Consider the following 144,179-nt stretch of genomic DNA (forward strand, 5'->3'; position numbering starts at 1 on the left):
GATAAATTACAGAGTTCTGACATGAATTTATAATATTAAATAACATTCAAACTCTCGTCTTCTGAATAATTTGATATGTAATTATTAATGAAATAATTTCCAAATATATATAAAAGAGTGGGTAATTCAAAAACTCCAATCCTAAAACAGAAAAGTCTATGAACTCACTGATAGAATCCATGACATAAAATGTACATAGATCAATTACAGGAGTGGTTGTGAGAGGGGGTGGGAATAATTATTAAACTAATGTGAAATATGACTCACGGTACGTATTCCAAGTGTAAGCATAGACATTTAAAATGGTAAGAGGAATGGAAAAAAATTACGGAACTCATCATCAAAACTTGCAAGTTTCAAGTGATTCAAGATTCACACGAACAGCGTTTAATTCGCATACATGAACCCCATCCTAAAACTACTTATCATCTTCCAAATAAATAATGTAATGAGTCGCTTCCACTATCATCGCATTTTTATAATAATTAATAATTGATTGCATCTTCTCTACTAATGAATCAAAGATATCAATGGAAGATGACAGAATGTGAAAATATTGTACATGTGAGCATGGGAGATTCTCTCCTTCACCTTTTATACTACTTTTACTTCTAGTTACAGAGATAGGCTTGAAAGTCGTAGTGACAACTTACTCATTCCTCCAAATTCCAATGATGTGGCAACATGAACCCGCACTAATTCGCTGTATTTACACCTCATACCGGATATCGATTTGAGTGGAAGGAACAGTAGCATAAAATACTATGCTGTTATCTTGATAACTGAACATGCACACTTTTATGAAAATGCATTGAACATCTTAAGAATTGAGTACAGAATCGTCTTTCAATCATGTCACAAGGCTCAATTCACAATGAATGAAGTTTTCTGTTATGATAATAATTATTATCTAAATGTTCTCGTGGAAGCACAATTTACAATGAATGTAGTTTTATATGTTATAATAATAAAAAGCATGATTATTGAAAACTTACTCGTAATAATGACATTGCTCGTGAAGTGTGATAACTGGAATAAAATTGGGCTCAACGAGCTGCAAAATGTACATAGCCTACTCGTATGACATATTATGTCATCAAGCCATTTGAATAGTTATTGAAACTTATCAAAGAATGAAAATATCAGAGTATTGCTGAAGTTTCCGACTTCTCTGCTGCAAACTGCAACTCGGAGTAGTTTTACAAATCCAATGATTCAAGCTCACGAGCACAGAGTCTAGTTAATTAGTGGGCTGTACAATGAACCTGATAATTTTGAAAAGCGTTTAAATATTCACAAGAGTTTCTTCACTCCACATCCAGTTTCCGTTTCCGCTAGTTGAAAATGTTTTCAGCTCGTTACAAGGTCATTAAACTGATTTTTTTGTCTATAATGCAGCTATTTGAACTCAGAGCTTGCATATATTAAAATAAGTTCATTTGTGAGCGTTATAAAGATCGAACACATTGATCAGGCAAGTAATTGTGCTCCATAAACAGTCAGTGAACAGTGAGATGACCCCATTAGGGAGACCTTCTCGTGGAGTGTTGTAACTTGTAAGCCTCTTTGCTTTGCTTTGCTCTACTCGTCAACTGGAGAGGGGGTCGTGATGCAAAGTTGTTGAAAACATGACATGAAGGTTGACCTTCTGTCATTGTTCATTCAATTGTATAAAAAGTGTCTTTTCAAATTATTACAATCAGTTTCAAAAATATCTCAGTTGTGTGGTGTGTGTTCATTGCAAATTGATTGCTCCAATAATTTAGCTCTCCATCATGTATCTTCTAAGTTTTCTGTGCAGTGCCATCCTTCTATCAATCGGATCATCAGTCAAAGCAGCAGTGAGTAGTGAAAATAATCTAAATTATTCCCAAAGTGAGATCGAGATTAGTGAAAATACGGATCAATCCAGATTCATTTTGTTTTTGTTCATAAGATTGGATTATTTTATGCTGTTGTTTGCATCCGCTGTTATTTTATGCTGTGACCCGAATACATATTTTCATCTAGAATACATCTTTCCATAAACACAATTCGAATGTGAAGTGTTCATCAAGAAATAAATCAGAATATTCGGTTGAATAGGATGTTTTGATACATTACACAACCATTTCACAAAACCTTGAGATCTATCTAAATGTTCTTCACAGAAACTGAAATACATAAATAATCAATATTATTATTCACAAAAGCCATTCAATAAGAAGTTCCCAAACTCATCAATGAGGCAAAACTATCAAATCAGGGTATGTCGAGAAATTCGATGTCCTTAATACTACAATTTAAAAAAAATTAAATTCTCTGTTTCAAACTGAATATCGGGACCAAGCTTCGCTCTGGAGTACAAAAGCATGAAAATTTTATTATGAAAGAAGAAATTATAATAGCATTCACCCAGAAATGTTCTTTCTAATCACATTTATTGAGATTAATTCCCAGATGAATGCAAAATTTTCCCTCACAAAGGCCCAGTTGCACAAAAGCCGGTTAAATTTTAATCCTGATTAACTTCACGTGAAGCAAATCAGAGAAGACCATTTCAGAAAGATGGTTCTACTGGAATTAATCAGGATTGAAAATAACCAGGCTTTTTTGCAACCGGCACTAAGTACCTGATTGAATGATAACAAAAGTTCAACAGCTGAGTCATAAGTCCACACAGAATAGTCATAAGTCCCACACACATGAACTTGCTCATTCACTTCCATCACCAACAGACGACGAAATAATTATTATCAGCTGTTTTTCCAAGGATGAATAATAATTATCCTTTAAATGTCCTTCAGCGAGTTTTCACAGGGATGAGACCTAGTGCAATCGAATCTTTATATTATAAACCTTCTATGTTCTGAATTTCGTGATAATTGTTAGAGCCGTTTTCGAGATCCGGTGAAATGCAAACATATAAACATCTAAATATTTGAACATCTAAACATCCAAACATCCGAACATCTAAACATATAAACAGAAGTTGCTCGTTTAATAGTATAGGATAATAATTCGCTGATTCCGAAGTGATTATGTGATTATTCCATATATGGAAAAAAATGTTATAATCATGGTAAAATGCTCTGGAGGATGATAGAATTAATTTATTCTGAAATTCATTAAAAATTTGTCTCAATTTATTTAAATAAGATAATCTCATCACTTGAAAAATGTATTATTAATTAAGACTAATTATTGAGACTGAGATTGAATTGAGGAATAGAGAATATAACGCATTTTGTGATAGTAGACTGTGATGTGGTACTTGGACATTCTTTCAACATGTAATACAACTTTGTTGGGAACAGAATTAAACACTGTTAACTTAGTACTCGGGAAATTCATATAGTCCATGCTAGTCTGAGCAGCTTGATGGGAATTTGTAAAACGTGATTACACTGTGGTCACCAACTCCCAAGACATGTTTGTGTATGATTCATTTGCGAATCAGATTCGCACACGCAGACACCTAGCGGAGGAAAGAGATGATGCAGTTAGCGCTGTTTTTCACGAAGCGAACTTGAAATGAGCAAATATTGCAACAGACGGACGGCGACTCATTCGCAGTCTGACTCCGCAGACGGAGCCGGGGTTGCGCGGTGAATAATAGACAGATCGGTCCACTGGCAGGATGTAATTTGCATTTTAATAGGCGGGGGAATATTGTCCCTATTGTAGGTGCAGGTAGGTTCTAGGCTGCAGCAGCTACACGTGGTTGCATTTGTCGCTGTCTTATCCCCTCATTGCCGGCTCTTATCTGTATGCATGTCGCGCAACAAATCCACCCCTTACCAGTCGCAGCCGCAGCCAGCCTCACTCTGTTAACAGCTTTGTTGTTCGATTCTCAATCCAATATGCACTGACCGAGCATCCAACTTTAATCAACCTTCAATGCCGCCGCTGCCCGCTGCTACTACAATTTATTCTCAATTGACCCTATTCCTTCTTTCTGCTGAGTTTTACGAAAGCATGTTCTGATTCTAAAGAACACTAGCTCTGGACTCTGGATTGCAGGACATTATTTGACTGATTCACTCAATTTTCACGTCCTGTGTTAATTTCTAAAGTATGAATAAGGTGTTGAACATCTTTTTTGATTTCTCCATCAACGATTGTTTCATATTTGACCTGCTTGCTGAATATCATACAGCCTTCACACAGAGACAGTAGTAGCGTCAACTAATCGTCCACTAGCTGAGGAGAGAACACATACATCGAAATGCCATGTACATTTGAGCCGGACATTTCCACTTTCGCATTCCCGTACCAGCTAGTAGCCGCTAATAAAGTCCCTTTATGCAGGCTGTTCGAGGGTGGAGGAGGATTATTCATATTAAATTTATTTATGTAGAGTTATGGTAGAGTGTAACAATATCATTTTCTCTGCTTATTACTATCATTATTGGTTGAATAATGTACGATTTATTATTATTATTTATTATTTATTTATTCCATTGGCAATCAGATCATAATCATAATAAATATAATATGATTGGGAGAAGACAACAGGCACAGCCCAAAACTGTCTTCTCCCAAATTTTTACAAAATTTTTTTTATCTATTTATTATTCATATAAGTTGCTGATTTTTGTGTGGGTGATGGAGTGAGATGAGATATGAAATAGTAAATAACAGAAGAAATTGTAATGAAACACGAGCTGACTGAAGCTACGTCAACTTGATTTGAAGATAGAAGTTATTCCTTTTATCGAGTTAATTACAACCTCCAACAGCTGATGAGAGTTCAAGGATGATGGTGGAAGCCAAAGAACTGGAAATCGAGAAATCACTGTACAAAGCAGCTCAAATAAAGTTGGTCATAATTACAGTAACTATATTGGGTAATATAGTTACTGTAGTCATAATAATCGACTCTAGACAAATTCTACAAAAGACAATAATTGGTGATGTAGAGCCATATACTATCAAGGAGGATTTGAAACTAATGATTTGATAAATTCATTTACAAACGTACGAACGTATCAGCAATAATTATAGTTACAAAAAGAAAAAGATGATGAAATATACAGTACATGAATATTCTCGTTTCACGCAAATAGTGATGCTTTAAAGTTCGACCTGGAATTTGTCACATTAATTCGAAAAAAGGGAAAGAAGCGCACGTGTTAATAACTCCTTTTTCCATTCTCTTACATCCTCTTTCAGCATGCTAATTCATTTATTTCTCTTTTGTACCGTGGAGACGCTTGAAAAATCAAAGGAAAAATCTTCTACGGATTCGCCACTTAATCCTTTATAATTTGAGCCACGGACACTTCCTCTCGTTTGCAGGCGAATCTCCACCCTCTCATCGAAAAGTAGTTGCATTTGAAGGCATCAATGGAATTTGGATCGATTCATCAACTAATTAGGGTAGTTCTTTTTCAAAAGATAATTTTTAAACTCATTGTTCTTGCGTTCGAGAAAAGAGTTACGGTTTCAGTCAATTATGTTGAAGCTATGATTTTTAGTAGGTCATTGGGTCGAATATCGATTTTTCAACCATTGAGTAATCATCATAATTATTCGAACTTTTCTCGATAAAAAAAGTTTGAATATGGTTTGGAGTATTATATAATTTTATGATAGAAATGTACATAAGAGTATAGGATCTCTGAGAACTGAGAATTTGAATTGTATTGAAGTATTAAAGTGAAAAATCAAATTAAATAGAAGTGAATATATACATACTTCATTTCTTCTTATGAGATTCTTTAGGCCACTGAACAAACACACCCCAATTATGAATAATTCGAAAATCAACCAGAAAGTATAATTTTATAAATTGTAAAACGAGAACAACCAATAAAACATTGATACGATGGTGTAATAGTGTTTCATATTTCTAATTTAATATCTTGTCTGTAATAATCGTGAGGTGAATTTTCTTTTTGCAATAGTGCTGGATCTAGATTAATGGTTACTGTTCAAAGCTTTGTCTAGACTTTGAGAATCATTCTGCTCTTGTTGAGGGTTTGTTCCAGAGCTAAATCATCAGTTCACAGGCCGATGAGAGGGAATGAAACAACAGCTTCAGGAAGTGATAGACCTAGTTCAGAATAGAAGATAATCTGTAACATTCAATTGCTGAGATCAACTTCTTCGATTGAGTAGAAATTCACTTCCTTTGAGATTTCTAGAAACAAGTATCCCACTAAAATGAAAGATTCAGTAAAAATTCGCCTCTTTTGACATTTCCAGAAGCAAGTAGCCTACTAAAATGTAATATTATTGATATTGCACTTGTAACTGAGCCCAATTTTTGAGTTTGATAACAGAACTTTTGCCAACTTTTGTCGCAGAAACGACCTCCTCTTCCGAGTTCAAATGTCCAGCTACACCACAATGACACACAACACCCACAACTGACGACGATTGTGACTCTTGAAATCGACACACAGACGAATGAGAGTCATTTAACCGTCCACAACATCACCGCTGAGGAACCTGAATCGTTGGAAATTCTCCCGCCAAAACAGACCGGAAACGCTTGTCGTTGTGGTAGGTCTCCTGATTCTATTACATGCTTTTCCTCTATAGCTTCTCGTTAAATGTATGCAATGAATATTCTGCAACGGAAAGTTGCAGCGTAATGTATATTCACCCACAAATTTAATAGTTTCTCCAGTTTGAAATGGAGAAATCAAGATATCATGACTCAAAACTTGTTTTCATATAAATTGATCGATTCATCGGATTTCAAAATATGATGAACTCTCTATTGTGGATGAAGAGAAAATATATTATTATTAATGAAATAAGCTATTCAATAAACAGCTTGAAGTATTTCAGTGTGACTTTGTTATTTGCTTATAAAGCTCATTTTTAAGAAGTACGGTAGCTTGTAGTATGTACCGAAATAATCCAATCACTAAACTACAGGAATAATTATTTAAACAAATTATTGCTGATGTTATCAAATGTTATTTGCGGTGTACCAGGATAATTAAGGATCTGCACAGATCACACAGCAATAATTATACTACTATGCATTGATTCACATTCTTTGGTATACACAATACAAGGCAATCAACTTATTAGAAGAATTTACGAGTTTATTTGAAATCTCTTACAAAAATCTCTGATATCCTCTTGTACTCAAAGTCTCAATGGATAAAACTATCAAAATCCCTATAAACGATCACTTTTCTTTCACTCAACTTTTCAATTACTGTTTTCAACTATGGAACTGCCAAATCAAGTAATCAATGATAATCTTCCGGAATATTGTGATAAAGTTTGTTCCTATTTGCCTAATCACTGATGATGAATGTGAATGTTTGCAGTGTGTGGCGTGAGTAGTCGAACGATGCGAATAGTAGGTGGAAATGAGACCAGAATCAACGAGTTTCCCTGGATTGCAATGTTGAGCTATAAAGGGAAGTTCTACTGTGCTGGTGCATTAATAACACGTCAACATCTATTGACTGCAGCGCATTGTGTTGAAGGGTGAGTTCACAAACTGTATTAGTTAGTGGTGCTCACTTTGTAATTAAGTGTTTCTTTGATAAATTAACTAGCTTCAAAATTACTTCAACTAGCCGCAACAATCTAATGAGGATGTCTCATCAAGATTCAATCTATACTCTGGAATGATATGTACGAACATTTTATAGAACTTTAAGATCTGAGAGGAAATCAATAATATTTTTACATTAATCATTCCAATATTATTGGAAAAATGCTTTTCAATAGCTAATTTTCTTTCTTAAGCTATATTAAGTATTGTAATATTGAAGAGGATGAATTAGTTTGAATTTAGAACGAATATAGAAATAATTTATGCGGAATGAATATATTTCTTTCAAGTCATTTCAAACTTCTGTCAGATAATTCGTTTTCATCTCCCACATAATTTTTTCCAATACTTTCTTTCTCTCCTCTCTAACTCAAATAGTTTTTGTTCAGTACTAGTTTCTATTTTCCCGAAACTTTCTCCCACTCTTTTCTGAACCCTAAGCCAAATAATTTATTCTATTATCATAGTTTTTCAAATTTTCGACTACAAGCACGAGCAGAATCTCAACTATCTCTCCAATATGCAATGCAGAACAGATGTTGAAGAATCTATTCAGAAACTTTTAAACTCTCCATGCATGTGACTAGGATTCATATCCCCTTGGAGTGAGAGACATTGGTTGTGAAAAATTCACTGTATAAGATAACATGCAATCTGGATGAAAAACTGAGATCTTATTCAAATTATGTAACAAGCCATAGTCTTCATTGTATTGCATGATTTTTGCTTTTCTATTTCCAGATTGAAACACAAAGAAATGTCGGTGCTCCTTGGTGAACATGATCGTCGATTGAGAAATGAAACTGAATTGACTAAGAGAAAAGTGGCAAAAGTAATGGCACATCCAAATTTCACTATCTCAAACTTTAACAACGATATTGCCATTCTAAAGCTTGATGCACCAGTGAATATTCAAGATTCCAATCTCAGAACTGCATGTCTGCCTCAAGACAGTGAGTATAAGTGGTTTTCATGTTAATTTCCATCTGTAGTGCTGAGAAATTATATTGAAGTGCTTTGAGTATTGTATCACAGTGGTGTATTATATTGAAGAGTATTTCAATGTTCAATTTTTTTCGCTGGCAAGTTACAAGCACATTCTTCTTGAAACTTGGAGTTATCGAACTTCCATTGGAAGATTCAAAATACATATAATAATATTAAGACAAATAGTAGATATGGGAGAGGCTCATAACCGGTTGCAATATTTGAGGAATTAAACGGTGTTTTTTCATTATTTATTACATTTTCTTTCTCAATTCTTCTTTACTCATGAATTGATATAAATGATTCATGTCATTCCAAGTTAACTTGATACAAGGTGAAGTGAGGCTGCAAAAGCTTCAGAGGAGTTTAACTATGTCCAAAAAGAGTTATTGAGTTACAAATAACAACCACATTATATCTATGGAATACTGCTGCTACTACTAAACCAATATCAATGATGAATACGAGGTTATACTCTCAAACTCTTAGGATAAACTTTGAACCTATTGCTTTGTGAAGAATTTTCTATTAGCAGATCAAACGGATATCAAACCCACATCACATTCTTACAATTGGAGATATTATAACATTTATTCCCCTGAATATTACTCAAATATCGTTCAAATATACTGCTGTAGAAACTAATTAATCTCAATAGAGAGAATCTGAATATCAGATATGCACTCAGTCATTGATCTTCCCCATTCAATTCCTATTACATCAGCCAGCACAGCACAGTGTGCTTGTATGTAGTGTGTGGTTTCGAGCCGTACAATAGCGGCGCCGATTCAAATGGGTTTCCTTACCTGAAATGTCTTGAAATCTGGAGCTGACATCGATGAAGCCCATAACGAAGTTCGCTCGATTATTAGATGCATAGTAATAGTGTTATAGAGCGCTTTGTTTTGTAAATTATGTTGGCGTTCTCAAGGCACTCAGACTGCACTCACCTTGCCTTTCAATGCTCTGACAATGTCAATTATTCAAATTGACACCGACACGGTAATGAAGCATGCGGGTCGCTGCAACAAGGTAACCGCCGCCACCGCCACTGACACGCTACAGTAGCAGCGGCAGCAGCCGGCAGCAGCTACTCAGCAAATTGCCTAGATTCAGCATATAATCGCCCTTCACGATATTGCCCAACTTCATATCACAGATATTATATTCATTTCTCTGACCTTAGATAACTTGAATTCTGTGCAGTGGACCTTCAGAAACTGGCCACACCAATAACAATGAGGTTCATACACTATTTAGGAGTACATTCAAACTTCAGCCACTACTGGTTCAGCTGATACTATGAGAAACTCTTCTAAGACAACCTCTGAATGAATCAGATTAGATGTTTTGGCCTAGAATGGTCTCACCAAGTTTTAAAAACTTGTTGGTTATAAACCAATTTCTATTCATTCATCTCCGACTCAAACAAATCTCTTTCTTTAATCGAGATACTCAACAGGTTTACAATCCTCTTTCACTCCCAGTGAAGAGAAGAATGAGAATTCACATCATTGGACATTTTTTTAATCAGTTACAGAAAACTTAAATAAAAAAAAACATTTTTAGAAAACTTAAATTTTATTTATTGAGTAATTCAGTAATTTATTGAGTTGATTCAGTAATAATTATTTTCAGAGATATCAAAGGTATTATTAAAGCTATTATCAAGGTTTATTCAGTGATAAGTTTATAAACAGAATGATTTGAGAGAATAAGATTAAATTCATTTATTTATTTCAATTTTATGACCACATAGGATCACTGTAGTCTCTGGTTAGTCCTCTTTATTCGTTTATTCGCTTCAAATCTCTTCCTTTCTTCCCAGTACCTTTTCATTCTGTCAGATCTTTCTTTTCTCAATTCATCTGAACAAACCTGCTGCCTTCTCCTAATTGTTTTTAAAGATAAGATTCTCTTTCTGTCAGTGATGGTTTCCCTATAGATTTTTGTGCGATTTTTGACATCGTCAATAGTTAAATTTAGTTCCGATATGTCTTTTTTTATTTCCACAAGCCAAGGAATTGTGGCTCTGTCTGTTTTCGCACTCATGAATTTTTCAATAAGTCTTCGCTGGGGTTCTAAGAATATGTCCAAAGAAAGAAATTCTCTTTTTGCGCATTGCGTCAGTTATTGGTTCGATTTCTCTATAAATCTGTTCTCTTGGAAGGAGTCTAAACTGGTTGTCAAATTACATTATTATTAACATTATTCCTTTTGTAATATAGAGTTTGAATATTTTCATTCTCTTACTCTTATGTGAATCATGAAGCGGAGCAACTCTTGTTTGAAATAAAGCGTGATTAAATTGTGATGAATTGGCTGACAGGAAATGAATATTAATACTTCATTTGAATAACTCTCATTCATATTAATTTTGAGGCTAATATGTGATACATAAGTTATTATTTGTATAATGGTCCCATTGCTGATTTTCATTTCTATGAAATTCTTATCATATTTCTTTAAATAATCTTAAAAAATTCTAACTGTAATAATATTTTGCAGAGAGTGCTGACTATACATCCAAAATTGGAGTGGTAGCTGGTTGGGGAAGGCTCAATGAGAAGAAACCCACAGCCAATGTTCTCAATAAAGTAAGTTTTTTGTTCGTTTAAATGAGAATCAAAGAATGTCGATCATCCAAATTGTTTACCTGTTTATTTGAAAAAGTTTCATGAAGTAGTTTGGATTTTTTCCAATCGGTTTGTATTCCTGTTGATTACAGGGAGACCAGATAACTTATCCATTGGAGCAGTCAAGATAACTGAGTAACATCGTGCTCAACTTTTAGAAATTTCATTCAGATTTTCAGATACAGAATTGGAGTGACCCAGTTACCTTTGAGTAATTTGGAAATTGGCAAACTTTCATTACAAAACAAACAAGTCATCGTTTCTGAAGAAACAAGTCGAAAGTTGAGACAAAGTCTTCCTTCGACACTAATTTGAAAGACGAATTTGTGAGCTGGATAAGCAGTCTGACGATTTGATCAAAGATCTTCAGATCATGGAGCGAAATGAGATTCCTTTATACTTCTACGAATTTTCGTAAAGTTTCTCTAGGATGAGATTAATTGTCCTGTTTTTCTACAAATGCAATTCCAGAAGTTGAAATACGGTATTTCATACCTATGTACAATTTGCTAGAGCATAATAGTAGCAGTTGTAAATCGCATTCGAAATCCTTTCAAATCTCGAAATATGTTTGGCCGTTTAATTTTGATTTTCATTTGAAACAGATTTCTAATATTTACTGTATTTGAAAGTACTATTCACGTGTGAATTAGTCAACATTATAATCAATAATTATTCGTTCTACCTCAGAGATGAGCATGATGTGAGTTGTGTCAAATGACTAAGTAAATACCGTATGTGTTTTTCAGGTGTCAGTGCCAATAATGTCTACCGAACAGTGCTTAAAGTCCGGTTACAGTAAATCGAGACTCACCAATAACATGCTTTGTGCTGGATACTTGGAAGGCAAACTAGACGCTTGTCAGGTAAATATCCACTTTGTTAATCTTTCTCAAAACAAGATTTAATATTCATATATTTTTCAAAATTTTTGAATATTTGATATTCATCTTCATGATTCACAAGATTTATTCTCAAAATTCAATAAAAGAGCTTTTCATGAATTTCTCCCACTTTATTCAATAGCCTGATAGGCTATTCATTTATTTATTTGGTATAGGCTGCTATTATTTAGAATTGGGCCTCAATAGCCCAATCACTTCTAATGGAAGTGACGATAGTAGTTACGGTGATAATCAAAGTACTACTTAATCATTTTTTCATCGAATTTCAGGGTGACAGCGGTGGTCCCTTGCACCTGAATAGTTCCAATTCAGCTCACATGGAAGTTGCCGGTAAGTTTGTTTTCTTATTCCCACATCCAGGATGTGAGTATGATAATGTTGAGGTTGATAAGTATGGTGAAGTGGGAAGTTTTAACTTTCCAGAATGTTGAGTGATAGATCTCTGGTTGGCTCCACTTCCATCAACTCAACTCATTTATGAACAATAAAATATTATTGCATAATGAAGTTGTGATCTGAATCCACAATAAAGTATCTTTTGAAGCAGTTTTGGGCAAATGCCTGTTGCTTTTACCTGGATTGTATTTGCATATTATGAATAAATGAATAACATGAAAAATTGTTGTGCTCTTCTTACTTAGTTTATTTACACTAAAGCAGCCTGCAGACAGGGACGATAGAAGCTTTCACTAGCTGCGGCGGGATTGCCGAATTGGAAAAGTCCGGACCTCAAATATGTAGGCTACTTGACATTTCCAATTCAGCTAGTGGAAGCTGCAATCATTGTCCTTGTGTGCAGCGTACTTAAAAGTTATGGTGAGGAGACTATTTATAGCATACTTTTGAAACAACTTGGAAGCTGGATGAGTAAAGAGCTTCCGAAATTCATTGTAAATTTAAAGGTCGAAATCCAAATAATTTGCTTAGAGTACAAAATTGTACGAGTTTGAATTTTGATAATCGATTCTTTTGGATGGATAGACAAGAAATCACTTCAGTAAGGACATTATAGCTTGCGTATTATATGTTAAAATTCTTCCATTTAAAGTTTCTCTGATGTACATTTTCTCATCAATTTTAATTGGGTTTCTCTGCAGGAATCGTGTCTTGGGGAAGAGGATGTGCAAGGCCAAATTATCCGGGAGTCTATACCAGAGTTGTCAACTACAAGGAATGGATCAAGGAGCAGTTGGAGGGAGAATGCACTTGCGCCCCACCACAAATAGACTTCTGAACTGTCACAAAACAATACACTTACATTAAGTATTTGAATCTCTTCTTATAGAAGATCTTGACAAATGACTATTATCATTTATGTGATTCATCATCCAACAAAAGAGTACAATGTAATTTTAACATACAGAAACAGACGGTTTTTTGATAAATTAATAAACTTCTGCTTCACAAAAATGTTTCCTCTGTCAATATTCAATTCCTGACCTGTCCATTGAGAGTTATTCGATTGATCGGAGCTTTCATAGAAGAGAATCAGTGAACCATTTCGTAGTGTTAGATGGATCATTTCGTACAGAGTAGCATATGATACAAGAATGCAAATTCACATCACTCAAAATTGTTACTTGAAAAAAGTGAAATATGCATAGTAATTATTCAACTCGTTATTATGAATTATAATAATTACTGGAAGAATAAAGTTTAAACGAAAATCTCATCAATAAAGTGAAAGTTTAGGGAAGGATTCCAACATCACAATAACTTTTGAATATATATGATTTTCAGAAAATGAAATGAACTACACCAAAATTTTCAGACTGATCAAGAAATCGAAATTTAGGAGTAAAGTAAGAATCATCAGGCATATCATCAGGCATCGGTGTAACATTGCAATGGCATTCCCACACTGGTTTTTCACAGTAAAAAATGTTGGAAATTATAGTTGGTTACGAATTTTATATGAAATTATCTCGTATAATTTTCTTATTCTTGGATTTCAGATAGCAATAATTCTAATAAAATGTATAAATATAAAATTCTCCATAATTTGGCACATATATTTATTTGCCGTTCCCACATTTGATATTTTGTCGGTAACCACGGTCGTCTACAATGGAAAATGCAACTCCATATTGTCGAATACGGGAAATACCATTGAAATAACGATATTATGAAACTGACCATGATGGTAAAAATAATCATCTATATTTCTGATAGATGATTTACAACTCTAATATTTTGAGTTCTCAAATCAATGAACAAATTATAGGAATTTCATGTCAACTTGTTTCAACGTCGAATATTTTCCTCGATTCCTGCTAGCTACAAAGTCGCAAAGTTCATAGACGCTTCAAGCGACATTGGAAGTTGTGTCTGATATTATTTGAATCGGGAAATGTTCTATCGTTCAACTTGGATTTTCTCCTGTAGGTAGACTACCTGTGCTCTCCTAGAATTTCGCTCGTTATTACGGTTCAGTTGAACACAGAATATTTCATTCCAGCAACAACTTGGACTTCATTAGCTCCCTCAGCCAAGTTGTGATGAGAATCGGAGTGATAAACCATGTACCGTAGTAATAAGTTGGCAGATCGTGAATTTCTTACTCATGAATGATTTTGTGTGAAAATTACAACTCATCTGTGCACTGAAATACGTAATAGATTGAAACTCAAGCGAAACTTCAACTATTAATTGATATGATAATAATTATAAAATGTATTTACATATTTCTCGCTTAGTGTGTAGGGGAGTCTGAATGAGCTGGAATTCAATTAATATTCAATTCATTAAGTTTCATTTAACATTTTATATTTTCTAATAAAGTGTTTTAATGAGACTACTAAATTCAGCTTTCAAGCTGTTTTCAAGTGTTCTTCTTTCAAAATGAATTATTATTGTCCAGTAAACAGATATAAGAGATATTTAATCTTCTTTAACACCAGGCTCATTTTATTTTTTTATTTTTTTTTTTTTTAATTTCCATTACCTAATATTTGACAAAAATATAGAATGAGCCAGCTGCTAAGAAAGAAATAATATTTCTTTACTGGACAATAATAATCCATTTTGAGAAAATGACAATTGAAAATGGCTTGAAAGCTAAAACTTGTAGTGTTTGTATAGAAAAATGATAAAAAAATGGTCTCATGTAATTATTTTTATAATGATATTTCTATATTGTGAGATTCTACTGTAAATTGCAGCACTGCGAATAATGGATCCAACATTTGAATACTAACTTATCAATGAGTTTCTCATGTCCTAAATCTTGCATAACTTGCGCATCTTATATGGCCATAGTGAAATTTCTACTTTCCCTTTCGCAAGTTCATATTCAATGTCTAAGACAAAGGCTACTACACAGACGAGACAAGAAACAAACGAGTGTCGTTTCAATTTTTCATGTTTCTCATTTGACTCAATTAAGTTGTTACTCGGCTCTACTCTTCCGTTCTAATCAAGATCACATCAACATTATTCTTGACCAACTTGATCTTGAGAAGATCATGTTTTGACCACTTTCACTAAGATACATTTTTCGTCCTTGTAATACGTAATGGTGTAATACAAGACCTTGATGTATAAACTTGGATTCTTGGGACTGCACTTTTACTTATCTGGATCGGCGTTCATCAACCACTTCCCTTGAATGGAGTGTTTTGCAGGAAGTTACCTTTTATTACATGTCCAACTCGATCTGTGGATAAATTTCAGTTAATCATTATGTTTAAATCCGGTTCGTAAATCAAGAGGTTCACTCCTGTTTACTAATATCCATGAATAGTATACCTTCAATGATGGAATAATGATTCGTGCAAATGTGTTTATCATTAATTTCCAATGATGAATTCAAAGGAGAATCATTACATCCTATCTCATAGATATAATGAATTATTACATTTTATGATGGAATAAGAAAAGAAGTTATTACTTTTCACAAGTAACCAATAATATTGCTAGGAGAAACAGTATCTAATAAAGAAAATATTTCCAGAAACCCAAGGATTTTGGAGGTGTAGAACGTTGAGAGCGTTTCCCAAAGGCGAGCCCCAGCATCACAAGCCCATTGAAGAAACAATAATATGAACTGTAGCTAGAAACATCATATGTAGTCTTATACCTATCATAAATATTTTCGAAAATATAATTTAAATCAAAATTTTCAATTTTTCATATATTGTCAACAATCTTTTTACAATTTGTGAGGGTAGGGGCCTCTGGACCGCTTGCTATAATTATTTTCAACCTCTGGTTAAACTCAACATAGTAATGCAAAATATACAATAACATTTCCAGTGCTAAAAGAGAACAGATGATGTTAAGAGAACAGAAATCTGTTAAGAGAACAGAACAATTTCCGCTAAAGGTCCAATTCCTAAGCGACGACTGTAGCCACACTGTATTAGTTGCTATAAGCACATCCAATACTCAACAGAACGTAGTTCAACTCAACAGAAATACTTACAGTAATTGACCGAGCGAAGTGAGGTCTAAGATTTAAGTCGACGGTTTTGCATTTCTTTTTTGTTTATATTTATTTTTCTACTTTCCTTGCCCTATTACCATAGGTAAGGTGCGTCTGTGTACACGATATCTCATCTCCCAATTAACGGAATGACTTGAAATTTGGAACTTGAGGTCCTTACACTATAAGGATCCGACACGAACAATTTCGATCAAATGCAATTCAAGATGGCGGCTAAAATGGCGAAAATGTTGTCAAAATCAGGGTTTTACGCAATTTTCTCGGAAATGGCTCCAACGATTTTGATCAAATTCATACCTAGAAAAGTCATTGATCAGCTTTATCAACTGCTACAAGTCCCATATCTGTAAAAATTTCAGGATCTCTGCACCATCTATGCAAAGTTTGATTTTAGATTTTCAATTATCAGGCTTCAGATACAATTTAAACAAAATATTTCAATTGGAAAAGATTAAGCATGAAAATCTCTACAATTAATGTTCAGTAACATTTTCACCTAAAATTGAAAATAAGCTCGAAATTAGAGAAAATAAGATTATTCAATTGCAAACTGTTGGCAACTGTTGATTCTATTAAATCATTCACTATGAAGAGATAGCAGATCTCTTGTGTCTCCAGCGTTATTTGAGTCTATTATTTCCAAAAGAGTCTTATCCCAAAAAATCAAAAATGAGTTAGATATTGCATTGCCATCTGTATCAATTTCTGCGTCGATTGGGCAGAAGCAGAAATTCCAAAAAAACTCTTCACAACAAATTGATAGGAAAAACTTTGCAGTAGTTCAAAGTAAAGCCTTATCCATCTATTGCCTGTTCCAAACGAGTCTAATCCAGACCTTTTCAAAAGCATGTCTTATCCTTCAGTAATGATATGGCTTCCTTGACAAGCTACTCAAAGAGAGTCTATCCTCTGTATGAGCATTGGGGTCTGTTTTGAATCTTTATTTTCTTGAATATTTTAATAGTTAACCACAGAACTGCATTCTCATTTATACAAAGGTCTAGTGAAATGAGTTGGCAAACCTGCCAGCAATGTTTCAATTTTCAACCTACGAATTTCGTATTATGGTTCTAGAAACATTAGAAACTGCTGTAGTCTTATACCTATCATAAATATTTTCGAAAATCTAATTTCAATCAAAATTTTCAATTTTTCATATATTATCAACAAACTTTTTACAATTTGTGAGGGTAGGGGCCTCTGGACCGCTTTCTATAAATATTATCAACCCCTGGTTCAACTCAGCATAAATATGCAAAAATACAATAACAATTCTAGTGCTAAGAGATCTTAACATCTGTTAAGAGAACAGAACAATTCCCGCTAAAGGTCCAATTCCTAAGCGACGACTGTAGCCACGCTGTATTAGTTGCTATAAGCACATCCAACTTCAACTCAACAGAAATATACTTATAGTAATTGACCGAGCGAAGTGAGGTCTAAGATTCAAGTCGACGGTTTTGCATTTCTCTTTATGTTTATATGTTTTTTGTTTTTATTTATGTTTTTTATGTTCCGCATTTACAGCGAAACGCAGCAGCAGCAATAGATTTTCATAAAATTTAACAGGTATGTTCCTTTTTGAATTTCGCGTCGACGTATACATATGGCTTTTTGAAATTTTGCATTTCAAGGATAATAGGAAAAAGGAGTCTCCTTTGAACGCCAATATTACCGTAAAAATCAAACTTTGGAATTATTAATCATAAATCAGCTGTCTAGTGGATTATAATACTACCCGTTCAAAAACATTGAACATCTTGAAAATGTATATTTCCATCAACGTTAGTAGACAGTTGACTATAATACTACCCATTCAAAAACATCGAACATCTCGAAAATGTATCTTTCCATCAACGTTGCAGACAGTTGAAGTCAGACCTGATAACAGCGCTCACACTCACATTCCGGGACGAAACGTCACGGTACGATAGGACAGAAAGCTCTATGTTTATTTATTTAGGATTTTTCCTAGGCATTTAAAATTGATAAATTATTTATTAATTTCTGACAAAACATCACAACAGGTCAATGTAACTTACTGAGCGCGAGGTCTACTGTGCACAGAACTACTAGTAATATTTGTAAGGCTCTTATTGGTGAGGAGTTCCTGACGGAAGATTCACCTCGCCTGATTATATCATTTAAGCCGTCAATAAGTCTTACGATTGTCATACTTCAGCCGGGACCGACTATTTGAAGTGCCCATACAGTACTCATGGAACACAAAATGTAACAATCTAATTATAAAAAAATTCAATTTATTTTTATTATATACCGATTAATTACTATCAATAAATCAATTTCAATTAATTCAACATAACTTTTTCGGTATTAGTATGATTTTTTATTTGTGTTCTCTATCATCTAACGAATGAAATGACTTAATTAAATTCATTCAATCAATCAAACTATTAACTTTTAACTATTTTAATATTCAACTATTCACTATTTAACTATTAATTCATAATAGTTGATCTATCATCTCCAACAGCCCGCAGTAGAGGCTGTTGTTACAGTGGCGTCACATTACATAACTGAGACAAGCCTTGCCAGCTCCTTGGCATTGATTTCTAGGGCAACGGATTACATTGGAGGATGAATTGAAAATATTTACGAGCAAAACAAAGAGCTGACATCCGGTGGTGACCGACCCGCTGCACGGGTGGGAGAGTAGCGGTGGAATGAATGTGAAATGTGTTTGGCCATCAGAGCAGTGGCAGCGGCTGCAGTGAGAGTCACTTTCTTCGTGACCGGCGACCGCTGAGGACCGCACAGGCATGCTGCCAGGCCCAGCACCAGCCCAACCCTGAGTGCCCAGTCCCCGTCGCCAGCATGAGGATCTTCTCTCTTCTAGCTCTTCTCTCATCAACGGCGATGACCTTAGTGGACTCGGACCTGCTCAACCGACGCCGCAGCTACCAACATGACCACAACTATGCTCAGGTGTGCTATGCTACTTTTACTTTCCAATCGTACGTCACAGTCGGCATGCCGATAAGGTAACAAGTCCTGCAGTAAATGACCATCTATGTACGGTGTGGGCTTGCGTGTGATCTAATAGTTAGAACCATCCAATGAGTGATTGAATGATAGATTGTTCTAATTAGGCTAATACAGTGAGAGGAAAACAGCATGTATCGTCAAAGGTCAAACATCAAACTTCATATTTGTTGTAGTTGCAGAACTATTAATTTTGAAATACTGTTTAGGTCTTTACAATCAATCATACGCTCAATATCTCTTTCTTTGATCAAAGCAAATCAGTTTCTCAGAGCACGTGAACATAAAAATGTAAACAAACAGCAGGTCCGCTTTGGTGACTGTGCCAATTTTCATTATGCATTTATTAATTTGACAAACAAGTTGTAGAGTAGGTATCAAAGCTACTAGACATTAGTCTACTAACGTTGGTAGAGTATGGAATGAAGTTTATCGAGTAACACTCGATAAATAAATCTCTTCACTTAGCTTTAGCTATGATAAGTAAACTTGTAATAATGAAGATGGATATTGTTAGCTGGATAGTTATTCGGTTTCTTGTTCCTTGAGTGATTAGAATTATTGATAACTCCATTCATGAAGGCTGCAAATCATCTTCGCCCAGGCTCTTATAGTGTATGATAATAATTGAAAATCATGAGTAAGATCCAAGGAAACAAAATCGTATGAGGCAGGGACTGAAAAAGAGTTCGGGAAATTATTCATTGCTACTTACATTTTGTAACTTTTGAGAAACATCGATGCCAGAGAAATTCCCAACTACAGTATCATAAAATATATTAACACAATCATATTTGTCAGAGAGTAACTAATCAAAAAATTCATAGAATCATGTATTCTCACTCATTTTCTCCCACTCATAACTCCCACTCGACCCAGAGGTTGTATTAGCCAATGTTAACATAAGGAACATTTCCTCAGTGAAAAATTGTTTAATCGGCACCAAATTTTTTCTACATCTTTATTGACTCCATTTACAACTTTTGACCCGGTAAATTTGGGAAATATTACCTACATTTTGAAAAAAAATTTTACATAATAAGTTTCGCGGTTAAAAAATTATGCTCATTCATGGCTGTAACTTTTGTTCAACTCCTTTTTCCCTGAAACCCCCGGGTCAAAATGTGTGCATTTATGATATGAATAGCCTGTGAAAAATTCAGAGTCATATGTTGAGTGGTGTCTGAGAAAATGTTCCTTAATCACTCAAAAACCTAATTCACGGGAAACAACGAAAAACAGTAAAAGTGAACTTACTAACATTAAAACATTCAATATTCATAGTCTGCCTGTCCATCCTCCTGATCTTCCTGTAGCTCTTCCATTTTTCTTTTCTTCCTCCTAGCCTCTCTCTCAAAATCACTTATTTTTCTTTCACTGTCCCGAATTCTTACCAAATCAAGCTCGCATACATTTCACCATAAAGAATCCTGGATTCAGTCCCACCTTTTCCAAGACTCTAGGCATCACTATATTGCCATCATTAAAGACCCCTACTGCATCAAAAACGTCCAGACTCAGAGTATGCAATTTGACAAAGAAATTTTTGGGTATTCTTGTCCAAATGACATTATTGAATAATTCATTGGTGTTCTGTTTCTTACCATGGAGGCATTTCTTTAGAAGGCTGGGCTGTGATAAGTCTTTGAATATGGGTTTGATTGCACTCATCACAGCTTCTGGCAGAGAATTCTTGTGCTTATACTCTTTGATGATACCCAGTTCCAACCACATACATATTTTTCATTTCAGCGTAACAGTTGTTAAGAAGTTTTCGAAATGCTGAAATTTTTCAGTTGAATTTATGTGGTACGGAAAATTTCAGTTTTTTTTAAATTATTCAAAATTTTTACAACATTTGGAATACTATGTGTATAGCATCACTGTAAAGAGGAAATTCTGGAGAATATTATCCATCGAAAAATGAAATTTTCAAGAAAAGTTTTCAACAACCTCCTGGTTCCCTTAAGCCAACGACATCTTTCTAGCTGTAACGAAACAATTGGAGTAACGGACAAAAGTAAATCTATATAAATTGCTTCGAATATAAACGAGGGGCGAGTGAGTAGGCTATCCCTGTATGATAGATTATGGAGGAAGAGAATGAGGCAGTTCTCTGTTCTGATAAATATATCTTCTAATTGATTTACATCGTATAATTTCGCATGACAATCTGTTTCAAATTATTTCAACCATGTGCTATTGCAATTGTGGTCGACGTCAAGACTCCATCATGTTTGGTAACATTGATTTCCCTGTATCTCGTACGTTCATTGATTTCTGACCATCAGATTCACCTACTCCATCCTCTTCATGAATATAATAGACCTAGTATGATTAAAAAGTACGAGTACCCATCCCAGGTACCAAGACCAAAAACGTCTGATAATTATCTAATCTTTCAATCGAGCTGTCTAATCAAGAAGTGTCTAGTCTAGTTTTTCCTTGTTGTAACTAGTTGCATGCTGTTTACTTAGCACACTCATCATCACAGTCCATTGTTTCTTGTCAATAGCAATAGAAAGTCAGTCTCATCAATAGACCAGGCCTCGACCTGAATGTCAAAGATGGTATTGTTATCAAACTGACATAATCACCTCAATGAATCATGAATAGCTCATTTTCTCCCATGAATGACAAAATTAATTGAGTCTTATAATCTTGTTATACAAGATTTACATACGCTACACAAATCAGAGTACGGTACCTATCATCTTTCTCATGCAAGGACGTCCAGTGAGGATATCGTCTGATTAATGAAAGTTATGATATGAACAACAACTATGATTAAAGTTGATTGATGTGTTTTGTTGAAGTACCTTGTTAGTTCTCCCTTGAGAGACGGGTAGTGAAGTAAATAACGGATTAGAAACGACTCATATAATAAAAAGAAATAATAAAATAATAAACGATGATCGGAGAAGTTCATTGAGTAAGCCACTTTCATCATTCAATTATAAAAGTATCCGGATGAGCAGGAAAACGTTCCAAGGTTCCTCACTGAACGATCACAAACCTTGAATAGTTTAAATATTTCCGTACCTGATGTGGGTGGTTTCCATACGAACGACTGATTCAAAAACAACATAACTGCATCTTGGTGGTAGCCTACTAGGTAACACGCGTTTACTGGTAATTTAACCTGTGAGGACTTAACTTTATTTACTCCTCATTATACCTGATAAAACGGAGAGCGATTGAAAAACTTTTCAGAATTTGCATTTTTCATAATCCATGTAGTAACAAGAGACTCGTTGAAATCCACATAGTTGATGGAGTCGAACTCAAGTTAGCATCATTCTCGCTGTGTTCTTCATCACGCTTGTGCTCAGTTTATAACGGTGGAAAATTGATAAGCAAGATAAAGTCTACCCTCACATTCACCGTTTCTAAAACTCAACATTACGAACAATGTTTTGATTTTGTCTTTTTGAAGATGTTGGAAAATGATTACAATGGTGTAGATGTTCCATCCCCAAGGATCAGCTCTCACAAAAGAATGTTTTGAAAAACTAGAGCCTCGTTTCTCATTTTTCACAGGGACAGAATGGAAAAAACGTACTGAAAAATTAATGTATCCACTTGTTTGAAAAGTTAAAACTTAACTAACCATCATGCCTAGAGAAATGTAATAGGATGCTCTCTAATGCAAATACTTTTCAGGCCTCCTAGTTTGTGAAAGAGTAACAATAAGTGAAGAACGGAAAGAGATGAGGACATGGATGGTCACAATGTCAAGTCCGTTTGTCTCCGTCCACTGTGTCCTGGATTCCACAATTCAAGTGAATTCTACTTACGGAACGAATTCTGCGCACTCCACCGTCCATGCAGTGCTTCCACTTTCTCTTTCTAGCATTATTACGTGGCCAATTATACTGTCTTCAGCTGTTTTAGCATTCCCAGGCGAAACAAGAGCGACCGAAAGTGTTTTCTACTTATTTGTTTGTCAATGCGTGAGTTTTGAACGTAAATTTATTGTAAGTGTACAACGCTAGGGAGTTAATGAATGCGTGAGAATCTTGCATGCGATAGGCCCTCATGAAAAAAGTGATTTTATAAAGAATTTTCAGTAATTGATATTGTATGGTCGAAAATAACTCTTCTCAAGTGTATATCTCTTTGAATCAGGATACGTTTTTGCTCGATGGGTCTGCTAGTCCATTTTTCTCAACAAACAGTGGAATGTAATGGATTTGAAGAATTTTCAATATCATGGTTCACTTTTTGGGTAAAAACATAATACTCATGGGTAAACTCACGGGTGACATGAGTACTTCACATAATCGATGGATCAATCTGAAAAATTAAAATATCTACTCAATTCTCACTTGATGGGTCAGATCATAAAAAAATTAAGTGCTATTTCTTATATTTACTTGTTTAATAGAATTATCATCGGTGCTATATAATACATCAGTAATTGAAATGAGTGTTATTGACAAAATGTGATATATTGAGTAGAGAGATATCATCAACAACAAGAATAAATGCTCGCATCATTTGAAAACAAAAATTTGACCTGAATTTTTTACGAAAGAGGGAAAAGGTAATTTCCGCTTTCGCAAGAATTGTCCCACCCACTATACACTGTAACTGAGTAGAAAGCCAAAATCTATAGCGTAGGTATTTGTGTTACTGATGGAAAATTTGCATTATTTATTCTTCAGATCTTCCTCAATACTGATGTTTCAGTCCATCCACTGTTGATATTTGTAAATTTCTATCATTGATGCAGAGATTTGTTAGCATCTTGGAGAGAATCGTTCTTTTTCAAGCAACTGTGAAAAGCTTTATTGTACACTGTGCAGGTAATAATTTATGCTTTATGCACACTGTACATAAATGTGGTAGTTTTCAAAATTCGAAATAGGATATTATTAGAAACTACGCTGGTCACTAACGGTAGGACATACATGATAAACATGCATGAAACACATGTCCTCGTACATTGTTGAGTCATCACAGCCATCGAAAGTCTCCGATCACAATTTTTTGAGGTTTGGTTTTTGAATCTCTGATTTTTGTTGTTTATTGTTTGTTTGCTGCGCAATTTGAGGTTGCTTTTTTCTGTTTGTCATTTTTCAGTGGTTTATTTATTGTTATTGTTTGCTTATTTCATGTTAGAAGTCTCTCACTGATGACAGAACATGCATTATGATCATGTGTGTGTGCATGTTAAACATGCATGTACATGCATGTTTATTATGCATGCCCTGCCATTATTGGCCAGCCTTAGATGTGAATGATCAACGTGAATGATTGATATTTCATTAAATCAATATTAATTAATTGAGTGAGAGTTATTTGCAGAACTGTCTACCATTCTATCTTCTCAATTCAAATCTTCTATATGGTTCTAAGAATGTAAAGATAATTCACCTCTGTGAATCAGATACTTATGAAGATTATTATCATCAGGTGGCTTCAAAGCTATCTCCTTCCAATGAGAACCTTCCAACTAGAATCCTAACTAAATTAATTTAGTTGATTATTACTTGTTTCCGTTCAAATTCATAGAAACTTATCAACTTACTTCGTCCAGTGCTATGTATTAGGCCTACTCTAAATAAGATGATTTGCTAATGAAGCCACAGTTTGATTGTCATTAAGATACCACACATCTCTCATCCCTAGCAAATAAATAACACAACTCTGATCCTACAATTCTGCAGAAAATGTTCAACATTAGACGAAATATTATGTTCATTTTCGAGTTATCCATCCATCTAATGAACTCATTCATACTAAAATATAAAATAAAAAAATTTTGGTGGGAAACAGTTTCGATCGGGTTGATATTGTTGGTTCTCTCACAATAATATTATTGATTTGCTTTTGTACTTGCGTACATAAATGAAATAAGTGAATAAAGTCATCGCTTACACTGCAACAAATTCAATATGATCACAGTTATGTATTATAAATTTCAATATTCATAGTATATCAGTACTAACAAGAGCATATTAAACTATATTGTGCAGTATCAGGGGTGCTCAGAAGGGGGGGGGCAAAAAATACAATTGATAATATTTTGTATGCAGGAATTTTAGTAATTTTAAGCCTATGAGTTTGAAGATAAATTTTTGACAAAAATAAATTATAACTTCATCATCTACTATTATTCTGATCTCCTTTGCTTAATTTTAATTTTTAATGGTCCTGTGTTTGAGTTTCCTTGCTGTTGCAACCTAATTTTCTCAAAAGCCAATGATAAGTTGAATTGTAATGTACATTTTAATCTAATAATTATTTCAATTTCGAAGGCATTTCATGATGATATTAAAGTCTCTGAAATGGGAATGCAATTATAAACAACATTGCAAACTCTAGTGAATTTGACAGAAGATAACACTTCTCTAGTCAAAAATTTGTGAAAAATATTAAATGAAGCCAATTTCAATCTTTCAAATTTACACCCTATTTACCACACAATAATCAAGTAATTATTGTAATGCTTCATTACTTTTTTCTTTTTTGTATAATAGTCCAGTCGAATGGTCGTTTTTCAGGAAACAGCCACGAAAGAATTTTTCTCGACAGTTCTATAATAATATGTATTTTCGGGCGCTGAATTCTAATCTGAAATTTGCTGACACGCCAGAGGGTGACTTCACCCCCAAAACCCCCAAAAATCCCCAAACTTTCAGACTTTTTTCAAGTTTTCCATTTAATCTTGAGAACCTTCAACTTTTCGAGAAAAAGCATTCTCTAACATATTAAAGATAATAACATTTTCAATAAATTGAGTGGTCGCGCAGGACTCTACGATTTTTGGTTCCGGAGCTACGAGTTTTCAAGAAAGGTGTATTTTTAAGGGGTTTTCAAAATTATGCATACCTACCACTTCTACCCTATACAACTAGGATCTTTTTCTATTAATGATAGAAAGCCACACATCACGTGAAAGAACAATATTAATTTTGAACAGAATTCCTTAGGTATTTTTGAATTTAGTAGTGGTGGGAGGGGAATAGACCCAAAAATAGAAAATTATGTCCCACAGCCAAAATTCAAATTTTCATTATGATACCTTTTCAAGGCCTTCCTAACAAGGAAGAAACATATTTCGGCTGAAATCACCTTATGAGGGTTATGTTCTATGAAAATCACTCGTTAGATTTCAGTATTTCCTAGTGGGGGGCACGCATAAGGATACGTCAAGGATCAAAACTTCATTTCTATTTTAAAAGAGATAAGAAACGATGGTATATATTTTTTACAATATTATGAAAACAGAAAGAATTCCTCACAAGACCAAAGGTAAATAATGTCCTTTGGAAGATTGGAATGTAAGATGTGAATTTTATTGTCATACACTGACTAATGTTAAAAACTAAAGGGTTGGCCAATGGGGTACTTTGGGGGGGCATTACACTTGGATTGGGGGGGGGCATGCGCCATTGCCCTTGGGGGGGCTGGGCACCCCTGTGCAGTATAAAATCTGTGAATTACATATCAGTATCAACAAAATCCCATAAGGTTGGGTGAGTATTCAAGGTCCCTTAAGGTATTCTCCGAGTGGGGATTGAACAAAATATTCTTGCCAGGCGTGGCTTCACTAATTTCATGAACATTATCGTTTGGCGAATCGTTGAGTGGAGTCGAGTGACATGACGCAAGAAGACGAGCGTCTGCAGTCTGCACAAATAGAAGTCATGCGTTGACCGTGCGAGCTGCGTCTGTGTGAGCAATTGTGAAATCGGTGAAAGTAGTCCTTGGCCTCTGCCAGAGAAGGTACTGTCACTTCTTAGGTCAGATAGCAACTTCCATCGCGGGAGGAGGCCTTGACTCTTTTTGGTCATCTATCTATTCTTCCTTTGTTTGTATTCGGCTACCCGACAATCAGTATTGTCTAGGCTGTCATGTGATCTACCGATTGAATTCAGAATTCAAATTACTGTACTACCGTATTCTAAATAACATGATTTGCTAAGAATATCAAAGTATGAGAGTTTAATAGCAAAACTGAGAAGATGATGTCATAGAGAAACAATAGCATAAGTAGATATCCCATGGTATAGGGCGTTCATGTCGTAACTTTTACTGTTATCTCAAGCCGATTACTGTCGATTATTGTCGATTTTTACTGTTTTGACCAGGTAAGAGTGTATGAACGGCACAATATGAGAGACACCGTGATAAAGCTTCACAGGAAAGAACTACGTGAACTATCAGTTTGAGATAACAGTAAAAGTTAAAAGTTGCGACATAAACGCCCTATACCATGGAATATCTACTTATGCTATCATTTCTCAATGATGATGTATTGAAAAGTGATTAAATCTGGGAAGAAAATGTTGATATGTCTAATGCTAGAAATCGTTATCATTAGTGCTATCCATCAAATCGCCTCATCAGATCTCAGATCATGAGGTAGAGCGGGAGTTGAATTTTCCCAAACATACTTCCACCACCGACTCATTCCAGAGGGGTTTCATGTTTCCTGAAAATGACTTGGCAAGTTAAATAATATGTTGAGGAGGTTGCAGTTGACAAGTAGGTTGAATTTTATACACAGGTTCAAATGAGGATTTGCAAGTATTAGCCTTTTCTAAAATATACTATGCTACTCAAAATTTGGTACAAAGTGGACGTTTACCACTTCTCTTTTCAAACAAACTGATCAAAATCATATATATATCAAACAGCGGATTCAGCCATGAGCCGAAACTCATGTTTAACTGATAGTGTGTTTGTAACCTTGCGATTTATAAGAAAAAAAACCGCCTAATTCTGTTTGGTTGATAGTGAGCTGAGGATGATTACCGAACAAGATTTAGGTGCTGTCAATCTGTATTACAAGATTGTAAACACTACAAGAAGAAGAAGAAGAATCTGTGTTAGGATGCTATTAATTGATTTGTGCAGTATGTGAACTCAAATACAAAAACGACTCTGCTGCCACAATTAGAGCTATCTTCTTTAGTGAGGTCCACATTATATTTGATTAACATTGGTGTTGCTATACTTGTCTGTCATTTGATAAATCAGATGGCGCTCTCCGTTTCCAACTCAGCAACGTTGCCAATTCGATTTTTAACAATGTAGTTAATCGACTATTTGATAAATATTTAATCTCAATTATGAAAATTTATCATTTGATCATTGAAAAATGGACTATAATTTCTTGGCGAATAAAATATAATTAAATTATTCTTAACAAGAATTAACGAACAGCTCAAATTGTATCGGATATACCGACATCTTGTGTAATATAATCTCTCTCATTCGTTCATACAATCAACATTACCGCATGTAGATGACTATCAATTTTCATGACGCAAATGTTGATGTTGTTTGTTGCAGGAACTGGATGATAACGTGAGCAACCGGACCGGACGACTGCTGTTCGACGAACTGTTTTTCGGATCATCGACGGATGATGGAGACGAGAAGGACAATCTGGAAACCTGTTCTTGCCGTAAGGAAAGCTTTCACTGGTCACAGTCTCTGCTCCCTGCCCTGCACCTACCTTCACCTTGTACTGTATTGCTCAAACCGTCGGTCAAGTTCAAACACTGCAGTTATATTATATCACACACCTTTATCTCACTACTCACTGAACAATTTCTTCTCTAGGTCATTGTGTAGAATATTGCAATTTCGTAATTCGAATGATTTGTTCCAGTCACACTAGCCTATATCTTGGATAAGGAGTTCTGATAGGATCCAAATCTCATGTTTATGACATGTGAGTGATAAATAAACATGGAGGATTGTTTGAATGTTAAAATTGGAAGCTTGGAAAATTTGCTGGTTAATGAAGGTTTCCTTATTGATGAGAGCCATGAGTTTTAATTAAGCGAACTTAATAAGCGAACTCCTTATTGATGAGAATCATGAAGTTTAAATAAAGCGAAATGAGTTTTCCTCGAGACCAGTTCAGATCAGCCAAACATGAGTTATTGAAATTTCAAATGGAAAGCTCAGTAAAATATTTCAATCTAGCTTTCTTCTAATTAGAATTAAAGTCAGAACGGTAGAATAGGATCATTTAATAGTAAAATTTGTTGTCAAAATCTTCTAATATTTGTGTTCAGAAATAATTTGAACTAGCATACTTGCAAAGGCGACCAAAATATGATCAAATTAAAGTGATTATTGATTGAAAAATTAAATTAAGTAATCCCAGCCCTTTTGAGCGCAAATTATAATAATTTAATTGTGGCCATTTCTCTGAAGATTCTGCTTACGAGTTTAGATATGGATGATACAACAAAGACCCAATATAAAAAATATGTAACATGAAAATTAATTTATATATGCATTTCTGACCTGCGTCATATACTAATGATTTTCTCACATTCGGTTTTATTTTGGAACAGAATATTCATTTATTCAAAACGCGTGCAACTCGCCGCAGCATGAAGTCTCTTTTCACCCATGAAATACAAGCACACTATGAGGGTAGCACGTGTAGACTAGGTCTGTTTGTGGTATAATGATCCAACAGTGTGATCAATTTCATGAGCTCACTTCTCCAATCCACTTCCGTGAAAAAAACATCCCCTGTCATCAAATCACAAATAAGGAAGGAAAAACTTGTTGTTAAACTTGCAAAGAAAACTGTTTCGAATGGATAAGTGACTTCCTGGAAATGATTCATCACTTGGCATGTGTCTCAAAGAGGTCGAATTTCCTGTGTGTTTGGAATCTCCAATGATATTTTGTGGATTACAGTATGTTGTGTGTGATATGGTACTTTTCCATAATGGAACACAAATTGAAATTGTCAACCACTTGACAATCGTGAAGCCACGAAACCAGGTTCTGTTTATTTATAGTATTATATATAATAATGAAGGTTGATAATTTCAGATTGTGTTTTCATATTTTGTGGACGTTACTCCTTATTATAATATTCAGTAGTTACTTGTCTGGTAACCAAATTGACTTCAAATTCAAACCAAATTCATCTTTAATTGTCTGGTAATCAAGTAGACAAGATAAATGGTGATTTGTCTGTGCTTTGCAGAGTGTGGTGTGATTAACCAGGAGATCAGAATAGTCGGAGGTAGGCCGACAGGAGTGAACAGATACCCGTGGGTGGCCAGGCTTGTCTATGATGGTCAGTTCCACTGTGGAGCTTCACTCATCAATACCGACTACGTTCTAACTGCAGCTCACTGCGTGCGACGGTTTGTATATTTTACTTGAGCATTCATAAACAAATCATAGATAATAGAATATTATTTTGTTGATAGTAGGCTATCAGATAACATTGACATTATAATATTTGGACAATATATGACAAAATTAGTTGAAGAAGTTTTGGGCAATAGCCTGTTTTTTCCGACTATAGTATTGTTTGCTCTATCCAATAGATAGATAAATAAAAATTATTGTAGCCTACGGACTCAATGATTATTAAATTATAACAGAAACTATCTACAAATCAATCGAATTCCATTGTGGCAAGAGCAGGAAGCATAGTAGCATTGACAAAAGAATGTTAGGAGTCTCACTACTCTTAAGATATTGATTTATTTATACACCTGAATGATATTGAAACTCTTCACAGTAGCCCACCGTTGACTAAATTTCCTGTAGGAACTGAAGAACGTTCAATGTAACTTGTTGATACTTTCAATGTAACTCATAATATCTTTACAATGAAGTGAGAAATTTTCATGATATAGGCCTATCAAGTAGTTTGAAGTCATTGAACCCTAAAAATGAGAGGTAATTAGAAACAGTATTAGAATTACATAATATACTGCTTCTGACACTCAGAGTTCTGGAGTTTTGTCACTGCAATAGTTGTCAAGTACAATCATAATATTATGTTATTGATACTAATGCTGAGAATACTTTTCTAATTGTATACCACTTCCACTCTTCATACGTTCAAGAAACATGAAATGGAGGAAAGTCACAGCGCTAGTTTATTGATGATTTTATAGTACAGAATATTCTTGCAATAATACTATGTTATTGACACCAATGTTGAGAATGCTTCCTAATTGTATGCCACTTCTATCCTCTACCACCTCCAGGTGGAGGTGTATAGCCTATAGGCTATAGGTAATTATTATCTTCATGCGTTCGAATACACTTGAAGTTCGAAGATACGTGAAATAGAGGAAAGTCACAGCGTTTTTTATTGATGATTTTTTAAATTATAGAATACTCCAGGCAGATTATTATCCAGGCAGGGAGAATTTATTCATGTAATTTATAACACTTTTATATTTTGTGAATATGTGATATTTTATGAATAAAACAATTTGAATTTGAATTTGAGTTGGTATCATCTATCTATCTATCTATATACTCTTGCTGTATCCTCAACGATCTAGCACTGTGATATTCACCTTCTGACTCTTTTCACAGACTCAAAAGATCAAAAATCAGAATCATCCTAGGTGATCATAATCAGTTCGTGACCACTGATTCTCCAGCGATAATGCGAATGGTATCTTCAATTGTACGCCACCGTAATTTCGATCTGAACTCTTACAATCATGATATTGCACTCCTGAAACTTCGGAAGCCAGTTGAATTCACGAAGAATATTCGGCCAGTCTGTCTTCCACCTACAGGTACGAAAATATTGTTATATGAATCATAATTATAGTTATGATTAAAGTTTATCTCATTCGTAACAAATACAGTCATAAAATATCTATCTCAGCTTCTTCTTCTCAGATTTAGACAAGGAAGAAGTATTCAATAATATTGAATCATTTCCAAAACACAAGCTACAAGGCAATAAATTCACAAGATGATGCTCATTTATAGGTGCGTACAGATTCACGCGCCTCGAACATGAGCAATTCACTTTCAATCAGCTGATGCCAAGCTTTTTATATCTGTATCTTACCGTTTCTGTAAAAATACAGATATAATCAGCTGATTAAAAGTGAATTGCTCATGTTCGCGGCGCGTATATCTGTAGGCCTACGCACCTTAAGAATGATCAGTTTTGAGAGAAATAATGGAACAATATTTAAATAAATATCATTTGTACAAAATTTAGTACAATGGAATCGATTAATTATATTTTCCAAAGAGCATTATATGAGTATGAGTCTTCAAGTATCATAATCATTATATAAGTACTTATACAATTATGAGTGTACGGATTATGATAATATGATGAGTACAATGATTTAATTAGTTACCCACACAAGCAAAATCATAAACCATTGAAATTCTATTTATACATTTATTTTTTGAAACTGTTTTGTTCTTGATACTTCAATATTGAAATCAACCTATTGAGATTCTGGTTAACGAGTTCATGATTCAGAAATATTTAGAAACTGACCACATCGCATTTGCAAGCACTAAATTGAGTAAGAAAATTTCTACTCAGTTATGTAAGGTACAGGGAGAACTCAGCGATTGTCATTGGCAAAAAGAATTTAAAATCGATGACTTTCTGAAGTTCATATATTATATTGATCAAATTATATCCATGCACCTTATTAATAACTGAGGGAATCAGATGAAATTAAGAGATAACATCTATAATCAGTACCTAATTTCATAGTGCTCTATTTTGGATCTCTGGAAGGATACTTCATTACTAATGATTTTATAATTATCATTATGTCATGATGTTATTATGTCATTACTAATCATGAATATAAAAACTCACCATGTGATCGGTTTTTCCAGATGCGGATCCTTCTGGAAAAGTGGGAACAGTTGTTGGTTGGGGAAGAACATCGGAAGGAGGACAGTTATCTCCGACCGTGCAAGAGGTGCAAGTGCCAATCCTGACAATGTCACAGTGCCGATCCACCAAGTACAGACCAAGTCGGATAACAAACAACATGCTCTGTGCTGGTCATGGGGTGCAGGACTCTTGTCAGGTAAGTAATCATTATAAATTCAATCCAGAAAACAAATATCATCTTTCAAGAGTGATCACTAATTAAGAAGTAGACTATATATTAGTGAAAAAAAAATTGGAATATAAAACAGTAAGGAAAAGTAGAATATTGTCAAACTATGGATCAGTCGAATCTTACCTGGAAGATGCAATCTTACCTGCAACCTGCAAAAAATCGGGTTGTCTTCTAGGTTTGGGCTCCTGACATTATTTAGAATATTAGTACTAGCTTAAAAAAATCCAGATTCACACTGAGTACCAGTATGCTTACTGAATACGTTTTCGAGGTGGAAATCCTCGAACTTTCGGCACTTTATTCAGTTTTTTTGTTGAGATTGTCTCCTTCCAATGCAAACTGAATAGTGAATAACAATGAAGAGAGCGAATATAAAGAATGTGTAATAGTCAGCTCACTTAAGTTAGTGATTCCAATAATCATCACCAGGATTTTCGAGAACTGAATGAGGGTTATATCCAATTCAGAAGAATATGTAGTTTTGTAAATATATATTGAATATTTTTTCATTCATCATTATCTCTACTAACTAACTGCTTAGCGACTTAGCTTGGATAGTTCAAATTCGATGAAGTGATGCATGAGAAGACTTTTATCTCAGGGATTTGATGTGGAATATACTGGTGTGGGTGAGCAAAGTAAATTTGTACGCTAGTAGCATATAAAAACTGAACTTGTGTATTCAAAAATACGCTGGCTGAAGTTACAACTTGAGCAGAGTACCATCGATTGTTTGATATCAACTGTTCATAACGCATATTAATACTCCAGTAATTTATTAAAAATGATGCTGTCGTAGATAACTGTGACATGCTAAGTGAAAGCAGAGTTCAACCAGCGTATTCTTGTAATTCTATTCACTTACTGTATATGCACATGAGAATAAAGGCCAAAAACATTTTCCACTCTATAAATTAATTGGAACTGTTTTGGGATGTATCCTGTGATGTCTTGCTGAAAGTTGTGAATATGAATAGAAATCATAAATTATATATTTCTTAAGCAATTTGATTTGTCTATACTATAACTTTGATCACCTTGTATATCTTCCATATTTTGCCAAAAACTCGGCTTCGTCCATCAGATTAGTCTATTGCTCACATAATTGATATAGCTAGTCTATAAATGATCAATATAGAATTGCATGGTTTTAAAATCTCACATATTTTTCGAATATTTCTTTCATTTTAGGATTCACGCAATACAACTCAAAGTTCATGTGATATGGCAAAATCCATTTTTGTTGCAGGGAGATAGTGGGGGACCACTTATCATAAGCTCTGGTGATGACAAGTATGAGCTTGTAGGTAAGTTCCATTTCACATCGTTCCTGCGTTCAAACTATCAAAAAAACAATTATAAACATTAAAAATTAATTCCCAATTCTCAAATGAACTGATTCTATTTCATATCCAATTCAATCAATACTTACGTCAAATCTTTGGAATACAGTCTTAGGAATACTGTCTCAATGGTAGCGAATTTACTTATAAATGAAATAGCCAATCTGTTACATTTTAATATTGTCATCATACTTTTCTCCATCATACCATCCTTCATAATCAGCAACACTGTCAAAAATATTTTTACGGGTGTGAAGTAGACCTCTTTATCCATGATCTTTCTTCGATCGTGAAACTTGCAGCTTCAATCAACCTATACCTCTCGTAATCATTTCATACATTCTCATTTCTTTTAATACACTCGACATCAGTAATTGCAACATCGCATCCATCAGAAGAGAACATGCAAGAAACACTGTAGTGAATTAGTATTTTCTACCGGCACAACTTCCGTATATTATCTCTATAAGTATATTCTAAGAATCAAATTCAAATGAGATTATCAATTCAAATGAAGCATCAAGTTGGAGGAATGTGTCTCAGTTTATAAACTATTATTCTCAAGCTAGAGCGTGCCTAGAATACAAGCTCATAATGGCCAATTAGGAGTTGTAACTTCAAAGTGCACACAGTTCAACAAAGATTTACATGTCATTTGCGTTCGCGTGATGCTCCCGCATGCGGCAGGCTGGACGCGTGCGGCGCTGAGTGCGGAGTGAGTGCTCCAGTTAGTTTTCCATCTCCGTTCCCACTTTGTCGCTGCACGCGCTGAATTTTCCTCGTCGTTTATTCGATAAAGTAAACAGATATTGAGCTGCATTGATGGTGTCTGACAAAAGTGCATTTCAAAGCCCCTAACAAATTGAGCCAACAAATCTGTGCCATTGTATGAATGCTGCACTACTGGTGAGTGTGAGGCTATATTGTTAGATGAGAACGTGTCGACACTCCCACTCACAAGGATTTCTTTGTGCATGTTCCTCACAGATAGAAATAATATTGAATAATATTATTTTCGTATAGCTATTTTCATAGTAAGCTATTTTTACACCTGGTTTGTTTCAAATTAAGGAAATCAAAATAAATGATTACAAAAACTTACTGTCTAAACTTACTTTAGACAGTAACCTAATCATGAAAAATCTTATGGATCGTTATTTACATCTCCGGCTTATATCTAGGTCTATGACATATTTATACTAAATCTCTTCAGAATACTAAATCTATTTTCAATAAAGAATTTATTGTTGATCTATTTATACTAAATCTCTTATCAATTCAAATGTGTTAATGTCTATTCTCATGATAATCAACATGCATTTTGTGTACTTGCAGGGATCGTGTCGTGGGGCGTGGGATGCGGCAGGCCCGGATATCCAGGTGTTTACACGCGCGTCACCAGATACCTGGACTGGGTGCATCGCAACATGAGAGGATCCTGTTTATGCGTTAGCTGACACGTCCAATGTGATCCCGGTCTCAAATCTCCAACTGCCCGGAGCTCGGATATTGCAATGTTCTGTGATACTCATTAGAGAAAATTCTAATTGAAGCCTCTTCTAATTTAATTAACTTGTTATTGTCTTTGGAGACTGGCAACTGACGAGGTAGCTTCTGGAATGTAATATTCTGATGCTCTTATTGTAGGTTGCAAAAAATAGTGGAGCTACTGCGATGAACACAAGATAAAATGAGCTTTATAAAATTAGCTTCATACTTCAGAGCTCAAGTACAGAGAGTACTCTTTAAAATTGTATGTGATAACAATCCGGTCATCTAATGAGATCGTTTTGGTCAGTTGTATTTATCACAATAAAAATCAATATGATACCTGAAATCTGATGAAATTAAACGTCATGGTTCAAATATAATTGGCTTTAATACAGCTTTAACTGATTTTCTTACGAGATCAATCTGTTTCACACTAGAGAACGGATAATTTATTGTTGAGAAGAAAGTAAATAATGGAAATCTGGCAAAAAATGTAAAGTAGCTTTTAAATGATATTTTTTTGAAAGTTTGCTTGGTAATTGATAGATGACTTTCAAAACGTTTCTCTTCCTGACATTAACGCAATAAAAAGACGATTCATATAATATTTTCATTATTCATTTTATGAGAATAAAGTATATTTAGTAATAATGTACATAAACTCCCAGTGAGACGCCATTTTTCAATAAGTTTGAAGCCTGTAATAACAATTATCTATTTCACTTTACGACACACATAATATATCAAGACCTGAGCCCTAGAATACTATGTGAGAGTCTTCATATTTAGTTACCATATTACAATATGAGCTTTCTGTTTTCATTTCTCATGTTCCAAACATGAAGAATTTTGTTGAATATTGATTTGGCCATATTCATCACAATAATAATTTCCTCCTAACTAATATATTGTCGCACATTCTGAACTCCATAGAAGTTCAACTTACTTCTTGAAAATTTCATGGAATGAGCTACTCATCTCATTTTAGGATTCTGGACTCTTTCAGTTTTTTGTGATGTTTTTTTAATTATTTCTTATTAGACGATTATAATTTATTGAACATCACTTATCGTGTGATAAAAATATTCTTAATGTAATTGAACTTCAACTTGCTTTAGTTTCTACTAGTTGTGAATAAACTATATTTTGGAAAGAAAATACAAATCTTTGTCTTTTGTTATCGCTTCAACAGTCAAGGACGTATGTTACATAAAAAAACTCACCATCCATCATCACAGAGCAAGCTCACAAATGATTCCCATGAAGCCAGAAAATTGAGAAATTTCTCCTTTCAATGGATAAAATTGGATAGCTCTCCTCTCAACTAATACCATCCTTCTATCACCACAAAAAAAGAACACATGATTCAAGACAATCGACTGTTCTGTTTCATGATGTGAGCTTTTGGAACATATCGTATAGCGGTGAGTTTTTGTGCTTTTAACTGCAGTAAATTTCCCAGATAAATAAATATTCAAACAATACTATTTAAATCATTGCCTACAGGATATCAACGTCATTTGATTAAATGCTCTATTGAATATCAGCAAATACTTTTCTCTAATACGATCAGTGTTTTTCGCACGATGCAATATCCTACAGCAGCACCTGGCAGTTTATTGAAATTTGTTAGTAGATTAATGCTAGTGGAGTAGGCTGAACAAATAGGATTCTGGTGGAATTAAATCTGTATAACGTATGCAGAGTTTAGTTTAGTGTTTATTTGCGTGATCGATGGTGGGATGCTTCAACAATGGATGTGGAGGCTCGTGCACACGTGCTGTGGCATAGGACAGAATAAAGGGATTTGACAACAGTACTTGTGTCACTGATGACGTTCAAGTGCCTCTTGTGTGGATGCTGCTCGTGATATTTCGTTTCAAACGGATGTGCGATCACAATGAGAGCTCTATACGAAACTGTTTACATTATTTTAGTGAATCATGGCGACAGTCGACCAATTCAAATGTAATTGACAATTGAAAATTGAACTATTCGCTCATTGCAATCCAGAAGTAAATATGCGACGCAGGGTTTAGCGTTTCAAAAAGCTCTTTCAGTGCTTTGAAATTTATTAACAAATTGAACGTGGAATGTATTCGAGCTGGTGGCTGGTGCTGGTGCAATTCAACATGGAATCAATCAGACTCATTGTCAAAGCTAATCAAGTGCTGGCTCAACAACTAATTTTTCTCGCTTTGTATGGAGTGTGCAACAGATGCAACAGCTAGTTTAGCTTTTGTCCACTTGTCACTACTTTATGCACTTCACATGCTACCTAACTCTGTAATACTGTATTTTGTTATTTTATCTTGCTGTCAAATGTTGAAGCTCTGCAATATGTACTTGATCATACTCCTGCTAATCCCTTGTATCTATTGGACAGATTTGAAAATTCACATTCATAACTACGAGTTTTGTTCAAAATCATATAATTATCATACAAAATAAAAGCTTAAATCTATTTCGAAAAATGACACATGATTATTCAAAGCATTAAAGATGGGACTAAAGATTATAGAACGATTATCATTGAAATTTTAAAAGAAGATTATTCTTATCAAATGAAAGATTCTCATGGAATAGAAATGATAAACAAATAACAAGCCATCATGAAATACTGTGCAGATCAGGTAAATTGTAAACAGATGGCTATAAAAATCAAATCCTGAGACCTTTTGCTGAGACTGACCAACCTCCTTCTGAGAAAATTTTGATGAATTCAAGTTACACAAGTAATATTATTAGATTGAGAGACAGCTTACCTAAGTTAGAGATACAAAATTATCGTCCAAATTTGAACTTCGAATTACCTAGTTTAAATCTGGATTGGTTAAACCTGGATTGAGGATACGGGAATGTTTATCTTTTTATTCTTCAGAGTTGTTTTTGCTTTTACATTTTGCTGGACTAAGGCCCAAATTGACCAAAAACGAAAACTAGGTTTGAGTGGCAGTTGGTTTCAAGTCAGATGATTTTTAATTGGTTTTGTGATATGATTTCTTGTTTAAAAATCAAATGGAGCTCAAACCAAGTTTTCGTTTTGGTGAATTCGGTCCTAAAATTGACCTTTACCAATTGAACCTCCGTTGTCAATTTATTCGAATCAGAAATCCGAATAGTCAAGTAGTTAGTATTTTTCCCATTTTTTGTCGACTAATAAATAAAAACATTCTATATTCCTGCTCTTTTCTTTAATCGATTTTCTTCATCAAGTACGAGAGTGTTCAATATTATATTGCAGATATAGCAGGAATATGAGGAATGTGTTCTGCATGTGAGTGGAAATATGGAAATTTGTTTATCAATATAAAAACAAATGAACTGTTTTACTGAAAAAGAATGAGTTGGTCTAATCAAAACTTTTTCTAAGAAAATTTGCATGTTTTGAATGCAGCTCATCATGCCGAATAACAGTAGTTACAATAGATTGAGTTAGTACAATGCTAGAAAATCTGCAGACCTATTTTTTACAAATTCAACAACTTGAGACAATGAATGTTTCGATTATGCATACCGATATTCATACTATAGTAGGGAACTGTATTCATATGTAGTTGAAAAAGCAATAAATATGATTCAATCTGACCCGCGAACTATTTATTATTGACACTATTACGGCACAAAGAAAGAGAAACAGTTATCTAAATGAGACTACTAATTAGCTGTAGAAGCGATTCTCATGAATATTCTGACAAAAGAAAACTACTCAAAACGAAACACATTATACCTCTTTGTAGGCAACTTGAAGTGCAGTCAGTTCATGTATGTAATAAATTCTATTCTTAAAGCTCTGAGCGATGATCATCAATCAATATTCAATTACTTCCCAACGATGCTTCAGTACTCTCCACGATAATTATTCGAGATCATTTTCTCTAGCTATCCTATTTAAAATTCATAATAATTTTACTGGACAAGTCAGTTGAACTCAAATAATTGAAGACTATTCGATCACTGTGCTAGAAAAAATCTCTAAATTTTTATTTTTTCCTATATTGTGTATGAAAAGAGTATTCATTCAGAGGAGAGCCCCTCCTGCATAGAAGTTGAAAAACATTACTCACTTTCTGAGTTCTTGAGATACCGTAGCTGGATATTGCAAGTTAGTCTGCTGTTCACAATTGAGAGGCATTAAAATTATAGTTGTCAAGACTTTTTTAAATCCTTACTCATTATCCGACAAAATTATCAATTATTATTGTAAGAATTAAGGTTGAGAGATGATTTTGAGATTTAGATTTGATTAACAGTTTGAGAAGTGAACTTTTCAGTTTCCAGCTTCCACTTCACGAAGAAGTTCATCGTTGAGCTGAGTTTAGCGTTTAACCGTGAGTCGAGCACGAACATTTTAATAGGCTCATTACAACGCCATCCCATTTCCAACATTTCACTTATAAATGATGAAAATATTCTCACTTACGAAGAAGAATGTCAAGCTACTTGTAGCTTGAGAAGATACATTTTGTAGGAAGTGATAAAATCTTTTTTCGAAATATCCTGAACCACCTCTATAGCGTCTAGTCTCAAGCTTATCTTCTACTAAGGATAATTATACTGTAAATCATGACATATATCATTATGATGTACTTATATTGTAACTTTAAATTTTGATTTTATTTCTCGTAGCTTACACAGAGGAGACTTAGCTGAGAACGATTGATATCTAATGAAATCAGATAAAAGTATCTTTACTATAGTGTAGATACAACTCTATTTGAAGGTTTTTATGAATTCAATTCAACATTGGATGAAATCAATCTTATTTAGGAATATTCCTCATCAGGTTTCTATCTGTGAGTGCAGTGAATTTATTATTTAGCAGGAAATTCAATTGAGATTTATTGGTACGGGAAGTCATGAATAATGGAATAGTGCTTTTAGATTCTAATTCGATACTGTTGTTTGCCTTTGGAACTGTTGTTATCTGATCTAACAATAGTGATGGTACTCCGAGATAGAAAATTCAATGCTTGTTCAATAGATTCCATTATAAAACCTTGATTTTTTCAAATGAATGGATCCAGTTTGGAATTTATGAGATCCAACAGATCTGCTCACACTTACAGCTTTTATTTGAAAAGGTAGGTATACAGCGCTCAATGAGGAGAAAGAAGAGTATCGGGTTCATAATCAAACGCTGAGAGGAAATATTCATCTTTCATCAAGTCCTTTCCAAACAGAATCCTTAAATCAGGATGGCTGATAACTTACATTGGGAGGGTCTCAGTTCGTGAAGTGCTTATTTTTACAATTTCTTCAGGTACTGAGACAAGTGAGAAATTGAAACGGGAACGCGCCAACTAGTCTCCCCGACAACTAGTCTCCCCGACAGTAAAGCTCCTTTTGTGATCAAAATAGCGAGGAGACTAGTTGTCGGGGGAGACAGGTTGACGGCGACCCATTGAAACGATGACTTCGTCAAGTTATCGTTGCAGGCTGATGCACAGACAGTTGCACACTGGTTAGAGTTGAGAAAGAATTGGTTTAATAGAAATTGGCTGAAGGTTGAAGGGTAGGGGCTGGTTTTTCCTTTTACTAGCTAATGCTATATTCTATTCTATAGGGATTTTTTAAATTTTGGAATGGGAAATATATATACTTTCGGAAAATTGACCAACAACTCTGTACGTACTGAAGTTGCCTACCCGGGCTGACTCTTGATCTACTGAGATCTTGATGAAATGGATGCCCCATAATATTAGATAAAAGACGTGAGTCAGCTGAGCCTGTTCCCCCTGTTGAACGGATAACCATTTGAGCCGGCTATGCTAAATGCGAATTATGAGCTTGAAAGTATTCGTCCTGGTGGTTCGTAACCCACCTAAAGCTGTAGCTCTTTCTATCTCCTTCCATCATCACTCAATTATTCATACATGACCCATATGTATAAGCTTAGAAAGCGTACACGAATATCTCAGGTTATGTTTCCATAATCCACAAACATCAATTTGTTCTTAAGCACAAACTTCCCCAGTAACAGATATGAAACTATTTTATTGGCAAATTCACTAAATAAGAATTAGAGAGAAAAAGAAGGATTTCCAAGTGTTGGACTTGACCGTATCAATTCCACTCAAAGATTCCATTCAAAGATCATTCATTGATAAAATAAACTCAACACTCAAAATTGTATCAAAATGAGTTCAAATTTGAGAGAAACATTCCCGTGACTGATGTATGACATCCTATACATTTCAAAAATATTTACTGGAATAAAGGTTATTCCATTCCATTATCAGTCATTCACAGTGGAGAATTATCTGGTACACTTGGAAGTATAAAATAGTGGCTTCTCAAAGATAGTGGCCTAACTAAAGCTGCCAGCTTACCCGAGCCCAGCATGCTCTTTTCCTTATCAAAGTAACATTCTGATCTTACAGTTCCCGATGAAGTAAGAGAAACATTATTATCTCATATTTTCCTCATGTTCTTATGCAGCAAATTATGTGTGTATCCTCTAATCAAGTATAACCTACGAATGTTTATGGATAAAACATAGACACCAGTATTATGATATTCAAAGAAGGTTAAAATCGGTATCTAAAAACTAGGAATCTTCTGTTTGTTTTGGGAAGATGACTCGATTTCAACGCACTTGAATGTTCGCTAGCACTGCATTTACAACATGTTAGCTCGCAAACGAAAACGAAACCTGCTAGAACTAGTGAGTAGTGACCGGTGGCGAGAAGAAGTTTCACTGGATGATCGCGAGGAGGAGAGAGAGGTGCGAGAGAGAGTGACGCGTCCCGTTATCAGCAGTTTAGCGTTTGTGTCCCAGATTGGAGAAGGACGCGAGCCGAAGCAGACAGAGCTGAGGTGATAGTGGTGATGCACCCTTCGAACAGCAGCCGTCTCCAGAGGACAGTCCACTCAACAGCCAATGACGGCTCTGCACCAAGGGCCCAAGGGCCGTCTTGTCCTTGTCTCCTCGCTTTTTATCATCTTCACTCTGCCAGCAACGTTCTCCTTACTAGTTAACCACAGCGAGGAGCACCATGGTGAGGTACGTTATCGAATTAATTCATGTCATTTGATTGGAATTACCATAGGTATTGAACTGTCAAACTTATTTAGTAAGATATTTGTGTACTTTATATATTTACGTTATTTGTATACTAAGAGTAAGCCATCTGTGGATACTTGGATAGGAACTGTACCACTATCAAACTTATTTTTGTACTTTATATATTCACGTATTTGTATACTAAGAGTAAGATATCTGTGGATACTTGGATAGAGAGGGTCATATAGGAAGGAGAGTGGATGACATTAGGTGACATTTAGTAGGTAACTGAATGTTATTTGTGATAGTGATTGTGTTCTTTTTGAAAAAGTTTTAAGGAATAAGAACTGTGTCATCCAATAAGATTACAATGATTACAATATTGAGTCTGCTTTCATTTGTCCTGATGTGAAGCATTATATTGTTTTATTATGTAGTTCTCTAACAAATTATTGAGAAATAAGAGCTGTGTATTCCAATAACAGTACAATATTGAGTCTGCTATAGACATTTAGTAGGTGTTATAGTAGGTATTATAGACATTTATTCCTGCTATAGAGCATCATTTATCGTGCTATTATAATGATTATAATGATATTACGGTGGATTCTCTATTTCTGAGATGGAATGAGAGAAACGAGCTGAAGACTATCTCTCAATTCGATTATTGAGTCTAATATTATGTGTTCTGATAGGATAAATTATTCAACGTATGGTAGACCTATTGTAGTAGTAGAATAAGATGTATGATAAGTGTTCAAAACACTTATACAATCGAGGAGTTGCTTGAGTCTTGCTTATTTTTTCCTTTAGATGCCTTTGATTTGCAATGATCGATATATACAAAGAATATATTAAAATTGAGTTATGTATATTCATATACAGTATTATGAATCGAAGCGTAAATCCGGATTAATTCTTACAAATTATAGATTCATAACATAATATGATAGACTTTTCAAATATTTTTGTTTTATATATCCTAGCCTCTTGATAAATAGATACTGAAATTATTAATACTGAATACTAAAGGAGCTATTACCATTTCCCATACAAGAGAATTAAGAATGAAGTGGATCTGGAACAAACATTATTATTGTCATTTTTAATATCGTTTATCTCTCTCCATCACTATTCCGTTGGTTCGAGCACAACCTCAATGTGGATATCATCCTTATTGAAAAAAAATGTTATGTTGATTTAGAAGTTGGCCATAGAGTAATAATCGAATAGATCAAGTAGTAATGATATCGATGAAGCCTCAAATGTGAGCTGACGTAATAAAGTATACCTACTATCCTGCGTAAGTGTTGTGAGGGAGAGGGGAGCCCAATCAGCCCCTTCATGGTCCTCAGGCCACCATCGCTTTACCACCATCGATTCACAATTGTCATTTCTCTGCTCTTTGAACAAACATTCTAATCCCAATGGTTGTAATGAGACTTCATATTCAAATCAATAGTCACTGTAAATTTTTCTGTTTTCATTCTATTAATCAATTAAATTACATAGAAAGTATTACTTATATCTAAATGGTTAGTACTGTAACTCACAACTCAAACGCAAGAATAACTGTATAATGTTTCTCACTTTTTTATGAATTAATTTTCAAAATAATACAGGAATATTATACTTAAAATTTCAGCTCATTATTGCTAGGAAAAAAAACGCAAGTTTTCTCAAATGGTGATATCCAACTTTGACCATGCTTTATCATTATTTTCTTCCGCTAATAGAATAACCATCATCATTTGGATTACTCACAAAAATGAGAGAGATTATCCAATACCATTCCAAATAAGTAGACTTGTAGAAGCGTGAATCCTCTTAGATTATCGATTATCTTTTCTTTTCAAGATGAATTTGAATATGTTCCCTTGGAAAATGAGATTAAAAACTAATCATTCGAAGACGAAAATTGCAGATTTCCTTGATAGAGCAATAAGGAAGCTCAATAACATTCTCACACCATGGAACTTGTTCAAAATTCTCAATAAATTCTCCCAGCTTTCATTTCTGATAATCCGAGATACTAGTCATTCAATTCATTTCCCGAATAGCTTTCTTCGCATGCGATGAGAATTCTCTCTGGCAAGAGTTGCCTGGATTCTGATGATAATAATAATAATCTTGCAGTAATGAAAAGTGAAATTGTCAAAAAGTGATTGCTTGCCGGAAGGTGTTGCCATTACCAATCAAAGAATGGTCGAGTAACGGTGAGACTACTTGATGGCCTGCAAATTCGCTGCTATATTATAACAGCTCGTTTCAATGCCTTGCTGGGCTTTCTCATTCCGGGCGTATTAGTCAAAGAAGTATTATTGAATTCAAAGTGGGCCATACGTCTGTCTGATAGTATTGTATCAACTATTGTCATATTGACACCGACATCAACAGATACTCAGTTTCATAGTTACCAAACAAAGTACTATCGTCTGATTGTCTTATCAGAGTATCTTTTACATGCATATTTACAGTCATATTGTACTATAATTTACATTGATTTAATTATTACTAAATTGTTTTGGTTGTTTCAAGTTTTGAGTGTGATCACTCATATTGAAGATACTAGTTCAAAATGAGGTGAGAGATAAGGAAAAATGGACCGTTGACTTGCCTCAACTTAGACGCACTTATTATCTTGACTTATCTTAAACTGTGTCACAGATTTAGAGTGACAGATAATTGTTTATACAGATAATAAAGAGTGACAGATAATAAAGTGATAATGTGATAAGAGATAATAAGTGATAATAAAGTGACAGATAATAAAGAGTGATATAGATAATAAATTGTTCTAATCCATATCAATCTACACTATCTCCACTATCAAAATGATTTATAAGATTACATTTTTTTGCTAATCAATCATATCAGCGCTCAGCACTAAAATTCCTACTAGTTTTTGGTTTAACACAGACGGTGGGCTACTTAATTACGATATAACAAAACACAAACCAACAAGGAAAACCTCATCCTACTAAGAAAAGACATCGACATGAACTCACGATTTATCTAAACATTCCAAATAGACAAGCTAATGGCACTATAAGAACAAAGAGCTAGATTATGGAAAAATATAAGTTGGAATATAGCTTTGTCGTGAAAGAATGGAATTCCTTGTTGGAGTTGACCAAACACGGTTTCAATAGGAGGCATATTTAGGATAACGTGGAGTTTATCGGTACAACTGTCTTTTATAAATAGCTTTGGATGACAGGAGTCCACCGATAGGCCTACTCTTAAAGTCACCTAGATTTATTGCTGCTTGGTATTCTTAGCGTTATCATACGATTCCATACAATAATTATTGATTATGAACATTCTAGAAAAACATTTTTTCTATGACCAACAACATTTTGAATGTTCGGGAAATGAAACTTCTAATGATTTCAATTATATATAATTCTATTTTATGAAATCTATATTATGATTCGTGATTGTATTGATGGATAAATAAATTAATAATATAATGTTTTAAGAAAAGTTATAGTTATTAATCAGGAAATATACAGCATATCGATGTATGATTTTAAACACACACACATTGCAGCTCGAAGGACATTGAAATACATTCATATTATATCGACTGTTGAATTAAATAGCAGTAATCGATCATTCAGATCTCTCTCATGTCCTCATGAGAAGTGTGATTGGATGCAACAGTACTTCTATCATAATTAATTCTAACAATTCATAAAATTCCTCTATCATAATTACGTCATTTTTAATTTAACTCTGTATTCTTTTTTCAGAACGATGTGAGATCAGGGAAGTTGTTTTTCAATTTCTTACAACGCCAACCGTTAGTTGAAAAGTCTCCTCCATGCAGCTGTAGTAAGTTTAAGAAATTTATATTTTCCAACATTATAATTACATGAATTTTCTATTTCATATTTTACTTTCCTTGCCCTATTACCATAGGTAAGGAAGTATTGCTTTCCGAAAAAAATTAAGGTACCCCAATTTCCAAATTTCTATACGTTTCGAGGTCCCCTGAGTCCAAAAAAGTGGTTTTTGGGTATGGTCTGTATGTGTGTGTGTTGTGTGTGTGTGTGTTGTGTGTGTGTGTGTGGTGTGTGTGTGTGTGTGTGTGTGTATGAGTGTATGTGCGTCTGTGTACACGATATCTCATCTCCCAATTAACGGAATGACTTGAAATTTGGAACTTAAGGTCCTTCCCCTATAAGGATCCGACACGAACAATTTCGATCAAATGCAATCCAAGATGGCGGCTACAATGGAGAAAATGTTGTCAAAAACAAGGTTTTTCGTGATTTTCTCGGAAACGGCTCCAACGATTTTGATCAAATTCATACCTAAAATAGTCATCGATAAGCTCTATCAACTGCCACAAGTCCCATATCTGTAAAAATTTCAGGAGCTCCGCCCCATCTATGCAAAGTTTGATTTTAGATTCCCAATTATCAGGCTTCAGATACAATTCAAACAAAAACTTTTGAGTGGAAAAGATCGAGCATGAGAATCTCTACATTAATGTTCAGTAACATTTTCACCTAAAATTAAAAATAAGCTCGAAATTCGAGAAAATGTTATTTTTTCAATTGCTAACTGTTGGCAACTGTTGATTCTATTGAATCATTCACTATGGAGAGATAACAGACCACGTGTGTCTCCAGCGTTATAGTCCTGTCACCAGCTGGCTCAAATCTTTTAATAGTAGCCTTGAGATGCGCGGGAACACTAGTGTCAGGTGATAAATTTTCATAACGGCAAGGAAAGTTGTGCGCCACACCAAATTTTTTTATTTCTTCTTAGTTTGACATTCAAACTTTTAATTTCTAGCATCTTGTCTAATTTCAGCCTTTCATATTCAAATATAGATGAAAATTTTCGTAGATAAACGACGAATAAACTTCCTCGAAATAAGAAACTGTTGTTGGAAGCAACAAGTTAGCGTCTGAGTAATGAATGTAGCTTAGCCTACTCCAGCTTGTACTTCGATATGGAATAGGGTTTGGAATATTTTATTTTGGTGGTAAAATGGGTAGAGAATTGGTCCAAAAATGATGTGATAGATTCGATTTTTGAGGAAAGGGAGGAGAGTGGTACACGAGTTTCGTTCTTCCAATCCTACTTTTATATCGATAAAGATCGCAGGACAACATTTTGTTCTATCTAGTCAGATTTGAAGTTTTACTCTTGGGAGAACAGATGGACATGGACAATTTTATACCAAATTAATAATTGAACGTGTTCAATAGATCAAGATAACATTTGAAAGTTCTCTGTTGGAAACACAAGAACTCATCAATAATTTATTCACTATGAAACACAAATTCTCGATGGAATTATTTTCAAACAAGCAGATGATGAATAGTGTATATCTCTGAAACAGATTCGAATTCCTACTCCATTATCACATTTTTCAATATTAGGTTATTGTTTCTGACAAGAAAATTCCAAACTGTTCTAGACAAATACAATCCAGTAAAAGTGTAGAAGGGTTTATCGAAACAGTATATCAATATTATCTACTCTCAATGATATTCTTAAAGCTATAAAAACTGTCCCGAATTCAACGATATTCGGCCTGAGAATAACTTTGTGCATCACCAACTCATATTTCAGTTGAGTTTGCAGGTTCACGGTGATTGCCAGATTTATTTCTTCATTGATGCACAATTTAATACTTGCAATTATCCAAGTCCGCAAGTAATACACTTGGAAACCAATATTTCCAGTTTCTCCACAGATAGAGAAGAGAAAGCTCTATCTTTCTCTAAAACACAGTATTTTTAAAATAGAAATCAAAACTTACTAAATCAACTGCAGATGTCTGTGACTAGAAGCAAAATGAAATCTTTTCCAATTTTATTCTTATCAAAAAAAATAATGCCCATGTAGTACTCATAATGTCCATAATACTGTATTGAAATACTCTACATCATGTAGCCGACTTTTCGCAATGCGGAATTGTAAACTTTTCAAAAATATTCTGAGGTTTGGCTCTGGTACTACAATGGAGAAGCAACACTCCCAAGTATAATAAATAGACTAATGATATCATGAAGTGGAGAAGTAGTTTCTAGTTAGGTGTTGAAGTCTGTCATGTGAAAATGAAGGATCTGAGCGGTAACTCCAAGCATAATTAGCCGTCGTTACTCCCAGACCAACTGTATGCATGAATGTACACAATAATTGGAATATGAATACAAGTGCACATCTATGAAGGGAAAAGCTTGGAATTATCTCGAACAGGTGGAAATTTGAACAATACTAAACTATTCATCACTTCACTTCAGGAAATATTTGTAAATGCACTGTGGGTAAGAATTGGAAATGCAGTAATACTGTCTAACTTTTATTAATTACTTGACATCTTCATCCTTTAGAGCAGAAAATCTATGGTAATCTGTAGTAATCATACATTATTATTGTACAATCATGATTGAAACATTTCGCGTTGCATAGTAGAATATTGAACATAGTAAACGTGTTTCTTTCATTCATGATACTCGTATTGTTTATATCAAGTCCATACTCAATTGGTTTGAAAAGATAAGCTTGGTTCTGCGGAGTCAAATCTGACTTGATGAAGAGCGGGAACTCTTAAATTGAAAACTAACTCAAAGGAAGTTATTTCTTGGATATATAGAAGAAGGAAACTTCGAAATTTTGTATTGGGATCCCAGTTACGATGTACGCCCTTATAAGAACTACTATATTTTTGAACGAGAGTAGCGAGTTCCTCATTTAACTTGAGGTTCGAGTATTCGATTTTGTTTGTATATTCGACGATAATTTTAGAATGCTTTCATCAATCAACTTGAGGTTCAGAGCATAAAATCGTTGAACCATTGATACAGATCGAGTTGGTTGACGAACGGAATTGACTCATTTTTTAGTCCATTCTGATACAACAGGATGACATTGAAAAAACATTAGAAAAATAATCGTTGTAATCATTATCATCACAAATCAACTGTCAGCTGGGTTATTGAATTGAAAACTCAATGCAACTCGAACCATTTCTCTTGACTTTCCCTTAGACCAGATAAATTCTTAAAGACTTTCCACTGATTCCACAATAGAACAGCTGACAGAATATCTGCTACATTTTGAGCAAGTTCTCCAGCCCGAGGGGCTCACTAGTTTAATGAGCTTCCACTCTAGACTCTTCGAATACTTTAGTATGATAATTTATTCCATGATAATTGAGAATTGAAAGTTTTTTGCAGCGTGTGGGGAACGCAATGAGGCTAGTCGCATTGTAGGTGGGAAGCCTACGGAGACAAATGAGTTTCCATGGATGGTGAGGCTTTCCTACTTCAATAGATTCTACTGTGGCGGCATGCTCATCAATGATCGCTATGTCCTCACTGCTGCTCACTGCGTCAAAGGGTCAATATTTTTTTCACCATTCTACAGAATAATTTTATCATTTTCACTATTTGTCTTTTTAAGTTCAAAAGCCAATATCACGTTCAAACTCCTAATAAGTTCAAAAACTCTTAAAATCAATAATAGTACATTGGAAATAAAACTTATCGTAACATTTGATAGATGATGATGGATGAAATACGTAGTAGGTACTATAAAAGCAATACGAATATTATCATTATTACTTTACTATTATATTATTAATATACTATATTACTAATGCAACAGAGTTCATGATTTTATCGAAGAAGTATTTATTCACAGTCGACTATGATTGTACGAGTGAAACTATGCCATCAATGAACCAATACTCATAGAGTATTTTATTAATACTAATTCAGTTTTATCAATATTCACAAAGTAGTTTTACTCATAAAGGATTCTCGAATGAATATGAGGATTCAGAGTCAATAAAACCAGAACGTTTCACAAACTGTTCTTGAATTTTGATGAAAATTGAATTCTACATTCTGGATCACAGTAGGTAATACCAAACCCAAAGTTTTCCATTCTCCAAAAATGTATTGAGATTAATAATTTTCTCATTCTACAGAGCAATAAATAATTATGAACCTGTTATATTCTATCTTGCTTGTATTCATCACTGTGTTATTGCTGTTACATTGTTTTCATTCAATGGATTTTGTTTAACCAAACACTAAGGAAAATGATGTTTGTATTGAACATTAGAATAATAACGAAGTTCCAATCGGTTACCGTACGCGATATTTGTTGGTGAGTGAATCTTTCATACATTTTTTCTTGAAGTTCAATACCGTACTCACATCTAACAAATTATTCCTTCGAGTTTGAAACATCAGCTACACATTCATGTATTCATGTTTTTCCTTGATAGATAATCAACTACCGTAATCAAAATTTCATAACGTAATCAACTTACTTTATCAAAATATCACGTAACACACCGCACAGTTTCACTACTAGTTAGTTTTACCATAGAGAAACGATAGCATAAGTAGATAAGTAGATATCGCAACTTTTACTGTTATCACAAGCCGATAGTTCACTTAGTTTTTTCCCATGAAGCTGTGTGACGCTGGTAGTCTCTCAAATTGTGCCGTTCATACACTATCACCCCAACAAAACAGTAAAAATTTACAATAATCGACAGTACTCGGCTTGAGATAACAGTAAAAGTTGCGACATAAATTCCCTATGCCATGGGATACGCTAATGTTTCTCTATGGTTTTACCATAGAATAAGAATGGAGAGATATATTTTTTCTGTATGGCTTTATCGATTTCATTATTTATTACTGTTATAGCACAGTTTCACCGTACAGATGGAATATAAATACATGTATAGTCATATTTTAAAGGCTAACTACAATTTATTTTGGTAGTCCTACAGTTATTCCCAATATAATGAATCTCGAAAGAAACCAAGTGAATTTGTTATATTAGGGAGCTCTCAAAACTTAGGTCACTTCAATCGTTCATAAATGCACCCATCTTATAAAAACAAAACCTTTATTCTTTGTTCTATGCCAACTTTTACTGGAGTCTCTTCTAAGAAGCATGTTTGAGCACTGAGGATTTCCTGATTCACAATAAATATTACTGTAGAGTAATTTTGTCCTCGATTAGCCTATTATGTCATTGTATGCACACAGTTCAGCACACATCAGTAACCAAATAACTACACAACCAATAATGCACTACTATGTGTCCGGTGTGATTGATTTCCTTTTATAAAGATGTGTTGCGATTGTCTCAGTCTAAAATGAAATTAATCATCCTTAGGAAATATCATCTTCAAGAAATGATTTGGAGTATCTTCAGCTTTTTACCTCAGCCCAAAAGAGCTTCAATTATGCAACGGTACTGATGCTTTCGATAAACTATGATAATTTAATACAGTAATCATAATTATTGGTAAATCACAAATCACTTACATAAAATAGACTTATAGATAGATAGATCGTTTATTTTTGAAGCTTCATACATTTAAGAGGCATGATAGTTAATTAACTCAGATCATTGCTATAGATCTAATCAATAATAATATCACTACGGCATTCACAGATTAGACACATTGTTACTAATGTTCTCTTATAAACAAATAAAGAATGATTTAAGTGAGGAGATGACTGAGAAGTTTCAGGAGAAAGAAGTAGTTGTGTTTGCCTTCTTGAAAATTGAATGTATTTACGAACTCATTGAATATACGAACTATATATACTGGAACCTAATTCACAGACCAGTGACACTTATTTTGATAGCCTGGAATGTCCCAATAATAATAATTATAATCATATTCTGATCGTTCCTTGGACAATATATTTATTATTTTTCATAGAATTAACTCAATTTTTAAAAATTCTAATATTATTTTGCCGTTGAAAGTGGCCTGTAAAATCATGAAATTCAGAAATTATCAAACAATGTGAAATACAGTGTATCCTAAACCTAAGCTTTCCAAATGAGACAATAACCAACTGATACGATAAGTAGCCTACACAATGCATCTCGATAATTCTACTGTCAATAATCAACAGGTAAACACAGTATTTACACACGTTCCGAATAATATTGTTTAGTTGATCAAATATGATTATTAGCCCTTCATGCAACTTGTTTACTTGGGATTAGGCATCACCCTATTTTGGTGAGATAGAGTGGCACGTATGTATTATTATATGAGAAATATCTCACGGCCTCTTCAGTTTTTATTTTTTTTCTAATTCGTTTGAAATACGTTTTTTTCATTTTAGGTAGGATTCTCTAGCTGTGAAAATTTTGAAAAAATTCATGCACCTTTTTAAAATGTGATAAAAATGCCAATTCTTGATTCTCACGAGGACGTAAAGCATGAGCCTCATTCATACTTCAAGAGAAGAAACTCAAGAGTAGTCTGCAACGTGTAGTTTTCTTGAATTTATATAAGCTGATGAGATGATGCTATTGAAGGAAAATTCACTCCATTATACAGTTATTGATAGTGGCACGAACGTATGTACCGTATTATTATACGATAAATATCACACGGTCTCTTTTTTTAGTTTTGTGTTTTTCTCATTCATTTGAAATGAACGTCTCATTTTAGGTAGGACTCTCTAGATGAGAAAATTTTGAAAATTTTCATGCACCCTTTTATCATGTGATAAAAATGTCAATTCTTGATTCTCATGAGGACGTAAAGCATGAGCCTCATTCATACTTCAAGAGAAGTATCTCAAGTAGTCTGCAACGAGTAGTTTTCTTGAATAAATTTATAAGCTGATGAGATGATGCTATTGCAGGAAAATTCACTCTATTATACAGTTATTGATTGATAGTTTGCGGCATCTTGTGGGGCCGGTCTCCCCTATTGTATAACCAAACGACATCCAAGAACATGTTTGGATATCTATGCGCGATAGCCATCAAACATATCCGGCATTTGGATATGTGTGTGACATATATCCCATGGATATCCAGAAATATCCATCAGATATCCGTAGATATTTTATGAATATCCATGGGATAGATATGTGTCACACACATATCCAAATGCCGGATATGTTTGGATATCTACGGATATCTGATGGATTTTTCTGGATATCCAGTTGGATTTTTCTGGATATCTGGTAGATATCGTGAAACTTTGAAACTTTATTTATATAAAAAATAAGGTTGATAGAACTTATGAGTTCGTCTGTTCTCATCCATTGATACATAATTCCATGGATCCTGATTCGAAATATTTATACTCTGTACAAATCAACTTCTGATTTGGGAGGGACATGCACAGCAGAGAAGGCATACAGAGGTAGGGATACAACGGCTGCGAAGTTGCCATTCTGGCCAGCTTTCCTCTAATTTCTCGTGAGTATTCAAGCGCTCATGTTAAACTTACGGAGTTTCCTGTCTGGAATCCTTTAGTCGACTGACTCTAATCGAAAAATTGGCAACTGCGCTTCTACCTATCACTGTAATTGGCTGATCTCCCCCATTTCTCTGCGCCGCATATTCCTCCAAGTCTGAAGTTAATTTTTACAGAGTATAGTCATGATATTGCAAACGTTATAGTTAAAATATTATGATGAGCCTATAATATTTATGATACAAATATTGTTTTTGTATTGGCAGATTCATGTGGTTCATGATAAAAGTGACATTTGGTGAGCATGACCGCTGCAGCCAGCCTGCCAAGCCAGAGTCGCGGTTCGTGATAAGAGCCATAACTGGTGATTTCAGCTATTTGAACTTCGACCACGACATTGCCCTACTAAGACTCAACGATCGTGTGCCATACACTCAGACCATTCAACCCATCTGCCTCCCAGATGATCCAGGTGAAAACAACGTTTCTCAGGTTTCTAATAGTTGATATGAATGAGCTAATCATGAATCAATATCTGAGATATCCGAATAACTTCATAATCATACAAAAATATTGAGTATTACCTAATATTATCGAATCAATTGTTTTTTCAGAATCATTCGAATCTTATGATATCTTATGAATCTTGTTATGATTTATGAATCTTGTTAAAATACTTTCTTAGAATTTCCTACTCATTTTATCAGCTCATTGAGCAAAATATTGTATTAGGTAATAATTCTAATCACTTATTTGTGGCATGATACGATACTCCCATTAAAGCATGCCAATCATATCATTTTTATCATGCACTTTAATGGTAACTTCATTTTCACGTGTTCTTTCATGAAGAATACTATTTGCTCCCTGTTGTATGATAAAATACACACTAATAATACCGGTAGTCAGTGGGGGTTAGAATAAGAAAGTAATAGACTATTATCTTCTATTTTATCGTGTAAAAGGGCCCAGGATTGTCTAAGATGTATAGGGAAAACTCTCACAACTATATAATATTTAGTTTCTTGAGATGGTTCTCAAGATATTTTTCTTGAAATGTTGCATGATAAAATACAAACTAGTAATAGTAGTTGACAGTAGTCAACCAGTAATCAACCGGTAGTCAGTGGTTGATAGAATAAGAGAGTATAAACTATTTATCTTCTATTTTATCGTGTGAGAGGGCCCAGGTGTGTCTAAATGTATAGAGGAAACTCTCACAACTATAATTCAGTTTCTTGAGATGGTTTTTTATTGTACTGTGCGTCGATAAGTATTATGTTCATTGTGTTACAGCAGAGTCATATGAAGGAAAAATCGGACTTGTCTCTGGATGGGGAACACTGAAGGAAGACGGCAAAGCTTCTTGTGTTCTGCAAGAGGTCGAAGTGCCAGTCCTGAGCAATGAAGATTGCCGAAAAACAAACTATTCAGACACTATGATTTCGGACAACATGATGTGTGCAGGATATAAGGAAGGCCTCAAAGATTCCTGTCAGGTGAATACCGTACAATGATATTGATAATGCTCAATAGACTAGATAATCTTCTCCAAAAGAATCTCAAATATGTGTTTATCATATCTATTACAGAGAGATTGATAAACAAAGAAATACAGTAGATAGATCTTTAGTTTTATTGCGGATGATGTCCACATTAGCTTTTTATTTGCTTGCGCGTGGGTAATGGAAGATGCGAGGGTGATTTGATGAGATTATAAAAGTCCATTGCTAATGGCGGGATTCAAACCCGCGACCGGGTATCGCCAGCAAACTGATTAAGGTGCAACGCCTTAGTCATCTCGGCTATCCTGGTCGGCTGAATAAGTAGAAAAATATTATCAGTGTAGGATAGAATAGATATAGAGAATGGCAAGGCAAGTAATCTAGGCCCAACTGTAAGGACATTCCAACTTCCAGCATAACGCGGCAGTGAGTACCGGTTGCACAAAACCCGGTTAAATTTTAACCGTCATTAATTTCACGAAAACCAATTGGCTGTCTTTTCTGAAAGGCCTTCTCTGATTGATTCTCGTGAAATTGATCACGGTTAAAATTTAACCGGCTTTTGTGCAACAGGGCCTGAGACTGCAGAAAATGAGAACAATAGAACTCGAAAGCGCTTCGTTCAATTGAAATAATGAATTAACTAGTTTATGTAATGAATAGTGCACTGGTTCCATTATTAAGAATTTGTTTCAAATTATATTTCATTGCATTGCAGGGGGATAGTGGTGGACCGCTAATTCGAGAGCGGGAGGACAAAAAATACGAACTTATAGGTAAGTGTGGATTCAATATGTTCAAAGTTTTTATTTAAGACAGTATGAAAGTATAAAATTTATTGAACAAAACAAACTTCAAACCAATAGTTAAAGCGTTATAATATTCAAAAAATTCAGAATCATATCAAATTGTAAAAGAAATGTAGGCCCATGCGATGTACCCATTTACCGTGTTTCCAGTCAATTTGAAATTTCAATACAGTATATATGTTTTTCTCACTCTCTCGCTATAGTTACTCACAAGTATAGAAGTTGAACTCTTTGCATGTATTGAACACAAATCAATATACTGGTGCTGCAAATCCTAGTAGGATATTATCGTATTTTTCGGCCCTCAAAAGAATTGAGCAATACGGACAGGATGTTTTTAATCGTCAGTGTTTGATAACATCCTGTAATAGTAGGCCTACCTATTGTTCATTGAAATAATTTCTCAATATCACGTTTGATTCCTCGGAATTTATCAAGTGTTTTCTTTACTACGGAATCTATTATAGATTTCCTGATTTCCAATTGAGATAAATGTAGTGCTATTATTTTAACCTGGAGGGCGAAGCTAGGGGCAGCCCTCTCTCCCATTCGACCCTCCTATACAATTCTATAGTAAGGTCCACGTTATAATGGAAGTGGATAAAGATAGAAGAACAGCGTTGCCGATTCTCTGCCTTAATTAATTATATTTCTACACTGTCAAAAACAGATTTGGCATCGTTGCGGAGCTAGAAAAGGATACTACTACCTGCTTTGTCGAATGATAGAGAAGGATAGCAACATCAAAGTTTATCAAATACTGTCATTATAACGTGGACCTCACTATATGCATCTATTACACTATGCCGTGCTACCAATTTTTCCTTAAATCGGTTGGAATAGCATTCCACCTATTAACCTAAGGAAATTTATCGGCTCCAACGTAATAGATTCTTGATAAATTATGAATGGATCTATCGCCTATGAATGAGAAATCCAGTTTTCAGAGCAAATGAACTTATAATCTTCAAAAGAATCTTGGCAATATACACAGATACACAAAGAACAATATATTACAAGCCTAAGCATTTAAAGTTACTACGAGCTAAGGGTACTTATCCAGATTATAGTTGAAAAACAGTGGCTATTGGCTTGTATACACAAATAACAATATACGGACAAAATAGAACACTATAAACTGTTTAAAACTCAATTTAAAACATTAATAAATTCACTTAAACGAAAATTATTCAGAGAGCAAAAATTTACAACACACACAGCCAGCCATTTTTCTAGAGAGAAAGAAGCCACAGGAAAAGCTACAAGTCAGGAAGAGAGCAAAAGCTTCTAGACACTTCAACGTTACAGACACGTCACCAAAAAATTATAAATTACAAGTTTAGAATTCACATTTTATATTTGTTCTCAATAAAACTTTATTTTGAAACTGTTATTTTAAATTTTTATATATCATCTCTATTTAAATAAACCATTTATCTATTTAATTTTGTCAACCCAGCCTCGGTGACACCATGGAACAATGCAACAATCATTTACGATAAAAAATTCTCAGTCAAAAAGTTTGTCCGTATATCGATGACTCTGATATATACTATAAAGTTTCATAGATCTCGAATTGAAGATTCGATTCCAATGTGAGAAAAAATGTAATATTACAAATACCCCCCTCTAGACAGAAAAAAAATTTTACTGTTTGAAAATTTAAAGAAAAAAATTACATTGACGCTAATGAAAATTTTGAATTGTAAATTCGAGAACAGTAACAATTTTTCTTATAAAAACATTACATGTTGTCCTATAATTGAAAATTATTATAAAAATTCATCAATAGCATTTGTTATATGTTTCCAAACAATATTTCAAAGTATAGAATATCAAAATTACTTTTAATTTAGCTTTATAATTTAAAGGAAAATATCTCAACAGAAAGTTTAATATGTAAAGAATAGTTTTTTGAAATTGCACATAAATTTAATAGATAGAAAAATTCAATTTTTTATTGCATAAAAAAAATTAGTATGTTGAATGAAAAATGTATTATTATTATTTATTTTTAAATGAATTGATGAATTGTTACATTTAATTTTCACATAAAATTTCAATAAATCAAAAAATGTTCATTTCTTTCACTATTGACGCAGTTGATTTTATCGATGCACATTTTGGAAAACAGTCCGTTAAGGCACTCAGTATGATTTTCAGTTAAGTGTGACTCCAGTGTGATGACATCAGTGTTGGGCTGATCCGAATACTCGTAGTGTTGGGCTGATCTGGATGCACATAGTGTTGGGCTGATACTTGTAGTCGACTGATGCATATCAAACTCGATACAGGTGACATCTCAGTTAGCATTGCCTCATGCTTGTAGTAGACGGCTGCATACCAAACTCGATACAGAGTCACGTAAATTTTGTATCATATTTGTAATTATACAATGTACATTTCAGGCTTGAAATGACAATGTAATTCGTTTTTTGGAAGAGAGATAGACGCTGCATATAGGATTAATTTAGGTGAGGATTAATTTAGGTAAGGTTTGGTTTTTTGATACTTTCAGTGTTCAAGGTTTAGAGTTCTGCATACAGGAATAATTTAGGAGAGGATTTTTTTTTTGAATCAATTCTTTCATGATACTGTGACTGTTATTCTGAATTCAAAGTTGCAAATGTGACCATGGATGGCAATTACCTCCAGGTAATGTAGTAGTGTTGAAGTTTGAGATACAAAGTCAGCAATAAGCGTTGGCATTGTTATTGGCGTATGCTTTGGTGTCGGCATTGGCATCGGCGTTGATATTGGCATTGGCATTAGCATTGGCGCAGGCATTGGCATTGGCGCAGGCATAGGCGTAGATTTTGGCATTGGCATCAGCATTGGCGCAGGCATTGGCATCGGCGCAGGCATCGGCGTAGATTTTGGCATTGGCATCAGCATTGGCGCAGGCATTGGCATTGGTGCAGTTATTGGTGTAGATATTGGCTTAGTTATTGGTGTAGATATTGGCGTAGTTATTGGTGTTGATATTGGTGTTGACATTGGCGTAGTTATTGGCGTTGGCATCAGCATTGGCGCAGATTTGGCATCAGCACAGGCATAGGCGTAGATTTTGGCTTAGTTATTGGTGTAGGCATCAGCGTAGATATTGGCGTAGTTATGTCACACTAGTTCGAAAATCACCCAAATGTTCTTAACACTCTTCATGGCGTTCACTTGTTGCTGATTTCGAGATTCACATGATAACTATTTCAATGTTAATGTCTGTGCTGTACCTGTTATCTTAAAATGCTTATAAACTAAAAAGAAAATCTTTGATTAGGCTATCAATACAATCTAATACACATGATAATTATTTTTAAGTATATAGTCAATATAAAATTGAAATTTGTTAACATCTTATTATACAGTCAGCAATACATAAATTGTGAAATATGGAGATATCAATTATAAATTTCAATATAAAAAAATTAATTCCATTTCCATTTATTCACTGTTCAAATATCAAAATTTAATCCATTCTTCAAAATAGAAATAGAATTTCATAACACCCTGTATCATTATCAAAATTGTAAAAAAAACATCAGATCATCACAACAAAAAATAATTTCAATACATATTTCAATAATTTCAGACAATTGATCTTCTATCCACAATCATTTCATAATATATCTGCATTTCATTATCATTTAGTATAACATTTCATTTATAGCAAGTTCATTTCACATTTATGATTTATCATTCAGGGTTTCAAAATTATTTAGTTTTAACTTTTTGTTCAAAAAATTGTATAAAAAGCAAATTATTTAATATTATTAATCATCGTTTGTTGGATACTATAGTTTATTTCGACTTTTCAATGTTCTAAACACAAACTACATTTCATGACAAAACTTTACTATCAAACATTAAACAAGAAATCATTCAAAACATCAACAATATTTTGCTTCAAAGGCAATCAATATTCATAATTAATCATCTGCATCTATGGCAATCAACATTATTAATCATTATTTTGCATCTATGGCAATCAACATAAGTAATCAACACAAAAAAAAATATTATCTCATTACTGCCTCTCTAAGTCATAACCTCTGTTATTCCTTCTTTAGGCAATAATGGGTTTCCATCTCAAAAAACAATCACATACCAGCAAAATTCTAATCAACAAACCCCACTAAAATTTCTACATACACTCCAGCATCCATTTCAAACGATAATCAATCATATCAAAATTTATAGAACAAACAGTTTTAAAATTTTTAAAAAAAATATCAATTACAAAAACTTTAGAAAAATTTTAACCTTTAACTCATTTCAATTGATAATATAACACAACGTTTTTATTCAATGAAAACATTATTATTCAAGCTAACTTTCATTAATACATCACATATATATGGCTACACAATTCATTAATACTTTCAAATTTTGAAGTTTATTTATTATAACAAAAGAATTTATACATAAGAATAGATTTCAGCATGTTCTAAATTGAACCATTTATTTTTGAAAATAATTTATAATTTAAAGACTGTATAATAAATACAAACATTTCAAGATTATAATACAAAGATGATCAAGATGAATAATGGGTAAATAAGTTCCCTAAAAAATACAAACAAGAGGAAAAGAAAACTGGGTAAATAAATTTCCTAAAACAATACAAAGAAGAGAAAGATTAATTAGAGCCTATCCTACATGTCAGTACTGAACTTTCATAAGGAAGTATATTTAATAAAAATATACTGAAAATGAGAAAATGGGACATAATTTGCTCTGAAAAACCTAATTACCTAATATGATACCTGAAAAAAATAGACATGATTAAAATATGTAATACATGATGAAAAAATATACCGCAAGCAAACAATTATTTACACTACAATGGATAGATTTTAGAAAAGTTAAGTTTTATCAACAATTTAAAGATTAGGAAAATAAGCTACTATTTTAACTTCTAATATTATTTCAGAAGAATACAGATTTAAATGACTATGGACAAGATTGGTTAAGATATGCATCATAGAAGAATTCTACTGAACATTACACAAAAACAGGAAAGAATCGAAATTTGAAAAGATTAAGGGCCAAGAAAAATAGGCTACAGGAAAGAAAAAAGATACAATTATGGACTCTTACCATACGTAGTATTTACGGTCATTGCTATTCTGAATCCCGGCATGACACAGGATTCCTAATCATTGTGTGCTGGGGAATACCCTTTCATCATGTGATTCACAGTCATCATCTTGTAAATAAGCAACTTGAAACAACCTTTGAATACTAATACATCAATGGAAACTTTGTGCTTTGTTTTCTTCAAGAACATGATTTTATTCATGGGTTCATTTGTTTCAACAAAGCCGTTTTGCCTACAAAAGTTAGTCATGTTCACTTGAGAATGCATAGCATACACCTTTTCAATTCTCAGTTGAAAATTGAACTCATCAACTTGACTCAAAGCAACATTCATTTTGTTTACATTATTCCTAACCTCCACAGAAACCTGTCTCATGTAATCATTCACTTTGTTCATAGTTTTCCTAACCTTCAATGTAGCAATATTACTTTCATGATAGTTGACTTTCAGTGAAGACAACTCCCTACCTACTTCTTTACTCAATTCTACTATCTCATTAAGGTTGACTTTTTCAACAACAGTAACTAGGCCTACATTGTCAGAAACTTGAATGAGTTGATCCTGTATCTTAACACTACTATTATCCTGCTTCAATTTGTTTTCATCTTCATGATTATCACTCAATGTTTCATGTGCATTTTTCAATAGAAGGTTTATACTAACCTGCTCTAGTCTTATGCTAGCAAATTCTTGCTTCATATCATCAAACCTAGCATTAAACTTAGCATTTTGCTTATCAAACTTAGCATTTTGCTCATCAAATCTAGCATTTAGCTCATCAAACCTAGCATTTTGCTCATCAAACCTAGCATTTTGCTCATCAAACCTTTGTGTTAGGAATGCTATAAGATTTATATCATTTTTAATGTTTGCCATTTTGTAATATGCACTGATATCTATTCATTAAAACTTGATCTCTCTTGAACCGATTTCCCATTCAGCAGTATACCATTCATAACCTATCAAGATATCTATCCTACTAATAATTTTTCATAACCAGGGATTTCATGGTGTACCATTTGGGACATATTTATTTTGTAATTCGGTCCCACCACAGGGGTAACATTTACCGTGGTATCAATTTTTCCTTAAATCGGTTGGAATAGCATTCCACCTATTAACCTAAGGAAATTTATCGGCTCCAACATAATAGATTCTTGATAAATTATGAATGGATCTATCGCCTATGAATGAGAAATCCAGTTTTCAGAGCAAATGAACTTATAATCTTCAAAAGAATTTTGGTAATATACACAAATACACAAAGAACAATATATTACAAGCCTAAGCATTTAAAGTTACTACGAGCTAAGGGTACTTATCCAGATTATAGTTGAAAAACAGTGGCTATTGGCTTGAATACACAAATAGCAATATATGAACAAAATAGAACACTATAAACTGTTTAAAACTCAATTTAAAACATTAATAAATTCACTTAAACGAAAATTATTCAGAGAGCAAAAATTTACAACACACAACAACCAGCCATGTTTCAGAGAAGAAAAAAGCCACAGGAAAAGCTACAAGTCAGGAAGAGAGCAAAAGCTTCTAGACACTTCAACGTTACAGACACGTCACCAAAAAATTATAAATTACAAGTTTAGAATTCACATTTAATATTTGTTCTCAATAAAACTTTATTTTAAAACTGTTATTTTAAATTTTTATATATCATCTCTATTTAAATAAACCATTTATCTATTCAATTTTGTCAACCCAGCCTCGGTGACACCATGGAACAATGCAACAATCATTTACGATAAAAAATTCTCAGTCAAAAAGTTTGTCCGTATATCGATGACTCTGATATTTACTATAAAGTTTCATAGATCTCGAATTTGAAGATTCGATTCCAATGTGAGAAAAAATGTAATATTACAACTAATATGCATATCAACAACAACAAATCAATTCAAATCAAGTTTTATTCAATGACAACATTTACATAACAAATTCCGTTAGACAAATTATATTACAGATCATTGAATACAATACGGGTTGCTTAAGAAAATTCTTGTCTGCAAATAGGAGTGAAATACATTCAGAACTCAACTAAAATGCTTATATATAAACTCAAATTAAAATACTTATCTGAATTAAGTTTAATTATCTTAATTCATCCCGCACACGCACACCAACACACATACACACACCCACACACCAAGGATGAATCATAATCATAATCATAAGATAGTGGAAGAATATTGAAACAAGTGACTGTTAGGATGATTCATCAGTCAACATAAGTGAATAATCTCCTGGATCAATTTTGAAAAACAATAGTAATACCGTGAACAAAAAAAAACAATTAATTTTGGGAAAAAATACACTGAGAATGGGAATTGGATAGAGAGCAAAATACCGTTTGCAGTGGAATTAATTTGAACATTCAGCTAAGGTAATTCAGCTAAGATATTGGCTTTGGATTTCATAATCTTTAAGGATTTTGAAGTTTTCTTTCTGGAGTGAATAAGTAAAAACTTATTTTGAATAGCTCACAAAATTCTCATTAATCATTTTTTATTGTTAATTCCAGGAATTGTCTCATGGGGTAATGGATGTGCTAGAGCGGGCTATCCAGGTGTCTACACGAGAGTAACCAGATATGTAGATTGGATAAAGGAAAATTCGAAAGAAGGCTGTTACTGTCTCAATTGAGCAATTCCACGTTGATCTCTTATGTTATCTTCTTATAATGGAGCATCTACAGTTAATCAGATTGGAATATTATGAACCTATTTTCATAATCAGAAATGAGAGTCGAAATGGATGAATAGAGAATATTTCATAAGTTTTCCAGTTCAACAAGGAATATAGACTTATTTCATTCTAGAAAATCAACTTTCAAGACGATGACTAGGCCTAATGCTGTAATGTTTCGAATGCCATTGATTTAATCAAAAACATTTCATGAAGTAGAATTATTATTAATCAAAATGGATGATAAGCAAGTTAGCTATTTTTTAGTTCTGTATATATGGCTGCAATATTTATTTTTTCCGTGGTATTGATCAATATTTATTTATTTATTTATTTCTATTTATTTATCTATGTATGAAACTACCTTCTGTACCCTAATTCATATGATGAAGAAATACATTGATATAAAAGATTCTATCTTATTGTCCCTCTATCATTCTTCCAATATATTATCCGATTACAGTATGTATTATCACTTATATCATGACATTATATTCGGTTTCAACAAGGTCGGTCAGTGATTTGAGCATGGTAAAGTCAAGTACGGTACGATTTACAACGAGAACATAAATGATTTCCATGGGAATAGTTACTAGATAGTAATTGCACTGCACACTCTTGTAAATTGTACCCGGCTATAACATGTTCAAATGTCTTGACCAGGCTTAGTGAAAACGAGAATATGTAAGTTAATTGTTATTATAATTCATCAACCAAATGTATTCCAACTGTTTTAATCAACAGGTGTTTGTCGTGACCTGCACTAGGTGACCCAGGTTTAGTGGCAGTAATGACATACTGGCAATAGTAGTGAAATCGATAGTCAAAATTTACAATATGAGTATGCAATTATAATATAATAAAGATTAATGTTATCATATAACAATGACAACAATCTGTACACCTGAAATTATCAAAACACCTACTAGATCGCAAAAAGGCCAATCAACGGTTCCAAAACTAAATTTCACTTTATGTTGATTCGGGGATTAACTTGAATAGTGCAATAGAAAATAGAATAGAAGACCTGTAGGGTACCAGGATTCGTCTCAGCATATACCGTACATCAGTTACAGTACATAATTTCCCTTCAAGGATTAATCCACATTTGTCAGTCTTATATTATAGCTACAAAGTATTCCATTATCAGGAATTGGCTATCGACCATTATATCCTAAATTAGAGAATAATAATTGAATAACATTTTAATGTCTATATAGATGAGCATAATGATTAGTGATACTATACCAGCGGTGATATATTCCACTGTCGTGTTAATAATCTGTTAAACAGGGCATGAATGGTCAGGTGAACTCAAAACGTTCTAGTAAATGAAGCAGTCAGCCGTATTGTAAGCCCATTCCAGCTCACTGAATTATTCCGGTAGATCTATGCATCTATCATAATCCATTTGTGGTAAAATTGTTGCTGCAATCAAATTCGTCTGATTCAACTATAAGAGACTGTCTGTTTTGAACTGTCTTGATGGATTTGCTTTAGTTATTCTAAACCGCTCATCTGAACTACGGTACAGTAAATATATAACTATAGTTATATAGTTACTGTAATCTGAACTAAGTTTATGCTGAAGACTATGATTTATATATTATTTATATTAGTAGCAACGTTCATCAAGCCTAATATTCAGAATATTCCACAAAACGGGATTCAAGATTCAAGAAAATCTCATTTTCTATCAATTTGCTTCATTCTCCCGACATAATCCAGTAGAATGTGAATGTGAGGAAATGAAAGGTGAACAAACACATGAGAAAATTATCCAAAATTCTAATCAATACTGATTACTGAAGAGAAGTTTCTTCTAATGTCATCCCTCTTGTACCATAGAGAAACAATAGCGTAAGTAGATATCCCATGGTATAGGGAGTTTATGTCGTAACTTTTACTGTTATCTCAAGCCGATAGTCCACATAATTATTTCCCGTGAAGCTGTGTGACACTGGTAGTCTCACATATTGTGCCGTTCATACACTCTTACCCCAACAAAACAGTAAAAATCGACAATAATCGACAGTAATCGGCTTGAGATGACAGTAAAAGTTACGACATAAACTCCCTATACCAAGGGATATCTACTTATGCTATTGTTTCTCTATGCTTGTACCTACTAGCCTATTTGATAAATAACTAAACTTTGTGGTTAACGTTTTTTACTCCTACAATACCTACGGTACTTTTAACGAATTAAAAGTAATTTCGAGTAGTAGATTATAAATTATTTGGAGGCACTAGGGTATTGTAAAAGTAAAAAAGGTTAACCACAAAATTTAGTTTCATGATATTTATCCAAATATGTTTCTGCTGTGCGGTCCTATAAAAACTGGATAAGTGGAGAATACTTTCTGAGAAGAATCGAATTAAATAATTCAGGTGGTTGTTATTGAATATTGTATATTTCTATCAATGTGTATTCTCATCAAAATATTATGTACATTATTACCTACTCCCTTCAAACAGTACTACTATTCAAAAGTCGAAATCATTTTTCAAGGCAACAAACGACTGCAAATTTCATATTCAAGTACCCATCAATTTCTTATTTGTTGAGGTGTGTCCTCTCCTACAGCTCAATGTAATTCATGAGTAAAAATATATGTTTTAATAGGCCCATGAGACAGGGGGAATGCCAAACAGCTAATCATAATTTCAGTTGTCTGAGGCCATTTGTAAGCTGTATGCATCAACGGAATAGTTTAGCATGATGATTAGTCTTGGATTATTTGATTAATATTTCGTATGAGTTTCAAAAAATATTGTCATCAGTCCAGCTGCTTTAGGCTATTGTTATAATTTAAACGACTATTATGAACTTTGCAAATATGCTGGACTTGAGAGTTCTCACAAACGAAAAGTTGTTCACTACCAAATGAATTGCATATTTCAAAAGTGTTGACAAAGTGAAATACAGGAGACATTCAAGGAAATATAATATTCAGTTTTTCAACTTCAGCTTTTATTTCCAAATCAGAATACTTCAACAATTAAGTTAACAACAATGTATTCTCAAAATTGGAGATTTGTAGGATCAATACTAAATAATCCAATTTTTCAATAACTCGAATTCTATCGACAGTCTCATTATTAAGTCAGTGTTTTGACTTTTGAGCAATGAAATGATCATGGCGAGTAACTCGATGTGGTAGCTCACTATTTCTTATGTGATTGTTGCATTGTTGCTTAGACATGAATGTTGCAAGTGATGACAAAGAGAGAATTCAACCGTGAGACACAATGTTACGTCGAGACGACGCATGCTCAGACGTAGGTGCGTCCTTCGATCCCCACGGCGCCCATTCTGCACCTTTCTGCAATTGTGTATGCTTCGGATGCGTTCCATCACCATTTTTCAGAATTCGACTCTTGATCATTTCAGGCTTGGCTTCTTTGAGGTCGTAGACAAAGCCCCACTTGGCCAGTTGAGTGATCACGGTGGCTGAGAAGTTGTAGTGCTTTCCGAATTCGGCCGCCCTGAAGTCCCAGGGGAAAGTGTGATGGAAGTTGTGCCAACCTTCGCCGCTTGAAATGAACGCAACAAACTCTGATTCCATCGGGTAGATATCACTGTAAATGAAATAACAAGTTGTCAATGCATCACTCTCTTTCTATCAATTACCAACGATACACCACATAATTCATCACTGATCACAGATAGGTCAAAGCCGGCAGCACAGCCTACACAGAAAAGTCTAGTCAACCTGGATATGGTACAGAGTGATCAAGAAGCTCCTCCGCAGTGAACTATAAACTAAAAAAAACTCTCAATCGCTCAATCATTGCTGTAGAGGGGGGGGGGTAGTGGGGTAACGGGTTTCTAAACAGAACACAATCTTCAGCTAAAACAGAACGCAGGTACTGCGGAGAGACTTTTTGATTGCCCGGTACTTATACTTCATCTTTAATTTTGAGCTCATAAGGAAACTCACAATTCTGGGAGTGTTTCAATTCTGCAATCTAGTCCAACACATATCATGTGCCAGTGGGCCTTCTGATGTTCGTATAGTAAGGTCCACGTTATAATGTCAGTGGAAAAATATAGGAGAACAGTGTTGCCGATTCTCTGCCTTGCCACTGCCTTCTATAGAGTATAACTGATACCGGTATATGTGATGTATACCAATTGTTCATTCTTGTTTTAAATAATAATAAATTATATTTCATTCGTTAATAAAATATCATTTTCAACTATTTTTATTATTGAGATAAAATATTCTGTTAATCTATTAATTATATTTTTACATTGTTAAAAAACGAACTGTCAACGTTGCACAGCTGGAGAAGCTGAGCGCTATCTGCTTTGTCGAATGATAGACAAGGGATAGCAACACAGCAATGTTATATTCAAATAAATTACTGCTATTATAACGTGAGCCTCACTATAGTAAGGCTAAAGCGCATGTTCGTTTGAGTGGAGCGTGATCAGACTGAAGATGCATTCTTGCGATCTAGTTTTATTCTCATCAAAATAAAAAAAGAGGAATCAGTGTAGAATCATTCCTGCATCACGAAGATAATTTTAATTGAAGCATTACGTAGAGAGTTTGAATTGAAGCCAGAAAAGAAAGAAGAGTTTATCTAAAATCAAATAACTCACGTGTTGTAGGGTTTTACTCCATATAAATGGGCCCAACTGTTGACACACCACGTTCCATTCAAAGTGACTATTGTTCGTGCTAGATACGACCACATGAATGAGTTGAACAGGTCCTCACCCCAGCACAAGTACGGAATCACTGTTGGAAGTGCAATCGAGATCAAAACGTACAATGTCTTGTAATACCTGTGAAATCAAAATAATGCATGATTATTGAGACATATTTTTAAAAAAAAATAAGTTTCTATGGAGGCATCTATCTCTACAGTTCATAGTATTTGTAATTATATTACAAAGTGTTAAGTTGCTAGCTATGTCATTTGAGTTCACTAAATTGATTTTTATTTCCAAGAGGAATCACCTGTAGCTTCACCCTTAGTAGGCTAACCCAAGGTCTTGTTGAATTTAGGAACATCGACATTATTAAATTCCATCTGAAGACATATCTCAGTTACCTTCCTCTAGTTGATCAATAATAGATTCTGGACAATTATGAGACACTTTGACAAAGTTTGAGCAAATTGTAAGCTGTTGATCAACAGTTTATCAAAATATTATATAATTACCATGTTATTGGTGGTATCCAATCTAAAAAATGATAAAACCAATCCAACTAAATTGGTTTATTTCCTTATACAGTTTTGTTTAGAGTGTTTGGAAAGTCACTGTGCACTTTAATTATGGTGATGAAACAATTTACTATGAGTTGTAATACACATTTAATTTAATATGTTTTGCTACATTGTTATGATTATATGACTATGTGGGTTATATAAACAGCACATACATCTAACATGTCAATTAATTTCCAACGCAATACTTTTGGTGAACGAATCATTTCCAAGAATTGGTGGCCTATGAGATATCCGGATCTGACCACTACCTCCGAAAACAAAGCCATGAGCGTGTGACGTCAGCACAGGTGTGGCTCATACACCAATAAAAGCTCTAGCTGATATAGATCAGCTGAAATCAACTAATTTTTATTGTTGTAGGAGCCCTACCTGTGCTGACGTCACAAGAATGCACTATGGCTTTGTTTACGGAGGTAGTGATCTGACGCCTCCAGATGCAACAGAGCAATCTGTAGCGCACAAACGATTGATACGAGATTGAAGCCGCGATAACTGCATACATTCGGGAATCACTGTCATTGAGTTGCGTAAGGTTTTTTAAAGCAAAAAAAACAAGTGTAGTGCTGTATTGATGTGAACGGAGGCCATTTGCAACTTATCAACTTATGTGATGAACATATCCCTACTTCGGACAATTTTAGGAAGAGGAGTTTTTGGGCTAGCGCCTGTCCTTTTCTTTCCAAATACTATGTTTCCATTCCAAACAATGTGTTTGATAGGCAATTAAATTTTAATATAAACATTCTATATTTTATAACTCATATAATCATACCGATTCAATAAGTAGATAAACATATTGAAATTAAGATATTTGAACATTTTATAAGAATATAAATCTGAGTATCACATTTATCAATATAAATATATATGATATGTCAATATCATTATCAAGTGACTTGATAATGACATTATATAGCTGAAACATAAATAATTTTAAAAATGGTACTCAGATATATACGGTATTTTCATTTACTTTCAAAAGTAGCCCTAAAGAAAAAAGACAAGTTTAACATTTTAGTGTAGTTTATTTCATGTCCATAATATTATTAAAGTGTCCATTATTAAAGTGCACAATGACTTCCCAAACATCAAGTGGAGTTTTTTTTAAATAATGATGATGATAAATGAATAAGTAATAATGAATAGATGAAGTAATAATGATTATTATTAAAAAAAGTGTTGACAGCTATAGAGTAAATGGTAGAAAATCTATACAGGTCGACTTACTTTTTCTGGAACATAACTATCTCATCTTTCTCAATATCAGACATGTCGATATGTTTTCCCTTGGCGAGGACTTCGGGGTGTTTTTTGTACATGAGCCATCCAATGTGACTGAAGAAGAAGCCCTGCGACGCATCGTGGGGGTCGGCCACTGTGTCGCTGTACCTGTGGTGTTGTCTGTGGTCTCGCACCCACACCCACATGCAGTTCTGCAAATTCACAAAAAAGTGCTCTATTTATGCAGACACAACTCGGATTCTACTTTAGGCCACTAGAACTATATCACAGATATAACCTTATATGTTTAAATTAGTCTATGATTATATTGGAATAAGAAAAAATGAAGAAATAGAAGCATTAATAAAAGGAGAAAATATAGTACGCTTCATTAAGGCCCAAAGAATAAGGTGGTTGGGGCATGTGATGAGGGTGAGTGAGGCTAGAATGCCGAAAATAGTTTTTAATAGCAAGTTGCACAGCAGACGAGAGAAAGGTAGGCCAAGGAACAGGTGGGTGGACCAAGTGATGGATGACCTGAGAAAGATGGGGGTGAGTGGATGGAAGGAAAGAGCCATGAACAGGGAAGAATGGAGGCGTGTTGTGAAGGAGGCCAGAGCTCACCTAGGGCTTTAGCGCCGGATAAAGAAAAAACTATTATATTAACAACTAGCCGGCTTCGCCCCCAGGGGGTCCCGTATCATCCAGGATTCAGAACAGCAAACTCGCTTATTTGCTCGCCTGTGTTTGAGCTTGCGTTAAATAGCCTACAGACTTTCTGACAACAACAACACCTAAGCTAAACCTAAGCAAATTTGAACATTTTCTGTCAATTAGTTCTTGAAAAAGCTTAGAAAACGCTGAAACGCACCGATTTTGAACGAATCTTTGGCGTTCTTCCAAAACTCCTCCAATACAACACTTTTAGACCTCAGCTGAGCCTGTGTACCAAATTTGAGCATTTTTTGTGGATTAGTTCTTAAAAAAAACTGAGAAAACTCAGAAACACGCAGATTTTGTGCTTATCTCTGGACATTTTTTTCAAATCTTAGTACACCTCTAGAAGGTCAAATATCATACTTGCCAAATTTGAACGTATTTGGTCAAGTAGATTTCTAGTTCTGTTTATTATGAATATGAGTGAGTGAGTGAATGAATCAGTGCCATTTTGCTTTTAAATAAATATTCATTTTAATCCGGCTATGCGAATACCATTTTATGACGGAAAATCTAGAGTCTTTGAAATATTCAGTTCTAGGACAGAAGTACAATTAAGTGAAATCAAGTTAGTATGAAGATTACTGTATTTTCAGATCCTATTCATAGTAGTTCAGTCGTTAAACGTAGCCCATAAAAATAATGTTTGTTACAGGAAGAATCTCAATTTTCTTTTTATTGAAATTTCTCTTTCTATAAATAATCTCGAAAATCTTGCGGTGATGAAATTAATTAATGAAATATTAAACAAAATGAGATGAAAAGTTTATAATACACAGCATTTTTACAAAATAGCATACTAATAATCAATATTATATAACATTAATATTGATATAACAATAAATTAGATCACATGCAAAAATCAAATTCACATTACCTGGCCAGCTAGAGTGAACAGGAAATTGATAACAAGTCTAGTCGCAAAAGTTGCCTTGAATGCTTTGTGTGTATACATTCGATGGGCTCCGATTGTTACACTCTCTGTCGATAAATATCCAACAAAAAATCCTGGAAAACGGAAAACCAAAGTTTCTAACATTATGAACCTTAATATTATAAAGTACTTGAATAGACTTTGAATATTTTATTCACATTGAAAATGTATTAGCTACTACAGTATTAATATATTTTATTACTTTATGTCAGTTTGTGAGAGTTGAGGGAATAAAACTGACCCTGTGATTCATTCTTATCACATTTCAATTCATTAATATTGGCCTATACATTCTATATTACAGATTACAGCACTTTGTCAGAACAGGTTTCCCGTCGTCTGCTGGTTTTGGAAATATGAGCTTAGGTTCTTTGAGCTTTACCATAGAGAAATACAACTAATTTATCGTTTTTATAGAAATTCAAGTTATTTTTCAATATGTTTATGGTTGTACTAGCCTATCAAGTCGATCAGTTATTTTATGATAGTGAATCAACAGGTTATTTAAGAAATTGAAGTTCCAAAAGGTTTGAAGCTCTTGGCAGTTCATGAATTAGGCTATTTGATTTCTACATGTATAATTCAAGCTCTGTATTCTTATTCAATATCAAACTCACAATAATTGCAGTTATTCATTGCTATCAATAAGATATTTTTACAGGTTATTCCACATAAATTCTATCAATTCATACTTGATAGAATACGGCCATGTACAAAATTTAATTATAGTAAATAATAATGAAAGCTATTAATTTTAGAGTCTTTGTTTGATGAACATATTATATAGATTGAACAGTATATTATTTTTATTATGAATTACACCGTATTGTAAAATGTGCTAGTTTCTAAGATGCACCCCGACTAAAAAAATAGGTGAAAAAATAAATTTTAAAACTCAAATAATATTGTTACAATAAATGAGAATTCATTAAGAATATTATCCATTAAGAAAGCATTCAGTACGGTGTTCACTCTTAATTTGATTCAGTTTGATTCAGTTTCTTAATTTGCAAAATCGAGTACCGTACCGTACTGATTCAATTCGGAGTTGACTGTTACACGTTAATATTCATTGAACCTCCTGTTCAGACTTCACTTCATTAGCCTACTACTGGCTCAAAAGCCTAATATGTATATGAGAAATAGGAATGGTTCCCAAGGTTGAATGACTGTTTAATATTGAAAAGCAAAAATAGATGTTTCAGGAAACACAATTTTACTCAATTACTTTTCCTCTAAACCTACTTTTTAAACTAATCAATGTACATAATTAAAAAAATTATTCGCCAATCAGTAAGTAAATGAAAACGCACAGACAATGCATATGAATATTGATTACAGTAAATCCAAAGACAAGTCGAGAAAAAGTTTGAGTTCTAGGTAAGGGAAAAGAGATCATGTAAAATTACTTTTCAGATACAGCAAAAATACACTTCCATGATAACAAATTAATGAACTTATTTCATCAATTGAAATAATTTCAAATTATTTTTTTTGTATTAAAAAATTATAGAGAAAGTAGCTTAAACCTATTCAATTATAGCTTTTACAATATTATTTCCAACATTTTTTTGCACAATGATTATAGAATTAATTAATGTGAATACTTACCCCAAATAAATGTCTTCCATGTGATAGCAGTGAAACCGAGGAAAACACCATACAATGCAGCTAGGTGGAGGATGAGAAAGCCTATAGCATTGAACCAAACTATTCTCGCTTTAAATGGTTTCTCTGTCTCAGGCTTGAAAGCAATTTTCTCACATACATCCATATCATTCAATTCTTTGGCAGCCATTCTAGAAAAATGAATTTCAAAAATATTCTGTGAAAAAATAAGTTGCAAGTATAAATTATTATATTCTAAAAAGTATAATCTATATTTTAATACTCCAGCCTATATTGAAAAGTAAAATTAAAAATTCTATTCAAATTATATTTCATGAAATATTCAATTATGGTATTTCTATTTATTAATTATTTATAGCGTATGGCTGATACACAACAAAGCTTATGAGTCTCAAATGCCCACATATACACTGTATATTTCCATTTTGAGATGTTGTGTAGTTTTCAGTCAGTAGAACATAATATCATAGAGAAACCATAGCGTAAGTATAGATATCCCATGGTATAGAGCGTTTATGTCGCAACTTTTACTGTTATCTCAAGCCGATTACTGTCGATTATTTTAGATTTTTACTGTTTTGGCCGGGTGAGATTGTATGAATGGCACAATATGAGAGACTGCCAGCGTCACATAGCTTTATGGGAAAGAACTACGTGGACTAACGGCTTGAGATAACAGAAAAAGTTACGACATAAACACCCTATACCATGGGATATCTACTTATGCTATTGTTTCTCTATGATAATATTAAGTTTGTCTGACCGCTATCATTTGCTAGTTCATTTAGCGTTACCCGATGTGCACCATGGAGGCGACCTAGTGTTACACATATTTGAGTTATAAAAACTGGTATTTCTATTATTTTGTATAATAAGAGACGATGTGACTGTAAGATTATCCGTTTGTTACATTACTATATGTAGTACTCAAGATTTGTGCCTCTAATTCCAAGAAAACTGTAATTATTTCGAACAATCAAAGTTGGATTCGAATTTTCTGATGCGAAGCACGGGTACACATACTAGTGTCCAATTATAGAGAAATCCAACAACTAGGATATGTTATTGAGTTGAGGAAACAGTAGGCATATTGTAGGAATTTCATGGAAATAGTTTTCAGGTATCCAGATAATAGTAATAGGGATCCAAATTATCAAATATTAATAATTAAGCGGGATATATCTCATTGATATATACAATCCATTATTAGTACCTATTTAAAAGAAAAAAAAACAGTTTTACTACTTCACTATAATACAAAGACGTTTATAGTTTACAAATAGCATCTATAATAATTAAAATTCAACGATTCAAAAATGTAGATTTTCAACCCCAATATTCAAAAATTATTTTTCAACACCTACAGATTATGAAAATAGATGAGATATTCCATTATTTCAAATTATTATTACCCTAAAATTGTGTTGCAGGATGTGAACAAAGCTTCAAATTATTCTATTGACTCGTACCTTAGTAATTGTTATCCAAATATTGGAGATCAGGATTGAAATGCAGCTGTCACTCGACTTAGCACTATCACTACTGTAACTGACGACTGTTCAGGAGACACTGATTGGGTGTTGCTGATCACACCTTTTAAATACACGCACAACAATCGGATTTCGCCATGTCTCAATCCACACTGCTCCACAAATTAATATTCAGAATTTATGAAATCCTTTCTATCGAGTGAAATCAGTGGTGAGCCTTCTTACAGATGTCGATTGTCATGTTAATTACATGCAAAGCGAGCAATATTCAGTAATACAAATCTCGGACAACGATATTTTTGTCAGAGACATCTATATTTGCAATCTAATTGCGAATGAAAATCTGTAACCTTTGCGAAAGAAATAATTTTCATTATTAATTTGATAATTTTAAATATTTTTCATTTTATTTTCAACTATTTATTGAAAATAATGAATCACTTTTACAGATTATATTGAGTCTCATGCTTGACAAGGAGAATAAATGCTGCTTAGGTCCAGTAACAAATCTTTTGTGATAGGTACTTGAAAAACATCTATTACAGTATTGGGAAACAAATAAACTATAAAAAATAGAAGAGAATAAATCTAAAACTACCTATACAGTTCTTTCGTGCTATAGTATAAGCATTTAAAAATAATAGCTGCGCGCAGTTACAAATAATTTTTTTCTGTATAAAACAAGAAATTCCATAAGAAAAATCAATAAAATTATGAATAAATCAATGCAGCACAATAAATTAATATTATGTGTAGCAAAAAGCAATAATAAGAAACCACATGACGGCAATTAGTTTTCTAATTGGATATTTTTGAATATCATGATCCAATGATTAATTACAGATTATTCTAGTACCGTTACACAGATCAATTCTCTATTATTTCTTTTCAAGTTATAGATTTTTTAATTGTAAAATGTGAATATGCACATTTTGAAAAAAATGCAATTAAAAATATTTAAAAGTAACGCAAAATGTTTATTTTTAACATTTGAGACTGTACAAAAAACGACTTCTTCCTAGAGAGGACATAAGAATTGTCTCATCATCATCCGTTAAGATCGTAACAATCTATAATTGACCATCACACACCAAATGTGTAGCGTAGCTAGACATATGGCTTGAATGAATACTTCTAGGAACCTATAATCAATACTATTTTGGAAATTGATTTTTCAAATATGGCCAGCCTGACAGTATTGTGATTGAAGACCCAAAAAAAAATGTTTTCTTCAATACTCTGATAGCGAAAAATGATACTGTCGTGGCACAGCAACTTGATGTAGAGAATCCACAATTGGAGTTATTTTAAATTTCACAAATTTATGATTATATGCTATATAGATTGTTTTGACAGTTATCTGGTTGAATTCAGGATCAAACATTTCATTCCATTCAGCATTTCATTCAAATTCATGAATCAAAGGTTGCGGGTTCCAGACTTTTCAAACTTTTTTTCGCTGGAAATTTTCAACACATGAATTTTATCCACGTAATTTTGAAGAAAATAATGAATAATTATTCTATTATTTTATGTTTCCTGAACATAAGGAGATCGCATTATTTTACAACACCAAATTCATCCCAGCGCGAAGCACGTGTTAACTTCTAGTTTTCTAATAGAAGCTGCGGCTGGTGATATCTCATATTTTTTGAAATGGTGGTAGGGGTTGGAGGAAATTCGAAATCCTCACTCATCATCCAGTTATTTCCCAAGATCAATCTGATTGAAAGTTCGACTGAGTGCTGAATATCTATAACATTATGTTATAAATACGTAGTTGGAGGAAATTCGAAATCCTCACTCATCATCTAGTTGTTTCCCATGATCAATCTGATTCAAAGTATGATTGAGTGCTGAATATCTATAACATTATCCTATTATATTAAGCAAGCAATATCTGTATATTTATATCTGGTAATTTTTATATCTGGTTATTTATGTTCAACGGATCTCCAAAACGGCTTTAACGATTTTCACGAAATTTGGAACATAGTAGGCCAGGTTTATGATATAAAAATTCGATTGCACTAGGTGTCATCCTTGGGAAAACTCGCTGAACGACATTAAAGGGATAATTCATCCTTGGCTGAAACAGCTGAGACTTTCGTTGTCTGTGGATAGTAAAAAGTGAGCGAGTGATTCTGTGGAAAATCAAATATTTCATCCCCGAAATTCATAAGCTGACGTATAGCCAGCTCTAAAATATAAACACGATCATTTTAGAGAATTGTGTTCTGTTTATCAATAAAATATCGGGGCACCGAGCTTCGCTCGTTATTTATTTATTGACTTTTGATAAACCAAACAAAATTCTTTAAAATGGTTGGGGAAGTACAGCACAGCCCAAAACTGTTTCTTTCCCGAATTTTGATTTATACACTATAAATAGTCCAGAAAGTAGGTTATGTTCCATACACTTGAATTCAGGTTCAATTTTCTGTTCAAACATTTGAAAACAAAAAAATATATAATTTAGATTATAAATACAAACCAAATTAATTAACAAAATACGATAAAGTACGTGGACACGTACGGTAAAGCACGTAATAACACTCACTGATCACTTGAAATTGTCAAATAATGATCAACTTTGAAAATTATGATATATAATGTACCCTAGTTTAGGAGGATTATCATGTCATGTCAACAAATCAGATTATGTTGATCAAATCGATTGAATTTATTTATTTATTATTTCATCACATTACATCATAATATTGGGAATACTCCCACTTGATAGGTGATTTGTCAAATAATTGCATCCTTAGAACTAAGTAAGATTTCTAACAGGATAGCAAGATAACATTTTTCGATGATTGATTTCTGTCTCTCTCCCACACAGGCACACGCATCTTCTGTTATCGAGAGACTACGAAATTATCATCTGTTTTCCAAGGATGAATTATCCTTTTAATGTCGTTCAGCGAGTTTTCCAAATAATCTGACCTAGTGCAATCGAATCTTAATATCATAAATCTACTATGTTCCAAATTTCGTGAAAATCGTTAGAGCCGTTCTCGAGATCCGTAAAGCATAAATAACCAGATATATACAGAAATTGCTCGCTTAATATAATAGGATAAAAATAACGAGCGAAGCTCGATGCCCCGATATTAATGCTATATTTAATTAATAGCAAAATAATGTTATAAATTAAAATGTGCATTCTGATACTGCATTGTTTCATAATACATTTTTATACATTTTCAATCATATAATGAGTGGATAAATCTATTTGATACTATCCAATTTAGTAGTCGATATGGATAATGCATGTTTACTGATCCTCATTTCTAGCCTCTGTAGTTAACTTCAACTTTCAAACCTTTCAAATCAAACAATATACTTTTCCTACAGTTAAGTGAAAAGTGGCCGCCATTGCTGCACTGATGACAGAACGCAAAGAATCACTTTTCCGCTCTAGTGCGCATGCGTATTACTTTGCCTACTCTTAATACTAAGGCCCGGTTACACAGCAGCCGGTTACATTTTTAGAAATTAAGATTTATTCAAATTTTCAAATTAATTGGATTAATTTAATTTTTAATTTGAATGAATTATCGATTATTAATTTTCAATTGGATTATCAAGTTTAAAATGAATTAAAGTTGTTATTAATTTATACAGACTAACATTTGATGGATTTCAGCCATCATTTTACCCATCATCAACCACTTCTCATATTCAATGGTAACTGTAGGAAAAACTTAATGTGAAATACGTGCGCAAAGTTCCTCTGCTGCACTTAACAAACCATTCCAGTAAACGTTTCTTTCGGTGCAGCAAACTGTCACTTTGCGCACTAGTTGCACAAATAACTATTTCATAGCATTCTAAATTAGAATAAGCATTTTATACTGCATTGTTTTATAATACCTGTGTTGGTTTGCATGATTTGCATAGACCTCTTGTGTGCATAACGTACTTCAAAGTTGTTGAAAGATGTAATTGGGCAGCCTTGAGCTCATCAAATATCACATAATTTAGGAACTACATAATAAGAAAAGAGTTCATAACATTATTTGTTACGCTATTTTATTATATTGAGCGAGTGATTTTTAACAATGTTGATAAGCTGATTTTGAACATTTATTATTTAATTTGGGCGAGATAGATAAGCTATAAGGGATAAGGAACACCATATATAGGAAGAGATGAATCAAAATTATTTCAATTGTTATAACTTAGCCTAATAGTCAATATTGGTTATATTGTAAAGTAATGTACATCAATTTATCACAAGGAAGCTCTGGAGATGGTTATTGAACACGATTCAATGGAAGTAATAAATATTCAATTACACTGGATTGCAAGAAGCATCCAAACATTTAGAGTGTTTTATGAATTGGAGTTACATAGCTAGAACACATCACATCCGGAAATCCATTCCAGCAGCTTTTTGCCGATAACAGGCAGCTTGAAAAGCGGCCTGCATCTCTCTACGAGATTGTTGAGCATCCATATTAGGATGAGGCGTCATCTGATCAGCCATTGCTGCTCTGCAAAACCAAATAAACACATCAGCCAAGTTTTCGAATTGGTTGATGTTTAAAAGTAGGCCTACTTTAACTGAATATTAACTCTATGAAAAGTAGCCTACATATAACAATTATGGTTTGGCTTATGAAAATTACCAACTTTGAGGGCCGCAGAAGGTTTTGAGTGTTTACAATTCATTTTCCGTTTTCGATCAGCATATCAAAACAAGCCTTGTTTTTCAATTAGACATCAACAAACAACCTCAGGGTAGGAGAAAGGCCAACAGGGTTGGAAAGGCAAGGTACTAGAAACAGTATCTTGTACTCATGAAAGGAATAATTTATTAGTAACTGTTTTGTTCAATCAAGAAGACCATAACAGCGTCGAATGAGCAAATAAGGAGATATGAGCCATATCATATAAGCAAGTCCATCCAATCATCGAAGTCCAAGTTGATGAGTGAAGGTCGGAAGCTGAATATGTGGAGGGGCCGATGAGGTCGGCACACGCCTCCATTCACACTGCAACATTAGTTTATTGTCAACATGAAACACAAAAGATCTTCTAAAAAACGAACACTGAGCAAAGTTGCAACTGGAAATAATCAGAAAAATAATGAAAGCCAGCTACGATTGGTCGAATTGCCGGCCTGATTGGTCTAGTGATCTGGGGAGTTGGAGCCTTCAGGCTGCTGGCACTGCCTGGACGTGGATTCGAATCCTGCCGGTAGGCATGGACGTTTCATCAATCAGCCACGCACTCATTCCACAACCCACGCATAGGCAAACAGCTTGTGGGCATCATCAGCAATAAAAAAATGCCTGGTCACTGGCTTGTATTACTGTATATTTGGTGCTAGTGGAATAGAAAATTATTTCTGACTAGAGTTGTCGATAGGGGAACTACTATGTTGACATAATCTTATACTAGTGCTGTCGTTTTTCAGAAATACTATTTCTCCAATTTTTTTACTGCAAATACTGTTAATTAAAGTGAACCAAATTTACAAATTTATGCAAGATTCTCAGCCTGTTATTGATTTTTCCTCAAAAACATTAAGATACTATTCAAAACCTTCTTCTTAGTACACTAAATAATTTATTAATAAATCTGACATCATATTGATGAGCAAAATGCAAGCATTTGGACTCATCTGACAGCATAGGTGCAATTTGTTTTATGCAATTAAATCAATTATTACTAGAATACATTCTAATTAAAATTAATCTAATCACCTTGACTGAAACTACATTGATCTCTCAAAAATATCTTGCAACTCAAATGCGTATAGAAATTTACATTTTTCAACTTTGACCCGTTCTTGCAAAAATCTAACAATTTTTTTACAAATGGAAAAATACATTTATCAGTTGTAAAGAATTTCCATGTCCTGCTATTTTCAACAAAAATAAATTCCAAGCAAATTTACCAATTTTGATCCGCTTGCACAAAAGCCTTTTAAATTTTAATCATGATTAAATGCCAAGACAACTGATCAGAGAAAGCATTAATTGTCATGGCAGTAAATAACGGTTAAAATTAAACATTCTTTTGAGCAAGTTTCAAGTTTATTGTTTACATCAGCAATAAAACAAAATAAAAAACATCTCATCAGATACCTATATCTAACAATTTAAAGATACTAGGCACTGTTGAAAGGTTAATTTGGCACTATATCATAATGTATCAATAATACAGTAGAAATTAACTTTAAAACTTATAAGTACTTACACAACTCATATCAACATTTTGGAATAAAGTAACTGATGATGGAAATGAACCTTAACATTTTATGTGAGAACCGATGCAAACAAAAATACTATTCACAAAAGAGCTTCCGCAAAGCCCTTGTCCGTGAATAGGAGTTTGAATAATGGGACATATGAAAAAGATAAGACACATACACACACGCATTCACACAGTCATCAATATTCGACAATTGACACATCAGAGCATTCCCCTCATTACATATATCTCATAGTGATATAAACTTCATGTGAACAGTAGGGAGGAAGCCACCACCTATAAATCGACCAATAGGTATTTTAAGGCAGAAAAAAATTTAAGGCAGAAGAGAGAAGAAGAAGAAAAATGTTTAGGTTTTATGACAATTTATTTACTTAGCTTACCAGCTCTTACTTAGCTCTGAATAAATTTTCAATTTTCAAATGTGAATGAAGCCATAGCCAACACTGCGTTTTACTGATAAATTGTTTGCAAATTTTCAGCTTTCTTATTTCCTCAGGAAGGATATTGTGAAATTTTGGGCACAGAAAAATGAAACATCTTTGAAAGGTGGTACAGTTGGGTTTGGGAAGTCTCACCAGCATTCGTGTAGTTTGCCGTGTAACCAAACTGTCTTGTCCAATATTTTCCATCAATCTATCCCCACTCATTTTATAAAACAGGGATAGAACTTTCAACACATACATATATCTAAAAGGGAGAATCCCCAATGATTTAAACTAAGGGAAAGTATGAGCCCGTCTAATAGCACCATAAATGACCCTAATGACAGATTTTTGTAGAACTATAAGATTTTTAAAATGTGACATGAATGTGGAAGCATAGCAAGAAATGCCATACTCCAACCTACAATTGAAAAAAGCAAAATACATCATGCGACGAATAGAATCCAAGCAGCCGAACAGCCGAGCCTTTAGTTGCTTACTTCGATGGCAAGTGGTGATATTCTTGAAACATCGACACTTTTAACAGAATTGTAGGCTCATAATTGATAGAAACCTGTTGACTGAAATGTGCCGTAGAATGTAAGGATGATGCATGTTACAATATTCGAGGAACAGTACTATAACTTCCAAGGTGAACAGGTTCAATTAGGTGGAGTTCACAATGTTGACAATATGAGGTTCAACTATTTATTGAATTATCAAGTTACCCAGTAGGTCGTGTTTCAGGAGGTGGCTTGTAGTCAATGCCCGCAAAAGACGGTGAATTGTCGAGAGTTGGCTTTTCCGGCTTGGTTGGATGACTGACAACGTTGTCAGCACTGCCTGATGGCTTGGCATCTCCTATGTGCTTCAACACCCATGGCAGGAATCCGCGCTTCGTTACATCGGTGTAGATTCCAGGGTTATTCGCTCGGCCACAGCCATCACCGTAAGAAACGATACCTGCAAAACAGTTATCAAACAACTTAATAACATTTATAATTTTCAATTTTTTCAATAAATTCCAGTTCAAAAAGGTAGCCGGATTATTTTCTATTACTATAGTTATCAAACTAGATAACATTTATAATTTTATCGATTAATTCTAGTTCAAAAAGGTAACCCCTATCCATGATTATTTTCTCTGAAATTGATGCCTACATACAGTATAAGCTCTAGACATGATTGCTACATAAGCACTTGAATACTGCATGGCATGGTGATGAATGATAAGAGATGAACAGTTCAATTCCAAACCACTGAGTAGCTTAATTCATGGCAAAACTGATGGAATACTGTTGTTATTTTCAGCTTTGTTAAACGGTGTTAGGTATTATATAAATTGACGTTGATAAAATATATAATTTTACATTAGTACCGTATTGCAGATATTCATGTTGAAAACGTTTACTGTACTGAAAACCAAAAAAATTGATTACTTGTTGAAAGATTCATTGCTGGGAACAGTGAATCGTGAGTCGATTAGCTCGATTCTCTACTGTACTTCAATTTACAGTACACAAACAAGAAGGATAAAAACGAGGTACCTAGTAAATCAATAACACAGGTTAATAAGAATTTTTTTCTATAATTTTTAGGCTTTGAGTATTCTAAGGTTCTTACCAATCAATTCATATGCTCCATTATTTTTATTTTGGACTATAAGAGGACCACCACTATCGCCCTGCAAGTGGAAAGTGTCATTTTATTTATATGATTTTTATAATCGTGATGAGAAGATAACATTTTAATTGTTCTAGGCTGATAAGTTTTACTATGATTTGCTTTTTAGTTGATCAACCAGTTTAACACACGTAACCCACATACCGTACAACATAGGTAACCTATTAATAAACTCATGATTGAATGAATCAGAAGCTAAACTTGAGTTTTCAACACTATAAGAGTTAAACTCGTAATAATAATTTATGAGACTTATGAACTCACTATGAGTTTTAGAAAGATTTCCGACAAAAAAAAGCGCATGTCAGTTTTTTATCATCTAGTATAAACATGTAGTTACTGTATAGATTTTTATAATTTTAAGCTTTCTCAACTGTGATACTAAAATAATTGTTGATTGAACTGAATTGTTAATCCTAGATTGTGATACTAGAATGAAGAGTATCACAAACGATTATTAATAGATGTGATGAGAGAAAAGATTGATTATCGTGGAGGGCATTTAAAAAATTCTTAATTCTAGACGTTTAAATTTCCACTGTCACTTCGTTAAAACTACTCAGTAGGACCACGGTGAGATAATTACCAAACTTGATTCAAACTAGCAAGAAATCTTTGTATTTCATTAAAATGAAGACAAAAACATAGTCTAGTAAATGAAAAACGTATGTGGGTACTCACATCGCAGGCGTCTTTCCGACCATTCAAATGTCCTGCACATATTGTTTTTTGTGCCATTTCCAGTGTCATGCCTTTAACACAATCTTTTTTAGGTATTATATTCACATCAGAATACATCATTTTACAGGGATAAATTGATCTCGCCACGGTTGAACCGAATCCAAAGATTTGACCTGTATATCCGGCATACCGACCTACAACAGTTATTCAAATTATTAGCAGAACAATAACATTTACCATCAAAACTCAAACTGACTTTTCAAGTGTAGCAACCTACCCAATAACTTATTACATGCATACACATAATTTCTTAACACAACTTAGAGAATCATATTACTCTTTATCCAGGTCCACTTTCATTCCATGTTACAATTTAACCAAACTATAAATTTGGTAGAATGGAAGGCTGTCTTGGATAAGCCAGATGCCAGCGTTATGTTCGAATCCTTTCTAAAATAATGTAGTTTTGTATTATTTCAATCTGACAATTTCAAAAATAACCTGAAGTGAAAATAAATCCTTAGTTAAGAATAGAAAGAGAACCAAACGTAAGGTTGACTGGTATACACCTGAGCTTAGTAAGATGAAGATTTTATTGACTATCTCACATTAAAATTTCGAAAAAGTAAATACCTATAGGAATTTAATTTGTTCATTTTCTATGTTGAAATTGATTAAATGAAACTAGATGAATGATGATATGTTTTTAATGTTGGAATGACAAAATTGAACTCTGGAAAAATATTGAAATAAACTGTTACAAGTGATAAACAAACTATGCCAGTTGAAAACATCCAGGTAGCAAATATCAGATGATTCGCCACATTATCCCCCCCCCCCCGGGCAGACGATTTGGCCATCCGAAATTTTGAAGCTCACTTTTTCTCCTGGAACAAGGTGGGAAGGCTGAGGTGAGTCGCCTTGAAGGATGTATACTGGCTTCACCCGGTCAATGGAAACCTTAGCGGTTTTACCATTAATCCTTAATGTGAAGGTTTTATCGTCTCTGTCCACCACCTCATGGGGAACAGTGTAAGGTGGCTGAAGTGCCCTTAAGATTGGTCCTTCTCGCAAAAAGACGTGGCAATTTTTAAATTTTTTTCATGTCGTTTTGAAGAGTATAATGGAGGTGGCGTTCTCCACTCTGGATAAACTTAGAGTACCTATTTCTAGTGTTCGATATCACCCTTTCAAGCATTGCAGGCGTGATTCTGGCAACTTCCACCCACATGTTGTTCTTTAAATCTTGGTGAGTCTTCGGACGGTCTTTTCAGACAGGGAATCCCAAAAAACACAAAGAAGAAAATTACACGGGAGCAAATCAGGAGATCGAGTCGGCCATTGCAAATCGCCTCTAATTGAGATAAGGCATTCTGGGCAGTATTCCTTCGAAACAGCCATTTTGTAAATTATTCGAATAATAATTAATTATTATTTTGTAAAGTCTTCGTGGAGAATCTTCCACACAAAAAGATCAGAAGGTCCAAGGGCAAACGCATGTTTGCGTGCTGAACACGCAAATTGAAGCTCTCACTGTCTCGATGTTTTCACGTGATCTAATTGGCCGTGGAACTTTAGATCTTCGTTACTACCAATTTTTCTAAACTTAGTGACCCACGAAACAATTAATTTCCGGGCTGGAACACGGGTCAATGGGGCTGAATAGCCCGATTCCGAAAGGCGTGATGTGCTGCAACAACTGAATAGCCACTCCAAAAGTAGGCCTCAAAGGCGAGCGCAAGCTACGCGCCTGTTCCAATGCATAATGGCGACTGACCTGTGCAAGAACAAAACTTTAAACCCACGCCATTCGAATGTGTTTACTTGCACTCCTCTATGTCATATAATAACTAAATAGCAAGCATTGATGATCTGGGAACCCCACATTAATTTAATTACTAATAGGCTAGCTAGAGTTATTTTTTTACTGAGACAATTGAAAACTTAGTTTCAGAACAGTATCTCAGGAGCTCATACTTTGCTTTTTTCAAAGCATAATAGCCTATGGAATTTTAATATATGGAAACAGCAGCCACATCAACAAATTATTGTTATTGCAAAAGAAACTAAAGTTCTGAAACAGTCACAATTTTATCAGGTGCAGACTATCTGAGCCACTGTCGACCTCTTTTAAGGAACTTTAACTATCGACAGTCATAAATTTGCATATATATACACCTTAACTCTTCATACAATAAACAATTCACCTAATTTGAATACAAGACGCAAAATTCATGCTTATGATAAATAAGGTATAAAGATCAAACTGATATATCATATCAACGTCTTTCCACAAACATGAAGCTTTATGACAGCATAAGAATCTGTAATAAGTTGTCTACAGAGATCTAATGTTGTGCTAACATTGTTAAATTCAAGAAATTACTTTTGAATTGGCTTTTTGCAAGACCATTTTATTGTTTGAACGATTTTTTATTATAGTATTTGAATGAATGAACACCTAGGCTATTATTTGGTGTTCTTATATTTCATTTGTGCATTTTTTGTCTACTGCTGTGACCTTGTAAATTTCCAATGTTGGTTTACAACAGTAAAATTTATTTATTTACTATTCATCCATCATGTTCTCTATTAATTGATTACATAATAATTATTTAACTTATTAAATCTTCTTTTGCGCTATCCTCTATTTTTTGTAATAATATCCTATCAAAATGAAGCTTGAAAATATTAGATTCTTCTATGAACAATGAACAAAACTGCACAATAAGAGTAAAGAATTCATTGTATAACTAGTTCAAATAATTATTAATCCCGTAAAATTTTAAAGGAATCTAGAAAGTCACTTTATTGTAGAGAAATGCATATAGGCCTCCATCAAGCCTGATGCATAAATCAGGCTAAAGAGTCGAGGTACTTCAAATCTAAGTTGAATGTTCAATATTATACATGAACTATTGCTTGAATAAACCAGGTAAGCTAACCTAGCGATAATACAGACTAAGCCAATAAGATATAGATCTCACCTTTGGAAGGAAGACAAACAGGCATGTTGGATACTTCTTCCTTCAAATAGATCAATGCGATATCATTCTTAGGTATAAAATCCATTCCATGATAATGCTCATGAATTTTCAAATCAGCTGTCTCTAGAATTGTTCCATCTCTTTTACATCTATTCGTCAAGTTTATAACGACCACGAGATCATCTTTATGTGGACTGAAAAATAGAATAATATATTATACGGTAACTTCTTAGTTACGGTACCTATAATAAGTAGGTCTACACTCGTACTTTTATCTTTGAAAACTAGAATAATGCATGTTGTGTCACAAAATCAGGTTATATACAGAGAATATATCAATTTAAAAAAATGTTTTTTTTTAGATCTTGATATTATATTCTATATACTTTGAGTATATCCTTGGACTACAGTTAATGAGAAACAAAAACTTACAAACTTGTGAAACAACTGTTCTATCACATTTCCAAGACTGAAAGAAGTGCTACTTTCTTGCAGAGACAAAAATCACATAATGAGAAAACTATTTCGTCTTATCGATGGCATTTTTGTTCCTGGATGTTTTTATAATTATTCCTCATACGACAATTATAGGAATAATCATTATAGGAATAATTCTTAACCCATCGATTGATGGGAAATTGACTACCTTCTCAATACAACTTTTTTATCTGTTTTTTTTTATTGCATTGCTTTTGTATTTTGAATTTTGTGTGCTTGTATTGAATTGAATAAATTTGATTTGATTGATTGAATTGAACGACGGGCAAGCTATTTTCACCAAAAGATTCTCGTGAACAATTTCCAAATTTTACTTTACAGACTGAGTTCACTGAGCTTCAATACTCGCATTGAGCTGGGTCACTACCTCCGTAAACAAAGGCCGTAGTACATTCGAGTGACGTCAGCACAGGTAGGGCTCCTACACCAATAAAAATTCGTTGATTTCAGCTGATCTATATCAGCTAGTGCTTCTATTGGTGTAGGAACCCTACCTGTGCTGACGTCGCACGAATGCACTACGGCCTTTGTTTACGGAGGTAGTGGCTGGGTTCGCACACAACAGTTACAGTGGAAATATGATTGTCATAAGTTCTAATAGGATTACTCATACTCGCTCGGCCGAGCCGAATCTAAATACTTCAATTAGAACTATTTTCAGTGTGATTTTTTTCACAGTCACTGTTGTCTGCGCTTTGAAATCTCACAAATTGAATTATTGTGCATTTGCTTACATTGGAGAAAGGTAGCAGTGACCGGCAGTTACTACATGTTTGGATGTGATGAGAGCAGCGCCGCAGGCCACACTATAGTTGGGAGCATAACGCGTTTCTGGCTTCACCAATGCCACATACCAGGGGGGAAAGGTATTAGCAACAGTGCCACCAATTATTCTTGACACTTTATTGGCCGAGTCTGTGAGTTGACCGCATGTCTGTAACTTGGCTGCATTCCTTGCAACAGGTCCCTGCTCCGAGCCTGCAATCATAGCATATCTGCGCTCAATAGTCATCGGTTTCAGTTGACTTGATCTTAAAAAATATTGGTCGCATTCAAATTTATACAAGTTGTATAATTTTTGGATAGCAATTAGAAACAATACTATCCAGAATATTTGTCAGTAATACAACAAATCCTTCACAACCAGAATAAGATATTTTTCATGATATTTCAGAGCGTTTGGAGGTTTAGCCACGAATCATAATGTAAAAATAAGTATTGAATCGAATAACGAAGATTTTTTTGAAAAAATTGGAAACAATAATCATTCATTGCCAAGGCACAAAGCAGACTCCAATTTCTTAAAATTATAAGAGAGACAGAATTTATGTCGATATTAACAAATACGCATGCTCGGAAATCAATGACAATGATTTTTTCAAAGCCACTGAACATTGCAGAGTGCTGCGCCAGTTTTGTCCGCCCTGCTAGAGTTTTTACAGGATTTTCCTTGAGAGACGTTTTTGTGATTTGTCAGAGTTTAAAATGCAGCGCTTCCTTGAGCAAAGCAGTGTGATGAGAACCCAGACGTTTCAGAAGATGTTATCACTGAAGATGAGTGTTGGGTGTTCGAATTTGACCTATTCTCATTTGTTTACATTTCCTAAAACATCTGGGTTCTCGCCACACTTTGTTCACATTGGAGGGCTCTTCTTGGACACTGTAGCATCACAAAAACGTCTCTAACGGAAATGCCTGTAAAAATTCTCCCACAGGGCGGAGACAACTGGCGCGAAGTTGGCTTATTTGTTCACAAGACCCCAAACAACTCCAACAGTCTCCCAGTGCCGCAGCACTCTGGAATTTGCAAAGGCTTTCGAAAAAATCATTGACATTACTTTCCGGACAGACTCTGGATTTTGTTTTATATAATTTGTAAACTTTACCACCACAATAGATCGCACTACGAATGAATTGATCCCAAAATTATTAGGTCAAGATAAAAATTCTAATCACTAATTAATAAATAATTTAATACAAATTATTGAAGCCAGATAGGTTTTGAAAATTTCACATTGAGCAACTCAGACGGCCGAAGAACAAACGGATGGAAATTCTCAATGGATATCTATGGAAATTCGATAGCTGAAATTTTTTTTATTGAATAAAAACTCAACAACGCGCATTGCAAGCGATTTCCCAAGTGGTTCAAATTTTGTTTATAAATAAGTTTGATTTCTATTCTTCTTGATATCCTTATGCCATCATTATCTCTATATTCTCACTCATGTATTATACTAGCTTAAAAGATATAATCACTAAATGTTGAGTCAAATTCAATAGAAATATGGGAATAATTATTGATCCTTTGTTTACATATGGTTCATGCATACCTATATTAGAAATAGCCTATAAACAATAATGTAATATTAATAACTTACCAAAACATGAAGGCAAGAAAATTGACATAAAAAATAAGAATAGATGAAGTAGAGTCATTGGGAATATGGCATAAATTCCAAGTTAGCTGTTTTCTTCAGAGTTCGGCTTAAAATGACTTTTGGGTGACTTGAATAAACCTTTTCTTAGCAACCCCACTTCCCAGTTCCCACACAGCGGTTGTATTCTTTCTATTTACACTGTTATTCATTGTTGATGTATTTGAACTGCAGTGACGACATTCAATTGTTCAACAACAGAATCACTGTATTGTGTCTTGTGTAATAAATTAGCTCCTTAGCTAGAACTTCTTGTACTTGACATTTATGATTTACCTTGACATGATGATGCATAACTCTGTCGCAAGACATTTGATGAGCATACAATGAACATGTAAGGAGATGAAAAGATTACTACCTGCACTAATCAACTAGAAGAACAATTCGTAATGATCAAATTCACTTGGGAAATTTGCTAGAGCAATTTTTCAGTCTAGTATTGACTCACATTCTCATGATATTCCACCAATTTCAACACGATCAGACAATAATCAAGAAGCTCATATGGAATTAATAAAGATTAGAAAATTTCATTCATTTGAAATTATAAGGCTATAAGGTACAAGTAGTATGATAATTAATTAATATTTTATAAATTTTAATAAAAATGTCACAAAATTATTGTTTGAGTAGCTGATGACAAAGGGGATGAGCCAAAATGTATAAGTTTGATAATGGGTTCTATTTTTTCCAAGTTTTATTAGTCTATCCATAGTCTACAACTAAAAAAAAAATCCACGAAAAGTCAAAGTCAATGGCTAATTTCAAACGTTACAATTTTGCAACTAAAACAGAGTTTAAACATGAGCTTGAAGGAGTTTGGAATGCGCATAAGAATCTATGTTTATAGCATCTACCAAGCTATTTCAAGAGCACCTTAGCCGAAAAAGGCTTGGATGAATGGTACAGTTTATAAGTTGATTCGAATTTAATTACCTACAAAGAATTACTAGTACGCTTATATAATTAATTATTTGTAATTAAACTTTCAAGTAGTCTTATCAAAATATTAAACGAGATGATTCGAGATTTACCAAATCTCACTGAAGTTGGCATTTCTTCATTGGGGTTTCAAGAACAATACCGACTGTTATAACAGTATTAGGAAGACTAAGGGGTTCTCTATACAAGCGGAATAAACGCGACGGAATTTTTCGCTCGTTGAGAGAAAATACATGGGAAAAGCGGATTCTCTTATGGGGAGCGTTCATTCCACTCCCCATAAGTGTTTCCCATAAGAGATTATGCATCCTGTTAACGAGCGAAAAAATTCCTTCGCATTTATTCCGCTTATATTAGTCTTCCTAATACTGTTATAACAGTGGGTATTGTTCTTGAAACCCCAATGAAAAAATGTCAACTTCAGAGAGATTTGGTAAATCTCGAATCATCTCGTTTGAATATTTTTATAAGACTACTTGAAAGTTCAATTACAAATAATTAAATATACTAGTGGCCGCCTGGGTGGGAGAGCTCGCTCAAAACTTATACTGTAGTATTGTAATCTTTGAAACCCGCAGCTATTAATTATAAAGAGCTCCTCTGTTGCATATCCATACTTTTTCACTATTAAAATTTAACCTGAATTTTAAAAAACACTTGATGGAATAAAAATGCATTTTCACTCCATAAGTGTTTTTAATATACAGAGTTGGTGAAAATTATAAAAACAGCAAAATCTTTATTTCACAAGTATAATAAATATGACAGGAGGTCACATTGGGAATCCTATTTGAAATGAAAAATAACTCTTCAAAAATTTACTCTGTCGCTTCAACATATTTGTCCCTCATATGAATTCAAACTCATTTTTTAATGAGAAGGTGGTCATGTGCCGTAATACGTGATTTAGATACAGAGTTCTAAGAGAAAATGAATGGCGAAAACCGCACATTGATATCTCAACCCGCATCAGTTTGTTGATATGAAACTTGTAAATTATTATGTTCTACATTGACCAGCTAAAATCATATATCAGCGCAAGAAGGTCTGTCTGTGTGATAGCTTCGAAATAGCCTCAGCTGATGTTATGAATGAATGAATGGTGAAACTGTTGTAATTGCATGCAATGAATTCTTCAGCTAACTAAATGAAGATCAAAGCAATTTTATTCTTATGCATTTTCAATGCTATCTTTTATATCCTGAAAAAGGAAGAAGGAATGAGTCAATTTCGTTGTCCAACAAACTTGACCTGTAAAAAGGTTTGAAAAATACGTGTTCAAAATTTGAAGCTGATTGATCAATTCTTCTCAAGTTATTGTGGAACATACAAACAGGCGGAAAACGACTTTGACCTTCAGTAAGTCAAAACTGAGAACTCGCTGACGCTCGTTCAATAAAAATACTAGTAATTCTTTGTAATTAAATTCGAATCAACAGTCTTATAAACTGTACCATTCATCCAAGCCTTTTTCGGCTAAGTTGTTCTTGAAATAGCTTTGTAGATGCTATAAACATAGATTCTTAAGCGCATTCCAAACTCTTTCAATCATACAAGTTCATGTTTAAACTCTGTTTTAGTTGCAAAATTGTAACTCTTGAAATTAGCCATTTACTTTGTTTTTTGTATATTTGTTGAGTTGTATACAATGGATAGATCAATAAAACTTGGAAAAAAGTACAACACACCAAACTTATATTCATTTTACCCCATAAGTGTTGCCCATACGAAACATCCTGTTAAAGAGCGAGAAAATTTTGTCACGTATATCGACTCGTATAGTAGAGACCAGGTGCTCCAGTCCGCAGTATATCTACGTTGAGGTAAGGGGAGCAGAGTAGACACCATACTAATGGCCGAAGTTTGTGACAATAGATTGTATTATAAATGAATGAAATAGAAGTTGAAGGTTAGTCGAGAGAGAATGAATAGTCAGTATGTTCATCATTCAGGATATTTATTCTTGCTCTTCGATCACACTGGCATGCTTGTCTGGTACAAAAGGCACTGTTCCCGGTTTTGAATGTTGTCGTCTGTTCACTTCCCTGAAAAATACAAAGTTAATTTGATTAGATTCTTATTTATAAGAATCAACGTTATGAAATTAAGTTCTTGGATTAAAAGTGTTTTAGATTCAATTTTTTAAATCAATTTTCAATTCAATTCAAATTTTTGTTTCCCAAATTGCTGGCCAGCTGAACCAACGGAAAATGATGAATAGATTGTTTTCTAGGCTCATGATTAGAAGTAAAGATAACGATAATATTATATCACAATACAAATTATCACCGAATAATTCGTATTGGTATTTGTAACTGGTATTTATAAGCGTGCGTATAAATACCAGATTCAGTAAAGGTTAGGTTAGGTTTTGAAACACTTTCATAACTATACAATTTAGAAATATGGAAATAATTAGGATTTTCGTTTGATAATACGGTAATAATTCAGAAATATATCAAACTCATTTCAATCTCGTTAATAATTCATCAATTTGTATTAGTCCTGCACTTCTGCTCAAAAATTAGGTCAATTATTTATTTCACAGCGAGTTTATGACGAGCATATTATGTTCATCAACGATCAAACAAAAATTTACAACTGAACGTGAATTATGTACGATGATAGTTTCAATAAAACAATAGAAGCCAATAAACAATTTTAAAATAACAGGAATGGATTAAAAACATAGGAAGATATCCGAATCAAAGTAAAATAATTTTGAAAATATCATATATTACAATTTTTTAGAATTTCTATAAAACTAAATGTTGGAATCCTGATTTCTCCTTATAATTAAATGAAAAAATAATGTAAAACAGGTATGAACTACATGTTCCTACGAAACCGAATACAGTATTAAATATGCATCTATGCAACTATACACCATGCTCCTAATTCTGATAACACATCTTAAAATAGTTGAGAGATAATTACAAGGCAAAAGTCAAATCTGAATAATATTGAAATTAATATAAATATATTGAGGATTAAATTACAAGGACAATTTTCCACCGTCAACAAAGTGAACAGATCTTCAAGTTGGAATTGCATTACAATATACATTTTGAAGTTTGGATGGAATTAAAATTTAGTTTGAAGAAAGATAAAAGGCTCACTCTAATCTAGGCCCCTAGTCTAGCTCATTTGTTGAATTCGGGTGAGTAATAGTTTTGAGTTTTGAAATTAATATTCTCCCTTTTAGCTATTGAAAATTTAACAATGACGAATAAATTCTCGTTGTTGACCCAAAATATCGTTCCACTACATTCGATATAATATGACAAACAAAATCAGTATAATGGAAATGATCTTACTTTCTCAGCGTCTTCTGCTTCTGTATTTGCATCTCATTCTGAGCTTTGTGAATATGGCCGGGAATTTGTCTGTGTCTAGCAATTCTTCTGATTTGAGGGTGATTTTCATATTCTTCTTCAAAGCTTCATTATATTCAAGAGCTGCTCTTTCTCTGCGATTGAGCTGAAAATCAAGGAGGAAATACGATTTTAGGTTTTTCTAGCCAAAAAAAACTATAACAAAGTAAAAATATTGAAAAATAATAATATATAACATTTATTAAACGATATTTTTTGTAATGTTTGAGCTGCGACTTACGAATACCTCGAAATCACGTTCTATCCCGTCAGACGTCGCAATTTAATATTTTCCTTAAAATTATAAACTTCTGATTCAAAATTATTGTTGGTGCGCCTGAAAATTAATAATTCCGATAGTTTGAAACGATTTGAATAGATTTCGGAGTTGATCTTTTCGAATCTTCTGGAACATTGCAACGTCCTCGGTGTCGACACAGTATTTTGAAAAGGTAGCATTCATCAAACATTCACATGTTTTCAATGATTTGTCATGAAGAAAATTTTTAGACCAATTTTAATAAAGCTTCAAAAAAATCAGAAACATATTTGTTACACTGCCCTTCAGGTAATTCTCCAGGTTGGGCGGGGGGCTAATAGACCCTCCCTGTAAAAAGAGCTCAATGTGAGTCTCGGAATGGGATTGGCTACTACGGGAATAAAATTGAAAATAATAAAAAAACCGGACTAAGGAGACAGAAACATGTTGTATTGACATCAGCTACTTGGAATGTAAGAACAATGTTGCAACCAGGAAAAATTATGGAGATATTGTCAAAAATACTACCTGGGACAGAGCGGTCGTTTATTTGAAAAAGATTATAAGAACACATCAACAACCCTGAATCAGCATTCGCCACCCACATAATGCAAAACAATCACACCTACACATAGCTACAAATTTAAAAATTTTACACATAACAAACAAAGGACCTGAACTAAACACCTTGGAACAATTTGAAATATATAAACATATCAAAATAGACCCCCACAACATCATTGATGAACAAACAAACTTCAAATCCCACAGCCTCTTCAATCTCCTATTCCAATAACCTACAAATTCAAACATTCCCGCCACCCCCGCCGCCAACCATTCAAATAATCCCGCCACTCCTACAACCAGCCCACGCTGCTTACTAACCATATATTCCACAACGGAAGTATCAACCAGTGCTGAGGAAGAGCCTAGTGTCCGAAAGCGCTCCACAAATGTGAGCAGAAGCTAATAACTTTTATTTATAAATATCTGACTGCTATGCCGTAATTTAGTTGTTCAAAAGTGATTGGTATTAACAATAACAGAACCAAGTACATGAAAATTACGCCTTCTCTGACAAGGAGAGCGAATGTGGATTTTGAAGATGGCGAATATACATTTGAAAATGTAGAAAAATTTATATATCTCGGCACAGAGTTCAATGTGGGTAACAACCTCAGCAGTGCAATGCAATTAGAAGAAGAATTGAACAAGGCGAAAGAGCATACAAAAATATTATGAAATCTAGATTTTCAAAGTGGAAAAAATTAAAATTTACCGAACTCTGAAGACCGTTAGTGACATATGGCTGAGAAGCATGGGTTTTTAAAGTTCTTAAAGCATAAATGCATTGAGGATCTTCGAAGGATAATTATTTTAAGAACACATAGTCCAGTATATGAAGAAGGAGAATGGAGAATAAGAAACAATGCAGAAGTCAATTTTATCTTGCAAGGGAAAGATATATTAAGGTATATAGAAGAATTAGTTGGCTGGGCCATATACAACGGATGGAGCAAAACAGAATACAGAGACAGATGACTGTTGGACGAATGGAAGGAACTGGGAGGAGAGGTCGCCCCAGAACCCGCTGGCTTCAAGATGTGGAGAGAGATCTGGTGTTCTTGGGAATGAGAAACTGGAGGAGACGAGCTAGTGATAGAGATGATTGAAGGCGAGTTGTTAAGGAGACCAAGGTCCACGTGGAGCTGTAGCATTTCGTGAGTAAGTATTTGTTACACTGATCATTGTCAATTACATGTGGAAATTTTCATTTTTGTTCATTTTAATACTATTTACAAAAGAGATTAAGTAATAGTATTTAAAGAGCATTCACTTTTCCTTGTATATTCATAGAAAGCTGAAAATTATCTTTGTTAATAAAATGTGATGGTTAAAATTCTTGTACATACCACGCCAAGTTTTTCAGAAGCCTTTGCTTTCCAAATTCGAATGTTCATTTCGTCAGAAGCGCTAATAATATACTTATTATCCAAAGACCATTGGACGAAGGTTACATGCTGCATACGTTTTGTATGATAGATTTCATGAGAATGAACCTGAAAAATGGACAAAATTGTTTGAATACTTATTACTTAAAAATGATAAACACAATGAGAAACAACAACTCAGTTTGAAATAATGGATCATAGCTTAAACCAGTATTGTAGTATATTATTATACTGAGAAAATTCAAGATTCTGCAGCAAAGCGTAATGAATACAGTTGTAAATATCTATTTATAATTATTCCAATCATTTATTATTTGAAAATTAAAATCGCAATTTATTGAAAATAATTCATAAGGAAGTAGCTTGATCCATGGTCAGCACGGTATCTTATTAATCGGATTAAATAAGTAGCAAGTGCTCATTAACTCTCTAATGCTCATTAACTTCCGCCAGCTGGCCGGTCCCAAAACTTGTAAAATAAAACTTGATGGTAAGGAACCCACCTTGAGCTGACTTCTTACGTATATTTCATCATTCTCCTTCCCATTAGCAAAGCACAAAATGAGGATCACTCTTAGCAAAAAGTATCCAGCAGATTATATTTAGTTCCACGTGCAAACTTGGAACACAAACATGGAAACATTCATGACTATCTTATACGAATAATCGCAGAAAAACGCCGTTATTAAATACCTTATCATTATTATACATTCGGATTGATTTATCATAGCTTCCAGAAACGAATTGACGGCCAGTGGGAGCATAATCAATCGAAGTGACAGCCGATACATGGTCTTTATGCACAATCATCGGTGATCTCAGATATCGTGAATCGTAAGTGTACAAGCTGCAAAAATCAATCACATGAAAGAGAAAAATTACTGAGAATAATGAAAACTTCAATTATTACAGAATCATCAAGTTGAGAAAGTATTACAGTAATATATATTAAAGTGGTAGGTTATAAAAAGTATAATATTGGAACAACAGCATAGATTACCTATAATAAGTTCGTAAAAGTTAACTGATAAATAGTTCAATCACTAGAGAACATTTTAGAGCACCAGTAATTCAAGTTTACCAGAGATTGATAGTGGTGTAACAACCGAAACCGGTATGTCATTGTTTAATAAATCTGTGGTTCAATAATATCTATCATACAGTACGGATATACTAACACAATATTACCTTCACAACTACTCACAAAGAAAACATTAATTTTAAGAGTTTTAATTTCTGCGAGAAGAAATTTCCTCTCTGATGCTATTGACTGACTCTTGACAGACCAATAAACCTAGTTGAGAAAAATGGGCTTTGAACACTGAGGGCCGGCTTCCGAGCTCAGGATTTAGCCAAGTTTTAGACTTTAAACAGGCTAGAGTCAGAAAATTGGCTTTCCGAAACGGGGCGTAGTCGCATTATAATCTTTATTTTCTCATGTCTATAATTGGAAACGTTTTTCCTTGACGAAATGAAACATTTCTAAATAATTCAAAACAGCTGAAACTTTACAGTATTTTCTCTTTATTTTATTTTGTGTTGAATTTTCTAGTTTTTCGAAATTCAATTTAAACGTGCACTGCAACTAAGCCCCGTTTCGGAAAGCCAATTTTTTACTCCAGCTGTTTGAAGTCTAGAACTTAGCTAAATCCCAAGCTCGGAAACCGGCCCTAAGTTGAGTTCTTTTATTAGTTAGACTGAATGATGCTTTCAAGCCAGCACAACACACTTTCTATAATAATGTAGGATTTTCAACTCAGACGAGTGCTATAATATTTTTTATTTACTTCAGGAAAATTTTAATTAAAATTTTGATGGACCAATAAAGTAGATACATTCAGGTAACGACTAGCATACTTTTCAACTGCTTCACAATGTAAATTATTAATGAGTGGGTTTGACTCTAAAGCTGGTAATCGGTTTTTTATATTGAGTAATGACATGAAAACTTGGATGCACTGTACAATGAATGATTGCTTGAAATACTAACTTGAAGTCTTCACTGGCACATGTGAATATGAACGCTTCCATTGGATTCCAGCACAACTGATTGCATTTCATAGTCATAACCACTTTCCTAACAGGTCCAGTCTTCCTTATGTCATAAATCACAATACTACGATCGTTACCACATGTACCTGAAATAAAATTCCAACAAACAATAATAAATTACTAATGAAATGAACTCTATTGATTACTATATCCAATTATTCTCAACATTACTTCTTGAGTTTTACACAATGCTAATCTCATAAGTTTATTTAAACATGATATGAATCAAATTTTACAGAAGCCAATATTTGTATGGTTCAACGCAACACAGAGCTATTAACTACTTCCGATGACTATTGAAGTCAAAGGAGAGAAAAAGAAACAAATTGAAGAGGTTTGATCAGGCAAAGGTTCTGGTTCTTAACATACCATCATAATAGCAGAGGAAAGACATCTAATATCTCTATACAGTACGGTATCAACTCTCAGCTTCAATTGAGACTTGAAACTCACACTGACTGTGGCAGCTATATTTCAATAATCTATTTCATTTCGGAACCACATAAAAGTATTTTTTTCGTTGCTATCAAATCAATTTAAAAGTTCGATGTCCGGTTTCACCAATCTCTATCAAGACATTTGATAATGGTCAAACCGGGTACACTTTAGAAGTGAGCACTGGAATTATTAATAGTACTCATCTCCATAAAAATCATATGTTCCAGTGCACTCGTTGTAAAGCGTAGGCGATTTGAGCATGTTCAAATGTATTTACCGAGCTTGGTGAAATTTAAGTTTCAAAATTTAAAAATAGTGTAAAACATCAAGCAGAAACATCGTGTCTCGAGTAGTGCTTCAAACTGAAAAACCGGCGAAATTGAGCATGCATTTTTAAACAATTCAAAAAAATATGGAACTGATCATTCATAGAAGTCGATACTCTTAATAATAATATTGAAAGTATCATTTTAAAATATCAAAACTATTATTTTGTTAGTTTGTTTTAGTAAGTTGTGTAAGGCAATCAGACAATAACTGCACTGACCAAGAACATTTGACTCAATAGGATTGAAGGCTATGTTATGAACCGAATCGAATCCCCAGCGAAAGCTTCTTATTGGCTCACTTCGAGACTCCTCCCATAACTGGCACACCTCTCCACAAGTTGCATACTTCGGATCACTAACATGATGAGTAATCCCTGTTATAGATGTCTGTCAACAAAAGCAATGAACAAATATCTATAATGGCAGAACTTAATCAAACCAGCTGAAACACAATGTTTTTCTAGATAACTAAAAGTATTTATTATTCTGTATTGGTGAAATATCAATGTTTCTCAAAATCATGCTCTTGTGATAAAAGAACTTCCATTTATTGAAACTAAATTCATGATTGAGTAATACTGGTATAGATGACGCACCACGAGCAGACCCCTGGCTAACCACTGACGATTCGAAGAGGATGAAATTATACGCTACGCATTTGCAGATATTGGATTTTTAGTGTAGATGTAGAGGCAGGGTTGCCAACTGTACAACTTAAAATCAGAGACCATCAGAATGTCTTTCGAATATCATTGGATCGCAACGAGGTAGTGCTTCACATTTATAAATTATTGTTACGTAGAGTAGGTCGAAATAATTTGTGGGCTGTTACAAAAAACAATAATTATATCACACTCCAGATTGAATTGGATACACTCAATTGGCACTCATATTAAAATTGGAGTTACTCAACAATTGTGATAGATAGATACATAAACTTATTGAAAATAAGAGAAAAGTATGATAACATATTATTATGAAAATGTTTTATTACCTTGCTGATAACAGTGTTGACAGGAGATTCATCTTTTGAAGCTGTAGCGCTGGTATTCCAGAATTTAACAGTTTTATCGTCACCTACTGTGATAAGATTACTTCCATCACAATTAAAAGATAGACCTCTTACGTATCCTTCATGTCCCTTCAATTGTTTCTGACAACTTCTTTGAGACAGATTCCATATACGTACCTGAAACCATTATTTACATACTGTCACATAGTTGAAATATTATACTACGAGTATATTAGGATCGTTTTTTTGTAAGTGATTATAATATTATTATAATCTTTGGAAAATAAATTAAATGTGCTAACTGTTGGATACGACAGTTGGAGGTAAAATTCATTATTATTTAGATATTTGAAAGAATTTTAAGGCAACTTTGAAAAGAGATCAACATATTTCTAAAACTCATTTCTTGTTAGTCTTTGCAGAGAAAATTGGACAAAAATTTTATAAAGAGAGAAAAAACATGACCTACCTTCTGGAATAGAATATGGATAAAAATTCGACGGAGGATCAGTCTTAGGCTGTGACTGGCTGTGTCTCTTGGTTGCCATTCAAATGAATAATTGTGTATCATTGAATCAATAAACGAGGAATTTATATTAGGCTATGTCTATTTTTATTTTCATTCATATGTATATTCATTGATCTATTTTTTTATTGGAATTTGTATGTTGAAAATTGATTTTGATACTCGCTGTCAGCATTCAAAGTTCGGTATTGCAGGCAGCGCCTATTTGTTATTCTAATTAACAAAGTTACTTTATATAATCATTTGCTTCGTCATCATGGCAGATTAAATCTGATTTAATTCTTTTTAAACTAAATCACAAATAAATATTTCCCTTGAAATTGATGTGGACTAAGTATACTAGTTGAATGAGTTGCTTACTTCTCCATCATAGGATCCACTACCAAGTATAGATAAAGACTTAGGGTGTTTCCCAATGCAGGATACTCCGTCCCTATGACCATCCAAGTTACCAACGAATGGTTTGGCGAAGACCCGTTCCAACTTCACAGCATTCAGGGCTCTGACGTATTCTCTGTTGGCTTCAAACGGATGTAAGTTGGGATCATAGTTTCTCGGAACTGGAAAATAACAAAGAATCAAAATTATAAAACAGTTTATTATAAATATATTAGCTTACTTATATTACTATTTTCACCAGTGAGTTTACCAATCGATGAGTAATATAAAGAAGCTTCCAGTGTAGTAAAGGTTATATTGAACCGTCTAGTTATTGTAAAGGGCGAATAAGAATATGGAATTCAATCAAATACTAAACTAATTTTACAATGGTATTATTAATTTCTGAGAATTGAGAAGCTATTGCTTGCACAGTCAAGCAGACATGTTTTCAATGTCTAGTGTTGTGGTGATTAGTACAAATTAGCAATTGATTCTTCTTGACGTGCAAACGACAGAGAAGGAGTGGTTGACTTCGGTCGAATACCTAGCCTAACAAAAATGGCCTTGCAATATGCAAGATGTTTGCTTGCAGTAATAATCCTAGAGCCCGTTATTGCAACAGTACGTCCACTACCACATCAGTAGACCTTAGGAGATATGGCAGAGAAATAGTGCATGATACACAATGGCCAGATATGCCTACTTCACACGGGCGCCGCCTTATCAAAAAATTTGGGTGGGCTAATACCCCCCCAGGAAAAGAGGGGTCTGGGGAACACCCCGAAAACTTTTTGAAATTTCAAAAGGCTTAGAAGCATTTTTTTTTCAATTTGAAAATTTTTGAAATTTCAAAAGACTTAGAAGCATTTTTAGGGCTGATTTTACCATAAACGTAAATTGGATTTGAGAGGCAGAGAACAACATTTCTAAACAAAATACAATTTGTTTGGATTCAGAGTATTCGGTTTTGACTAAAATAAAATAAAAACTTGCTTTCTACTGAGCTTATAAAATTTGTTTAAAGGATCGTTTTTATGCACACAATTCTCTTCGGAAGGTGGGTTTCTCTATTTTATGAAGAATCTAATAATATAATTATTTGGAAAGTTTGCTGATTGACTTTCAAGAGTGCCCCCTTTTCGAAGTAGTCTAACCTTATTAGCCCCGTTAATAAAGATAATAACGTTGATAACTTAGGGCCGGTTTCCGAGCTCGAAATTTAGATAAGTTCTAGACTTTAAACAGCTGGAGTCAGAAAATTGGCTTTCCGAAACGGGGCGTAGTCGCATTATAATCTTTATTTTTTTCATGTCTATAATTGGAAACGTTTTTCCTTAACGAAATGAAACATTTCTAATTAATCAAAATAGCTGAAACTTTACACTATTTTCTCTTAATTATAATGTGTTAAATTTTCTATTTTCTGAAAATTTAATTTAAACGAGGACTGCGACTACGCCCCGTTTCGGAAAGCCAATTTTCTGACTCCAGCTGTTTAAAGTCTAGAACTTATCTAAATTTCGAGCTCGGAAACTGGCTCTTAATGTTCATAGATCAAGATTTTCATTGTACAATTTAATGGTTTCTTGTATTTGGGATGAGTTTCTTTAGTCTTCACTTGAGCCGTCAATTGATACACTTCCAGATTATTAAAGAAGAACTTTTTTGGTGAGCTCCGGCGCCTCTGCCATCATATGTACCCTCTGTTTGAGCAAAAGGGAGTAATATCTTTGAGACAATCTCTTGGTCAGTTGGTGGAAGTGGCTAGCTCAGCTGAGTTTTGAATCCAGGACAAAGCCCAGTAACTTCACAGGTTCCTGATCATAAACCAGGCTTTGCAAAAAACTGCAATGTTTTTTTTTTTTGTTCTCATTTAGATATTGATAGAATTAATAGCTAGTGCGGAAATCAAGGGGTCGAAATAGAAGTAAAAAAAATGTTTCATGGGGTGCCTGCGTAGTGAAGATGTCTAAGTGAGCCGCGCGGTAAACCTCATCTTAACCTCCTCACTATGGAGGCGCCTCATAACGCAACATGTTTTTGTATTATATTGAGGTACTGCATTTCTATATCTCTATCTCAACCGGGACCTCTTACCTCTTCATCCTCACAGACTTGAGGCCTAACAGCACAAATAAAAAGATATTACGAAATATAACAACACGACCTTAGAAAAAACCATTAATTTACAAGCCTATTTCTTAAGCTCAATTACAGAGAGTATAGCCTCTTATCAGAATATTGTACAAGCGTAACAGACGTGCTACATGAGAGACCATGCGGAATAAATTTAAAGCGTCTTGCTTGTATAGTTGGGGCCTTACTTACAAGTGTCATCTCTCTAGTCCAGTGACCAGGAAATTGTCATATATTTTCTTGTTTCTTTCTAACTTTAAATAAAATATGAGAGAACAGCGAAAAATATTAGACCTACCGTTTTTAGAAATCAAACTATGGACAAGTAGAGCTGACCGAAACATATTATACTAATGGGAAACTATTATGACGGTTTCCTGGCTACTAAATATAAAGAACACGAAACAAGTAATAAGCAAGTAGCCTAAGTAGAATATTAACCCAATGAATGTTAGTAAGTATTAATTGAATATTGAATAAATAAATTAATGTTCACTCACCTCGATGGAGATCTTTTCTGGTTTCTCTCAAGTAATGATCTGGGTTGCGAGAAATTACTTTAACCTTCATTTTATAATTCTCACACTGGCATAAGTTCAATTAAATAACAGAAAAACAGAAAGAAAAATTCTCAGTGGCGACTTTTTGCAAATTGTAAGAAAGAAGGTTCAAGCAATACTTTGCATTGTATTTATTGTCAAGTGTGACATGTCTAAGTCGTAACATGAGTTACATGAGAGTGATTTGAGGTTATGAAATCGTTGAAAAGCATAGATCAGTTAAAGAATAGACACGCCCCATTATATATTCATACTGAAAGTCGATGAAGATATAGTGAGGTCCACGTTATAATAACAGTGAAGGTTTGATTGAGTTCATGGGTGGTTGCGGTGCAGCAGCTTCTCTTTGTCTCAGAAACAGAGTAACGGCCAGCAACAGTCACAGTTATAACATAGTTATTCAAAAGTATTCTTTGAGTATCTATAGTGAGGTCCACGTTATAATGGTAGTATACGATTTGCAGTGGTGTTGCTATCCTTGTCTGTCGTTCAACAAATGTGAAGGAGTTAGGGGTTAGGTTTTATTTAGGTTATATTTGATAATGTTTTATTAGGATAGGTTAGGTTTTTGCTTTAAAATTGCAATATGCTAAAAGGGGCTAGGGTCTAGGTAGGGTTGTTTTTTGATGTTTCAAGGTAAAAGAATAGGTTAGGGGGTTAGGATTTTGCTTTGAACCACATGTTCCGCTTTCTCAGCAGGAAAGATATGGTGATGGTATACTTTGCCTTTTCCATTCCATCTGCTGTATGGACTTCTGCTGTGGGGCATGCAGCGGGCTGCAGGAGTGTGCTGATGCTCCAGAAGAAAGCACTTCGAGTGATCACCTCAGCAGGGCATCGTGAGCACTGTAGGCCTATCTTCATTGACCTGGGCATCCTTACGGTCTTCAACCAGTACATACTGTTGAGTCTGTTGCATGTTAAGGACACCGAGGGCAGTCATGTGCTGAGGGCTGATCGTCATGTGCACGCTACAAGGAGGAGACTTGACATTGACATACCTCGCTGCAGAACCAACAAGAGAAAAGACTCCTTCCCAATATTTGCACTGCGCCTATACAATGACCTGCCTGCTGGTGTGAAGAACCTGCAGGGTATTGCTTTTAAAAACCGAGTTGAGATCTGGCTGAAGAGGAACCCATTCTACTCAGTCAATGAGTATTTTAATGCTCACAAGGACAATATAGTTGACCTGTCATCTTACCATTCGACGCCATCTATCCAGTTCCCTGGTCATGGATGTAGAAGGAGGAATTAAGGAATGTTTGTGACATGTTCATGAAATGAACCACATTTTATGTTTTGTTCTAAAGATGATGAATAAATCTAAAGTATTAATGTGAAAGGGTTAGCGTTAGGTTTTATTTAGGTTATATAAATAATGTGTTATTAGGAGGTTTTTTGATGTTTCAAATGTGAAAGGATAGGTTAGTGGGTTAGGATTTTGCTTTGAAAACTAAATTATTAGATGTGAAGGGGTTAGTGGTTAGGTTTTTTGGATTATATTTAATAATGTTCCATAAGGTTGGGAAGCAAATTTGGAAATGAAATTTCTGACGGTTTTGCCAAAACCGTCAGAAAAACACGCACACGGCAGCACACATGAGACAGGGGCATACGGACACGGTATATGGCAAACGGAAACTACATTTTTCGACACCGACTGAGCTGAAGTTATTTGAAACTATTAAAAATAAATAGACTATAAATAAACTGACTTAGTCACTGAAATCACTGTAAATAGACAATCACTATTTCACTGACAAGACAACACTGTCAAACGGCCACGGCCTAAGCATCTAAAGAAACTCAATGACTGACTGACGACTCTAGTGTCAATTATTGCAACACAGCACTTTGTGGTAATTAAGTGGCGTGTCTCGCTGTAGAACTGTTCCTATCTACTGCGTAACCAGCACATGCGCATACTCCTCTATACTACAGAAGAAATCCACAGCGAGACGCACGTTGGGGGAACCCCGGAGGGGAAGGCAGTGAAATTATAATATATTATAATCAAGATTTTGATTATAAAATGTAAATCAATGCTTGCATTACCGTTTATATTCTTAGGCTTGTTGTTTGGGCAAAATTTGATACATATTATTTCACTATTCACATTTAATATTATGAATTTATTATTTTATTGGTATTTGAAAATTTTCCGTTCCTTAAAGAAATTTGCCGCCCCAAAAACCTGCCGCCCTGTGCGGCCGCCCGGTCCGCCCACCCCTGGGGCCGGGCCTGGTAACAGACGTGCTACATGAGAGACCATGCGGAATAAATTTAAAGCGTCTTGCTTGTATAGTTGGGGCCTTACTTACAAGTGTCATCTCTCTAGTCCAGTGACCAGGAAATTGTCATATATTTTCTCATTTCTTTCTAACTTTAATTAAACTATGAGAGAACAGCAAAAATATTAGACCTACCGTTTTTATAAATCAAACTATGGACAAGTAGAGCTGACCGAAACATATTATACTAAAGGGAAACTATTATGACGGTTTCCTGGCTACCAAATATAAAGAACACGAAACAAGTAATAAGCAAGTAAGTAGAATATTAACCCAATGAATGTTAGTAAGTATTAATTGAATATTGAATAAATAAAATGTTCACTCACCTCGATGGAGATCTTTTCTGGTTTCTCTCAAGTAATGATCTGGGTTGCGAGAAATTACTTTAACCTTCATTTTATAATTCTCACACTGGCATGAGTTCAATTAAATAACAGAAAAACAGAAAGATAAAATTCTTAGTGGCGACTTTTTGCAAATTGTAAGAAAAAAGGTTCAAGCAATACTTTGCATTGTATTTATTGTCAAGTGTGAAGTGTCTGAGTCGTGAGTCGTAACATGAGTTACATGAGAGTGATTTGAGGTTATGAAATCGTTGAAAAGCATAGATCAGTTAAAGAATAGACACGCCCCATTATATATTCATAGTGAAAGTCGTTGAAGATATAGTGAGGTCCACGTTATAATAACAGTGAAGGTTTGATTCTGTTCATGGGTGGTTGCGGTGCATGTACGGCTTCGGCGAAGTGAACAGTAACCAGAAACCACGTGACTGGTGCACCCATAAAGAGACTATTATACAGAATGTTTCAGAAGTAGTGTCGAGAATTTTAGGGTATTGTACCTGGATGCTAGGAGACTACAAATGTCATATTTGAAGTGTCCAAAACTCAGCGGTTATCCTTATAGCTGCAATTTTGTTTTTTTCACTTAAAAATTTTTATCTCAAGAACGAAATGTTGTATTGATCTGAAATTTGGCATGAATATTTATGCTATAAAGACTCAACTATAAAAAATAAAAAAAAAATTTTCGTTGAAATTTTTCAAAATGGCGGCCATTTTAAATTTTTGATGGCGAATATCTCGAAAACCGTCCATTTTACAGAAAATTTACAAGAGACAAAAAAGTTAGCAAATTTTTTCACAATTCCAATGATACCTAATTTATTAAGATTGGTCGAAGAATAACAGAGAAATTAATTTTTTCGTACTGCATGCATGACCACTTTTCACCATTTAAAGATCAATATTAATTTTTTTTATAATTTCATGAAAACCGTTCTTATTACAGAAATATACAAGAATAACTTTCCTCCAAATTTTATTTTACATTGAAAAATATTAATTTCACTCAATCGGTTCACTGATACTAATGCAGCAATTGCTCAAAATGCCGTCCTTCAACTTGATTACACAGTCTGCACCTTTCAATCATGGACCGTCGAACTGCTATAAAAGCATTTTCATCATCTTGAATGGCACCTGCTGCAGCAACCACTCTTGCCACAAGGTCTTCTTCGTTTTCTACTGGCGTGCTGTAAACAAGGTCTTTCATATGGCCCCAGAAAAAAAAATCTAAAGGGTTGAGGTCAGGTGAACGTGCAGGCCACGGTACTGGTCCACCCCGCCCAATCCACCGCTGACAATAGGTCATGTTCAGAAAGTCCGTAACAACATTTCCGAAATGAGCAGGGGCACCATCATGTTGAAACCAAATATTATATCTGTTTGCAAGAGGCACATCTTCCAAAAGTTCAGGTAGTATGTCTCTTAAAAAAGTAATGTACATGGGAGAATTCAGACGATTAGGAAGAATGTATGGTCCAATCACGCGATTACCTAAGATACCCGCCCAAACATTCAGCGAAAATCTATGCTGATAACCACGCACTTTGACCTCATGAGGATTGTCTAAGGCCCAGACGTGACTGTTGCGAGAGTTGAAGATTCCTTCTCTTGTAAAGCTGGACTCATCGGTAAATAACACATTTTCTAGAAAATTTGGTTGGATAATGTCTTGCTGAAGAAACCAACGGGCACAGTTTACTCTTGGCTCATAGTCGCGTTCAACCAATGAGTGAACTTTTTGAAAGCGGAAGGGGTGAAGTCTTTCCTTGTTTAGTACACGCCACACAGAAGAAGCACTTGAATTGATTTGCTTTGCAACTGCTCTCGTACTCGTTCTAGGATTGAAATCGAATTTCTGCAATACTTCCTCTTCAAAAGCAACATTTCGAACTGCTCGAGGCCTACCAGCAATTACCCTGTTCCGTTCAAATGAACCAACTTCTCTCAGCCGATTGTGAGTTCTTGTGAACACCTTGTCGGAAGGGAGACGGCGGTTTGGAAATGCAGCTGCATACATTCTTCTTGCTTCGGTCGCATTGCCAAGAGCTGCTCCATACATGAAGTGAATATCGGTGTACTCCAGCGAACTAAATTCCATTACAATAATTAAATATTTGTGTAGAAGCAACGTAAGAAAATATTGAAACTGGAAATTTAAGATAGAAATAAGACCTAGGAAACGTGAGACTAAGAAATAGGAAGCACTACATCTGGTTCTTTACTTTTAATGAAACAACAATACTTTTACAAGACAAACATTATCATCTGAAAACCATTGTAAAATCATCTGTTTGCCCATATGGAGCCATACCGAGTTTCAAAGCTTCATCTTAAATACATCTGGAATTAAAAAATTAATATTGATCTTTAAATGGTGAAAAGTGGTCATGCATGCAGTACGAAAAAAATCAATTTCTCTGTTATTCTTCGACCAATCTTAATAAATTAGGTATCATTGGAATTGTGAAAAACTTTGCTAACGTTTTTGTCTCTTGTAAATTTTCTGTAAAATGGACGGTTTTCGAGATATTCGCCATCAAAAATTTAAAAATGGCCGCCATTTTGAAAAATTAAAATGAAAATTTTTTTTTTATTTTTTATAGTTGAGTCTTTATAGCATAAATATTCATGCCAAATTTCAGATCAATACAACATTTCGTTCTTGAGATAAAAATTTTTAAGTGAAAAAAACAAAATGGCAGCTATAAGGATAACCGCTGAGTTTTGGACACTTCAAATATGACATTTGTAGTCTCCTAGCATCCAGGTACAATACCCTAAAATTCTCTCGACTACTTCTGAAACACTCTGTATATCAATGGGTGCACCACTACTTGCTCCTACCGAAAGAAAATCGAATTATGGTTCACCGTTTTTGGCGCGTACTTTTGAAATTAATTGTTTACAGATTGGTGTTGACAAAATAATAAAGGTGTTATCAATATGAACATTTCAGCTATTATTTATTATGATTGAATCAATAATAATTATTAATTTATAATTTGAGAAAAATATATTTTTTTTAAAATGTATTATACAAGCTTGTCCAAGTCAATATTATCTTTTATGTAGGTTGCAACAGACCTATGTTATCTTATCACAACAAAGCTGGAGTATTGATTAGTTCTTATAGAAGCACTAGGCTAATCATGTTTTTCCTTATAAAGTTTTTTAAATTAATTAATGATGGCTTGTGCTGTCATAAATAAAAATTTGACTACTTTTTCTATGCAATTAGTGTTAATGAATAAAACGTTTTATGGAATATTAGCAAAATGTTAATAATTGAAGTTTCTTGATTTATGTCTACTATCCAGATAAATGTCTGGAATGAATCAACAAAATATAGTATTCCCACTAATAGATAACATATTATACATATCTTAGTTTAGTAGAATAGTCGATAAAGCTAAAAAATAATAAACTTTCCAGCCAATTAATAATGAATGAATTTCTTGCTTTTCGACTCTCCTGTAATTAATTCCATCAATGGAATAAAATACTTTGTATGCCTCATCCTTTTTTAGTCTATAATATAATTCTGGATGTGGAGACATAACCTAACAAAACAGCAGACAACCAACACTTTAACTCTCGACCAATAAGAAGCGTTGATCCCGGTTCCGGTTTTGTGGAACATACTTTTCGAGCGGTGCAAGTGAGCATGTACGTGGTGCAAGTGAGCATGCACCACTCCACTCTGTTCCAAGATGGCGACCGGTACCTGAACTGTCAAAAGCTCCCACCGAACGCATTTTCGTGTCCTTGGGCGAAATCGTACATGTACCGCATCCTCCCATGAACACAATCATTGACAATACTGTTGCTGTCCTTTTCTATCATACAACAATATACAGATAGCTCTATCTCTCTCTAGCTTTGCAATGTTGTCTCTTTTTCAGAATATTTTATTTCCACTTCTGACAGTGACTGTACAAAAGTAGACAAACAATCTCAGCTGCAATTTTTTTCTTGATACTTCTTATGTCTTCTCCGCAGTCTGCTTGACTGGGAAATCGTCTTTTTCGTCCCATCGTGGGGGTGTCGGTGTTCACCTTTATTCAAGGTGTGAGAAGGTGTGGTCATCAATGAATTCTGCAATGCTATAGTATGGTCTGTCCATCAGGTATTGTTTTAGGCTTCTTATGAAGGTGTTGTCATTCACTAGGGATTTTATGTTGCCAGGAAGCAGGTTAAACAGGTATGCCCCCGAATAGGTAGGCCGGAGATATACTATACCTCTTAAATTGATGCTGGGGGAGGCTTATGTCATCCACGTTGCGTGTTCTATAAATGTGCTTATCTCGTCTTAAAGCTGGACTAGGATGATGGATTCCAGGATGTATATTGAGATTAATGTGAGGATACCTGTCTGCTTAAAGAGTGGTTTACGTTTACAGTTTTCTATGTAGTTTTCTCTAGGTAGGATTTGCACTGCCCTTTTTTGTATCCTTAATATTCTCTCGAGATTTCCCTGTGCTGATGATCCCCATGCGACGATGCTATATCTTAGGTGTGACATAAATAATGAGTGATATGCAATTAGTGCTGTCTTCTCATCAGCAATATTTCTGATTCTGGGGATGATGTATGTAGCAGAGGAGAGTTTTTTACACAAATATTCTGTGTGTTGCCTCCAGGTCAGATGGTTGTCGATAATTACACCAAGGAACTTTGTGCTTTCCACTGTTTTTATATTACTGTTTTGTGGTTCATCCTGGGTTTGGTTTGTTGGGGTGAAGTTCATGTATACTGTTTTTCATTATTTATGGCCAGTTTCATTCTATTGCAGATCGAGGTAGCTTCAGTAAGAGTTGATTCAACTATATTGTTTCGATTTTCCTTTCTGTTTGTGGGAAGTAGTATAGTTGTGTCGTCTGCAAATAGGATACACTTTCTGTTTTCTTGTAATTCATCTGGAAGATCATTTATGTATATAAGAAAGAGCAGCAGTCCCAGGATTGACCCTTGTGGTACTCCTCTTTTGACTGATTGTGCTGTTGATTTGAAAGTGATTATTTGATTTTGTCTTTGGAAATACAACTCTACATATTGTTTTCTATGTTGGAGGTAGTCTTCAATCCACTTGAGTGCTCTACCTTGAATTCTCATTTCTCTTAGTTTTGTTTTGAGTATGTTCCAATTGAGTACATCAAAAGCCTTCCGGAGATCGACAAACAGTCCTGATGCATATTTTTCATCCTCCCATATCTCACACACCTCACCACAGAGTTTGGAAATCGCTGTGACTGTACTGTGATTTTTTTTCGGAATCCATGCTGGCTCATAGACAACAGCCCATTCGTCTCCAGATATGAAATCAATTGATTGTATGCTGCCCACTCTATAATCTTGGATACAATGGGAAGATTTTCTATGGGTCTGAAGTTTTTTGGATCAGTATGGTCACCTGTTTTGAATTTGGGGTAGATCTTGGCTATTTTTAAGCTATGTGGAAATACTGCTTGTTCAAATGATGAGTTTACTATGTGAAACAGTGGGTTTCTAATTTCATCCTCACAGTACCTTAGAATTTTCCCTATAATTTCGTTGTGACCTGAAGAGTTGTTTGGTTTTAGTCTCATAAGAATCTTGGATAATTCTGTGTGAGTAACTGCATCAAAGTGGTCGAATATTTGAGCATTCTCTGTCAATTCCAGATAATTGGGAGTATTATTATGTCCATTCAGTTCTGTTATTGGCTGCGTGAAGCCAGCGTTTAAAGATGTTGCCAATTTGATAGGGATCTGTAATTTTCTGATCTTGCACAGTTAGGTAGAGGTTCTCATTTCTGACATTTTTGGATTCTTTTCTTTCCTCATTTATCGTTCTCCACAAGACTTTGGTTTTATTTTCTGCCTGTTGTATTTTAATTGTTAATTGGAGTTGCTTTTTTTTACATCCAGGTCATGAGCTTATTTCATTGTCAAATTTTGTTCCTTGACTTCCATAAGGCCTGTGAGCATATACTCATCATATGATTGCATTACAGCATCTTTTAGTTCTGTGGTTTCTTCATCCCAAAAAATGTTGTTTTTTGGTATGTTAATCTTCTTGGATTCTCTTGGCATAGTTTCATCTATGCTTAGGCGCATTATTCTTTGAAAGTTTTTGTATTTGTCTTCTTCATCATATCAAAATTTATACTTTAGTACACAAGTCGTATAATTGATTTAAAATGTATTTTTGGAACAATAAAATAATTTTCAAACATTACCTTATAAGAAAAACAAATTAGAATACCTGAAATGACATTTTTAAAGTTGATATGTAATCATCCTAGACTTCATCCATGCTTCAGTTGGCCTACATGTATAGGTTAGACCTACTCGTACCGGTATAAATAATATTGAAAGGTTATTTCAGAATTATTTCCATTAAAATTACTTATTTTCAATAGGATTCCTATTTTTCTATTATTTTTAGAAGGAATTAGAATAGAATACCTACTAAATAACTTAATTTCTGTTGTTTTGAAATTCAGATTGGTGAATCACAGCTTTTCAAATTAGCCGCCATTTCAGGTTTGTATAAAAATAAAATCTGATCTCAGTTATGGAAGCAAATTTTTGAATCAACTTAAGAAAAAAATAGATTCTTGATTAATTTGACATTAAATTGACAATTTTATCAAGGAAATGATAATTATTATTAGATCAAATTTAATGGGATGAATTGAGTAACAGCTGTGTACACTCAGTGGCAAAATGGAAAGACTTGGCAACGTTTTTCTCCTATTTTTCTTTACTGCCATTATAAGGTGAGCCTTACTTATAAAATCGACTGCCATATTGCCCCATCGTGACGTCAGCATCATATAGAAAACATTTCTGTAGGGTTTGTTCATATTATAATATAGTTTTCCATAGCAAATTGTGTCTATTTCAGTGGAAGCGTAGCAGGAGTTTACTATTTTTATAAACAATAATTTACTCCCATCTGAAATAGGCACAATCTGAGTTTTCACAGAGAACAGGACAGAGAACTCATCTAATGTTTCGCTAAATGGGTGACCAGCAGTGTAGAGTGGGTGTGGAGGGGGGTAAAGTGGGTGACTAACAGTTAGTTCTTCAACTCGCTACGAGAGATCAGTACCATCGACAGGCCTTCCCCGCTAATTCAGAAATCCCCCACCAACAGTTGTAGTAGGTACTCTGTCACCTCCTCCCCTTGCTCCGCTATTGTCATTCTACATCCACATTCAACAAAATAAAAACAAGTCACGATTGGCAATTATCCAATATTACTAGTAGATGATCGGCTTGCTCTGCTCTGCTGTCTTTTCAATTTTATGAAGCACACACTAGTACAGTAACTTCTCAGAGAGGAGAAAGGAAAATATATTTTCTGTGTGATACTACAGTACTCCATAATTTCCCTCTCAGTATTATCTCATGCTGCTGATATCAACATAAAAGCTGTTGTTCCTTTTCCAATATAGGTAATTCATAATAAGTTTGGAATTATTTTATTTCTATGAATGCATAAATAAATGAATGAGTCGATTCTATTACACATTGACAAATAATCTGATAATGAGATCCTTCCAGAATAATTTTTATCAATGATTAAATTGAGGCTCCATCAATTATTGTTATACTTTTTTTTCAATTCAAAGTGAAACTTCAAATCAATTAATTTATTATTAAATCACCATACCATCTATTCATATGATTAGTCCATTAATAAAAATTAAAGTCAAATAAAATTATTCTTTATATCTTCTGGATTAATTGTAACTTACTGGAAACTGGGTATACAGAAAAAAATATTTCATGCTTTTTTTCTATTTGACTACTTGCTAGATAGCCATATTTATTTCTGAGTACAAAATTCATAAACTCAAATAATGAATAGATCACGAAGAAAACAGAAACCTCCATAATTTATTTCCTTTCAATAATATATTTCAAAGTAAAGAAATATAAAGTAATAAATTTGTTGACAGTGTGTGATATAATATATCCCAGAATTAAAATTCAATTTAATTCAATGGAATTGACGAATGCAAATTATATAAAAATCTGCATAATAAATAATTTACACATTCTATGAAACTTATTTAGTAATAGGCTATATCAAATAATAAATAGTCTATTATTTTTGCAATTACTATAACCTACTATTAGCTATCAGTATATGAAAAATTACTAATAACTACTGATACTATTCTAGCATATTATGATAATATACGGTTAAAAGAATTTATCTTTTTTCTATCTGTATAAACTTGTGATGGTTCAGAGAACTCGCTCAAGAACTGTTTTGCATTGTAATCTTTAAAACCCTCAACTTTTGATTATACAGAGTTTATGAAAATTAATAAAGCTGCTAAATATTTCTCTTACAATAACAATTTGACAGCAGTTTCCATTGGGAATGTTATTTGAAATGAAAAATTACTCTAAAAATATTACTCTGTTGCTTCAACATCTTTGACACTCATATGGATCCAAAATCATTTTTTTTAACGTTTGATACATGATTTCGATACATAGTTCCAAGAGAAAATAAATAGCCAAAACCGCAAATTGATAATTATATCAACCAGGCCCGGCCCCAGGGGTGGGCGGACCGGGCGGCCGCACAGGGCGGCAGGTTTTTGGGGCGGCAAATTTCTTTAAGGAACGGAAAATTTTCAAATACCAATAAAATAATAAATTCATAATATTAAATGTGAATAGTGAAATAATATGTATCAAATTTTGCCCAAACAACAAGCCTAAGAATATAAACGGTAATGCAAGCATTGATTTACATTTTATAATCAAAATCTTGATTATAATATATTATAATTTCACTGCCTTCCCCTCCGGGGTTCCCCCAACGTGCGTCTCGCTGTGGGATTTCTTCTGTAGTATAGAGGAGTATGCGCATGTGCTGGTTACGCAGTAGATAGGAACAGTTCTACAGCGAGACACGCCACTTAATTACCACAAAGTGCTGTGTTGCAATAATTGACACTAGAGTCGTCAGTCAGTCATTGAGTTTCTTTAGATGCTTAGGCCGTGGCCGTTTGACAGTGTTGTCTTGTCAGTGAAATAGTGATTGTCTATTTACAGTGATTTCAGTGACTAAGTCAGTTTATTTATAGTCTATTTATTTTTAATAGTTTCAAATAACTTCAGCTCAGTCGGTGTCGAAAAAATGTAGTTTCCGTTTGCCATATACCGTGTCCGTATGCCCCTGTCTCATGTGTGCTGCCGTGTGCGTGTTTTTCTGACGGTTTTGGCAAAACCGTCAGAAATTTCATTTCCAAATTTGCTTCCCAACCTTAGCAAATTAAGTGTCACTTGTACGAAAATACTATTAAATTTTAATTCTAGTAATAGGAATATATAATGGCCTTGTTATTAGCTGAATGAGAATCTTTGTGTTACATATATAGTTTAAAAATATCTGTTTTGTGTAGGCAAAAATAAATCATGGACGGGAGAAAACGACTCTCTGGTAGCCAGTATAGGAAAAAGAGAGCAGAGAAAGAACTTGAAGGCAAAAAATTCAAGTTTTCTCTAGATAAGTTTTTAAAGCCTTTAGACTGTAATGAAAATAGTGCAGAGCCTAAGTATATGTCTACTGCCACTTCCCAGGAATCCAACAACAGTCATCCCTCAACTTCCACTACTTCTTCGGAATCCAATGATAACCAACTGGACCGATCTCCAGCATCAACGTCTGCTTCTTCCTCTACAACCAACATCTGTTACTTGGGTGCAAGCCTACCATCAGCACTGACTACTGCCGCCCCCACTGAATCCAACAATATTTTCATAGGCCTACCATCAGCATCCACATCTGCTTTGTCTACTGCCGCCCCACTGAATCCAACAATATTTTCATAGGCCTACCATCAGCATCCAAATCTGCTTCGTCTACTGCTGCCCCCACTGAATCCAACAATATTTTCATAGGCCTACCATCAGCATCGACGTCTGCTGCCTCCTCCACTGAACCCAACGATTTTGTCATAGATCTACGATCAACATTCACTCCTGAACCTGAAGACAATACTACTGGCACAGGACTTACATTTAACACTGATTTTATTGATCATGATCCAGCTAAATGGCCCAAAAACCTAAATGATTTCGCTAGAACAACATTGATAACAAGAGGCCCCCCACCAAAACTAACAGTTGCAGAGACTCAATTGTGCCCCAAAGATGAATCAAATCGTAGATTTACTACTAACTACTATAGTTATAAAATGTGTAATGGTGAAACTGTGGAGAGAAAGTGGTTAGTTTATTCTAAGTCAAACAACTCTGTATATTGTTTTTTCTGCAAATTATTTTCCAATGTGAAAATTCACTTCACCGGAAATGGATATAATAATTGGAAACACATGACTGAAGCTTTGTCAAGCCATGCAAAGTCTCCAGCTCATCTACAATCACAGAAAAAGTGGTCAGAACTTGCAATGAGACTAGTGTCGGGGAAAACCATAGACGAAGAAACACAAAAAATCATGAATTCAGAGACTCGTCATTGGAAAAATGTGATTGAAAGACTGATCTGTATAATACAGTTTTTGGCGCAACAATGCCTGCCTTTGAGGGGAGACTCTGATCAACTCTTTCGCCCGAACAACGGAAATTTCCTTAAGCTTGTTGAGCTATTTGGAAAATTTGATTCTGTTCTGCAAGAACACATTAGAAGAACGACAAGTGGTAGTAACAAGCAGCATCATTACTTGGGAAAACGCATTCAAAATGAAATTATTCAGCTCCTTCATGACCAAATCGAAAATAACATTTTAAACTCTTTGAAATCTGCCAAGTATTACAGTATCATTTTAGATTGCACACCTGATATTTCCGGAGTGGAACAGATGACGATTATAGCACGCTTTGTTGATTTGGATCCTAGTTCACCAAATGTTGCAATCAGGGAACATTTCCTTGGCTTTGTGCCTGTTCTGGATACCAGTGGCTTTGGACTCACAGAAGTTATTTTACAAAAACTTGAAGAGCTAGGTATATCATTGGAGAATATGAGAGGGCAAGGATATGACAACGGTGCAAATATGAAGGGGAAGAACTTGGGTGTTCAAAACCGAATTTTGGAAATGAATCCCAGAGCATTTTATGTCCCTTGTTCCAGCCACTCACTAAACTTAGTGGTAAACGATGCAGCCAATGCTTCTCAATTCGCAGTCTCCTTCTTTTCTTTAGTAGGAAAAATTTACAATTTTTTCTCAGCATCTACTCTTCGTTGGGCTATTCTAAAAAAGCATGTTTCCAGTCTTACATTGAAACCTTTGTCTACAACGAGATGGGAAAGCAGGATAAACGCAATCACTCCTCTAAGATATCAAATTGAAGAAATTTATGATGCACTTGTAGAAATCAGTGAAAATGATAAGACCGATAAAATGGTTGCGCATGAGGCAAGCTGTTTGGCAAATGAAATCCGTGATTTCACCTTTCTCTGCTCAGTAGTGATATGGTATGATTTCTTACTACATATCAACATGGTCAGCAAATCACTACAAAGTATTGAAATGGCAGTATCCCAAGCTGTCAGTTTACTAGAAAAAACGGAATCATATTTCAAGTCTCTCAGGAGTGATTTAAAATTTCAGGGCTATTTAACTGATGCTAAAGAACTAGCTTCTAAGTTAGACATGGAGTCGCCGAAAATTAGAAGCAGCCCCCGAGCAAGAAAGAGAAAAGTAAAAAGACAATTTGATTATGAAGCTGAAGATGAAAGTATAGACCTTGATCCGGAGACACGATATAAAGTTGACTTCTATTTTAAAATAGTAGACACAACTATCAATGCACTGAGTGATAGATTTCACCAAATCAAGAGCCACGGTGATATTTTCGAGTTTTTGTATGATATAAGCAAAATTAAAGACATGCCTCCTATTGAGTTATCCGACAAGTGTTCAAAATTGTGTGAAGCTCTAAGTTTCAATGATTCCAAAGATATCAGTAACACGGATTTAAAAGACGAACTGAAAGTTCTATCAACAATTATAAAGCCTCACAGTTCTCCAAAAGAAACGTTAAAAATTATAAATGAATTTGGTCATGGCATCGCACCTAATGTAAGTGTTGCTCTAAGGATTTTATTGACTCTACCAGTGACAGTTGCGAGTGGAGAAAGAAGCTTTTCCAAACTCAAGCTAATAAAGACATATTTAAGATCAACAATGTCCCAGGAACGTCTGAGTGGTCTCGCGATGATTTCCATTGAACATGAAATAGCTGAGTCCCTAGATCTTGAAGGATTGGTAAAGGACTTTTCCCATGCAAAGGCCAGACGAGTTCTACTTAATTGAACAGGTTTGTTATACAAACTCTTGTATTAAATAAATTGTAGTTTCAATTGCTTAGCAAGTTAAGTAGGCCTATTACTCTCTTGCAGTCTCTTGATTTAAAACTACCGTCTTAATGATGTTTTCTTATTGTATATCTGTTCCGATTCCGAACATAGAAATAGTTAAATAAGATATTTTGTGTTACTGTTCCCCAATATTTATATTTGTTCAAAGGTCAATTGTAACTTAAAATGCTGATAACCTTCAGGTAAATTTTTAAGTCGGCTTATAAAAAGTATCTCTGCAACTGGAAACATAAAACAGTTTATAAAAAAAAAAAAAATTAAAATATGCAATTTACACTTATTGGGACTCCTAGTACATTATTATTTAAGAGTTTACTGAGACACTGTGGTGTGAATGGCACAATCGTATCACAGCGGAGACACAATAGTTACGCGATCGCTCAAGGCAGGGGTGGAACCAGGGAGTAAACAATTAGACGGGATACTTTGGGGGGGGGGGGCGGCGGTCGCCCATCTCGCCCAGGGCGGCAAAGTCCCTAGGGCCGTGCCTGATATCAACCCATATCATTTTGTTGATACAAAAGTTGTAAAGTATAAAGAACCAGCTAAAATCATATGTCAGCATGTGTGATAGCTCCCAAATCAACTTTAGTAGACAGTCTACTAATTTTGCTCCCAAATAACCTCAGTTGATGTTACGAATGAATGAATGGAAAAACTGTAGTAATTGCATGCAAAGAATTCTTCAGCTGACCAAATGATAGATCATAACAATTTTTTTCTTATGCACTTTCAATGTTATTTTTATATCCTGAAAAAGGACGAAAGAGTGAGTCAATTTGTTGTCCAACGAACTTGACCTGTAAAAGGGTTCGGAGAATACGAGTTCATAATTTGAGAAGATTGATCAATTCTTTCTAACGTTATTGTAGAACATACAAACAGACGGACAACGACTTTGTCCTCCAGTAAGTCAAAAGTTAAAACTCATGCTAGTTCAATAATTAGTCTATACAAAACCACTATAAATGAACAAAATATATTTACTAAGCTTAATTTATAATGAATACCAATAGAATATATGAGCCCAAAGTTAAACAATAATATTCAACATTCCACAATAACATCTATATTCCCAACAAGAATAGAAAATACTTCGAAATTCATTAGTCCTTCAATGTTACGAAAAGCAATACTATGAAAATGAAAATACAGTTGAACCTCTGTATAACGAAGTCGATTATCCCGTGAAAAAATTCGCTGCTGAGAGGTATTCGTTATTGAGAGGTTCTGTCAAGAAAACTGCCACAATCCTATGGATCTTATATCGTATCACGGCGGTAAATAAATGAATATGGTACATAAAACATATCATCGCAAATGTAGGTAGGGTACCTATTAGGCCAATATTAATATAAAAAATTTTAAATTTATGCTGTTGAAAAAACATGTTTCTTTAATATTTGTAGAATCTAATAAGTAAACTCACCAATTTATTTCCAGAAAGCTTGATTTGTACTATTAGTAGAGCTTAATCAAAGTACATACTCTGTAGCAATATTTTTCAACTTTTTACACTACTATTAGATGGAACGCAAAATATGGTTAACTACACTATAAATACTAGTCTATAATAACTCAAATTTCCTATTTTTTTTGTTTTATATTTGCAAAAGTGAGTAATATCGGTTGGATTTTGCATTTGAATAAAACATCATGTTCGATAAACGACTCACATCTATTCAAACAGTCGGACATGTCTGGTACACTATTTTTCAGTTTTAATCCTCGCCTGATAATTTTGAAAGCCTCTAGAACTTCTTGATCTGGCGGATTCTTTTCCTCAGGTTCGTCACAGTCATCATCATCATCATCATAGTCAGTTCAAAGAATTGTGAATGTGTGACAAAAGCGAGAATGGGAAAGTCCAGTCGTTCACCTGCCTGGTCTACAATAATGACAAGCTCTTGGAATTCAATTTCCGACATGTGTTTCACCCTCTATTGACTGTCTACCACCCTATCTTCTTCCTACCTGAATTGCCATTATTGACAGTCTGAAAGTCTATTGACCTTTCTGCTGAAACTAAAGAATTCCTTGAAAATGACCGTCTGCTTCCTATACACACTGCACTTTGTATGTGGAAGTCAAGAGAAAACTTTGTTGCTGAGAGGTCCGAAATTCGTTAAATAGAGGTAAATAAGCAGCAAAAACTCTAAAATGTCATGGGACCAGGTAAAAATTCGTTGTGTAGAGGATTTCGTTAGGTGGAGGTTTGTTATAGAGAGGTTCGTATTATTAGTTTGTTCAATATCCTACAGTTTATAATAGACAGGCCCTTATTGACAATTACTTGCGAATAGCTCCTCGAATAACAATGTTTTGAAATACTATTGTTCACGTAGGCTTCAGCAACACCTTTCTGCAAGAAGGGCGTTGGCAGATGTGCGTGTGTCAAACTGGTTGGAATCTACAATCTACAAATTGACACCCTGGCTCACTAGAGCAACTGTTCAAAGGTAGTTTACAAAGAATAGCTGTCACGAAAGGCAATTCATTCATTTTAAACAAAGACAGCTCATTATTTGTCCGTTGCAGTTGAGAGCGGATTGGAAGGGAACGCGGAATTCGCTAACTGGAATTTGGCTAACTGTGGTTGTAGAAGTGACTGGCTAGGAACTCACTGATTCTGTCACAGACAGGATTGGCTAACTCTGGAACCCGCTGATTCTGGCCAGAGAATTGTGGAGAATTGGAAATGGCTAACTTTGGAAGTCGCTAACTGGCAACTCATTGATTATGACGTCATCGTTTTCACCTTTCTCCTTTCGTCATCGTCTCATCATCCTCATCCACCTCCACCAACCCCTCTACAACCACAAGCTCCTTCTCCTACTCCTACTCCTCCTCCTCCTACTCCTTCACCTCCTCCTCCTCCTCCTTGTCATCATTATCCTCCGGCCAAATTATCATTTCTTTATATAATATTCTAGAGGGTATTGAATATATTGCCATGATTGAATTCTTATTATTGCTGGGGTTCCTGTTCTATTATATGAGTCGTCTATTCATTCTATTATTATTGTTTTGTCATAATAACAAATTATTCTGATTTTATAACTTTGGCATAGCTTTGTACTAATGATAATAACATTGTTGTTATTATTAGTACAAAAGTTATTATATTATTATTATTATTATTATTATGACATTTAAAACAATAATAATAGAACTATTTTAATGAATTTGAATTCGAATTAATATTGTATAATATTACATCAATAGAATTAAATATGATAATAACATTGTTGTTACTATTATATATTCGTTTTAACTCTGTTCTGTAACTATTATTCAGATATTTTTAATTCAATTACATTTATTGAATGAGCGTTAGCGAGTTGACTTGAGCCGCGTTTGGACCGAAGTTATTGACAAAATTCTAACCTAATCTCTATACAGAGTGTCCACTGAATCAGGCTCAGGAAATTCCCGTACATTCCCCGTATATTTCACGTTCTTCCCGGTTTTCCTTGCTGGTTGAAACACATGTTTATTGGAAGAATATAATATTCTCAAATAACAATCTCAAAAGTGCAAAAGTATGTTATTCATCAAAATGTAGCACCATTATACGATTATAACTATGTATTCTGAATAATACAAAAAAGGCAATTTAGAAGAAAAATCGAAACTCGCTAATCTACCCTTTACCCTTTAAAACATTATAGTCCAGTCACTACCGGTATATACATTGGTGTTTGCAATATATATTTTAGTTTGATTTTTCAATAAATCGTTTGGATACATAGGAGAATTCTAGAGTCTAGAACCAATATTTCATGCAAAATTTTCAATATCCTCTAATTGTCACAATTTAAATGTACAATTCAAAATCCCTCTTGGCGTAATTTTGTGCTCTTCAACCTGAGACCGGAGAGCGCACAAAATCACGCCCAAAGGGATTTTGGATTATACATTTGAATTGTAGCAATCAGAAGATATTGTTGATTGAAAACTAAAATTCATTAAAATTGATTATTTTGTTGAAATTTCACTCGTTTTTGTGACTCAGAACACATTACATATAGATTGATCCCTCACATAGTATATTTTCTACTATTTGATTCAGTACATATCTTGGAATGTATTCGTAACAACTGGTTGAATCAGACTGACTCAAAACAAACCTTTCACATACCAGATTCTGCTAACCATGATAGTATCCTCACTGCAAGCTTTTCTCACTTGAAAACGTTTCATTACTCAGAAGCGAATAGTGTTATCAAATTAGCACCTCCACTCGACAGAAAAGTTCTCTTCCCAAGTTCCCTTGAAAGGCAAAATGTCAAGCTATGTGTTAAGGTATTTGATGAGAAAAATGTAGCAGCTTTAAAAGAATGCAACATTCAAAATGAAAATTTTGAAACCCATGGAGAAAATCCATGCTAATTGTGAGCTCATAGAGCATCAAATTCTCTTCAATTTGATGTATAATTCCACACTTTTACGCATTTCCCTACGACTTTTGCAGCAGCTTTATCTAGTGTTGAATATGAAATTTCCAGTTTTGCAACAATTGACCAATTGACAAATGAATTTTGAAGGAGAGTTTTGAACACAATTTTTGACTTTGCAGCGTTGTTGATACTAGTTAGGAGGAGAACATATCAGAAGTCCCCATCCCTACCCCATTTTTTGAAGTGATGAGGGTGATTTAAATGTTGCATTCTTTAGCTTTTTGCTTCCACGCTTATATCTTTGCAACAATGCGTTCAACCAAGATAACTGCTCTAAATTAAGTTTGATAGATTCTCTACAATTCCTGTTGAGTGGAGTTTTGTGATATTTCCAACAGTTTTCGAGAAATCCGGTCTTGAAAGTATGTAATTGTTGGAATAACAGGTTTTCATCAAATTTTTGAATTTTTTTTATTCAAAGTATGGAAGGTATAGAAAAAGTCGTGGAATGAATATTGTAGGAAATTATGTAAGCTTCAATGTTTTATTGTATAGTCATGTCCGTAAGATGTATAGTTTTCGAGTTATATGCAAGAAACCAAAAAATTGTACTTTTGAACCACCACCACCACCCCCTCAGCAAAGTGGGTAGAGATGGGGACTTTCGATATGTTCACCACCTTACTACCCTAAAGAGATCCGCGGGGTCAAAAATTGTCTTCCTAACTTTTCCTTCTATAAACTTTTTTGAGCATTCACTGCCTGGACTAGTACCCGCAATGCAAAAACGCATTCTTCGATGTGTTTATATTTTCATCAATAAATTGTAAATCTCTACGATATGTTTTATTCAATTTGTTCAGCCTCTTCCTCATTTAAGACATCAAATCAAGTCACTGATAAACTGACTGACGCACTGTACAGTTGGCCGAAAACGCTGTGGAGTGTCGTGCAGAGTACAGTTCAGTACTGTTCTGAATGTTGCAAATCGATGGAAATAACACTCCTTTATTCCTTGATCAAAACTTTATTATTGACTAGCATGTAACCCGTGCTCGGCAAGGGTCTATTTTAAAACTTGACAAATTGAAAACTTGACGTAATGAAAATTTGAAGAATTTAAAACAGGCCTATAACCATCCTCGGTTAATTAAGTATATATATGCAAAATTTCAAGTTGATCAGTCCAGTAGTTCAGACGTGCGTCAAACATAATTTTCCTATCCTGTACTAATATAAGCCAGCTCTTTACTTTATTATAGTATAGATTGGTGAGCCTGAGAAGATCCTATCCACGTGAGTACGTTTTTTTGGTTGCCAAAACATAGACTAAACCAGACACCTTTTGGGGGAAATTATTCAACTCTACCCACTTTTTCTTGAAATAACAATGATCAAGGTTCTTACCAACAAAAATCGATGGCAATTGGAAAATATTTATAAAGGTGTCACTTTTTGTGAGTTATTATATGCTGTAGTATTTATTAAAATATATAGGATATTGAAATTACAGAATCTATTCCAGTGAACTTAATTAGTTGGTGAAATTAATATTATTAGTTTAAACATAACAAAGTGATTATAATTTTAAAAGAAAATAATTGTCATGATACTTGGTTCTTGGTCAAAAATATTTTTATATTGAAATTTATCCAATCATTAATTTTTCAGAAATGATTATATTTGCATTAAACATTATTTATCGATTCCTAATGTATTATTCATGACAATGAATTGTTCAAAATATAGATTATCAGAGGAGGCCTGTACTGTATTAATATTCGCGAAAGAATTCTCATGTTTTCCAATTGTGATGGATAGCCAAAATTGGACCGCTAGCTGCACGGCGAATTTTAATCGAGGGCTCTGATTGGCTGAAAAGTTCAGCGTTCGGCGAACGGCATGGAGAATGGTTAAGAGAGCGGCTAGAGGGACGTCGAACGGTTCGGAGAACTTCGCGGCTGTCGTTTAACAGCTGAGTTTAAAAACTATGAAACATAATATCACTGCAGGGCGGATTGTACGATTCGCTACGCTGTTCGAGCTTCGGTTCGGCATGTGTGGAAATACCTTTATATCCATTTGAGGTAGAGTTCAGTATCTGGTGTAGGTATTATCGATGTTGAAATTATTGATAGTGAATCAAATTACACATAAGTTTTTCAGAACCAAAAATGTTATGTTTAATAATTAGTCCAATCAATATTATATAGACAAGCAATAATAGACATGACAAATGGTATGTGCTTTCAATATAATAATCTAGTTCTGATTTTTCAATATATTTGTTTGGATACATAAGAGAAGTCCAGAACCATTTTTGCATGCAAAATTTCCTTATGCTAGATACAGAATGGCCCAAACACCTCGTATTTTCGGCTTACTTTCTAGTTTTCAGCTTATTTCCGCCAAATCCAGTCGTCGGACAGTTAAATTTGCTCTCGCCTTTTTTCAGATTATAAAATTCTGAATAAAATGAAATCACTTGGAGCTCTTATATATTGACAAACTTAGATTTCAGAGCTCCTCTACATAACTTTTTGAACATTGACTGTTAATACGATTGTTATCAGAAATTATACTAAAAACGTTGCATCCTGATTCAGTCAACAACTCTAAGATTTGTAGAGTGAGATCATATAACTGATCTCCTGTTAAATTTTTACAAGGAGATAAGCCTACAACATAACAGAGAGGATACCATGAATGTTTGTATAGTTGTTGCTAAATTGCATGAATTTTCATTTGATTGAACAGCTAAACCTTCGAATTTTCTACCTTTATAATATGTTATTTCGGGCTTGACATAGATTTAGTCAATCCACAATATTACTTTTGTGTATAGCTGGAAGCCATATTTCAGCCCCATTTAAGTCCTTGGGGAACGAAAATACTGATACCTTAGATAATCTATCATAATTGCTTCTAAAGCCTGGTACACAGCATATATAAGGCATGATTAACTGCACTGCACATAATCACCGATGCATTACCCACATGAGCTAACGCTTGGAACTGAGCGAGTCGATGCTATTTTAGTTCATACGGAGCTCAAAAATTCAATTGGGGTAGTATCAATTATTAAATGGAGGTTTCAACGTATCTATTTCAGTGGGGGAATACGGGAATCCCCGGGACACAGTCCGACAAGTCTTGTGACCTACCATTACCCAAAGTGGTAGGGGAAGAGCACGGCCAGTTCATCTAGAGTGTCCTTGCTTGAATGGTTCTGATGGCGTGATGACAATTTTCACCTAACACGGTTCTCCCATTTATGCTAATGTGGAGGATAATCTAAGTAGTGTTTTTTGTAATTAGTATTGTATCCTAATTCAGTAGTGGAGGAAGTAGTGTGTTTAGTTCGGTTCAGAGGTCACATGTAATAATTATTTTCTATACAGTACCTAATGGCATTAAGGGAGATTCCCGGGGTACGTCGTGGTGCGACACTTTTCACTTGCAACGATGGTTTCTATTACCAGTATATTAGCATATCAAGGGTGAAAACACATTACCGTTGCTACTTAAACACGTGGGTTGAACATAGAAGTAAAAACATTACAAATAATGAAAATTTCCCTTGCCATAATCACAGCCCAGATCCTCTGCTAGAAGCTAAGCATGTGCTACGAGAAGCAATATTTCAGCGGGCCGAACGTGAATCAACACAGCTGAAAAGGATTTTTGACGAGGAGTGCAATAAGTAAGTTTATCAATAAAATTCAATACTTTAATTAACTATATATTTAATAATCAAACGGGACCTACAATGCAAATAATGTTTGCCTAAAGTTAATAAATCTATGAACGGAAATTTCAAAAATTGTATTGTTCCAAAGTATTTGAATCAATTACCACTCCATATTTAATCAGCGAATAGCCTGAATTTGTTTTCAATACAACTCAAAAATTGGATTTTCTCATTCCAGGATCTGAAATTATCAACTTGTGACTTATTATGATATGAATAAATTTGTAATTTCTTCTATTATTTTGTTTTGTTACATAGAGTCATGACTATTGTATTAGTTTCAGAATAATATTATTTCTAAAACTTGGATTTTACAGTTGGGTTCTGGGTACTCATAAGCGTTAAGTTAGTTTTCGGTTATGTTTGGCTTTCAACCTGTTTCTCATGGAATCTATTATTTTTTATTGAGTGTAATCAATGTGTTAATAGTTAATACTGTATTTCACTAGGTTATCCCGGGTCGCACGAACGTGCGACTTTATTAAACTCTTCTTTTTCTTCGCTTCTTCTTCTGTTTCTTCTTCTTTTTCCTCTTTTTATTTTTCTTCTTCTTCTTCTTCTCCTTCTTCTTCTTCTCTCTTCTTCTTCTTCTTCTTCTCTTCTTCTTCTTCTTCTTTCTTCTTCTTCTCTTCTTCTTCTTCTTCTCTTCTTCTTCTCCTTCTCCTTCTTCTTCTCCTCTTCTTCTTCTTCTTCTTCTTCTTCTTCTTCTTCTTCTTCTTCTTCTTCTTCTTCTTCTTCTTCTCCTTCTCCTTCTTCTTCTCCTTCTCCTTCTTCTTCTCCTTCCTCTTCTCCTTCTCCACACAATGGGTGTTTACATTTAAAATATTCGAGTTACAAACCCTAAGTCACCCCCTTATGAGGGGTTGAAATTCAGTTGTGCGTAAAAAGGTAGAGTATTTGACCAATAATTTATCTTGAAAGTTACAGTATTATATCTACAACTGTCTCCAACTTATTGGAGGGTTCCCATACATATGACTCACTCTGTATAATGTAAACATTAAGGAACGTTTATAGTTTAAAATCTATTCAATACAACTAAGAAACTCAAGGGTCCACCAACTCTACCATAAAATCTTTCAATTTCAGAGTTTCCAGTGAAGTAGCCCAAAGTTTGGCCTTTGGAACAATCGAATCATCGATGCGGAAATGTAGAAAATTGAATTTTCCGAGACTTCCAACTTCTGCCATCGATTTTGCTGATATGTTGAAGGCAGAGGAGTGGGCTAGATTCTCAGAAACAGAATAGAAAGATCTATTGTTGTTGAACTGAAGTTTTTACACTCAACACTATAATGGCTGCAACAATCGTGGGGAGATGCGTAAAATAATGAAAAGATTCATGAGATTGAAGAGAATAAGGTGCTCTATAGGCTCATGATTGGCACAGATTTTTTCATTCAATCGTGGAAAAGTTATAAGGCCAAAAAGATGAAAAAATCTGAGCCGAAGGGTTTCTTCAAAAATGTGACTCCTTCAAGAGCTCAAATCTAGAAAACTATGAGATATATGGAAGAATGTTAAGGATGAAACTTTAATTTTGTAATTGACAAAAATTTCCGAGAGACGGATTTGTTTAAGATATATGCAAAAAAAAAAAACAGAATATGGAACTTTTAAATAACCCCCACCCACTTAACACAGGGGGTAGGAGTGAGGACTTTTGTAATGTTTACCTACTTACTATCCTTAAAAGTGTTGTGGGGTCAAAAATTGTATTCCAAACGTTTCCTTCTATAATCTTTCGTTGACTGGACTAGTATTGAATTACACTAATGTGTTATAGTTTGCATCGTCTGTTGTTTTATGATGTAACGAGTTTTTTTTTGTGGGGGGGGGAGTAGGCAGGGAATCGACCTTCACTAGATTAGTTTGTATTTTTGAATGCTGAAAACTCTGTTATATACAGATCATTTTCAAACAAATTTCCCCTTATGATTGCATAGGCTACATTCACTTTTCAGGTGTTGGATTGCATAAATGCATAGTGGAAAGTTCTATTCTTGTAGCAATTCATTTTCGGAAAATTATGCCATACTAAAAATTCTACTGTGAACGGATATGGGTATACTAGATACTCTTATGAGAGACTACATTGAGTCCATAAGTCATCTTGACTGAGACTCTGAGTCAGTAATGTTATATGACAATATTATATTTATTTGTTTGAAAATGTTTATTTTTTATTTTATAACAAAGTTATATAATTTTTTGTAACTTTTGTGATATAAAATTGTTTTATAACAGTTAAATAGTAAAGGAGGCTCAATCAAAACACTGATTCTTCAAAATTTATAGTATTTTTTTCTTTTTTGCCTCCTTTCAATCCTGATTCCTGAGGTATGGAAGTATTGCAGCATTTCAAACTATTATTGGGTGATTGAAAATGTTATATTCATTATTTAAGTTTCATCCAATACAAATACTTGGTTCAACAATCAAATAATCAAGTTGAACAACTCTTAACGGGAGAAAATAATGGTTTTCGGCATAATATTATGCCTGTTATTTCAATAACCATCAAAGTTACTAACCTCTTACTAGTTTTATTGGATTTATCAGAAAGTTTTACATAAGATCCAATCATTTATATACCGAAATAAGCTACCAAAAAATATACGAGCTTAGTGTGCCGCAATCTGTTATCCGTCCCAGTGTGAAAGAGTGAACAGGACCGAGTGCGAGGGAATGAGTAGCAGACGAAGCAGACGATGACGTAGTAATCAGTGGATCCTCAGTTAGCCAGTTCCGGACTTAGCCATTTCTGTCGACTGCTGTTGAAAAGAGGGAGAGTCAGTGAATTCTCAGTCAACGAATTCCGGTCGATGCATAAACAACCACTTCCACAGTTAGTCAATGCCGATCAGCGCAGTTAAGTTTCATATGGCAGATTTAACATTGAGTCAGCGAGTTCCGAGTTAGCCAATTGTAGCGACCCGATTGGAATGTCAACATACAATACGATAAACAATATAAAACTTAAATTTCGTATTAGGTGGATAAAACTATTCTTTTAGACTCAGTATGAGAAGCAGAAGGTGATATAATTGAAAAAATCAAATATCCCTAATTCCAGGTGCTAAAAATTTTATTGTCTAGGCCTACTAGGAGTGGATGCGTTTGTAATCGTGTTATTATGGTTCACTGCAGTTATCCTACAAAACTTGTCCTGCACACTCGCACAAGCGCCAATTACAGAGCGGAGGTGCTCAATTAATTAAATTATTAATTAATTAATTCACACCTAATTTACTAAATTATTTATAATCCTTCTCTGTGAAGTTTTCTATCCGATGCTGACGTCACAATGAGGTGATATGACTATAACTAGACTAAGTTGAAAAACTATCAAATATTGATTAAAAAATAATCGATTATTCCTCCAGAAATTAATCGATACTAATATCAATTTATTGATATCGATAGTAAGGCTTGTTTCACACTCATTCGGTTTGTTTCGTTTTCAGTTTGTTTTCGGCAAATTCCGATAAGTGTGAAACGGTAATTCGGTTTGAATTCGGTACCGAAAAGAAGCCGCATAGAACCGAACGCCCACTTGACTCCATTAAATTCCATCAGGTTTCAATTCGTTGCTAGCTAGAGGCTACTTTCACACACTTTCGGTTCGGTTCAGTTCGTTTTCGGCGAATCCGATAATTGTGGAACAATGATTCGGTACCGAATAGCAACTACTGCATAGCACCGAACGCCCCCTCGACACGAATAGGTTACACCATCATATTCGAATTCGTTGCTACGGAAACAGAAAAAAGTCAAAATCATATGGTCAATTCATTTCTGTTAGCTCTCAGGAACATTTTTTTCTCAATGAATAGTTTGCTGAAAAAATATGAAAGATATAAATTAAAACTCAGGGAGAATTTTTTTCCATTTTTCCACGAATATCACATGATTTCATCAATGGAGAGAAGAGATAAAGTTTATATAACATGTATCAAAACAAGGAACAAATTTTCAATTTAAAAAAATAATCTCTCTGAACTTCCAAAATTAACATAATCAAAAAGAAACTATTCAAATAATTCACAATTTTTGATTAACTTTAAAATGTTTTTGTTCAAGAAATAACATCTTACAATTTAACACCAGCTGTTATATTTAAATATACCAGCATGAACTGTGAAAATCCAAACACAGCTGTGCTTGAGAAGAAAATACCTAATTAGAACCTTACGAATTAAAACCTGACATGTATGAAAGCCTCATTCGTTTTCGGTAATGAACCGAACCGAACACGAACTGAACCGAACCGAATGAAACCAAATGCATGTGAAGCTAGCCAACGGGTCGCCGGAATTCAGCTAAATTCATCAGATACCAGTATCAGCTGTTTGGGTGGCAAGGCTGAGATCTGGCAACCTTTTTCTCCTATAGTGAGGTGCACGTTATAATGACAGTATTTTGATTAACTTTGATGTTGCTATCCTTGTCTATCATTCGACAAAGCAGGTAGTACTATCCTTTACTAGCTCTGCAACGATGCCAAATCTGTTTTTGACACTGTAGAAATATAATTATTCAAGGCAGAGAACTGGTAACGCTGTTATCTTTATTCACTGCCATTATAACGTGGACATCACTATATCTTCCTACACTACCACTATAACGTGGACCTCACTATGTTATTTGTGCCATGTAAAAAGCAATGGTTGGATAGGCGTTGGATTCTTATACCAGTTATAGAATAGTCACGGCCCATTGTACATTCACACTGAAAGTCGATGAAGCCAACATTCTATGACATATCGCCAAATGGTGACGTCAGCATCGGAAAGAAAACTTTTCTGTAGAATTTGTTGACATTGTTTTCCACTGCAGATTGTGTCTATTCCAGCGGGAGTTTACCATTTTAATGAATAATAATCTACATCCTTCTGAAATAGACATAATATGAAAGTTTTCTATCCGATGATGACGTCACGATTTGGCGATATGGCAGTAGATGTTGGCTTCAGAGGCTATATAGACTTCCCAGCGTGTCTATTCTATAACTGGTCTAAGGTTTGATTGATAGTTTCCATTGAGCGTCTTCAGGGATACACTGCTCCAATGACTCGAGTGACTCGAGCTAGGTGACCCGCGTTTCATGGGAGCTTTTGACAGTTCATCACCCGGTCGCCATCTTTGATTTTTCTAGCCCGGGTCAGGAATCGTGACCCGACCAAATAGTACGGGCTACGAAGTTCTAGCTCGAGTCACCCGGAATCGGAGCGCTCCTATTGGTTGAAAGTTTCGCGTCGTCTGCTCTGGTCTGCAGTCAAGTAAACAACACAACTAAATGCAAATATGGAGGATTATTACGAATACAAACATGAGTTTGTTTTTGAAGGCATATTTTATAAAATAATTGGAAAGGAGGAAATTCACACATTATTGGCTGGTAAGTTTATTAATTGCATTTTTGACAATATTATTAGTTTAGTATAACTATTATATTAAAATATATTTGTGCTCATGACGTGATCTACGGTATCCAAAACTGTTACAGTAGGCTTTTTAGTGTTCATCAAGGAAATTGTGAATAATAAAATAAATAATATAATATTTTGTTAATATTATTCTGTGTGGTCATGAAAGTTATTGATCCATTTAAATAGCATTGAAATATTTACTTTTGATTTTGGCTACTTCTTAGATTTTCATAGCTGTTTAACCTCAATACCTATTCGTATTTTGTTTATGGCATAATTTATTAAAAAATAAATAGAATTTCATTATCAAATTTCAGAATACTTAATCGGCTAAACATAAACTTAAACCTAATAAACTTCACTCATTTTCATTTCATTAAAAAGTTTGTTATTCTATGGAATAGGCCTATGCATTATAAAGATTATAAAAATTATCTCTTGCTTTCTATAAGAATAATTTTATTTGCTATGCAGGTCCTCTGCATTTCATAAAGATTGATTTTAATTTAAATTAATAGCTCAAGTACTGAAACTTTATGATTTTTGTTTTACAGGCAGCTTGGACTTCTTCCAGTCCTATCTGAAACAAAACTATGGCCACATCGAGATGGCTGGTTTAGCAGCAGGTAAGGCGCTTTCATGCAATCCTCTTATAATATAATTTCTATCACATACCGTAATAACGATTAGTGATAGTAGTCACATTGGTATAAATAATTTTACCATATTCTGCTGCTATTTTTTGTAGATACTGTGATAATTTATGCCAAGCTAAAAACTTGGAGCTTTTACATTAGAGTTGTCATTAAAAGTTTTCAACAAATTATGGCAATATGTTAAAATTACAGCAAAATTGCTTCCTCAACTTGTGAATATCCCTCTATCTAACATGATTTTTGTTTTCCATACATTCTAAACACTGAGAAAGTTGCCAACAAAATTTTCCTTCATTACAAGTCCATGCAGACTATGCTTTCTTAGCGAAAATTTTGACAGCTCTTGTTGCTCTACATTGTTTGAGAACAGCAAATTTTTAAAGATAATCAACAACTTTTTTATAGAAGAATCTGTGAAAACTTTGGTGTATAATATGCAGCTTTAAACCCATTGCATTTTGAAAACTTAAACCAAGCTACTCCACAATTGAAAGAAGTCTGTCTTTTCGTCAATACTAAAGAAGATACAGAGAAAAACATAGAAGACTTACAGTATAGAGAAATCTCTAAAACTGTGAGACGAATAAAATGTTTAGGAAAATTTGTAACCTTTAATTTTTCCTAGGATAGTCAGTATTTGATTAACATTGGTGTTGCTATCCTTTTGCCAGATTTTTTACAATGTTGAAATATGATCAATAATTGTTAATTATTAACAAAATTTTCAATCTAATTATGCAAGTGTATTATTTATTGAAAAGTAAATTCACTTGATGAGTACAATAAATTGATTGTTCTAAAGAAGAATGAACAGTTACATAAGATATACTGGTATCAGCTATAAAAGGCAGAGAATCGGCAACGTTGTTCTTCTATATTACTCTACTGCCAATATAACGTGACCTCACTATAGACGCGTTTCTTCTATGTTATATGTGATTATAACATAATTTGAGCTACTCTTCCGGTGTAATTTAATCAAGCTTCTGTAAGATTTTGTAGCCAAGCTTGAAGTTTCCTTCAAAAGACAACTTCAAAAAAGTGGCAATGATACAGCCTGTTTGAGAGTGATTTATAACATATTGAAAATTAAGAACTACAATGTATTTTGCAAGCACCACTGTATATAGACTGCACTACTTGTAATTATAACATAATGCTTAGTAGACCTACCTTATGGAAGTCAATCATGTTCACTACTTAATGGTGTTTTAATATCATTGTTTTCTTTATGTTACAGAAGTCACCACAGAGGGTCATGTGTGGACTACTGATGCAACAAAAGTGAAATTTATTTGGGATTAAAAGTTAACAGACCGTTGTGCAACCCGGTGATAATCTTGTATTAAGGAAGTTCTTATGTAGCAAGCACAAGTTATGAAGTTGGTAAAGGCTATTATTATTAATTACATCAGATGACTTTTGTTGCTGCAAGGGTGTCGACCATGTTCATCTACTGAAGCTGCAATGACATCCACTATCTCATAGAATGTTCTATGAGCAGTACTTTGAGAAAAATTATATCTGTCATCAGCAGCTAAGAATGTCTCTGGTTTGCTCAACATCCAAACTGTAAAAAGTATTTTCTCCTCAAGAGGTATTTTTATATTTGCAGGCTGATTAATTCTCCTTCCTATAACTTCTAAGAGCACCTAAAAATGTTGATGTAAATCTTTGTAAAATTGGAATTTAATAAAAAAAAAACAAACAATCCACCAATTTTCGATTTGAAATACACCATGTTTGGTTTTTCGTATGGCCTATATCTTACAGTACCTCTATTATACGCTCATATGGCCCGCTGATAAGTAGACCCACGCTAATCCACGAAAAGCAACCCACGCTGTGGGATGTTTTGTAAACCATTGCTATAGAATTATTCATAATCAATCAGCTGACAAGTGGATTATTCATTGCATGTATTACACAGATGTCTGGAGAAGCTTAGCAATGGTTTACAAAACATCCCACGGCGTGGGTTGCTTTTCATGGATTAGCGTGGGTCTACGTTGTGGCGGGCCTATAGTTGGGTCTAGTCATCTATGACCATCCTATAACTGAAGACGTGATCGATCTATCCAGGAATGCCTGGTCATTGGAAATAAATGATAATAATTTGAAATAGTCTACAGCACTGATTCCATCATAAAAAATGATATAGTCAATTTCGAATAAAATAACAAACCAGTTACTTGAGATGAGTAACAACTTGAGAGAAATGGTGCAACAACAGAAACTAGTCTCTCAAAATGTTTTTATAAAAATTTGGTTTAGAAAATGTAATGTTGGCTCTATTTCTAAACTCATTTTGGTTCTTTTAAAATGTCGAAAGTAAATAAGTTTTTCTTTCATTTTTATACAATTTAAAAGCAGCCAAAATATATTTCTAGGGAGAATGGTATTATTTTCATTCAATGAAAACTAGTCCAGTGGTCTCTTTGATGATGCCAAAAAATATGGTCCCATAATATATAATGATTATTAAACAAGAATCCAAAATCTACACCGCGACCCACTTGGTATGTTCTCAGTAGGTGACCTGAATAGAATAATGCTACATTAACCATGTTTACAAAATTTCAGTGGAAAGATTCTGATGATAATAGTATGGAATCTTTTATCTGCATGGTTTGCTAAGACATTCTAAAATGGCTTTTAAACTCACTCATATTATAAAGTGATATTATAATTTCAAAATAACCCAAGTTGTGAGGTCTCATATTATTACATTCCTGTTGGAATAATTCATTGAAAACCCTTAAAGGATTTCCCAATTCCTCCACAACAACCGCAGCAACTGGCCCTACAATGTTTGGTGCATCATAATAATTATTATTATTGTTATTCTGTTCCTTATCCAATTCTCCTAGAATAAACTCATTTATTACAGCATGAGCCATGTTTGTTTTGCAAAACAACTTACTTTTAGTGTCACACCAGTGTATGTGTGTGTGTTTTATTCAAATATTCGCGCCATCCGAATATTCAAAAGTACGCGCCAAACAGCATCGACCAGTCGATGTCTGGTTGTCGTTCCATGGGATCACTAGTCTGCCCCGGGTCAGCCGCCATTTTGTTCGGCTCTGGGTCACTCGAGTCACTGACTCAAAAGTATCCCTGAAGATAACCAATGACTCGAGTGACTCGAGCTAGGTGACCCGCGTTTCATGGGAGCTTTTGACAGTTCATCACCCGGTCGCCATCTTTGATTTTTCTAGCCCGGGTCAGGAATCGTGACCCGACCAAATAGTACGGGCTACGAAGTTCTAGCTCGAGTCACCCGGAATCGGAGCGCTCCTATTGGTTGAAAGTTTCGCGTCGTCTGCTCGGTCTGCAGTCAAGTAGACAACACAAGTAAATGCAAATATGGAGGATTATTACGAATACAAACATGAGTTTGTTTTGAAGGCATATTTTATAAAATAATCGGAAAGGAGGAAATTTACACATTATTGGCTGGTAAGTTTATTAATTGCATTTTTGACAATATTATTAGTTTAGTATAACTATTATATTAAAATATATTTGTGCTCATGACGTGATCTACGGTATCCAAAACTGTTACAGTAGGCTTTTTAGTGTTTATCAAGGAAATTGTGAATAATAAAATAAATAATATAATATTATTCTGTGTGGTCATAAAAGTTATTGATCCATTTAAATAGCATTGAAATATTTACTTTTGATTTTGGCTACTTCTGTTTCTTCTTAGATTTTTATAGCTGTTTAACCTCAATACCTATTCGTATTTTGTTTATGGCATAATTTATTAAAAAATAAATAGAATTTCATTATCAAATTTTAGAATACTTAATCGGCTAAACATAAACTTGAACCTAATAAACTTCACTCATTTTCATTTCATTAAAAAGTTTGTTATTCTATGGTATAGGCCTAATTTAAATTTAATAGCTCAAGTACTGAAACTTCATGATTTTTGTTTTACAGGCAGCTTGGACTTCTTCAGTCCTATCTGAATCTGAAACAAAACTATGGCCACATCGAGATGGCTGGTTTAGCAGCAGGTAAGGCGCTTTCATGCAATCCTCTTATAATATAATTTCTATCACATACTGTAATAACGATTAGTGATAGTAGTCACATTGGTATAAATAATTTTACCATATTCTGCTGCTATTTTTTGTAGATACTGTGATGATTTACACCAAGCTAAAAACTTGGAGCTTTTACATTAGAGTTGTCATTCAAAGTTTTAAACAAATTATGGCAATATGTTAAAATTACAGCGAAATTGCTTCCTCAACTTGTAAAAATCCCTCTATCTAACATGATTTTTGTTTTCCATACATTGTAAACACTGAGAAAGTTGCCAACAAAATTTTCCTTCATTACAAGTCCATGCAGACTATGCTTTCTTAGCGAAAATTTTGACAGCTCTTGTTGCTCTAGATTGTTTGAGAACAGCAAATTTTTAAAGATAATCAACAACTTTTTTATAGAAGAATCTGTGAAAACTTTGGTGTATAATATGCAGCTTTAAACCCATTGCATTTTGAAAACTTAAACCAAGCTACTCCACAATTGAAAGAAGTCTGTCTTTTCGTCAATACTAAAGAAGATACAGAGAAAAACATAGAAGACTTACAGTATAGAGAAATCTCTAAAACTGTGAGACGAATAAAATGTTTAGGAAAATTTGTAACCTTTAATTTTTCCTAGGATAGTCAGTATTTGATTAACATTGGTGTTGCTATCCTTTTGCCAGATTTTTTACAATGTTGAAATATGATCAATAATTGTTAATTATTAACAAAATTTTCAATCTAATTATGCAAGTGTATTATTTATTGAAAAGTAAATTCACTTGATGAGTACAATAAATTGATTGTTCTAAAGAAGAATGAACAATTACATAAGATATACTGGTATCAGCTATAAAAGGCAGAGAATCGGCAACGTTGTTCTTCTATATTACTCTACTGCCAATATAACGTGACCTCACTATAGACGCGTTTCTTCTAAGTTATATGTGATTATAACATAATTTGAGCTACTCTTCCGGTGTAATTTAATCAAGCTTCTGTAAGATTTTGTAGCCAAGCTCGAAGTTTCCTTCAAAAGACAACTTCAAATAAGTGGCACTGATACAGCCTGTTTGAGAGTGATTTATAACATATTGAAAATTAAGAACTACAATGTATTTTGCAAACACCACTGTATATAGACTGCACTACTTGTAATTATAACATAATGCTTAGTAGACCTACCTTATGGAAGTCAATCATGTTCACTACTTAATGATGTTTTAATATCATTGTTTTCTTTATGTTACAGAAGTCACCACAGAGGGTCATGTGTGGACTAATGTTGCAACAAAAGTGAAATTTATTTGGGATTAAAAGTTAACAGACCGTTGTGCAACCTGGTGATAATCTTGTATTAAAGGAAGTTCTTATGTAGCAAGCACAAGTTATGAATTTGGTAAAGGCTATTATTATTAATTACATCAGATAACTTTGGTTGCTGCAAGAGTGTCGACCATGTTCATCTACTGAAGCTGCAATGACATCCACTATCTCATAGAATGTTCTATAAGCAGTACTTTAGAAAAATTATATCTGTCATCAGCAGCTAAGAATGTCTCTGGTTTGCTCAACATCCAAACTGTAAAAAGTATTTTCTCCTCAAGAGGTATTTTTATATTTGCAGGCTGATTAATTCTCCTTCCTATAACTTCTAAGAGCACCTAAAAATGTTGATGTTAATCTTTAAAAATTGGAATTTAATAAAAAAACAAACAATCCACCAATTTTTGATTTGAAATACACCATGTTTGGTTTTTCGTATGGCCTATATCTTACAGTACCTCTATTATACGCTCATATGGCCCGCCGCAAAGTAGACCCACGCTAATCCACGAAAAGCAACCTACGCCGTGGGATGTTTTGTAAACCATTGCTATAGAATTATTCATAATCAATCAGCTGACAAGTGGATTATTCATTGCATGTATTACACAGATGTCTGGAGAGGCTTAGCAATGGTTTACAAAACATCCCACGGCGTGGGTTGCTTTTCATGGATTAGCGTGGGTCTACGTTGTGGCGGGCCTATAGTTGGGTCTAGTCAACTATGACCATCCTATAACTGAAGACGTGATCGATCTATCCAGGAATGCCTGGTCATTGGAAATAAATGATAATAATTTGAAATAGTCTACAGCACTGATTTCATTATAAAAAATGATATAGTCAATTTCGAATAAAATAACAAACCAGTTACTTGAAATGAGTAACAACTTGAGAGAAATGGTGCAACAACAGAAACTAGTCTCTCAAAATGTTTTTATAAAAATTTGGTTTAGAAAATGTAATGTTGGCTCTATTTCTAAACTCATTTTGGTTCTTTTAAAATGTCGAAAGTAAATAAGTTTTTCTTTCATTTTTATACAATTTAAAAGCAGCCAAAATATATTTTTAGGGAAAATGGTATTATTTTCATTCAATGAAGACTAGTGCAGTGGTCTCTTTGATGACGCCAAAAAATATAGTCCTATAATATACAATGATTATTAAATAAAAATCCAAAATCTACACCGCGACCCACTTGGTATGTTCTCAGTAGGTGACCTGAATAGAATAATGCTACATTAACTATGTTTACAACATTTCAATGGAAAGATTCTGATGATAATAGTATGGAATCTTTTATCTGCATGGTTTACTAAGACATTCTAAAATGGCTTTTAAACTCACTCATATTATAAAGTGATATTATAATTTCAAAATAACCCAAGTTGTGAGGTCTCGTATTATTACATTCCTGTTGGAATAATTCATTGAAAACCCTTAAAGGATTTCCCAATTCCTCCTCAGCAACTGGCCCTACAATGTTTGGTGCATCATAATAATTATTATTATTATTGTTATTCTGTTCCTTATCCAATTCTCCTAGAATAAACTCATTTATTACAGCATGAGCCATGTTTGTTTTGCAAAACAACTTACTTTTAGTGTCACACCAGTGTGTGTGTGTTTTATTCAAATATTCGCGCCATCCGAATATTCAAAAGTACGCGCCAAACAGCATCGACCGGTCGATGTCTGGTTGTCGTTCCATGGGATCACTAGTCTGCCCCGGGTCAGCCGCCATTTTGTTCGGCTCTGGGTCACTCGAGTCACTGACTCAAAAGTATCCCTGAAGATAACCGATCTGTATCTATTCTTTTGCGTCGATAGTATTCATAAATCCATATCCATATCAATTTTGGAACGATCTTAACGACAGAGAAAACGCAAATAGACCAAAGGCAACCCCACGTGACCTCACTACCAACATAACGGTTTAAAACTTCTACTGATCATTTTTTAGGTTATGTTTAGCGGAATTGTAAGGATATTAGGTTATATTTTATCAACAAACTGAACAGTCAACATGTTTTAGTCCAGGCGCTGGCTTACATTGAGCATGCATGAGAGAGGCAGAGAATTTGACTTCGGATTATTGTTGGGGGGTCTTTAGTGTATATGAAACTCGATGTCGTCACGTCCCAGGGTGGTCGAGAGATTGGGGTGAGGGGGGTAAGTTGTAAAAAACGCGCGCTTATATAATCGCCTGTCCTGCGGCAACCATTCATATTACAGCTTTGACCCTTTTTCTAATATTATCTAAATATAACAAGCTTTCAAAATGGTCCTCTTCATTTTTACGATAGACCGCATAGTTTTTCCGTAAAAAAATAAAATATCTCAAAAAATGTATTTTTTGAGTATAGATTTTTTTTTATTTTCCGAATATTTCAGTCGTTAGCCGACTGAGAGGAAAAAGTTCTCAATAAACGTTGTAGGCCGTTTCTTTCTGAATCCAATGATGTATATAGTTTGGGGGTTACGACCATAGATGCGGCTGTGGGAGGGGGATTAGTAGCACTGTTACACTGCAGCGCGGGCCACCCCTATGACCAGTGCGCGTAGCGGCCTACCTATCGCATCGCTCCTATTAGTCTATGCATCCAAATTATGTATTTCAGGAACGTTATATTATGTATTTTTGGTCGCTGAACACGATTTTTCAACTCTGAAGCCTCAATAATCAATGGTTCTCATCATATTTCATAAATTATGGTCAATATATGCAATATAATAATCGATTCGAGTTAATACAGATTGAAAAGAAAAATGAAATATATACAATGAAATTGGATTCTTAAACAGTAATATTATAATGATCTTTTACTCACTTTGATTGATTCATCCACTGGGTATTCTCGTTCAATCCGTTCTAACAGGAACTAGTTGAATGTATTCCTGCACGTAGATCCATAGCAACTGCAGTAAATACAGCATGCCACTCCCTTGCTGCTGCATTGGCATCCTTTAAAGCACTTTTTGCATTTGCAAGGTGGTATCAAGTTTTCTGGTATTGCCTGTTTTGTCGTCAATAATGGAAGAAAAAAACCGGAATCATCTTTGTAATAACCGTAATCTTCCATATTCAATTCCTTCACATTACCGTCTAAAGTTGAGGAACGAATTTCATGACATTCTGGCATGTTAAACTTTGTTCCATCACATCGGTAAGATGTATTGAAGACAAGAGAGTAGGCTCACGTTGCACAGAGTTTATTTCACAATTCTTTGTTTGATAGAGAACCATAGCTGTTACATGTGTTGTGCTTTTACCGTCCAAAGTTTCTTCACAAAAGTCATCATTATCAATCGCCCCATGCACAAACGATTCCTTGTCTTTTAGAATATTCGATGGAATAGGAACATCGCCACTAACATTATTCATCAAATTAGACTTAAAAATGTTGTTATCAATATTAGAAAGTTGTTTGTAGCTAATACAGTGGCCTAGTCTGTTCAAGAGTGTGATCAAGAGTTTAGATCTTGTTAAATGATGTATACTTTCTGCTAGGGCAACATGTTTAGGAGTGAATTCACCATTATTGACAATATGAAATACATCCATGAAGACACTCTTGAAATTCTATATAAGGTGGAAACCTTTTTTTTAGTGGACTGTTGACAAAAAATACATTTAGTGAAGTCTGTTTTCGGTAGTGCACTTCTAGTTGTAGGACGTTCTTCACAGGTTCTCGTACCTGTTGCAACATCTTCAGCAGCAACATTGATTGGTTCTTCGGTGGAATTATGCACCCTCGAAACATATCTTATCACATTAATTTTACTAGTATAACTACTGTAACATGCTCTATGCCATTTAAGAGAATATAGTTCGTTATTTACAATAGACGGGTTCAATCTCTCGGTCACTTCATCCTTCCTACTATTTAAAGCATCAAGAAATGTTTCAAAGCTTGTATGCTTGGGTCTTTCAACTAATAAGCAATCACTTTCCAACTGAAATATAGCACATAATCTTTTGTCAAACACCTTCACTCTCTTTGTGATTGAGAAAGACATTGATAACTCACCTTGCACAACACAAACTTATTCACAAATCGGTCACAAAACTCTGAACTCTACGAATCACGAAATATTTAGAATAGAGGCGGCACCACTGTTCACATCAACGCTTGATTCAATACTGACTTTACTGATTATTGTATAGTGAAATAGTAAATAGATTGAGACGGACAGGCAGATACATGCGCGGACACGAGTCGTCTAGACAAAACAAGAAATGTGGCACCTATTATATTTGTCAAAAACAAGACAAGAAACTTGTTGACAAAACAAAAAATGTGGCGCCTATTAATTGTTTAACTTATTCATTCACTTCAAATTGACGATTCAGAAGTGATCAATTCAATAAATAAACAAAATATTCATTCTCGATTAGATATTCTACATATTCATCTTCTATTGATTGAGAATCACATTATTCAACCAATCTGGTTTAACATATGAGATGAACTTTGTAATTTTGACCATAATTTATAAAATATGATGAGAACCATTGATTATTGAGGCTTCAGAGTTGAAAAATCGTGTTCAGCGACCAAAAATACATAATATAACGTTCCTGAAATACATAATTTGGATGCATAGACTAATAGGAGCGATGCGATAGGTAGGCCGCTACGCGCACTGGTCATAGGGGTGGCCCGCGCTGCAGTATAACAGTGCTACTAATCCCCCTCCCACAGCCGCATCTATGGTCGTAACCCCCAAACTATATACATCATTGGATTCAGAAAGAAACGGCCTACAACGTTTATTGAGAACTTTTTCCTCTCAGTCGGCTAACGACTGAAATATTCGGAAAATAAAAAAAATCTATACTCAAAAAATACATTTTTTGAGATATTTTATTTTTTTACGGAAAAACTATGCGGTCTATCGTAAAAA

At 34.2% G+C, this 144,179-nt stretch overlaps 6 protein-coding genes and 1 long non-coding RNA gene across 9 annotated transcripts; 4 read left to right on the forward strand and 3 right to left on the reverse strand.

Moving 5' to 3' along the window:
• The first annotated feature begins 1,481 nt into the window (after window positions 1-1,481).
• On the forward strand, window positions 1,482-36,233 carry LOC111043597 (transmembrane protease serine 9). Its single transcript, XM_039424904.1, has 15 exons — window positions 1,482-1,841; window positions 6,291-6,489; window positions 7,275-7,437; window positions 8,249-8,460; window positions 11,003-11,091; window positions 11,880-11,996; window positions 12,305-12,365; window positions 13,133-13,266; window positions 19,192-19,425; window positions 28,789-28,903; window positions 30,458-30,620; window positions 31,816-32,024; window positions 33,106-33,302; window positions 34,588-34,645; window positions 36,017-36,233. Exons 1-15 carry the CDS (start codon window positions 1,776-1,778, stop codon window positions 36,136-36,138), a joined length of 2,139 nt encoding a protein of 712 aa, XP_039280838.1. The 5' UTR covers window positions 1,482-1,775; the 3' UTR covers window positions 36,139-36,233.
• Window positions 36,234-42,811: 6,578 nt separating this feature from the next.
• On the forward strand, window positions 42,812-64,940 carry LOC111043598 (trypsin-7). 2 transcript variants are annotated; one of them, XM_039421698.1, is made up of 7 exons: window positions 42,812-43,178; window positions 46,934-47,015; window positions 50,381-50,543; window positions 54,675-54,880; window positions 55,705-55,907; window positions 56,632-56,689; window positions 64,360-64,940. In XM_039421698.1, the coding sequence occupies exons 1-7, from the start codon at window positions 43,056-43,058 to the stop codon at window positions 64,479-64,481; spliced, it is 957 nt and encodes a 318-aa protein (XP_039277632.1). In that variant the 5' UTR covers window positions 42,812-43,055; the 3' UTR covers window positions 64,482-64,940. The 2 variants fall into 2 exon arrangements, with proteins under 2 accessions (XP_039277632.1, XP_039277637.1); XM_039421703.1 differs by having other exon boundaries at window positions 55,708-55,907.
• Window positions 64,941-67,475: 2,535 nt separating this feature from the next.
• On the reverse strand, window positions 67,476-76,001 carry LOC111043589 (acyl-CoA Delta(11) desaturase). The gene is made up of 6 exons (XM_022328576.2): window positions 75,741-76,001; window positions 74,254-74,441; window positions 72,586-72,716; window positions 70,998-71,203; window positions 69,136-69,321; window positions 67,476-68,105 (listed from the first exon to the last, which is right to left on the reverse strand). The coding sequence occupies exons 2-6, from the start codon at window positions 74,438-74,440 to the stop codon at window positions 67,760-67,762; spliced, it is 1,056 nt and encodes a 351-aa protein (XP_022184268.2). The 5' UTR covers window position 74,441; window positions 75,741-76,001; the 3' UTR covers window positions 67,476-67,759.
• Window positions 76,002-79,782: 3,781 nt separating this feature from the next.
• LOC111043587 (transmembrane protease serine 9-like) lies at window positions 79,783-90,911 on the reverse strand. 2 transcript variants are annotated; one of them, XM_022328574.2, is made up of 7 exons: window positions 90,645-90,911; window positions 88,998-89,241; window positions 87,766-87,959; window positions 84,779-84,972; window positions 84,038-84,098; window positions 83,143-83,377; window positions 79,783-80,263 (listed from the first exon to the last, which is right to left on the reverse strand). In XM_022328574.2, exons 1-7 carry the CDS (start codon window positions 90,700-90,702, stop codon window positions 80,134-80,136), a joined length of 1,116 nt encoding a protein of 371 aa, XP_022184266.2. In that variant the 5' UTR covers window positions 90,703-90,911; the 3' UTR covers window positions 79,783-80,133. The 2 variants fall into 2 exon arrangements, with proteins under 2 accessions (XP_022184266.2, XP_022184267.2); XM_022328575.2 differs by lacking the exon at window positions 79,783-80,263 and adding an exon at window positions 80,562-80,764.
• A 2,672-nt stretch (window positions 90,912-93,583) lies between these two features.
• Window positions 93,584-104,908, reverse strand: LOC111043586 (DDB1- and CUL4-associated factor 13-like). The gene is given in 10 exon segments (XM_039421717.1): window positions 93,584-93,688; window positions 94,961-95,075; window positions 95,078-95,123; window positions 97,190-97,336; window positions 97,922-98,075; window positions 99,219-99,366; window positions 100,266-100,434; window positions 101,042-101,236; window positions 101,946-102,145; window positions 104,603-104,908. Coding segments are annotated over 10 exon segments (1,332 nt in total). The 5' UTR covers window positions 104,673-104,908; the 3' UTR covers window positions 93,584-93,600.
• A 22,562-nt stretch (window positions 104,909-127,470) lies between these two features.
• LOC120350760 lies at window positions 127,471-129,249 on the forward strand. Its single transcript, XM_039425795.1, has 2 exons — window positions 127,471-127,766; window positions 128,904-129,249. The coding sequence occupies exons 1-2, from the start codon at window positions 127,471-127,473 to the stop codon at window positions 129,061-129,063; spliced, it is 456 nt and encodes a 151-aa protein (XP_039281729.1). The 3' UTR covers window positions 129,064-129,249.
• A 7,786-nt stretch (window positions 129,250-137,035) lies between these two features.
• On the forward strand, window positions 137,036-139,226 carry LOC111046210. The gene is made up of 3 exons (XR_005570556.1): window positions 137,036-137,361; window positions 137,851-137,927; window positions 139,198-139,226. It is a non-coding gene; the product is annotated as an uncharacterized LOC111046210 (long non-coding RNA).
• The last annotated feature ends 4,953 nt before the right edge of the window (window positions 139,227-144,179 follow it).

This window comes from Nilaparvata lugens, chromosome 1 (genome assembly GCF_014356525.2).
Source record: "Nilaparvata lugens isolate BPH chromosome 1, ASM1435652v1, whole genome shotgun sequence".
Taxonomy (NCBI): Eukaryota; Metazoa; Arthropoda; class Insecta; order Hemiptera; family Delphacidae; genus Nilaparvata; species Nilaparvata lugens.

Excerpts from the sequence above, each read along its gene's own strand:
- LOC111043597 (XM_039424904.1), top strand. The coding sequence starts at position 1,776 with ATGTATCTTCTAAGTTTTCTGTGCAGTGCCATCCTTCTATCAATCGGA. Across the intron at positions 8,461-11,002 it reads TGCATGTCTGCCTCAAGACA|AGAGTGCTGACTATACATCC; the intron begins GTGAGTATAAGT and ends AATATTTTGCAG. Across the intron at positions 28,904-30,457 it reads TCTGGAAACCTGTTCTTGCC|AGTGTGGTGTGATTAACCAG; the intron begins GTAAGGAAAGCT and ends TGTGCTTTGCAG.
- LOC111043598 (XM_039421698.1), top strand. The coding sequence starts at position 43,056 with ATGACGGCTCTGCACCAAGGGCCCAAGGGCCGTCTTGTCCTTGTCTCC. Across the intron at positions 43,179-46,933 it reads GCGAGGAGCACCATGGTGAG|AACGATGTGAGATCAGGGAA; the intron begins GTACGTTATCGA and ends TTCTTTTTTCAG. Across the intron at positions 50,544-54,674 it reads GCTGCTCACTGCGTCAAAGG|ATTCATGTGGTTCATGATAA; the intron begins GTCAATATTTTT and ends TTGTATTGGCAG.
- LOC120350760 (XM_039425795.1), top strand. The coding sequence starts at position 127,471 with ATGGCATTAAGGGAGATTCCCGGGGTACGTCGTGGTGCGACACTTTTC. Across the intron at positions 127,767-128,903 it reads TTTGACGAGGAGTGCAATAA|AGTTTCCAGTGAAGTAGCCC; the intron begins GTAAGTTTATCA and ends TTTCAATTTCAG.
- LOC111043587 (XM_022328574.2), bottom strand. The coding sequence starts at position 90,702 with ATGACTCTACTTCATCTATTCTTATTTTTTATGTCAATTTTCTTGCCT. Across the intron at positions 89,242-90,644 it reads TTTCTTGCCTTCATGTTTTG|GCTCGGAGCAGGGACCTGTT; the intron begins GTAAGTTATTAA and ends CTATGATTGCAG. Across the intron at positions 83,378-84,037 it reads TGGAGCATATGAATTGATTG|GTATCGTTTCTTACGGTGAT; the intron begins GTAAGAACCTTA and ends ACTGTTTTGCAG.
- LOC111043589 (XM_022328576.2), bottom strand. The coding sequence starts at position 74,440 with ATGGCTGCCAAAGAATTGAATGATATGGATGTATGTGAGAAAATTGCT. Across the intron at positions 72,717-74,253 it reads ATGGAAGACATTTATTTGGG|GATTTTTTGTTGGATATTTA; the intron begins GTAAGTATTCAC and ends TCCGTTTTCCAG. Across the intron at positions 69,322-70,997 it reads ATAGTTATGTTCCAGAAAAA|GTATTACAAGACATTGTACG; the intron begins GTAAGTCGACCT and ends TTGATTTCACAG.